Genomic DNA, 136,355 nt, shown 5'->3' with positions numbered 1-136,355 from the left:
ATTTCAGCCGTGCTATCACCCGTATGACGCCCCTGCTTTGATCATTTATATATAGAGAAGTCTCTTTACTTTCTATTGTTAAAGGAACAAAGTCATATATTATGGTCTGTTTGTCAAGTCTATCTTCTATTTCTATCAATTCCACCGTTTTATCTCTTAAAATGAGCCAACCCTCAATTCAGCTAGCTCCTCAGCAAACATCAGGATGGACCAAGGAAAGCATATTTGCCCTTGTCACCCTTCTCATGATGGTGCTTATACCTATCTTCGCATTGCTCTTAAAGGTTTTCCTGTCACGTCGCTGTATGCATTCTTTCCCTTCGAATTACCTCCTGGAGCAGTACTGTAGTATACTAACGAGCACTTGTTAGATACGTCTCGAACACCTGTTGGGAATGATCGAAGCTCTTAGGGACAATAGGAAGACCTAATCGGGCTGATATAACGCTCGAGTAAGTATTTATTAAAAACTCTCTCACAATCATCTACAGTGCTAATATTCTTGAATAGAGATGACAGTGTCCTTAGTTGGCTTTTATTTGATTCAAGTCTCAATCACCTTCACCAGGCTTACAGATCTATGCTGTATCTTCCAGCTTAGTAATAATCAATGACAATGTACACGAGGGAGCTGCCACTTAAGCACTCAATGGATGATAAATAAATGGTCCTGCCCATAACACCGTATCAGTCTTTTCTTTATGTCCAATGGCCTTAAAATCGAAAATAATTTGGCCAATATGTTGGGCCAAAAGTGTATTATACATAATAGGTCTGACGGGCCCTTCCATCTAGTGAGGAGAAATTATGCAATTTTTCTGAAGCGATGTAAACGAGCCGCCAATACTCCAAGGCATCCTTGTGATATATTTCTAGCTCTGGCTTCGAATACCCTAAAAGTAGTGGCATCCTGCTTGTATGCTTAGTGAGGATAGCGTCCACAAAGTGATTTATTAACTTATATCGATGAATATAATAATACGTATCAAGGAGGTGGGTATAAACACTGAGAAGATTAGAAAATGCGTCACCAGCGAGAGATCGGAGGTTGGAGGTAGTAATGTAATAGGCGCAGTATGGCTCCGTGAATCACCATATAAGTTCAATTAGACCTTAAGCCTCACGTGCCCTGCCCCGAGTTCTTGATTCACATAATTCTTTCGTATTGCAGCTATCGTAATGACAGACGTGTAGGTTAAGTGTCGGAAGGAGAAAAGTAGCAGCAGTATATGGCACACTAACAGCCGTTAGAGGATCACAAGTGCATGGGAATTTGAGGAGAGGACCTGACAAGTGCTGCTTGGGAGCGATGCTGTGAAGTTTAGATGTGACACCGTGAGACAAAGTGAAGAGTATTTTATGGCATTTTGGACCAAGCAACACCGCTTGCTACATAGTCGCATCGAGTTCAACAATATTGTCTTGCTTCAATAACATTCAGTATCATCGGTCTAAGTCCTATCCCTCCAAGGACTCTGCCAGTGCATTCCAGCCGGCTTTGACCCAAGGCGCGAGGGTAATTGCTCTTTGTGCATCTCCAAATGACCCTGTACCAGCAAATGCAACAGCCAAATTGACTGCACTCAGTGGACCAAGTGGGGGCACGGCTTTCTCCGCCGTTTTAAGTGCCATCTGCGCTGGGAAGACGTCTTCGCTGAAATCTGCCAGTTGCGCCCAGCCATGCGCCTTTGAGGGTGAGAGCACAATCGTTCTCTTAACCTCTTTCTCCGCTTCCTCGACGCCACCAGTCATCATCGCAATTGAATCAAGGACTTTCTCAACCCTCGCTAGTTGTATAGCATCCAAAGTTGATTTTGTCCTCAACGCTTGCAGATCATCCTTTACCGCGTCCATAGTGTCGGGATCTTCGTCTAAAGCTGCCATAGCACCTAGTAGCACAACCGAGCCGACATGTTCTGGATGTTTTTCGACGCTTTCGAATAGCTGCTCCCGCGCAACGTTCTTCTCATCTTCACCACCCTTCGCCCACAGGACTTCAGCAAGAAGGCATACGACGTCAGGTGCGCTGTTGCTCTCCTCAAGCGCAATGCGGAAGGCACCCAATGCAGCATCCATGTTGTTGAGGTAATAATGGGACAATCCAGCAGTTAGACGAGCGGACAGGCGGGTCTTTTTGAACATTTCGAGAGACATACTGCACGACTCCGGGTTGGAGGCTAGATCAAGGGCGGTTTCTGCATCTTCAACCGCGGATGCGTAGTCGTGAACTGCAAGGCGGTTCCGCGCAAGATCAGTTTTTGCTTGGGCAAAGCGAGAGAGAGCCTCTTGGGACTCAGACTCCTCATATTCGGTCTCTGCTAGTGAGCATAAAGATACTAGACCCTCAATTGCAGCATTATGGTTGCCAACACGTTCGAGATAGAGGGCCGCAAGGTGATGGTAAGGAATGTCCATTGGTTTCTGGAAGTACAGCTGCTGGAGGGAAAATAAAGGCTGGATAAGATCTATGATGCTGCTGGACGCTGAAGACGAAGATATGAGGTGGTCGAATGTTGAGACTGCATATAGTCGCTTAGTGATCAGGGATACCGAATCAGAAATCTCAAAGGCATGAGTAAAATGGGAGAGTGCTTCCATAGGGTCTCCCCACAGGAGAGCAACTAATCCTTCTCCTAGCCATGCTTGGCCATAGTCTGGATCCGTGGATTGAGCACGAGAAAAAGCCGTGTGAGCAAGCTCCAGGTCATTTTGAAGTAGATACAAAGTTCCGAGGTTCGTCCATGTCCGAGCGCTCTTCTCATTCAAGTGAATGCTTCTGACGAATGAGTGTTGGGCGACTTTTGGATTCATATTGGTTGTAACAACTCCAAGAGAATTCCAGAACTCAGAGTTACCTGCCTCAAGCTCAATTGCTCTCTTAAAACACTTCATTGAAGCCCTGAGAAAGTTAGTATTTGTCTTTCCCTGGCCTGATTCCTGGCTTTGTTCGAGACAAACGTGAGCGCGATACTCTGTCCAGCCTAGGTTATACCATGCTACAGCTTGTGCATGTATGTCGTGCGCACAGCTGATTATTGAGCGCTTCTGAGCAAGTATAGCGGCGTGTAAAGAGCGAGATAGACTAGACTCCTGAACTGATTGAGCATTTGAAAACAATCGGCCTACTTGATTTGGTCCAATTCCATCGGCGTCTGCGAACAAGTCATATTCTTGGAGGTTGATTGCAGTTTCGAGCAACCGTTTTATCTTAGCAAGAGGTACGTCCTCCAATCGACTTTGGATCCAGGAAAACATTGCAGCCGCGTCTCCGATAGCTTTCCAGAGATTGAAGGCGTTTGGTTTATACTCGGAAACTGATATGGCAACATCAATTGCCTGGATAGCAGCGTCTGCTGCATTTCCGAAAAAACCAGTTTCAACATTTCTCCAAGCTCTTTCTATGAGAGTTTGAAGTAATGCAATGGATACTCCGAACTCTTTGGGACGGCCTTCCAATACTTCTTGATAGCCTTGAACAGCCTCATCGTATTCCCCAAGTTCTCGGTTGACATTAGCCAACATATACTTTGTGAACCAGCTCTCCCCGGTCTTCTTCATCTGCATTGTATCTGTTGGATTTTCGGCGTAACGGAAAGTTCTCGCGGCGGAATTGTAGCGGCCAGAGTTGTGATAACTCTCTCCAAGACCAACATAGGAATGATAGTCGTCAGGACTAATGCGAAGTGCTGATAGAAATGATACGATGCTTTTCGGATACTCTTGCTTGTTCATCTGAACAACTCCTAATGCAGAGAATGGCCAACTCACGCCTTTCTTCTTTTTGGAGCCCGGCGCTGGTCTAACCTTCCCAGAGTCAACCACGCGTTGCGCGATAACTTCAACAATATCCCACTCGCCCTGATCAGCAAAATACCGTGCGAGGCGCTCGGCGGCTTCAATCTCCGAAGTTGATAACTCGAATGCCTTTTGAAAGCACTGGCGAGCTCGCTTCTTGTCTTTCGCATAGTCCGCATAGAAAATGCCAAGACTCGTGTACGCTGGTGCGAAGATAACATTGACCTTGATGGCAGCGAGGAATTTTGAATATGCCCGGTGTCGATCCTTTCGAGCTGATCTCGAGGGATCTAGCTCCCATAGACAGATGCCGATTCGGTACAGTGTTTGTGCTTTGAGTTCTCTGCCGCGCAGATCTGCAGAGTCCATCTGGGGGTATTCGAGGTACTCTTCGAGACGTTGTAGACCAGTAGCATAGTCTCCACTGAGTGCTTGACACCAGGCCGCCTCAGCTCCAATGCGGGCATTCGAAACATCATGCACAAGAGCGCGCTCCAAAAAGTCAATTGCTTCCACATATTCTTCCTCCTCTTCAAGGATTAGACCAATACCAATAAGTGCAGGGGTAAAAGTAGGTCTCCTTTTCAGAATTTCCTGGAATATTTCTTTAGCTTCTGGATGGTTCTTTGGAGTCTGATAGTGAATCAATGACGTTGCAAGAGTACTGTTAAAAGCATCGAGAATTCTTCGGCTGCATTAGCTTGTGCACCACGAATATAGTATTCAATTTACCTCTGGAATTTAAGACCCGTCTTCTGGGTCTGTGAAGCAACGAATTTAAGGCCCTTACGAGCTATCTCGACAGCGCTCTCATACTCTTCTAGGAACAAGTAATATTCGCCCATAAGACGATGAGCTAACACAGAATCTTTGGCTTCGCCCACTCCATCCTGCAAGAGACGAACTTAGTGACTATAATTCGAAGGAATATAAACACCCACGGCCATTAGAAACAGACAGTCCTCTGGACGGAGAGGAACATCCTTCTCCGCACCCCCATTCTCCTGCCCTTCTTGGACTACCTGTGGCGCCTTGAGAGGGAACTGAGAGATACCGCTGCTTAGATAACCCTTCAAGACTTTAGAAAGGCCGTTCTCAGGAAAGAACTCGATGAACTCTCGAACAACGCCAATATCAAAATCTTGCAGATCCGCTGCGCCATCTAGCCTGAGGGCAAGTGGCAGGCTCATATCGGCAATCGGATCCTTTTGGAAAGTGCCATAGATATATCTAAGCAGATTAAATACGACCTTTGTGCTGTCTGCTTCTTTTGGGTGGAGAGGGGTGGCGTTTAATATCCCGTAGGGCTGAATTTGGGCTCCGTGCGCTAGCGACATGGAGGGATAATCACGCTCTCTGTATCAATTCCCCTCTTTACATTTCTATCACAACTTAAACACCTTGCATCTACTCTCGCACTTTAGGAATGGATTATTCTTCCTTTTTCTCCCTCCTAATTCCACCCCGGTGACATCACATCCACCATGTCTAGCACTAAAGCCCGCCTCAAAGCCGCAAAGGCCGCTCTCGACGCACAGAACTACGATGAGGTCATTGTTCAAACGGAACTTGTAATATCCTCAGACCCGCAGAATTACTTCGCGTGAGTTCCCCTAGGCATCGCATATTTAGCTTAGTCTTTTCTTCTGTCCAATTACTAATTCTTCGTTCTAGGAAGCTCTTTCTCGGCCGGGCCCTTGACAAGCAAGGCAAGCCTGACGAAGCCGCTAAAACCTACGAGTCTGCAACTAGGATCAAACCAAACGATGATCAAGCATGGCAAGGGCTGCGGAGCGTGTACGAAGCACAAGGACCACGGAAAGTCGACGAATACATCCCCATTGGCCTCCGCTTGGCAGAGATTTATGCCGCAGCGTTAGTTCGCACCTCCTCGCATCTACGGTTCTGGACCAAAGTCTGATAACATAAGAGTAGAGACGATAGGCACAAATGCCAAACCAGCATAGACAAGCTCATCGACTTCACCCGCAAGTTTGGAACAAAAGCACAGTACGCTCGTGCGTTAGCCGTACAACTACCCACAAGCCCTATCTACGAATTCCTCGAAGGCCGCCTTCCACATCCCTCACTCACCTATACGCGGATTGCAGAGATCACAGAGGCCGCGGAGACGGAGCGTATCAACAAAGAGATTGGTGAACGCAAGACAAGGCTCGGCGCGCGAATTGGGGAAGTCACTAAGGAAGTCAAGCGGGAGGTGTATGAGCGGAGTGAGCTGGAAGATCTATACCAACATATTATCGATTGGACAAACGAGGATGAATTGCGGCGGACGTATGAAGAGAAGTTGCTTCAACATGCTTATGACACCCTTGTGGTATTACCAAGGGAGAAGAAGGCAGAGAAGAGAGACCAGGTCATGAAACTGGCTCATGGTATGGTTATTATTAAGCATCCGTTTTTGCTAGCATGGCAAATCGAGCTAGAGTGGAGAATGGATGACAGCTAGAGGAACTTTGAATTCTTTTAGCAGCTTCATGCGACTTTTCTACGAATTTAACATGATATATGATGAATCTTGACGCAAAATAGAACACGGAGATTTTCATTGCTTTCTTATTAAAGGCACCCATAAGAAAAGCAGCCCTGTCACTCCCTCCAAACCACGAACACTAGAACTCCATCTCATACCCTAAGTGCCCTCAATTTCGCTATTTTTCTCAGGTGGCTCCTTCGGCCTCCTACCTTCACGTAAATTCCCAACTCTGCCACAGCCTCATCACCGTCTTCCTATAACCCTGGCGGCCTCTTCCTTCCCAAAGATACTCTCACCCTGTTTGAGCGCATGTACAAGCATGGGTAAACTCCGGTCATTGAAGTCGTTTGATTGTCTTACTTTGTCTAGATCATCGGCTAGTTCAGCCGTAACTTTGCGGAGGTAGAATGATGAGAAGGATTCTTGTTGCGGTTTTGGTGTCTATGAGTATCGATTAGACGCTGTACTCCGTTGCTACGTGGGAAATGGGGTGTAGTTATATTTGGCGTAAATGAAGTAGTACAATTGAGAAGCTGGAGACGGGATAGGAAACCGCAGACAGCACAAATTGGTAGACGCAGAAAACAAGAGGTTCTCTCCTCAAAGAATTGAGACCTACATTATTATCCGCGCTTGTATCATCCTCTTCCATTTCCTCCGCAGGCTCTTCGGAAACTTTCTGCCGCCTCCTCTCCTTTTTTACTAACGGCGTCCGTTCAACCTTGAAGAAGTAATGAATATATGAGATACATCAAGTTTGCCCAAACTCTCACCTTTTTTGGCTTTTGATTTGCTTCCTGTGCTCCGTTCTCATTACTGCTGCTGCTGCTCTTCTCATCTTCTGACGACGAAGACGACGACGAAGACACTGTAAATCGATTAGCTACCAAGGCCCTCGTGCAGATGAATCCGAAGCCTGGAAGTACCTTCCGTCCTGGCTTTCCGTTTCCGCGCACGCCTTGCATTAGGCTTCGTGATGGAAGGGTTTGATTTTGGCGCCATAGTGTAATGCTTTAGTGAGCGCCGCCTTGGTTTGGTGGTTCTGCTTCCTCGAGTGCTTGTTCACGGAAAATTCTAAAATGAGGAATGCAAAAGTAATACGCAGCGACGGTGTGTTTGCCACGACATCATTTAAAACATCACTTGATTATTTGTCGTGTACCTTTAATGCGTGCTAAACTAAAGTCAGATAGAGGAGTCACAAATAATTTCGTTCAAAAATATACATTTCGTGTAGCAAAGCTCCCACGAATGCTGCAGTTCATGTTTTGAAAGAACTTGCAACACCAAAGCGTGGCCCATTAATCGCCCTCCCGAAGGTCAACCCAGCCAAATCTGGATTACTAGTACAGTCAAAACCCACACAAATCCACTAAGCCTAAATTGCCTCCTCCAACAAAACGGTCATCCCCCGAATAGGCAACGACTCCTCCTTCGCCTCCCTCTCTCTTCGTCGCATCACCTCCTCAACCCTCGTTCCCACATCCTTCTGCACCTTCGCCAGCCTCTCCAGCTCTGCCACCATGCCTTTCTCCACGTCCTGAGTAAACAAGCCCTCGAATTCCTTCCGCGTAGCCTCAGCCAACTGTGTCTCGAGTGTCTCAAGCGCCTTAACGCCCAAATCCTTAACGGAATCCACGAACCGTTTTTCGTTCTCTACATTGGCTCGCTTGGCCGCCTCTGCTCTCTCTGCCAGCTGCGCTTCGTCCTGCTTACGCTTTTCCGCAAGCAACGCTTCACGCTTCGCTTTAGCGGCCAGATATCTAGCCGAATGCCCTAATGCCGCGCCCTCTTTCACTGGCGTGGGAGGATCAAGCGGAGGCGCAGTGAAGAAAAGAACTCGGCCTTGCTCATCTTGGTGGAACTGCGCACGGATGTCCGGAGGGATGGATTGGTTTGCTTGGTCGTTGAGGTGGTAGACTTCTACAGGCTGTGGCGTCTTGTATCCCAGTGGAGGGGCTCGGGCAGCCGTTTGTTGGTAGGTGTTCGTTGCTTGGGGAGTTGAATAATGCGGGGTTGATGGTGTGGGTTGAGGGGTGGAGAAGGGCAGATGGGGTGTGAGTGTTGGAAAGCTCGAAGGTTGGGTGGCGGGAGTATGCTGCATGGGCGGCACTGGAGAAGCTGAGTGTTGGTGAAAGTGGTTTGTGTGCTGAGGAGTGTAGGTAGGTGGGACATGATGAGGCTGCGGGGTTGGCGCGGGCATGGGGGTTTGAGCTGGAGTTTGACCCATGGTAAAATCCATGCGTTGATCGCTACCGAAACCATTTGTTGGCGGGTTAGTGATATTTGACGGTTGTCTAGGTGGGGGTGGAGGAGGTGGGGGCGGTGGTGAAGGTGTTGGTTCAGGTGGAGGTGATTCCTAATTGTTTCCGTTAGCACCGGCAAACTAGGTGTGTACTTCGCAACAGGGTGCGGTTTATATCTACCTTTGGATCTCGCGGCCTCCTGTGCACAGCACCGATCTTAGGCGGAGCATTCTCAGCTCCCCATTCAGGTTTAGGGAGATCATCAGTCTCCTTTTGCTCATCCTTAAGTAGATACGCAATTGGACTTGGCACTTTTTTGATCTTGCGGGGGGCATCGAAAAGGTCCATCTCATAATCCTTGTCCCGAACCTCATCCGGAAGACAGCTGGCCCATGTCTTAATCTTGTTCAGCTTATGTTTTTCCTCGTTGTATCGAGCTTCGCAGACATAAATTTCCTTATCCGCGGGGAAATTTCGAGGACGGCCCTTGTTATATCTTGTGAAAAACATGACAAAGCATCTGTCAACAACTTCGTCGATTGGGTGATCTCGATATTGTCCAGTTTTCACGACCTCATTCTCGAGAAAGTGTCTGTCGAACCTATGAACGGTCTGCTCAGGGCGGTAGTACCAACATGCATTGACCCATTTGCCACCCTCAGAATCTTGCCATGTACGGTAGATTTGGGCGACGATTGGCTTGGTAAGGTCGTTTGCATTCTGGATATGGACCCAGTCGCCTATTCAAGCGTTAGGATAGCTTCAGTTTTCAGTGGTGCAGGACAATGATACGTACCAACTTTCCACAGTTCGCCGTTGTGAAGAATTCCGTTTGGCATCGGCAAGCGACCTTCTTCCATTACATACTCTGTATCAGGCTTCTTCTTCTCTTGCTCTGCTAAAAGCCGTGACTCTTTCTACAGATATGGTCAGAAAGTTAAGGGGTATAATGATTGTGAAAACGTACTTGAAGGTGAACAGCATCCTTATATACCTGACTGTCATCTTCGTTATACAGCTTGGCATTCTCGAACATCAACTCAACGTCAGTCATAAAATGGTCGACAGAGTTGTATTTCTTCCGCTTCAATTTTTTCTGCAGCTCAAATTAGCCCGAGCTGTTAGCGCAAGATATTTAGGGAGGTTTCACCTTGAGCATATCCATCGCCATTGGGGTTTTGATTTCAGCGTGGTACTCCGGCATAACGGCTTTGTCAGGAACACGCTCGAAGTGGCTTATCATGAGTTTGTTTTGGGAATTTCTCGGTTTCCTAATACCCTTCATGATAGCTTTAATTCTTGCCTCCATGGGGGTATCGACACGTGGGGGTCGACCTCGTTTCTTCCGTGATTCTGGGTCATTGGCTTTGGTCACAGTTTCGTCCTTCACCTTCGTTCCTCCCTCCCGCTTTGTTATTGCTGCTGTAGATCGTGGGCCCCGCTTCCTTTTCCGCTTGCCAGATTCTTCATCTGACTCATCGACTTCCTCATCTTCTTCGTCCTCATCTTCCTCTTCCTCCTCTTCCTCTTCTTCTGGCGCTGCTTCGTCTTGCTCGGGGATCTCACCTAGGTAGGGTAGAGCCGCCGCATCTCCGGCGATGATCTTTTCGTCAACCAACTTCTTTAGCTCCAACCCGAGGACCCTCTTCACCTCCAGCGCATCCTGATATGCACTAGATTCTTGGCGATTGTATACTTGGGCATTATGTGGAACGAGGGCGAAGTCTCTCACGAACTCGGAGAAACTCTTGTATTCCTTCGCACTAACTTTCGTTTTGATTATACTAAGGGCCATAGGTTCCTTAATGACGTTGTAGTAGTCCGGCACAGCGCGTTTGTTGACCTTGCGCTGGAATAGTTTCGAAGGGTCGTAACCACTGCAATGTTCGATCAGCATTGATGACTCAACGGGTGGCGCAGCCACTCCACAACAACGGCTAGACAGCATACTCTTCCATTCTATAGGCATACACATTGTTCAAGACAGTGGTCATGGCCTTCCATTCCTCCTCGGAAACATTTGAAGATGCGCCATCTGCTGGATTTGTCTCGGTCGAAGGTATTGGGGTAGAACTGGGGGCGCGGGCCGCAGNCATGATGTGTGGGAATCGGTATATCCGAGGGTGTTGAGTATGGTAGATGTGCGCAATGAATGGTGAATGTTCGCGACGCTCTTGGAGCAGCGCGTCGATTGAGCTTCAATATGAACTGCAGGAAGGCCGAAAGTCGGCGATACGATGTTCCTGATCGGCAACGCTAGTGGGAAGGCGCAGCTGACATAATGCTATTCGTTACATTTGTTACGTTGTTATAACGGTGTTATGTAGGAAAAGGGCCTCGGCATCAAAAGCCATGGCCAGGGCTGGCGGGCGGGCAAGCATGAGCAAGGTGGGTTCACTTTGCAACTCCACGAATTCCTGTATATTGCCCAATAAATAACCGAGACGTGGCTTTTGTTTCACTTCTTTACTCTTTCTATATCATTCTTCGCCATTTCTTACAAATATCCCATCACACTTGTCACATTCGCTGTTTGCCGTTATCTCGACACTTTCGCCATAAAGTTCACCTTCTTCAAAGGCCCAATCGCAATTCTACAACTCCTCTTCCACTTCCCCCGCCGTGACTGTAGTCACCCCTTCTTTCAGCCTTCCTTCTGCGTCCACACCTTCCCAGCATGCGGCTACGAATACGGAGCCCGTCTGGCGTCTCTACCATTACACTTGACGATTCCGCCACAGTCTCCGATCTCCTCACCACCATATCGGAAACAACATCCATACCGCTGTTTGACCTAAAATGGGGCTTCCCACCCCAGCCTCTTGATCCGTCTCTATACGGCCTCTCGACATTACTCAAAGATACAGACCTCAAGCTGAACGGGGAGCAGTTGATAGTGATAGAGCGAGAGACGGAATCTCAGCTCAGCAAACCTGGCCGAGATGAGGCCACACCCCAATTGGACCAAGTGTCTCCTCCCTCGTCCAAATCGACTTCCTTCTCCAGCCAGCCTGGCTCCAGCAAGCCCGCCGCGCGCTCATCCCCCCGCCGTAACCCCAGCGATCCCCTCTCCCTAACCCGCAAAACCCCCGCCCTCGACGACGATCCCCCCGAAATCCCCATACCCTCGCACGGCGGCACTGTGGTCCTGCGCGTCATGCCCGACGACAACAGCTGTCTCTTCCGCGCACTCGGCAGCGCCGTGATGGGCGACGCGCTGGACGCCATGACCGAGCTGCGCTCGCTGGTCGCGCAAGGCATCCAGGCCGAGCCGGAGCTGTACAACGAAGCCATCCTACAGCAGGCGCCAGACGAGTACTGCAAGTGGATCCAGATGCCGTCGTCATGGGGCGGGGCGATTGAAATCGGCATCATGGCACAGAACTTCGACATCGAGGTGTGCAGCATAAACGTGCAGGACTTGCGAGTGGACCGGTTCAACGAGGGGATGCCCAGGCGCTGCATCCTTGTGTATTCGGGCATACACTATGACACCATTGCGCTGAGTCCGTCGGACCCACCGCACACGAAAGCGGATCTGGGCGCGGAGTTGGACCAGAAGATCTTCGACGCGGATGACGACGAGGTGTTAGAAAAGGCACGGGATCTGTGTAGAGTGCTGCAGCAGAAGAATTATTTCACGGACACGCAGAAATTCGATATTGCCTGCAATCAATGTGGGTGGAAAGGAAAGGGAGAGAAGGATGCGGTGAGGCATGCCACCGAGACCAACCACTATGATTTCGGAGAGGCGGGGTAAACCAGTTGTGGTGGCTCTCACATGGGGTCAGGAAGTGTATTTATGCTCTGGCAAATATTTTGGATCCAAATAACGGCATATTATTCGCTACACATTTGCATTAGGATTATAATTTCCACCGAGGATATATTTCTTGGGTTTTCTTCGAAGAATACCCACTGACTCTTTGTAACGTGATTAATGCTGAGAAACATTCGGGATCAATTCTCTGACATCTGATAATGAAACGATCCCAAAATGTACAGGGTCTAGTTAATATTCTAGAACTCGCTAATCAATCACTCCCTAGGTTGCATTAAGTAGCGGTCAAAATTACTAGAAACTATTTTTGCCTTCTATAAAAGGTGTTCTAATAAATAATTAAACCTATCCAGGCATCATGTTTAACGATACCCCATGATCCACGAATCTAGTTCCGGATTAAGCGTACAGAAGAAGCCGGGCATTCATGAATATAACGCCGCCATGCGCATCTGCACATACTCCCATGCCGTGACCGGCTCATACAACTTTGGATGTTGATCATCCACACATCCAGGCAAGGCGTCAACGACCGCATCGATATTGGCACTCGCGAAGAACGGGATGCTATATCGGGGCCGACACATCTCTTCCTGTTCCAATTCATGTCCATTCTCCGCCTTTTGCGTTTGCGTTGAGGCTTCGGTCTCTGGAATAGCAGGCGGCGCACCAACCCTGTGCACCGTACTTTTCCACCTTTCATTACTCCACCTTGCCATTAGGTCGCCGATGTTGACAAGCACGGCTCCTGGCACGGGGGGCACGGGTCGAAATCCCTCCTCTCCTTTATCGACGAACCGGGGGTCTTGGATCTCAAGACCACCCACGTTATCTTGAAACAGCAGCGTCAGGGTGCCAAAGTCCGAGTGAGCGTTTATACGGGCTTTAGCGTTGGTGCGCAGGAGGCGGGTGGGGAGGGAGGGGTAATGAAGCAGACGGAGCTGGAAGAGAGATAGGGAGTGGGTAGGAGAGAGGGACGGGACAGAGAGGGCGAGCGAGAGGGTATCCAAGAGCTTATGGACCAAGGCTGCGCAATCCTACTCCCTTATATCAGCAAAGCAATCCCAGAGCCGGGCCCGCGGGTACTCCTAGCCCAATATGGGTGTCTCAAGCTAGAGAAAGTAGAAAGAATTAGAAGAACTCTACCTCAAAGAATCCCTCCATAAACCTCCTAAACCCTGGCAGCTTGTCCTCCGGCAACCAAATATTTGGTTGCATTTCATCTTTCGTATTCCCACTCTCGTAGCTCTCCTTCACATCTGGCACCTCGCGCAGCTTACTGATCTGATCTTCCTCGAACACATTCTGACTGACTTTTTCTTGCCCGAGGCCGGAGTAGCCACGGTGGTGCGAGCCACCGGGGGGGTGCGGGGCCAGCAGTTTAGTAGAGGTAGGCAGAGCAAAGAATTTGGCACTCTTAAAAGTGCGTCAGCATTAAGCAAACCCCCATCGAAAAGAGATTGAGTGGAATGAGATAAGAAAGCAGCAGGATTAAGGTGAAATAAAAAGTGAATTCATGTATTGACAGACGGAGGGAGAAATAATACCCAATCAAAACACTCATCTACTTTCTCCTGCGGTATGCCGTGGTTGATCAGGTACACAAAACCGACATTGCGGAAGGCATCATCGATTTGCGCTGCTACTTCTTTCTGCTCTGCTTCACTACCATGAAGGGATTTTCCATAATCGACAAGGGGAATTGAAAGTGTTGCTGTTGTTGGCGTTGGGGTTGCCATGACTAACTTGAGATGGCGTTGGAGAGGGCGGGGAGCTTGGCAGGTTTCGGGGGTGGAGCGGATACCGTGACGGAAATATACCTAGGTAGTTGGCAACTAGACAAGATGCAGCTGATTAACAGAAGAGTGAACAGATTTCCAAAGTCTTGTATGTTCTTCGACGGGGGTTACATAACAGGAAACTGATACAGTGGGGGGGGATGCCATATCACCGCGATCTACAACACCTGCTGACGCGAGCAACCCGACTAATCCGCATAGTCTGCATAGTCCGCATGTATACGATTGACTGACTCATATTGCCCTACCGTGCAACAGTAAGCACGCTTTGCAGAAATGTTGTTATGCATAAACGCTTATTGGAAACGTTGACAGAACTGCAGCAAGCCAGGAATTTGAAGTTATCGAGTATTCAGCCCCGTAGATGCCCAATCCTCCGTATTCTCCCCAAAATACCGAATATGGAGTGGCACTATTCTAATTAGCGCCTGAAAGTAAAACCTCCTAGTCATCCTGAGCCAGCCCACGCGCCAGATGCGGGAGAGAAACCACAGTGACCGCCCGCTATGCATTTTGAACGCTGGAAGGAAATGGACAAAACATAAGACCCCCTCACGTTTTCAGCCGGTCCAAGATTTCAGCCGAACATATCAGCAACACCAGCTAGGCCAGGCGATGTGCCACGAATGATTGTAGGTTGTTCGTCGACGCTCATATATTGTTCCTGTACGGCTGTCTTCTTCTTTGGCTTTGCCCTCTCGATCTTCCCCTGCTCATGGATGCTGACACCCCGGACGCTAGAGAGCAGATCCAACACAACCGATCGTTGCATTCGCTCGCTCTGGTTCGCACCTCGTAGCACTGCTAACTTACGATCGACTCTGTACGCTTTGTCAGGCATTCCAGGAAGCGACATGATTATCGAACGCGGAATATCCTCGTCCAGGTGGATAATGGCGGCGATAAGGCCGGCAAGATCTTTCTGAATATCAACAAAGTACGGTTCATGGAGCGAGGTTATAGCGGCTTGTAGGATGTCTATGCAGTAGAAGTCGCGAATTGGCGACTTCTCTTGAAAGCGCACAAATGTCGACCGTAGGACACGAACAACAAGAGCAACGCAGCGAGTGTCCCGTACCCGGATGGTGTTTTTGCAGAACATCAGAATGGGTGCGAGTACTTGCGGCGTCCCTATTATGAATTTCCATAGGCTTTGTTCTCTTTGGCGTTGTGTATTGCTAGGTGAGTCTATGCGTGTCAGTGAATGCCATGTGACATGTATTGATGCGGTATTTACCAGGAGGCTGTTGGTAATCAAGCAGTGCGGAGACTAGTGATACCGTAGAGTACGTTAGCTGCCGCAGGATACTCTCGGTCTTCATCTCATCACTGAGATTCTCATTATTCCCCGATTCGCTAATTTGCTTGTTGATGGCATCCCACTCAAGCGTAATTTTCCTATCGAGCTCTCCAAATAGGCCTGATATCATCGGTGGCAAGAAATGGGCGCGTAGATTTGCTGGACATCCTTCAATCAGTTGCGTCGATACACTAAGGAGAACTGAAAGATGGTGAGCCGACAGCGCATGTGCATTGCCGAACAGGGCTTGGCTGAGAGGTACTGGAAGGTCCGGAATTCCGTAAAAGCAGTCCCGGAAGCGAGTAAGAATATAGAGGATGAAATAGCAGGTTTCACGAATCTGTCGAACAGTCCCGCGCACAGTCGATGCGAACCCTTCGTACGTCGATTTAGATCCGCTAACCCTGGCAAAGAAGTCGTCCCTACTTTCTGTTGAGATACCGGCTTGCCAAAACCGGTCTGTGAGAACTCTCTTGATGACCTGTTGCAACTCTTCAGGAAGGTGGGACCAGTTATCGATATTGTTAAAAGCTTGCGCATGACTGAACAGCGTTAGTGTAAAACTAACCCAGGTATCGAATACTCTTACCTAACGAGCTGGAGGAGATTGGGCAGGATGGTGGGTATTGCTTCAGCCCACAGCACACATGCCGTCTCAAAAGCTTGGGAGCCGTCACGGAGTTTTTCCGTTGACGCCGCAAGAAGGGTTTTCGTGAGCCGGAGGGGCAGTTGCTACATGGGTTAGTAGCGCCTAAGCAGAATCGGGAGATAGTACCTGGGATCGTTCGAGTATATTGGCTTGCATGGTCTGACCTTCAGTGCCCAGGGGTTGAGAAGACCAATCCTGGATACCTTGAAAGTTATGGGCTGAGAAAAAGTCGGGCAATCGGCCCATGGCGATCATGTCGCAAAAAGACTGAAAGGACGACAACGATTTAGTAAAATCTTCATTTTGCCAAGCCTCCTTAATTGTAATCAGTATTTCCCTCATGCGAGCTTCTTGCGTTGTTTTCTCTAGTGTGGTCGAGCGGTGACTATGGATATTAGCATCAAACCATTCCCAACATATTTGCACTTACACTATTATGAGAAGGAAAGCGGAGAAGGCCATTCTCTGCCTGTCATCAGTCGCTTGGGTGGCCAAAATATTGTTAATTTTTCGTTCCAAGTCATTATATACAGCCTATTACAGCAATTAAAACAAATCCGATGGTATAAACAAGAGAGTCCTCACCATGAATTGATCTGGAAATGCCATGGCCAGTTTCTGCATTTCGACACTACATGTGCGTTCCAAATCTTTCACTGCATCTGAGTATTGCGGCAGGGCCGGGTTATCTGGTAGTGTAGCATTGAGGATGTATTCGAGGAGGTTCAGAGCAAACCCCGCTCGGTCGGGAAGAGCTTTTGTAGAGAATGTCACCATGAGCTGGATTATTTTTTTTGCAATCTCAGGATCCTGGACGAATTAGCAGCAGTTCGCCAGCTCCCAATGCTCACATACCTCAAACTTAGTGTGAAGCACTTGGCCACACCACCTCTCAAAAGAGTCTTGCATAGTGCTTCGGTCGTGCTCCTGAAAAGATGTTAGCTATCAACAAGATAGATTGTGTAGAAATCCTATACATCATTTTGGGGATCTGATCCGTGGGTGGATAGCCATTTTAAATATCCTTTCAGAGCTGCATCAATAACGGTAATTTGAGCATCGACACGTAGGACAGGGATAGAATATTTTGCGAAATGATGTGCTTCTCAAGATTAGCCAAGTCAATTTAAAAATCAGACATATTTTTAAAATCTCAAACCTTGAAACGCGGAATGCTCGTTGTAAAGACTTTGGAACAGATTTTCAGCCTGTCCAAGGATATGATGAATGGCCTCAACAGGAGTTCTTCGAACAATGACTTCGACCACATCCACGCAATATCTTCGATAATTTCCGAGGAAAGCGTGCCTCTCTGGCACAGTGTCCACGTCTTCGTTAAGAAATAGCGTCGTAGGATCATCCGTGTCCTTGGGTAGAGCTTCATAGCGGACCAACCTCGAGCAGCACGTCTCCAAAAGACCACCAATCATCTGGGTTACGGTATCCGAGTCCCGCACAATCCGGGATCTTAGGAGTTTAGTCCAACTATGCAAGATAGGAATAGATACGACCAAACTAGGGTTACGTAACATATCGAAGAGTAGAGTAAACATCCCAGGGAGATCACTTCCCTCTGGTATAAGCTGAGGCTTTTGTTCTATAAAATTACCAAGATTGGACGATAACTTTTTCAGTCAGTACTTGTGGTGCTTTAGTATTAAGAAGGTATAGCACACCTCTGAAAGCTTCTTGCAAAGAGTGTATTTCTGCTCGTTTAAATCATGAATATTCATATCTGCCAGCGTCCAGCCATAAACCTCCCTCAGCAGTGATACACTGCCAGGCGTGAACATAGGGCAGACTAGCTCTACGAACTCATCGTCTTGCAAGTGAGGCCGGCTGTAAATAGCATGTAAAACTTCCACTGATGCCTGTCGAAAGAACATTAGTCTATGAGGCACTTTAGGCATGCTGTGGAGTCACCTGTTGTAAAGATACTACTGGTACAGCAAGCGCTTTACAAACGTGCTCGATACATTCTGTAGCCGTAATAGCTTTGGGGATTACCCAGGTCATAGCGGCTCTGAGAGTATTCAGAGTCTTAATTGCGCAGGTTCGGATACGCTCGTCCTTCTCGTAACCGTTTGACAAACACCAATTGAGAAGATCACATAGTCTCTTAAGCCATCCATCCTCGCCACACCTGTAGTTCGGACCCTTATCACGCGTAGGAAGATGTTGCCTGAGAACGGCAGCCGGTAGGAAGATTTCGACACATGCTCTACCAAGGTCGTTCCCACGAAGGCCGGCGGTGACATCTTCCCGGTTGAAAATTTCTTCCGACAGCGTTTCGAGAACGTATAATACCACTGCTTGGTGGTGAAGTGAACTGCCCCACAGCTGCACAAGTTGATCATCCATATCCCTCCACTCGGCTCCCCAAGTGCGTTTTGCAACTTCTGTCCATAGCTGGGCTACCTTGTTCCGCAAATAGACAGGATCCTCTTCCGAAATGTTCTGCGCGAGCTGGATGACATATTGCCGCAATGCCCCCCCTTGCTCGGTAGTGTAGTCTTCCCATCCATATTTTATTGAATATTCCAGCATCGATAGGCCATAGTGTCGGAGGGCGGGTGGCTGGGTCTTGTTGAGCGCAAGGCCGAACCCGTGTGCAGGAGCTTCTGGGAGTCTCTTCGCGTGTTCAAGGTATGCGGAGGCGTGTTTTCGGGTGTCGTTGGAGGAGTGTGGGTCATAAATAGCCTCCAAGGCCTGAAGCACTTGCGAAAGGTCGTGTTGAGTCCCTCCGTATTCGACACTGCCACCGTTGGTGATGGGCTGCGGCGGGGTCTTGGACCCAGAGTCCATCATCACAGCGGCGGTGCGGTTTCTTATCAGAGTCGCCTTATATATGTCAGTGATATTTTGGAAAAGTTGCTCGGCGGAATGTACAGTTTAAGTAAGTCCGGTGGATATGGATTGTTGGGCGCGGGCCCTTGGTGAGGAAGGTGAGGGATAAGGGCGGACGAAGCTGGGAGCATACCCGTCACGAAGCGCAATATTAGAGCATCCACATGTCTTCAGAGTCATAATGCTAGTACAAGGGGAGACGGCGCATGAGGTGTCTGCCTCGCTGGTAGGCTTCCGCAAGCGGTGGGCTTGGGACTGCAGGCCGGGCGCGTTCAGTAAACGCGCTGTCACCTGCAATGGCCGCTGAAATGAACGAAGTTGGCTACAAAGGGTACTTGGCTACCCAGCTATTTACAAGCATGCCTACCGTCCAGTAAAAGCGCCGATACTCATACAAAAACGGAGCACTGCGTGGCACCCTGGCCCATTTCCCTCCCAAATAGACGCTCCAAATACTGCAAATGCTATGCGCCGTACAAATGCTGACAGCGTGACTATCGAATGACCATTACATCACCGTGCAGGCTCGCTCCTGACACTGCGCGAGGTATCCCAAGTCCTCCTCCACGCCCAGCGCCGCGCCCTGTCGCCGCTTTACGCCCTTCACTGTCATGGTCTGATCTCCCTCGGCGTGCCACCACCTTAGCATCTGCCATATTGCGCCGCCCTGCTCCTCACTGCTAATTGTCCACTTGCCCCCGCTCACCTCCACGCTCGTGCTGGCCGGCGGGAAGTGGAACTCCGGAAGAAATACTGTTGTCGGCGCTTCTTCCTTCGTTGAACTAGGCGCCGTGAGAGATAATGAGAATGTGCAATTCCGGAGATCAAATCCGAATGATAGGTTCTCTCCATGCGTAGTAATGGGAGTGGGTCTCACGAACGCCTCTGCAGCCCGGAAACTTTGTAAATCGGGGTCGCTCGATTGCTCTCTGGAGCCCCGCAGAACCATATCTTCTGTAGAGAGCGTTTGCTTGATATTGGCGGGAGATACACTTAACGTATCGGATGATTGTGCTTGCGAATACGAAGGCGAAGTGGTATCGAACGATGCGCGAGAATCATTTCGGGATATTGATGCTCCAGGTAATGGTCGGTCGTCCACAGAGTGTATCGAAAGGTCTTCTCCATTCCACTGGTCGCCCCAGTAGTGATTGTTCTGCCTTAAATCAGTCCCCGACCCCCCGTAGAATGGCAGCGCAACTAACCGTAGCTACATACGTCCAAAGTGTAAAGCCATTCGCCTTACTCGCTTCGAGCGCGAAATGGTTGGCGTCCATTGCTGCGATTTGACTGCTATAATCACCCGTCTTGTACGCGTGCTTGTTATCCATATCGTAAGGGATGCCGATTTCGGTGAATACACACGGGTGGATGCCCATATAATCGGTGCCTTCCTGGCGTATAGCAGCAAGTTGGTGAGCAAAGCAGTTCCTTATGGCTGTCTCCCCAATCTTGATAGCGAAAGCTGGGGTAAGGTATTTACCCCTCAGGACACCAAAAACATCAATATTCCATACGCGATTCCTAGGCTAAAAGTAAGCGATATTCCAATCCTGTGCCCTTGCAGGTATACAAACCATTTCTTCGTTAACAATGTAATGCCATCATAGAAATGAGGCGCGAATATCATGTTCGGATCATCGTCTTCCGTTCCTTTTATCTTTGGCGGAATTTCTAGAACAGGAGGTTGACAAAACATCAGGGAATCAGGGAAAATGCTTTTGACCATGGCGCTGTATTTCCGGTAGTGTGACATATAATAATGACTCGTAAAATACTCGTAGTCAATCTTGTCCCCGTTGTGCGGATTTTTAGCAAAATAATCTTTCCTAAGAATGGTATCAGACTCTGGATCCCAAACGCCATGCTGAGCCCAAAGACATTCGCCCAGCCTCCACCCAGGATCGCGCTTCCAGCCGTAGTGGGAGTCGTCATAATGTGAGGGTAGCCAAGCTGACCGTCCTTCGGGATCAATAAGAGCGGTCCCAGACTTGTAAGGACCCATGCCACCAAACTCCCATGTGTCTATCTCGCAAGCCCTACCCGATCCGGTTAAGATTGCTTGCCAAGCAGTTGGAGAAGTGCCTTTCCGAAGTTTCTGCTCTTTCGGAATGGCAGTCAAGTCTTGATAGCTGATTAAGCCTCTGCTAGGCTCATTGAGACTTTCCCAGCCAATAACAGGGTCATATTCCAAGTCTCCGGCCTCGTGGATCCGCTTTGCAAGGTGTTTGCATGCAGCAATGAAATGGTCCTGGAGATAGTCTTGAATGTTTTTCCCGTCAATGATTGCCTTCGGAGCAAAATCTTTTCCGCCAAAAAATAGAGTAAACATGACCTGACAAACAAACCTAGTATAATTGGTTGCCCATATCATCTTCGGGAATTCGTCCGGCTCGGGATAGGTGTTCTGAACCAAAGCGGCTTCTGTGATGTCGAATGATCGTGGGTCCAGCCCGCAAGCATACAAAGTCCACATCGGTGCTCCTGAGCCTCCAGAGAATCTTGACCACTAGCAGATATGAGATATTAATTTGGCTTCAGTTTTTGGAACGCGACTACGTACAACATCCTGATGAGGATCCATGAAGATATAGAATCCATAGGTTTTAGCAATTCGAAGCACCGATATGGTATGCTGTATCCATTCCTCATCATAACGTCCTGGACCAGCAGCCTCTATAGCCTCCCAAGTGAAGATATATCTTATTGTGTTGTACCCCCACCTCTTTAATCTTTCGAAGTGTGTATGTGCTTCCTCCACCGAAAAGGGTCGTCCAACAAAGGAGACCTTGTCGCCATCGAAGAAGTTGTCGGCAATGTGTGACGGCTGATCCGGCTTCGCAGGGAACTTCGCATCACCTGCAACGTTAATACCATGGATAGTGACCTCGCGATTATCAGCGTCCCGGAAAGTACGGCCGTCTATTCGTAAGCGGAGGGGAGCCATGGCAGGTTGAATGAATGGTATGAGGCTCTATTGTGGAAGTAGTAGGTAGATTAGGAGCGAATGTGCTGTTTATATGGCATCTAGAAGACTCCGGGGGGGTTCCGTTCCCCCAGGGTGGGCGCTGCGCAACTCCAGGCCATTGGCTGTTGGCGAGCGTCATCACCAAGGATCGATTCGCCCTGGCGTCTAATTTAGCCGCGAACTGCCCCTCGCGCTAAAACTTGAGCCTCAAAGGAGTCGCGTTAATGCCAGATGTTCAGTTTGCCCTATTTAATTAATGTCCACCCACTTTGTCTCTTTCGCCCGCCAGCCTCTGCCTATCCTTCGCTGGCCTCCACAATTGCCATCATGATCCTCAGGTTTACCTCACTGGCTCTCGGGGCCATCGTCTCCTTTGCGCCCTTCGCTCTTGCGTTGTCCGCGTCCGACATCCCCCCCGACACTCCGGTTTCGCAGCTTATATCAAGCGCAAATGCAAAGCTTGCCACTGGAAACGCCCAGGAAGCGCTCACATACTTCGACATCGCCATAGCTCGCGACCCGAAGAACTATCTCACCCTTTTCAAGCGTGGCGCAGCATACCTATCCCTAGGAAAGAACACACAGGCACAACATGACTTTGACAAGGCGTTGGAGATTAAGCCAGGATTTGAGGGAGCCTTGCTGCAACGCGCAAAGATAAGGAGTAGGAATGGAGACTGGGCAGCTGCTCGGAAAGATTACGAGGCTGCGGGGAAGCCTAGAGGTGAAGAGATCGCTCAGCTGGAAGAAGCCCAAGGGGCAGCCGTTCTTGCAGCTGAAGCCGCCGAGCGTGCAGACTGGGAAGCATGTGTCAGTCAGGCTGGTGTCGCCATCCTCGTCGCTGGCACTGCATTCGACCTTAGGAAACTAAGGGCGACCTGCCGATTCGAGAGGGGAGAAGTCATGGAAGGCGTCAGCGATTTGCAACACCTTCTGCAGATATCATCCGGGAACACAGAGCCTCATATGCAGATCTCTGCTATGACTTTCTACTCTCTGAGTGAGACGGAAAAGGGTCTCGCGCAAATCCGGAAATGTCTGCAATCAGATCCTGATTCCAGGTCCTGTATGAAACTCATGAAACGAGAAAAAGCAATCGACAAGCAATTGAAGAAATTAGCACAGATGATGGAAAGGCGCCAATTCGTCGGTGCGACTAAAATCCTAGTTCCTCCTGGAGAAGATGCTGGGCTACTTCAGGAGGTCAAAGATGACATCAATTTATACAAAGAACAAGGAATAATTCACAAGAACTCGCCTGAAGGATTGTATTCTAAGCTTGTAGAAATGACCTGCGAGGCATACATGGAGGTAATACATAATGAACGGGCGAATTCTAGAAAATATGAGATGCTGACTGTTTCTCTAGGCCAATAACAATAAACGTGCACAACCATATTGTACTGAGGCGCTGGTGCTGAATCCTACTTCCGTCCACGGGTTACTCTCTCAGGCGCAAAGACAACTCGACGCCGACGACTTCGAGGCAGCAATCCGCACCCTCAATGATGCCAAAGAACATCATGGTTCTCACCCCAAGGTTCAGGAGTTACTTCAAAAAGCTCACACGCTCCTCAAGCGATCCAAGCAGAAGGATTATTACAAAGTTCTTGGCGTCTCCCGTGACGCCGATGAGAGGACCATCAAGCGTGCTTATCGCCAGCTGACGAAGCAATTCCACCCTGACAAAGCTTCTAGTCAAGGCATATCTCCAGAAGAAGCACAGTCGAAGATGGCCGCTATCAACGAGGCATACGAGGTTCTTAGTGATCCTGAGCTGAAAGCCAGATTTGATAATGGCGACGATCCAAACAATCCAGAACAGCAGGGCAACCCATTCCATGGCTCTCCGTTTGGACAAGGCCAGGGCGGTCAACAATTCTTCTTCCGACAAGGGCCGGGTCAAGGCTTCCCCGGTGGTGGCGGGGGAGGCTTCAAATTCCAGCAAGGTGCAGGCGGGTTTCAATTTCCTGGAGGTTTTGGGTTTCCATAAGATTATTGAGGGTGTACATTTGTGGAGTTAAACGACAGCATTGATGGAGGGAATTTGGTGTTACGGGGCACTTCCTGGCGTATTGGGCTATTGATATTCGTTCTCGCCTTGATAGCATTTGAGGCTGCGTCTGCTTGAGATGTCTCTGCAGTGCCTCAAGCTTAGACAATTAAGACGACTGTATGTAATTCTAGACTTCAAAAATAAGGCAGTCAGCATCAGCAGAATATAGATAGGCTAGAGTGAGGTCGTGTGATTAGTAGTTGAATGGCAAAACAGATCAGCATTCAGATGCTCGCGTACCTGGTGTTCCTGACATCTTTAAGTTCAACACTCCACCACGACGACCATACGCCCACGAGTTGCCACGCAGCGCGCTCAAAACACCCGGCGAGCCCCTCCAAGACCATGCATTTATTGCTTATCCGGCGGCCCCAGCATGGAGTTTGAGGTGTCGTATAGCCTTGACAATGAGCAGCAATTCTGGGATGGTGAGTTCATCAAGGCCCACACCCCACTCACCCACCTCCGTCTCGTGCATCTGTGCTAATCCCACGCCTACTGCCCAGAACTCGACGACATTGTCTCGGCGAGCTGCCAGACCCACGAGCTCATAGATAATGCTCTGCGCTCGTACCTGAGCTTCACCACTAAATTCAAGTGTACGCATATACCCGAATCCGTTACCTTTGCCGCTACCGCTGGTCAACACCAGTGCACTACTGATCGCGCCGCAGCCGAATACTTGCAGTCCGAGTATGACATAGCAAAATGTTCCTACCGCCTTATACAGGGTCCTCTGTTCACCGCACACAAGGAATACGTCAGGCGGCAGATTGTATACTGTTTGCTCCAAGTACATACCAACCTCCCAGCGCTTCATGGCCGAGCTAACGCTACGGCAGGAGGATGATATACCTACCCTTCACCTTACTGCAGCGTTCCTGTTGTTTGACGGTCGCAATAATGACGAAACATTCGAGATGATGCAGGCCGAAGGCGCCTTCCCACGCCTAGTAGAATTAATACAGAAGCACGAAATTCAGGAAGAGACAAGGCTGCATCAGTCAATGCTAGAGCTCATGTATGAGATGTCACGGATACAACGGTTAAACTGGGAAGATTTAAGTGAGTTGCCCTGGTGCTATATGCTACAGCAACGGAGGATCGCAGGAAATGCTAATAAGAACATCGATAGCGTCCGTGGACGATGCCTTCATTCTCTATCTCTTTCAGATCATAGAAGGAGTCTCTGACGATGTTAATGATCCTTACCATTACCCCGTAATCCGTGTTCTGGTAATATGCTCTCACCTTTTGTATCGGTTGCTCTCTAACAACACTTAGCTGGTCCTAAACGAGCAATACATGGTGGCGTCTACGTCCCCTACCCCCAACAACCCCCCGTCACCATCCATAACCAACCGCGTAATCAAAGTCTTGTCAACTCATGGCATGACTTACAAGACCTTTGGCTGCAATCTCATCCTGCTCCTGAACCGCGAATCCGAAACATCGCTGCAACTGCTAATCCTTAAGCTCCTCTATCTCCTCTTTCAGTCTTACTCGACGGCCGAGTATTTCTACACGAATGACTTGCACGTCCTACTCGACGTAATTCTTCGCAACCTGCTCGACCTACCTTCAGACTCTCCTCCTGCAGCCGCTCTGCGACACACCTATCTACGAGTCCTCCATCCATTGTTAGCAAACAGCCAAATCCACCGCCCGCCGCACTACAAACGGGACGAAATCCTCAAAATGCTACACCTACTCACAGTAAGTGGGACACATTTTGCGCCCGTCGACGAAACCACCACGAGACTCGCAAAACGGTGTACCAGCGTGTCCTGGCTGCAGCTCACGGAATCCGAAACTGACGCTCACTCTCGACCAAACTCGTACTCCGATGCAGATGGCGGGGCAAGCGCGCCGGAAACCCCAGGTTCATCTCAAGAGAATGCCATCAAGAACGGGCAGCGGGAACTCGCACGACGCATGATGGGCATGACCGTGAAGGAGGGCGGAGAGAGTGCAATGAGTGTTCTGGAGGTTGCAGGTCATATGGAGAGGCCAGGAGTGCAGACGCCTAGTCGAGGGCGGGAGACGTAGGTGTTTACATCGCTTGTGCTGTGCTTAATCCTGAATCTGGAATACTCGGTAATACGGAAGAGTTTGTCATTGAAATATGCATCAAAGGTGTTCCTTCTCGTTAGTAACGTGCAGCGTTCAGTAAATAGTGGTTTTTTTTGTGGGATTTTTTTTCTCTTTCCGGTATCGTAGTTTGTGAGGCGCCTGAGCTGCATCGCGCTGTATCTGGTGTGGATAAGAGCATAGCATATCTATGGGTACACGGTTGTTAGGGCGGTCATCTCAATACGCATTTAATTCAGAGTACAGATCTTCCATCCCCGCGTTGCCATACCCCTAAGCAATAAACCATTCAAAGAAAGTGCTTTTCATAAAGAATTAATGTCCGCTCTCTTCTGGTATCTCATAGACAACGTGAAGAAAAAAACTCCCGATCCAGTAACGCCAGAATCAACTTATCCTACAAAGTACCCAGAGTCTAGAGTCCAGACAATCACCGCTGTAACTCCCCGATCCAGCGCTGATCAGAACAAGAACGAGTGACCCCCAGCGTAATCGACCATCTACCCTTAAACATTATGTATTCTCCTGCTCTCCACAGCCTCCACATCACTCTTCTCCTCTTCCTCAGCCGGGTCAACATACAGCAAGGCCGCCCGCGAAGTCGCCACGCTACCGATCCCCCTCCCCCTCCCTTCCCCACGAAAACCTCCCCCTCAAGCCCTTCCCCTCTCCCGCACCCAAATACCCCAGCACAACAACCATGCAGCCCGCGCTCGCCATCAAGCACACCCCGCTACATACTTGCACGGGCACATGGCTCTGATAGCGCGTGATGAGATGGCCGACGACGACCGGGCCCGCCAGGCCGGACACCGCCGCGCAGCTGTACACCATGCCGGTCCACTGGCCCAGCTTGGCCTGCTGCGCGGGGCGCGGGGCGAGGATGTGGGCGACGGAGGCCGGGGGCAGGCCGATGACGGCGCCGGAGGCGCTACCGAAGAGGATGGCGGAGGCGAGGGTCCAGAGAAGGAGGATCGGTAGGGAGGAGAGCGTTGTGGTTAGGATGTGGATGTTTAGGGCGCCGAAGCTGTCGAGGGTGGTGAAGAGTTGGGTTAGTCGAATAGGCTTAGGTGTTGGTGGGGGCTAAAAGGGGGGGGGGGCAAGGGAACGGACCGGTCGCTGCATACTGCATGCGGCCATCGGCAGCCGGCCAATGGTGCTGGAGCCGTTCAGTATGCTGAGGAGCCAGAGGGTTTGGATGGCGTCTTTTGGAAAGGGGGCGCCGAGGTTGTCATGGCCGTCTCTAGTGCCGAAGCCCACTACAGAGACATAACTCGTTAGGATCTTAAAGGGTGACACGGCGTTTCCAATTAAGGTATGCTTACTTCTTTCAAATTGAACAAGACGGCGTAGTAGCCGAAACGGAGGAAGGCTATGGCGATCATGAACCAGCAGAATGCCTTGTTCTTGAAAACTTCGGTGTCAACCCATGTCTCTAACTTTATCCATTGTTCCGTCTCGGGGTGAGAATGCTCAGGATTTGGTCGGGCAAATACTAATGAGAAAATAGAGGTAGTTGTAATGACTGTGGCCAAGAGTCTGACTGCATTATTGAACCCCACCGCCGTGATGAGATACTTTGTCATCACAGGGCATACCACACCACCTATAGTACGAATATCGGTTATTGTATTCCATGCGATGTTTCGGAACGAATCTTAAGATGTCGAGACGCAGTGTCATGTCACACTATGACGCCGATCGCTAGTCCCTTTCGATGTATGAACCAGGTAGACAACACTACATATCCTAATATTAGCTCCAAAAATCCGGCTCTCATTTAAAACAAGTGAGCCTTACCTTGAGAGCTGGCAATGAAAAAACAAGCCATCCCTGGTCTAGTAACCAGACTGAGTTGAACCGATAAGATTCAGCTGCAGTTGATCTTTCCCTTTGAGAGGATAACCCAGGTAATAAGATGCGAAGGCTCCATAACCAATAACAAGCCCCAGCTATTGAACATTAGGAAGAAGCATCCTAGCCAGCAAGCGTAGGCCTGCCAACTCTTAGGTCAATTTGGCTTAGGCATAAGGAAGGTCAGGCTTAGAGAGTCGGTTTCTTCGAAAACTCCCGACCGACGGCTGTTCTAATTAGAGCCTTCGGAAGCCTTTCCTCTGCGCAAAAGGATTGTGAAGTGTGATATTTTTGAAGATTAGAAAGATTGAAAGGGTATTGGGGGACTGAAATCCTGGAGGTCCTGAGAAAGTCAAATCGTTGAGGCAAAAGTAACCACGCATAAATAAAAGTCAAACTTGAAAAGGATACACAGTTCACGAAACAATTAAATTTCGTGCCGTACGGGCGAAAGATAAAAACTGCCTTCTCAGCGCCCGACTATTGTAAAGAAAGTCGAATTTGAAGATCATACGATGAAATAACATATGCTAGAAGTCTTCACGCGCATAGAAGACTGCCGCACATCATGATAATCTTATAAAATTGATCTTATAGAATCATGACTCGCAATGCAACTCGAAAAGACTTGAAGAACTGCACGGCAAACATCGAGCCTGTTTCTTGAATAATTTAGACTTAGCGGTGATATGCAATCACTTAAGGTCTATGGCGACAATGCCAAGCTATCACGTAATACTAAGAATGTCCTAGAGGATATGGAGCCGAAGATATTATAACAAACTTTCGAGGGTTACTCTCCTTCCGTGGCACACCTGCTCATTGGTAGGCCTAATGTATCAAATTTCTTAGTGAATGACAAGACTCATATGAGAGGTAGCATAGTACGCATGCCAACATAGCAGGCGTGCCTGCTGCAGCCGTACCAACGTGTGTCATAGGTCCTTAATGGCAGAAACTTAAGCAGTCGTCAGAACCGCAAAATAGATTATGCAGTCTAGTCAGGCACGGCATGATCCCGCTGACATGCTTCAGAAGTCAAAATCTAACGTCAGTATCTGATAGGTTGATCCGTGGTCTAAACCCAGAACATTGTGAGAACATTATTCCCGTGGCTACCAATACCACTGTGGTCTTCATTTTAGCTTCCGGCATTGAAATATAAGCCATTCCATGCTTTGGATGAGACTGTAATAAAGGGCTTGGTTGGATTATGTCTCGGAGGGCTCTTACATGCATCTGAAGATTTGCGTAGTGCAGGAGCGGAAAAACGAGAAAAACGAACTAAGCGAAGAGAGTGAAAAAAAAAACCCTCGCTATTCTCAAAAGGGGAGGCTTTTCATACCCGAAATTTACTCGGTGGCAACCTGCGCATCTAGTCAAAAGAACGTCATAACGAGATGCGCGAGATACGTAGCTTGGAAGCCTAACGACAGTGGTATGGAGTATGAAGCATGAACAAGCAGAGGTCGGTCTTACTCAGCGGCTGAGGTGTACTGTGCCACTTCGGACTTTCGGATTTTCACCAGCGACATCTGTCGAAGGCAAACCTTCCACAAAAAAAAAGGACCTGCGTAATCGTCGATACCTGCAGTCTCTCCCAGCAAGCCCAAGGAAGGTGTTCCTGGCAATCAGTGGGTCGAGAACAGCCGCTTTGCGGCGATGAACATCCTAATGGAGTTAGTAGTACTCAGCGTTGCGAAAATAAACGTTTAAAGGCCTCCTACCCTTCGCTGCCTTAATTCGCACAAGGCTGTCACTGTCAGTTGTCGGTGTTGAATTCAACCGGACAAGCCCGGAGAAAAGCATGAGTGAGACTGCAGATGGCGACACTCCAAGGGATTTACCAACCTCCAAGCCGAATTGCTCCGAGGGATTTCTTTGGCATTAACAGAGAAGATGGAGAAGTATATTACTTCAGTTCATCTCGCGACACATTAATTATTTCCTGGCCAGATCCAGCCTCGCATGTCTCGATGGTACCATCATCAGAAAACAAAAGCTTGCAGTCTCAATTCGCCTCCACCGCCAGAGATCAACATCGTACAGCAGGTGAGAAAATCTAGAAGCGCAGGACGGACAGCCCTATCGCATCAATCCTAGCAATCAATATCCAAATTCGGAGTACTGCTGCCGTGTTCCTAAGCGTATGGCTAGGAAGCGTTGATGCATGAAGTATCCGACAATGCGGGTAATTGCATGATCGCGTGACCAGGCAGGATCTCATCGCAAACCATGCCTGTCTCAATTGAGAGCAAAATATTAAAATATGTATTTCAATACTTCGGGTGGCCCGAAATAATATAACTTTGAAGCATAATGGAACCGAGCAATCACCCCGAGCGTGCAAGTATTCAAAGCGCAAGGCTGTGAGGGAAAAAGTGTACGCTTCGAAGAGGATGTATCAATATTAGCTAGCTAGCAATAGAGCCAGGCATCAAAGACTCACTGCACGAGCCCAAAACCCAGCTCATGACCCTAGCTCAGCTGCTCTACCAACATGAGTCAAAATAAGAGCCGCAGCAAGCAGCAAGGACAAGGGATCAAAAGAAGTCCCTGAAGACCAACGCCGGTAACCCGAGAACGCTCATAGATGAAAAAATAAATCTCTCCCACCCAAACCGTCCAGATCCCCATGCTATATTGCAGTGAAATTTCGCATTATGTCTATATTCCCTTGATTGCCACCGTCCTTTCCGAGTTCAGCTTATCCGCATTTCGCTCATGACTCTCCTTTTTACAGTCCTCGAGTCCTTCGCACTTGTGGTCCTCTAGCAGCCGGTGCTTGCCGCAAAAGTGACCCGAACAGAAGCCGCAGTCGCCGACGATGCGCTGCGCCGCATCTCTGCAGTCCTTGTAACTGCACCGGATTTTCTTGGGCGGCATGCCACCACGCAGCGGTAGGGCGAGATGTAGTGTGGAGTTACGTGCGATGCAATAGTCCGCGAGTGTGCTTTCCGACGCACAGAGGTGCTTGCCGGCGAAGACGAGACGTAGGTCTGATAATGGTAGGTTGGTTCGGAGAGCTAGCAACGACCGAAGAGTTGATATTGAGGTGTTTGCTGGGATGGAGAGTGGTATTGCTGGACAAAGATTAGTATATGGAACTCTAGGTAGCAGGATGTGAGAGGTGCCTTACTGTCGCCGGCGATGTTCTTTACGAATATCTGAAAGGACTCTTCGAATTCTGGGGAGGATGTCGAGGCGACGGAGGAGATGCTGTCGGAACGCATTTTGGCAGCAGGACAATTGTGCGACGACGACAGGGTGCCGGTGCTTTGTAAGAAGACAATATTCGGATAAGACAGAGATAGTCGCGGCGTCGGGTCGAGATTGTTCAGCAATGGAATTATATAGAGCAAGAGAAAATCAAGTGGCAAGCTCGGGCTTATGTAGGTCGTAGGAGCGAATAAGCAGAAATGGCGCGGCGTTGGGACGTGCGGATGAATCGGCGCAAGGCGAAAGGGTGAGGTGGATGAGTTCCTGGCAAAATGATGACAAGATTGGTGACGGCGGATGGCTGTCTTGTAGCCAGCGGCCCATGCAGCGTTCGCAGGATGCTAGGCACAATCTAGGCCTTCTGCGGGCTTCCAACCGCTGCCATGCGCCCATTCAGTGCCGCAGGAACAGCCAGCGAAGCGCCGTCTAGCGCCTCACGCTCCTCTTGCAGCGCTGGTGTTGTGATTTCGGCACGGCACATGATGCCCGTCGACGCTGACCTCAAAGTAAAATCCGCTGCGAGTGACTGCGAATGACTGCTAGTGACTTCTCCTGAGCACTGCATTGTCCTCCCCAGCTCTTGGCTTTGGCCTCAGCCTCCGGACCGCTTTCCCTAGTGCCAGCCGTCTTGACACGTATCGGCTGTGTTGGTGGTTCACTAAGGCCACGACGATCTCGAGGCCGAGAGCGGATTTCTCATGCACAAGCACGACAAGCAACCCGCTCTTCACTACCCGTACATGAAACCATATCCGCCTGTCCGCCATGTCCACCATGCCCACCTCAACACGTGTAGGGACTGTTTTGGTACAAGCACTGCTTTTTCCCAACCGACTTGTTTAACCGCCCTGCTAGCTGGATCCGAGCCCGCATACGGCGTTATGTGATATAAATCCAACTTCTAGCAAATACATTTAGAGCATGCTCTTCGGCATGCCTTTCATCGCCTGCCTCACCCCCAGATCCGCCAATATTTCCTCTGTACCACCCAGAATCGCATCGAATTTATATGTGCGATGGAATTGCTCCACTACTCTTCCCATGCCAGTTTGAGTTAGACCGCGTCCACCGAAGATGTTGACCGCTCCGTCAGCAATTTCGTGCGCTGACCTGGTAGCAAAGGACTTCAAAAGTCCAATGGGGCCGCCAAGTAATTTAGATTGTTGCGCGTAGCTCATCGAACACATCTGGTATGCAATTTGCTCGAGCCAGGCTTGGTTGGCTTCAACGTGGGAAACCATCTTCGCTAGTCTAAGTCCCAAGTCAGCTAGAGTATCCTAACGAGTTGCTTGAGGCATGCCGTCCATATATTCAGATGCCCCCGGATCCATGGAGAACACTTGGAGCTGCTCTTGTGGGGTGATGCTGCGGGGTGCTGCTAGAGAACTGCAGCAGTCCATATTGGGAAGCATTCGCAAAGAAAGGATTCCCCTAACAATCAATTGAAGAGAAAGAGCTCAATTCCACTCACTTTTGCCTGATTGCCGGTTGCTCAATGAGCTTCCTCTTAAAAACTATTCTTTGGTTGCACCATTTCAAACACTCCTCCACAACGGTCCTGGACTGTCTTATCACGGCACAGCACATCATGAACCGTTCATGGTTGAAGTTGCTCACTGCTTAAGTGTCAGTGTTATTCGAAGCTTATTTGTCGGCACCACTCACTGATGACGATAAATCCGTCGTGTTCAACGCCAAGAAGATTTTCCACCGGAACCTTTACATTATTGAATTCAACAAATGCAGTTCCCGCTGCCGCGGAATAGGACATCTTGATCGGGTTCGTCTCAACACCTTCTCCTCTTGATATGAGCAGAACCGAGAATCCTTTTTCTGTTCTGCAGCCAGTAACAAAGTAGTCGCACCACATACCATTAGTAATCCACTTCTTCGTGCCGCTGACTATGTAGTGTTTTCCGTCTGGCGTTTTAGTTGCTGTACTTCCGAAGCCCGGCAACATCGCTTCCTGCGAAAGCTTCCGTAATGGCTAAGCAGATATTCTTCTTCCCTGACAGTACCTCCTCTGTAACTCTATTCTTAATTTCTTTATTCTCCATCCACTGCAGCACAGCCGTCAAACTGATCACCATTCCCGCCATATTGCCATCCTGAAAGCCTCTTGAATTGCTCCTCACGAACTCCTGCGTCTGCACCAAATCATGCAGGTAGTCGAACTCCTCGCCTTTCACACCTCCGAGCAGTACTTTGCCGTGCAAGTGCTTTCCAGGACCCAGTCGCATCGCTAGGACATGCTCTCGCGCCATGCGATCGATGAGCTCCTGGCTAATGTAACTGCCGTCCTTCTCTTTGACCTGCGCCTCAGGCGTGACATGCGTATCTACGAATTCCCTCACGGCCTTCTGCAGTCTGCGATGACTATCATTGAAATACGGGCTTTTGAACTGCGGACGCAACCAGAGTGGTTCCGCATAGGGCACCGGACTCAGATCACCTGGCTTTGGCACGATCACTTCGGGCTTCTCGTTCTCGAGCACGCCGATGCAGAGCGGCGAGTATTTTTCCAGTACTTCCTGCCGGTGAAGGTTGTAGAAGGTTTCGGTGGCATCGGTGCCTGCGACCTGCTCGAGCACAACAGAGCCGCCAGGGTGGACGTCTAGAAAGTCAGAGAGGTCATAGACTTTGTGGTCGATTATGCACCAGAGGGAGTCTGCAGTGTTGTGTGACGCAACTGTAGAGCGGGTGAGGGTTTCATGAGGCATGTTTGAGGCAATAGAGAGGATGGCAACGGTTCGCGGGGATAAATGGAAGAGGGGGAGGTAAGTAAATTGAAGGCATATATCTAGGAGCTATAAAGCTACATGGTGAGGGCCTCAGTAGGGATTACTCGTCCCTCGGCGATGACCAAAGCTGCCGAGGTCGAAAGAGAATGTGCCAGGGTACATTCCATGGTTGTATAAATTGCAGATAACAGAACAGTTTGGCGATATCGCCATCTCGAAATCAATGTTTAGGCAAAGCAAGAAAAGAGAGGTAGACAAGTTTGACATGAAGATTGATGCAAGATATCTTGGCGGTCCCGGAGCCCTGCAAAAGCAATCCGTCGGGTTAAGTAACCGTACAGCCGAACTTAATATCGCGCTCTCACGTTTTTTCGCGATCGACTTATTTGATCCCTGCATCAAAAGACAGTTCGTGTCCAAATACACAAACATGCCACAGCCATACATCCAGAGCCAATCAACATCCCTCTTGATTCCAAAAGACACCAATCCATTTCCTCGCGCAATTTTGAGATTTCTATGCGATTGCGGCACAGCCTCCACGCGGATGGAGCTGGATCCTTGCTGCAACACCTGGATACGAAGATTCTGAACGTCTTCTCTCCCCACTACCTCCCCCACTCACCAAGCTTGCCCAAACCATTATTTTCCCCCTGGAATAGCTGTACTGTCCCACAAAATGTTCTCTAAACTAGGGAACTGGGCCTCGAATGCCGACGCTCAAGCCCCTGCAAAGGCCGATGATGGAGCCTCCCTCACCTCTATCCTAGACACGCCTGTCCTTCGCACCGAGCTCGCCCTTCTCGTGCTGCTCTGCACGGATGCAATGCGCAGTGACCTCGCCGCGACCTTTGATGCCTCGCAAACCAACTGCCCCTCCTCGGCAACTCCAAGCCCCCTCCCAAGCCCGACTCCCGCGGGAGAGAACTTGATCAGCTTCGACAGCCCAGAAGATGATGCGGCTGCTACTGCGGAAAGAGCAAGAAAGCAAAGAGAGAGGGAGATATCCTCGGCGCAGATGCAGGGTTTGCGGCGAGCCGCCCTGACATTCTTCGACAAGTGGAGGGCTGGAGTTATGCACCGGATATGCGATGTAGTGGCCGTAAGAGGGGAGGTTGTTCGTCGGGCGAAAGCAAAACGAAAAGAGGTTGCAGAAGCTGCAGAGAAGCAGAAAAGAGACAGGCAGTACTGGGATTGTGCAGCGGGTGAAGACGGTGGAGAGAATCAAGATCAGAATAAAGAAAATAGCCCAGACCAGCAGGATAGCTATGCTCCAGTCCTCACCCGCCTCGCCCAGTTTGATGAGCCGAAACGTGTTCTCATTCTCCATTGCCTCCTGTTGCTCCTGCTTAGTCTTGAACATTATCCCGCTCATTCCCGGGTCCTTCTTCTGCATCTCGCGTCAAGCCTTCAACTTAGCGTTGATACTCTAGCGGAACACGAGAAATCGGTAGCTCAGGGCCTCCTTGCTACAGCTGCATCGCACATGGATGCTGACGAGTCGACTAAAAAGAAAGCCGCAGATGATTCTGCAGCACGAAAATGGAAAGTTGGACTTGCCACTGTTGGTGGTGCTGTACTCATTGGCGTGACTGGAGGGTTAGCCGCGCCACTGCTTGCCGCAGGTGTCGGTACGATTATGGGAGGACTAGGGTTAGGTGCTACAGTCATATCCGGATATCTGGGTGCTCTTGCAGGTAGTGGCGTCCTTGTGGGAACGCTGTTTGGGGCGTACGGTGGAAAGATGACAGGACGAATTATGGACCAGTACGCGAAAGAAGTAGAAGACTTTCGATTCATCCCTATACGTGGTATGCACCTTTCCCGCTACGCATAGCCATACGTGGCTCGCCATGCGTAGTCGAGCCCTATTAATAAGTTAGCATAACTAATAATACCATTCAGCTTCCTACAAACCAGCAAGTCAATACCCCACTGAACGCGCCGATGTCCTCTCTCTTCAGGATCCGGAGCAGCAGCAACAGCACAGGCTCCGTGTCGCCATCGGAATAAGCGGTTGGCTAAACTCCTCTTCTGATGTGGTAAAGCCATGGGATGTCCTAAATCGCTCCGGAATCGAGCCCTTTGCTCTCCGCTGGGAACTTGACGCACTCCTCCGCCTTGGAACATCGCTCACAGGTGTCCTCAAAAGCTATGCTTGGGAAGGTGCTAAATTTGAGATAGTCCGACGGACTCTCCTGGGTGCTCTGTCTGCTGGCTTATGGCCAATTGGACTTTTGAAGATAGCAAGCGTGCTTGATAATCCTTTTTCAGTGGCCGTGGCAAGGAGTGATAAAGCTGGGAAGGTCCTCGCTCACGCTCTCATCAGCAAAGTTCAGGGCGAGAGGCCGGTGACTTTAGTAGGATACTCGTTAGGTGCTCGGGTCATATACTCCTGCTTGCTGGAGTTAGCAGAGCAGAATGCGTTTGGTCTAGTGGAATCTGTTGTCCTCATGGGCGCGCCTACTCCCTCCGATAGCAGCGCCTGGCGGCGGATCCGGGCAGTCGTCTCTGCGAGGGTCGTCAATGTCTACAGCACCGAAGACTTCATCCTAGGCTTCCTCTACAGGACAAGCAAGGCTCAACTTGGAGTCGCTGGTCTGCAAGAGGTGAAGGGCGTATATGGGATTCAGAACGTTGATATGAGTTCACTCGTCACAGGGCATAACCGGTACCGATATCTAGTCGGAACCATCCTTAGAAGGATTGGATTTGAGGACGTAGATGCGGAGCAGGTGGAGGAGCAGGTGACAGCACTCAAGGTCGCCGAGGAGAAGGAGGAGGAAGAGAAGAGAAGAGAAAAGGGAAAGATCAACACAGAGATAAAGGAAGAGGACGTTCCTTGGAAGCCAAGCAAAATGGAACTACCAGATCGTCCAGCTCCAGTGCATGAGCTATCCAATTCGCAGGCAATGCCATCTATGTCACGAACTCCGCTTGCCGCAGAACCAAAGAATTTCTTTCCTGCTTCGCACGATCAGCCGCAGGATGAATCGGATGAGGAAGAGGACGGACGTATCGTCATGCTGGATTTGGAAGACGATGAAACGCCACCTTCGAAGCAACCCCAAGCCTCGAAGTTCACCAAAACGCCCACTGTCAAGAAGACTGAGATACATCAACAAGCTCCAAAGATCGAGGCCATACCAGTTGGTTCAGAGTCGGACACCGACTCAATTGCGCCTGTTCCGCTAGGGGAGATGACAGTTCTAGAGCCACTACCGGAGCCTGAGCCTAAGGCTGAAACTGTACAGTTTGGATCGTCTGCTCGAGGATTTGAGCTCACTTTGGACACACGGTAACCTTGTTGTACCACTATTGGAGGTTCGATAGCTGGATCAGGTAGTAAGTAGCTTTAGGCAGTCTTTCTTCCTTTCCTTGATAGTGGACTCCCGATACTCAGTGTCTAGCTGGCAGAGCTGGTCTCCTTCGATCCATTTTCATAAAACTCAAATTTCCAATGCTTCTCTGTAGCCATAGAGGTGCCAGTGACCATAAAAATCATTAATAACGTTGCACAAAGCAGTCACTACTCATCTAGTACGTCGAAACCGCCCTTAATCAGATCTAATATTATTAATCATAAGGTTCTCTGTCAGTTCTCTTTGCGATTATATCACGCCAAATTATAAGTTTTTAAAGTTTTCTAGTATAGTATATTAAGGACAGCGGTGGAGGGACACCCCTAATTGATACGCGGACACCCCCACGCGATTGACAGAAAAAGTGCGACTGCAAAATCGCGAGATCTACGTTCTTATCGCCTACCACCGGAATTTATAGTCGTCTTTCCGTTTAACTACTTTTACTACTAAGAATACGATAGCTAGAAGTCTTCAAGCAGCTATAGTAATTAAAGACTTTATTGTTAAGGCCCTAGAAGCCTCTCGCGTGGTTAAACTCGATCGCGCCAGTAATACGGGCCTTCTACGGCGCTGTATAGTGTTTTTAAACTTATGCTGCTCGTAGTAGAGGTGTTGCTTATTATTTTAAGAAGTATAGGGACAGGGCACAGTATAGAGTGCTCTGTATCCGCAAAATGTATAATAAAATATATAGAGTTTTTAGGGTACTCTCGCTTATTTACTGTCTTTTTTTTGTCACTCGCGTGACCCCCTAATTGATATACGGACACCCCCAACCGATTGAGTCTAGTTCCTTCCCGATTAAGTTATAATATCACGTGAATTTAAGTTGCACGCGAAAATTAAATTATTAAAATGTAACTTTTATGACCGTAATACATCAATCAAGTCTTGATTCTAACTATAGTACAGCTAGTAGAGTTTAAATTAAAGTTAGAATATACTAAAGTAGCCCTTAGCAAAGTCCTGGTGAAAGGGCAGAGCTCCTAGGCCTCTAAAAGCCTGTTGAATATCACCGCCAATATCGAGCAAGGCACCTCCAATAGTATCTTAAGTTCTACCATCATTTGGACCACCTGTAACCCCCATACCTGCTCTTGAGCCGATTGATTGGATTACGCAGTACCCTGTGAGGCGCCGTGTGAACTCATTTGGGTGCTGCTACCTCTACTTAATGTCTACGAACTCCCTCTGCGAGCACGCCCGCGCCCACGCCTGTGCACAGTCGGTGGTGTCTGCCTGTCGGTTTTAGATCGGAAAGTCGCAACCGCATAGCCTTGGCCTTTTGCAAATTCATTGATATCATCAATTGCAAGCTCCGAAAAGCCGTACAACTTCCCGTGGGGGGGGGTTGAGGGCCATGGTGGAGGTGGGGATAGGTACAGTAAGGCAAATGCAAACAACTTAAATTCACGTGATATTCTTCCTTAATCAGGAAGGAACTAAACTCGATCAGTAGGGGTGTCCCTCCACCGCTGTCCTATATTAAAGGCCGTCAAAATCGGACTCTGCACCTGTACGAGGTGCCGGCTACGAACCTGCTGGTCTTCGGATTTAGCAGAGCCAACGCAGACGCCGCACAGCGTACAGTTGGGACCTGGTGGTTGTTGAGACGTCGTGGGGTGGTGAAAAGTTTTCACATGGGAAGGTGAGATCTCGAAAGCCACCACTGCTGGTACCCCTTCGCAGTAGACAACTGCTACGTACTCCTATCCAAGCCTGTGTAATCCTCACGGATATGACACGGAATCCAACGTCCCCCGACCCCCAATTGAAAGCATCGACGACTTCTCACATTGACGAACGCACTAGCGAACGAGCGAACAAATATACCCCCCCCTCCCAACCCCCAGGGCAATCGCCCGCGGAGCATGCGGTCACTCGCCGTCAACCGCGCGATACTGCCTGGCAGCCTAGATAGCGATCGTACGGTTTTATGGTCTCCTCTCTACGGACTGGTAACCCCTAGAGGGCCTCGTAGCTGGGGCCCATGCACAAAAGATACCCGGAGCACGCACATAATATCCCGCCCGCCTTTCGGTATTACGGTTACGGATGAATCCCCCTTACGCCTTCGATAGGCCTGGGGTGGGGCGTATATGGCAACGGTTTATAAGAGATAGCAAATAGGGGACGGTTAAGATATAGGAAACTATAGTATACGGTAATCAATTAATAAGTAGTGAGGCCTAGCTAGGCTAGGACGTAGTAAACTTTAGTTTGAGCTAGAAGCTATAAGGATGTAGTGGTTACTAAGGAGATCTAATATCCAATGAAGGTCAAGAGGACATAGCTGTCAAGCAGCCGCAGGGGGCCGCCAGCTATGTGCGGGGATGGCAATCGGGGTTTTACCCTATTGAGGTGGCTCGTAGGGCTTTTCTCCCCCCAATATACCAGGGGTTTTTTCCCGTTAATATTACTTTTCCCCTATATATACGGAGTAGTCTATGTGGGCCGAGCTAGGATCCGTATTAGACGTTAAGCAATGAATGAACAATAATAATAATATATTAAATTTTTAAGTTATTTTATAGTAGCGTTAAAAAGGGTTAAAAACGGACTTTTTTTGGTAGGGGATTTAGTATGGCCGTGCACGAGGTGGGAAGGACTTCTAATCTATTAAAAAATTAGTAAAAATGAAAGAAAAACTTGTAGTCGCGGCCAGCTGTTTAATGAACTTTCTTGCTTAGAGTGCGGATGCACGCGCATCCTCTAATATCAGCCGACGGGGGTCCGTCCTCGGCCAGTGAGATCCGTTTAATTCTGATGACGTGCTCTAGCAGCTCTATGTCCTGTTTGATTCGTCCATTTGCCCAGTAAGTGTCTTTTAGTAGTAACTAGCAGGCTTCGTGCCTAATAAGCATAGCTATCACAGTGGCCTGATAGTAAAACTGAGCGACAGAGAGCGGTGATCTGCCGTCCTTGTCTGTGTAGTTTTATTCAGCACCATAGTCCAGGAGCAATCGTACCACTTTAGAGTGACCATACGCTGCAGCCCAGAACAACGGAGTCTGCCCAGCTGTGCTTAGCACATTAACATCAACAACACTCGTTGTGAGAAGAACCTCGACCACTTCTTTATGCCTAGACTGCGACGCCCTCCATAAAGGGGTTATCCCGCGGATATTTTGCTTGTCTAGAGGAATGCCGTTATTAATAAGTTGACGAACAGTTGCGGCATCTCCATTTTTGGCGGCATTGTAGAGGCGTGAGATATTAAGCCATCGCTCTTTATCGCTAATGCTATCCCACTGATTGAGGAGACCAAGGGTCTGTTCCTGACCACTAGTAGCAGTTGCCTTAATTACTCTAGTAGTAACTTTAATGCCAACAGTTTAATGGAGGAGTTGAACCACCTCACAACTTATAGACTCGTTGGAAGCTGCCTCTTTGACTACCTCTTCAGTGATCTTGACTTCGTCGCTGCGCTGATTAAGGAGCAGTGCTATTACCTCCTTGCTCCCGTTCCTAGCTGCTGCCTTAACTACCTCTTCAGTAATCTTGACTTCATTGCTGCGCTGATTAAGGAGCAGCGCCATTACCCCCACATCCCCGTTCCCAGCTGCTGCCTTAACCACCCCTTTAGTGATCTTAACTTCATCGCTGCGCTAATTAAGGAGCAGTGCCATTACCTCCTTACTCTAGTTCCCAGCTGCTGCCTTAACCACCCCTTTAGTGATCTTGACTTCGTCGCTACGCTGATTAAGGAGCATTGCTATTACCTCCTTGCTCCAGTTCCTAGCTGCTGCTTTAACTACCTCTTTAGTGATCTTGACTTCATCGCTGCGCTGATTAAGGAGCAGTGCCATTACCTCCTTGCTCCCGTTCCTAGCTGCTACCTTAACTACCTCTTTAGTAATCTTGACTTCGTTGCTGCGCTGATTAAGGAGCAGTGCCATTACCTCTTTGCCACAGCTCCAGTTCCCAGCTGCTGCCTTAACTACCTCTTTAGTGATTTTAACTTCGTCGCTACGCTGATTAAGGAGCAGTGCCATTACCTCCTTGCTACTGCTCTCGTTCTTAGCTGTTGCCTTAACTACCTCTTCTGTAATTTTAACTTCGTTGCTACACTGATTAAGAAGCAATGCCATTACCTCCTTGCCACTGCTCTTGTTCTTAGCTGCTGCCTTAACTACCTCTTTAGTAATCTTAACTTCGTCGCTGCGCTGATTAAGGAGTAGTGCTATTATCTCTTTGCCACTGCTCTAGTTCCCAGCTGCTGCCTTAACTACCTCTTTAGTGATCTTAACTTCGTCGCTACGCTGATTAAGGAGCAGTGCCATTACCTCCTTGCTACTGCTCTCGTTCTTAGCTGCTGCCTTAACCACCTCTTCTATAATCTTAACTCCGTCGCTGCGCTAATTAAGAAGTAGTGTTATTACCTCCTTGCCCCTGTTCCTAGCTGCTACCTTAACTACCTCTTTAGTAATCTTGACTTTGTTGCTGCGCTGATTAAGGAGCAGTGCCATTACCTCCTTACCACTGTTTCTATTCCTAGCTACTGCCTTAACTACCTCTTTAGTAATATTAACTTCGGCGCTGCGTTGATTAAGGAGTAGTACTATCACCTCCTTGCCACTGCTCTAGTTCCTAGCTGCTGCCTTAACCACCTCTTTAGTGATATTAACTTTATTACTGCGCCGGTTAAGGAGCAGTGCTATTACCTCCTTACCACTACCCTAGTTCCCAGCTGCTGTCTTAACCACCTCTTTAGTAATCTTAACTTTATTGCCGCGCTGATTAAGGAGCAGTGCTATTACCTCCTTACCACTGCTCTTATTCCCAGCTACTGCCTTAACTACCTCTTTAGTGATATTAACTTCGTCGCTGCGCTGATTAAGGAGTAGTGCCATTACCTCCCTGCCACTGCTTCTATTCTAAGCTGCTGCCTTAACTACCTCTTTAGTAATATTAACTTCGGCGCTGCGCCGATTAAGGAGCAGTGCCATTACCTCCTTGCCACTGCTCCAGTTTCTAGCTGCTGCCTTAACCACCTCTTCTATAATCTTAACTTTGTTGCTACACTAATTAAGAAGCAGTGCTATTACCTTCTTGCCACTGCTCTTGTTCCTAGCTGCTGCCTTAACTACCTCTTCCGTAATCTGTATTTTATTTCTGTATTGGTTTAGCAAAACTTTAAGTGACTGACAACTTCCGTATAGTACTGAGATATGTAGAAGACTTCGACCTTGCTCGTTCGCGAAGTGTGCTTGTGGAATCGGTCCGTATTCTAAATCTTCTAGTATTTCTGGAAGATTAAAAGCATATAAAATGAACCAAGCTGCTGCTGAATCTAGCTTTACTATAGTATCTTCTAGTTGGTCCCTTAAATCCTATATAATGTTAAATTTTGCCAAGAAATATGGGAGCCGAACACTCTATAGTCTAATAGGATAAGGCGTACCGCTATTACCAGATACGAAAAACTGAAAAATGCTTTTTAGTTTACCTAAGTTCCTATTATCAGCCGCTAGTTGACAGTGTACAGCCTAGTGAATATTGGAGTATTTGCCGAATCTATTAGTTTCAGGTGACTTTGTAATTAGACGCTGGCTATGCGTGGAAATAAACTTGTTGGTTATAGGGTTAAAATTTATGGAGACCAAGTCCCAGAGATATGCTTCCGCTGCTAGAGCATTAGTTGCTGTAGTTATATATTCTTGCCGCTTTTCCAAAAACTCTCTGACTGATAGATGGGCGAAATGAAAAGTGTCTAACTGGATGTTAAAGATGACGAAGTTGTTGCAAAGCTTAAGGACTAGATCTTTAGAGACAGAGCCTACGTTGTCGCTACTTTGTGGAATTGTTAAGACTGCTGCCAGAAATTCTGCGGTCTTTAGTGTCCTCTAGGCGTATAAAAGCCAACTAAGCACGTTCCTGAAAACGATTCTTTTATATTTACCGGGCTTGTTTGAAAGGACGTTGTAAAGTTCTGCGTAAAGAGTATCTAAGTCGGGAGGAAGACGACCAAGACTTTTGCGGATGTTAGCGTCTATATTAAACGAGCAGAGGTATTGTAATTGCATGCTTGCCTAGCGGAACCTAGAAATAAGATTAATATGCTATTAATTTAAGTTATAGTTAAGAAACTTATATTCCGCTAGCACCTTTAATAACTTTTTTTACGATAAGCTCCTTTATCTCCGTCTGAGAATCACTATATTGCAATAGTTCTCTATTCTTAATAAGCTGTTCTGTCTGATCCTTTATAAAGACCCTAATATTATCGCTGTTCCTGTTAGACTTGATTTTTAGGTTTAGATAGTACTGCAAGCAAGAGACGATGTTATGATTATTGCGACTTGAGATAAATATCTTGACTAACCTAGAGGACCCCCGGAGAATATTTTCCAGTTCCTTAAGTAGATCGCGCCGCTTCCCCGGGTTGCATTTATTAAGGGCGTCTATTACTATGGTTGTTAGTAGATACTGCTTAGTAAGCTGGATAATAAGTGCGCGGCTCTCCTCTATTCGCAGCGACCTAGATATAAATCCTTTAGTTTCTTTCTGCTTATAGAGATTAAGAGTAGGCTTTAGTAGTGGCTTTTTAGGTTTTAGAGAAGACAGTTGCCTAGCTAGGCTAGTAAGTATTGCTGTGGGATCTGAATGTTTAGGTTTAGCACTGTTCCGTGAAGAGTAAAAGAAGACTAGCTGCGGATTGTAGCTGGTGTGGAAGCTTTTAAGAGCATTTTTGATTACAATTGAGCTGGAAAAAGTTAATATTTAATATAATGGCTTTAAGTTAATGCACGAATGACTTATATTAGCTTGCTCTTACCCGACCTAGGAATTCCGTAAAGCTATAGGATGGAGGACGCACTCTCCTTTTTCTATTTCTTAAAGATAGGATCTGAGAGAAGCTATTGCCCGGTTCCTGGAAGCACACCCTGTTTTGTTTGCTTGTGATATTAAATATACGGCTTAGGCGACACCTATAGTAAAATCTCTGTGCGCTTAGATGCTAGGGGCCATAAGCGAGTGCTTTATTCTATTAGTAGACTACTTACCTTAAAGGTTGTCCTGAATGTCCTTTAGATTCTCGTCCATCCTTTATAAGGGCGTATTAATATATGCTAGTAAACGCTTTGATTCCGCGTAATTATAGATATGATTTAAATATGCAATTATTAGTATATGGGGGTAATTTGATAGCATTTATACCGACCATGTTTGTTAATAAGAGCTATATATTGGCGAATACCGTCTTGTGCTATATAAATGTCGTTTAAATATATATTAAACTCCGGTTTAGTAAGGAGTCTACTCTTAAGAATATGTTCTGTTTATTAATTGTTAGTTAATATTCCAAACCTATGAAGAGGTGTACTGACTTGCGGAGCCCTGTTTAAGATATTGTTTTGCTTTAGTTAGATAGATTAAGACGGCTGTATATAGTGTAACTAAGGCCCTTTATAGCTCTTCCGTAGCTTTAGATGTCTGTCTAAGATAAAGATCTTTAAGAACGGCGTGGCGACAGATTAGTTCCGCTATCCATGCTAAACCTTCTACTACTCCACCAAACTTGTTGTAATTATTGACAGTAATCTATGCGGGCCTTAGCTACTTTCTCTTTTAATGGCTCCGTGTTATATAAACCTGTAATATAAAACGGACCCCTGCCTAGGGAAGTGCAGTATGCACCGGATCGTACTGGGCCGCAACATCCCCTACTTGTTTGAAAATGTTGATCTACCTGATAATCTTGTCGAATATGTCCCTTAGTATAACAGTCTCTCCGCTCTTGCGAGTGTACTTCTACCTTTTCTTGATACATTCTTGCTTCGACTTTTTAGTGAGTGCGTGTAGGTCCGCGAGGAGTTCGAGTTTGTCTGGGCGACTGAAGTTTATATTACGCCTGTCCTCGTCGTTTAACTGGGCTTCTGCGAGTGCCTAGAGGTTGGTACTGTGAACAATACAGAGAATCAACAAACACGGCGCTAGGTGAAGAAACTCTGTATACGTACACGCTCTTCCGTGGTACAGTCGGTAAAGCCATAATGTAAGTGCTCGAGAGAAGTTGCATAGGCTAGGGCAAGCAAAAAAGTCACGATCTGGTGAGGACGGTTAACCTGCTATAAGGCTGCGTTCGTCAAGCTATGTGAACACGGCTGCGGCGGGGCAGACGTGCCGATGGCCAGCTTCAGCCGGCATTACTCTCTGCCTGGGCGGAAGCCTGCGGATCACTACGTCTTATTCCCAAAGGCGGGCGCACAGCCGGGGCTGAGCAGAGTTGCAGCTGCACGGCGATCACTTGAGTGCCAATTCATTGCGCTACATCATGTGATGGTCGGTAAATTCACAGCAGGTATGTACAGGGGGTAACATGAACGGGTCAGACGCCCACCCTGCTAGTACGGATGAAGAAATAAGCGAGTCCAAGGCAGCGTGGTTTTCAATAAGCGAAAATCCGGCCAATAAAATATTGGCATTTGTCAATATTTGCAGTGTTAATATTGGAATATTGGCAATTTTTGGACAAAATTATTATAATAGAAATATACTTATTTTAAAATAAATATTATACAAATTATTGGCATAGATTGGCAGTTTTATAATATATTCTTGCNTNTAGAAGTATTTATATACTNTAAAATGTCTTAGCACGCGCTCCCTTACCAAAATCNATTAATTTAAATATTAACTACCCCTAACTGCACCACAACCATATATAATTAAAGCTCTATATCTCTAATATAGCCTCTTTACTCTGCTATCTACGTTATCTATAAGTAGCTAGTTATATAATAGCTTTATAGTGGCGCAGTAGAAGGGTAGTTAGATTTTTTGCGACCGTACGCGTCCTACCAAAACTCTGCAAAAGCTCTGCACGAAGCTCTACTTAAAGCTCTGCTTAAAGCCCTATATAGAGCTCTAAAGCTCTACTAACACGCAGCACTAATATACTAGGAAGGTTCTACAATCGGCCGTACGAACGCCCATACGATTAGTCGCCATACGATCGTCTCTACGAACAGCTCTATAAATGTCGCACGATTGCCCGTACGAACGCCTATACAATTAATCGATCGATTAATTAATTACCTATATAAACGCCCCGTACGAACGCCCATATAATCGTCTATACGAACGTCTCTACAAACGTCTCTATAAATGTCTACACGAACGCCTGCACGAACGCCTATACAAAGCTCTGCTTAAAGCTCTATATAAAGCCCTTTACAAGGCCTTTAAAAACAAGCCTAAATACAAGGTCTATATAGAGAAACCCCAACCAAGCTCTGCTCGAAGCTCTGCTCGAAGCTCTGCTCGGGGCTCTGCTCGAAGCTCTATCGGAGCTCTGCTCAAAGCTCTGCACGAGGCTCTACTCAAAGCCCTATCAAAGCTCCACTTGAAGCTCTGCTCGAAGCTCTGCTCGAAGCTCTGCTCGAAGCTCTATCAAGGCTTTGCACGGAGCTCTACTCAAGCTCTGCTCAAAAGCTCTACGCGAGGCTCTGCTCGAAGCTCTACACGACACTCCACTCTAGGCTCTACTAACACGCAGCACTAATATACTAGGAAGACTCTATAATCGTCTATATGAACGGCTCTACAATTAATTGATTTATCAATTAATTGCCTACACGAACGCCTATACGAACGTCTGCACGTCTAGACATCTATACGTCTACACACCTGCACGCCGCACGTGGTTCTGCATAAGGCTCTGCGAGAATCTCTACATGAAGCTCTACTAGAGCTCTACACGAGGCTCTGCCTAAAGCTTACCCCCTACTGCGCAGCACGACGGAGGGATAGGATTTGCTTCGCAAATCCCTACCATCTAGTATCTATAGGTTAAAAGTCTTCTTTTACTAGCAGTTTAACAACTCCTCTATATTAAGGGAGTCTAATATAGATATAAAAAGTAATAAGTCTGCTTTAGAAGCCATAATATTTAATAATTTATCCGTACGATATTAAAGTTTAAACTTTTTGATGGGGTGCCAAGAAGATCTGCAAATATTATAAATATGGCCAATACTCGCCAATACTCGCCAATATTGATTAGTAACAATATTGATCAATCTGATTGGCAATATTGATATTGAAAACCACGCTGGTCCATGGTGACATAGCAGGACCAGATTATTTTGTTTACCATACTAGCAGGGTGGGCGTCTGACCCGTTCATGTTACCCCCTTGTACTGGCGGTACTATTTTAAGGTTCTTACATCTTGCGGGAGCTAGCAGGGAGGATGGCCGGCCACACCCTTGTTTTCGTGGCGTCCTGATGGTGCATGGCCATAATAGATTATACATACATACGTTTTCGTGGCGTGCCCGCGAAGCCCTACTGCACGCGTCCACGTCGCCGCGGGTGGAAACATCATTGGGAAATCGTTCCTTATGATGGCTAAGTGCAGAGGCGATGGTAGAGAGCTGGTGTTGCGACTCTGTGATGTTGAACCTGCGACGCGTACGAAGCACCGCCCTTAACATCACCAGGAGTCTTACTGCCCCCGCTTGGGGCTCCCGTTCTACCATCTAGGGGGGCTATCAAAGGAAACTGGGATACGAAAACCACCCGACGTACAACTCCTGGCTCGTAGCCAGGCCCGAAACTGGCCTTACCCAGCCAGCCGATGTGGACGCGTCCTAGGCGTACGACAGGATACCCTTGGGCTTGCACTAGCTCTGAGACCGTAGGGACACGGCGAGTGTGTAAGGAACCTCTTTTTATAAGAACTTGTTATGGTTAGCGCGTTACAGACTCTTTACACGAGACTTGTTAAGGGCCTAAGGCTACCGCGAAGAACTTGTTAAGGCCCTGCCTAAAGAACTCGTTAAGGCCCCCCTATAAGGGCCTATCCGGTACACCCAGGTGACTCAGAAGAGGGTCTTAATAGGGGGGAGGCTTTAGAGGAAACACAGGCCAGTCGGACAAAGACTTGACGGCTAGAGACACAGGCTAGCTTATAAAAAGGGGGGATATAAGCTTGGTTAGCAGAATACGGTAGAGTAGGTCGCCCGGTGTGAGATCTAGTCTATAACCCATTCTGCAAGACACGGTCGGCCTGTCATGAGGGGACTCTTACAGGCAACACGAAACAGGGACTGGTAGTATATAGGGCGTTGCGCCCCTATGCTACTACTAGCCTCCTGCGTAATTTATCGGTCAGTACACTCATGACTCATGGAAGCTTCTAGATAAGTTGCCGCGGGCGGCAAATCACCAGTCATTTTGATAATGCTTAAATAAAACGCAGTCAGCATTGGCTCCTTGTGTTTTCTAGATGGCTTGTCGCAGGTGGATTAGGGGTGGGTTTTGGGTTGGTTGAGGATCTTGGTCCGGGAAAGTAATACTTGCCCATGAGGAGTTGTGACAGTATTTCAGCTTCATATCTGCATATGGATTCTAGGATCAAGCAGCGGATAACTTTCCGTGTGAAGAAAGGGTTGGAGATGAGATTAATATATATAATCAACCAGGGTTGTCAACCCGTTAAGAGTGGAATCTAACCCAGTGATCCCTAAAAAGGTGCATTGGGTGGGGGTGAGCAGGATGTTTCTAACCTGTTCAAGTGGATATTCGCTCTCTCTCAGCTGACGTCAAGTACTTTCTCAGTAGCGACTCAGTGCTATCAGGATCATCCCTCTCCTGGACGTCCTTCCAGTGCCGGTAGAATTCGAGAACAACTTCGACGGCGATTAGGGCGATGATGGCCCATTCCAATCGAAGGCCGTGCTTCTCGCTCAGCGATTCTCTCAGAACGCTTGCGATTTCCTGAGCAAAACCAATCTTTTCATTCAGAACCTTGATTCGGACGCCCACATCTAAAGTTCGGCCGACTTGCTCATAATAACCTTCTAAGCCCAACTCATGTCTACTGTCCCAGAAGATGTCGGGTAAGGAGTCTGTGAGTTCAGAGTACAGGTTTAATTGGGCGCGTATACTTAAAAGTTCCCCGGTCTTGCGGAGGATGAAGGATCTCGTAAAAGGCAGTTTTGAACGTCGCGTAGGAAATTTAGAGCCTTTCGAAAGCATAGTTGGTATTGATCGGGTAGATCTCTGGTAAGTGCTGAGTAGACTTTCCAGCACGGCAAGCTTCGTAGATCGAGCTAAACCGGAGGAGAATGCTATCTTCGCAAGCACAGTATCTACTTCATGGCATTGGTCCGTTTCATCAACAGGGCTAGTTGGATTCTCGTCCGTTGCCGTTGAGTTGCGATTCTGGTGACGTACTGAAGTTTCCTCCAGCGCATCGGAATCCTGTGTCTCTGCTTTTGTCCCTAATACAATGGTATCGCCGATTATTTCACTACTTTCTTTTGAGGGATCTTCGATGTACTCTAGATCCTCGGTCTCCAACAGCTTCAAATGAGAACTCTCGGCGGCTGCGGGAAGGACACCCTTGACAAAACCGAGAGCTTCTTGTTCAGATACGTTCCAAGTCACAACGGTGCCAGAAGGGAATATAAAGATATCTCCATTTCCTATTATTTCCCCATCCTCATGTGAACCGCCAGTTGTTCGGACGTGTATGACCTGAGGATAGAGACCGGTTTGGTAAGGATCAAGCTCATATCCTTGAGCTTGGACTAGTCGAGCAGCAGAGGAGATATTGTACTGTTCAGCAGCGCAATATGCCGTCACTGTCTGTCCATTAGTCCTGTTAGTTTGCTGTACCACAGTTCGAATTTCCAGTGGTGCAGCCTACCTTTGTCTCTACCTCTGGATCTACGAAGCGCTTGTTCCCTCTGCCTTTGACGAAGCTTCCCCTTGATCTCTGAGCTTCAACTGCTACTCTTCGTAGAGATGATGGCTTTCCAGCATTCTTCCGGGGAGCCTTCCGTTGATCTTGCTTTCGAGTCCCATCTTGGGAAGCTGCAAGTGTTGTGTGCTGAATTGGTTCCGGCTTTGACGGCTGTTCTAGTTTCCTTAGAGTAGATTGCGGTGAACGGAAAGCTCTGCATGGGACCTGCATTCGCAGGCCGTGGTCTGGTGGAGGAATCTGTTCGCGGAAAAGCCGGTAGGCGCTCAGGCAGCGGAACGCTCGCGCACTTGTCGCGCTGCTTCTTGACAAGCAGTTAACCACATTGCTGCGGAGGAGTATCATCGCCAAAGGAGTGTAATGTTGATTTCATTGAGCATTTGGCTCTAGGCCTCAAATTGGTGCTGGAGCGTGAAAAAGACTGCATGCCAGCAATTTTCCGCTGATGCTCCGAGGCTTGACGAAGGCTTGGCATCGACATCACAGATCACAAGCGCCAACACCACCAGACCCCAAGCTTAGGCGACATCTAGAGCTCCAGAGGCGGCCCATACACTTACCGCAGCTCATGCATTCAGCATGGCTGCGGATCCGGAAGAGCATGAGACAGCTATCGCAACCCGCGAAGAAGCTCTCCGTCGCCGCGCATTTAGCAATGGACAGGAATCCGCAACCGGCACTGAACAGGAGACCGAAGAGGAGGAGGAGGATGATGATGATGATTCCGACGATGAACCAAAGTTGAAACACAAACGCCTAACCGAGAACCTGAACACTGTCTATCGAAATGGGGATTCTACAAGCTCGTTTATGCTTGCTGGGGATAAAATGGTATGCTGCTTTTAACTTCTAATTTACTGGGCGTTGGAGCTGTTGTATCACTTAGAGCGGAAGCTGAAGCTGTGAATAGATAATGGGAACACATAATGGCAACATCGTGAGTAAATCTAAGAGCTCCTTTTATTGTTTACAAAGCAGAAGCTCATGAAGCGTAGCATGTTGTGTCCATCCCAACCCTCCAAGCACTACGACTCTACAATGCTCATTCTGCTACTATTTCGGCTATCTCGGTCTCACCATTTCCACTTCCTTTACCAACTGCAAGGCCTGATGTTGTCATCGGCAGACAGGCTGAGACGAACGCTCCCTCAACAAAGGCACCCTCCGTGGCCGGAGGCCAGGCGGCATCACCGCGAACACCACGTCAAACCCCAATACCTGCAACTCCGTCAAATTCCATCTACATAGCAACATCCTCGATAGATGGGCATGTTTGCGTCTCGTCGTTGGTAGACCCCAAGGATGTGACGCTTCGGAACTTTGCACGCCCGGTGCATGCTGTGGCTTTGTCACCGGAGTACAAATCTGACAGGACTTACCTGTCAGGAGGTGTAAATGGAAATCTAATACTAACTACCGGTGGCCCGATTGGGCACCGTGCAAATGCAAATACAAATAATGCGGCTGCTGCTGCTCAAGGATGGCTCGGCGCAATTGGACTAGGCGGAAATGCGGGTCGAGATACAATCTTACACTCGGGAGAGGGGAGCATCAGTACAATTAAATGGTCGCTGTCTGGAAAGTTTGTCGTATGGGTCAACGAACACGGCATCCGGATCATGAGGACAAATATTCACTTGGAGAGCGCCGACTCAGAGTCGGCTTGGAAGCGCATAGGATTTATTGACAGACCTAATCGCCGCGCGTGGGAGGAGATGGCTGGTGTTTGGAAGGCTCGTGCGGAATGGATTGACGATAAATGTCTCGAGTCGGATGATGACTCGCTGATAACCCCAAATGGTTCGAGCCATCATGCTGCTGAGACGAAAGAAGACCCGACATTGCCACATAAGCGCTCGGACAAACACCGTCATGACAAAACCAAAAAGCGCATCGAGAAACTGGTCGTCGGCTGGGGAGACGCGGCATGGGTTATCCACGTAAATCCTGGAGGAGCTGGGTTTGGGAGAGATGTTGGCGAAAGATCTGTTGGTAGCGTTGATATTAAGCATTTGTAAGTTGCCTGATCATACGGTATCAATGCACCGCTAACATTTTTTTGCTGTAGCTTACGGTTTGAAGATTGCATTGTTTCTGGAATATCGCTTTATACCCCATCTTTACTTCTTGTACTTGCTTATCGAACACGCGACGACGACGATAACCCTATTACTCCGACAACTTCCGGGACTCCAAAGAAGGGAATACCACGACGCCAAAACGGACTTCCCCCGGAACTGAAGCTTATAGATGCTGCAACATCTGACGAGGTCGATGTCTATGAACTCTCAGTTAGTCGATACGAAACACTGTCCTCTGCCGACTATCATTTGAGTACACACTATGTGCCTCATCCACGTGTGATGACTTTGGCCCAACGGAGTGCGCTTGAAGCTTTAGGAGGAGGAATATGGGATGCTGGTGTTAGCGCCGCTCGAATATTCAGTTCCGGAGCTAGCATCATAAGTGTACCTAGTAGTGGGGACGTAAAAGCTACGCCTTCGTTGGGTTCTGCTAGTGCCGGGAGGACATCAGCAGCTCTCTCAGGCTATAGAAGCCAGGATGTTATTTCTGTAGCAGCCACTGCCGGATTGAAGATCTACATACAGAGCCCTTATGATTGCGCTCTTTTCATCCAGCGGGACCTTAGCGACCATCTTACTTGGCTGTTGGAGCATAACGACTACGAACACGCATGGGAACTCATAGATGATCATCCCGAGATCGTCACCTCGTCTCCCGAGCGGCTCTCTGAGTCGTCGCCAAATAGCACACCGTCAAAAGCCAGGGGGAGTCTGGAGGATTTTTTCGCAGACGACGCAGCCTCACAGACAACTGTCTCTGCGAGCCGAAGCCCTAATTCAGCCGTTGAAAAGGAAAAGCGACGTATAGGAGACCTATGGGTTCAGCAGCTTGTTGCTGAAGAGAAATGGTCGAAAGCAGGGGAAGTCGCAGGACGAGTATTAGATACTTCGGCGAGGTGGGACTATTGGTTCCTGAAGTTCGCGCAAGCTCACCGTTTTGACGAGATTACCCCATACATTCCCACAAAGCAGATGCGTCCCCCTCTCCCGCCGCGCGATTACGAAATCATTCTGGGTCACTACGTCAACCATGATCGGCCACGGTTCAGGGAATTGATTGATCAATGGAATCCTGCCCTTTTCGAAGTTACAAATGTAACAGAGCCTATCAAGGCCATTTTGACGGCGGGCGAAGTGACAGGAGACTCGACCGAAGGCGGCGAGCAGGGCAGAGATTGGCGGATACTGCAAGAAGCACTCGCAAAGCTTTACCTGGCAGATAATCATCCGAGGGACGCGTTGAGATGTTACATCCGTCTTCAGAATGCTGATGCCGCTATGAGTTTGATCCGAGACCAGCACTTGCTGGAAGCTGTCCGAGACGATATCCCTGGCTTCATCCTCCTCCGAGTCTCAAAGGACCAGATGGAAACCGCTCCACTAGATGAGCTGGAGGAAGCTTCAGCAGAAGCTGTCCATCTGCTGGTTGATGAGGCATATCGGGGTATCGTGCCCCCAGACGAAGTAGTCACGCAGCTCGAAAAAAAGGGTGTTCTCTTTAAGCCTTTTCTCTATTTCTATCTTCGAGATTTATGGGATGGTAAAGGTAGCGAGACTAAGCCAACCACCACAAAAGCACGAGCTGCTGTGGACCGTCTTGCAACGGAAGGAAAATTATTAGCTGAAGAATTTGGCGATCTGATTGTCGAGCTCTTCGCCGAGTATAACCGGCCACTCCTTATGAAATACCTACGGATATCCCAAAGCTACAATCTCGATAGAGCTTCCGCCGTCTGCGAGAGGCGGGAGTACATTCCCGAGCTAGTGTAAGTTCATCTTTTTCACGCACCATGAAATTGCACAACTGACAGACACAGCTACGTCCTCTCCAAGACTGGCCAGACAAAACGCGCTCTCTTCCTCATCATCAACAGGCTCTCCGACGTCTCTCATGCCATCGCCTTCGCAAAAGAACAAGGTGACCAGGAACTTTGGAATGACCTCCTGGACTACAGCATGGACAAACCACGCTTCATCCGCGGCCTCCTCGAAGAAGTCGGCACGGCCATCAACCCCATCACGCTCGTGCGTCGCATCCCCGAGGGGCTAGAGATTGAAGGCCTGAGAGAAGGCATCGGACGCATGGTCCGGGAATACGAGATCCAGCACTCGATCAGCGCGGGCGTGGCCAAGGTGCTCCGCGGCGAGGTGGCGCAGGGCATGGACATCCTGCGAGCGGGCCAGAAGTGCGGCGTCAAGTTCGACGTCGTGCAGGCCTCGCCCTCCGACTCCGAGGCTCAAACCGTCGTCGAGGCCCCGACCCCCGCCGCACCCCCTGCCACCGCCGCTGCCGCCGCCAACAACGACGACGACCACGCCTCCACTGCTGTCCCGCAGCCCTCCGATCCAGCAGCTGACGCCAAGCCAGGCCACTGCACCGGCTGCCACCGCCCGTTCGCCTTATCCGCCGCAGACGCCGACGACGCGGACGATGATGCCGATGACGCGGACGATCTCGCGACCGCGACTGCGACCGCTGCCCCCTCCCGCGACACCCTCGTCGGCTTCGCCTGCGGCCACGTCTACCATCTCTCGTGTCTGCTGCCCAAGACGTCGGCGTCGGCATCGGTGGCCGCGACGCTGCAGGCGCGGCTGGCGGCTGATGCGGATGACGGGTATGGGAGCAGCAGGAGCGTTGGGGCGAAGGTCGCGCATGCGCATGTTATTCGTAGTGCGATTAGGGACGGGTGTCCTGTGTGTGCTGGGGCGAGGGCGGAGGGGAGGGTGGGGGTGGGGGATGAGGTGGGAGGTAGGAAGGGGGTTGGGGAGGAACAAAGTTGACGAAGCCGAGATTGTAGAAATGTGGGGGAGAAGGATGACCGAGATCTGTATATATATGGGAATATTTTAGTGGTGCGGCTCTGGTGCGCGTGTATCAGCCTCATCTAGTATGTTGGCCCGGCGAAAAGCGTATCTTTGAGAGCGTGCATCGCACCGGCGTTTTTTGGGTATGGCTAGCCTTCGCTTTGGCGAGTGGCGTTGCTGCTTAGGTAGGCATGGCATGGTATATCAAATGGAAATGGTCTGAATCTCCAGTCTGCCTACTTCACAGAGAGTCGTTCGGTTGGAGTGAATTCGGCAGGCGAGGACTGCCAGCGATGAGCTGTGCCGTGCTGTGGAGCATTATTTGAAGGCAGTACGGTTAGGGCACGGCAAAATACGTGTCTCTGGATAGCGCCGAGGGCGGGTGTATTGTTAGAGTCCGCGTCTGCCTCGTGTTGCATTGAGCTGGGGTAATTGCGTTATGCTAGCTGTAGACATCTGGAGAGTTGGAAAGGTGAGCGTAACTTGGCTATCCAGGGTCCCTAGTCAGGTCGGAAAAACCCACAGACCGTTAGACGGGTAGATTATTAGATTGGTAGATCGATTTGGGTGGCTTTGTGCACGAAAGCCTGGATACAAGCATAGGGGCAGGTTTCACGAAGGTGGCACAACGTGAGCACGAGATAGCACACAGGAAGAAGACTGTCGATCTGCGTCACCGCAAACCACAAAGATCAAAGACGTGAGGACACAAACAGTTGAATTGAACCAGTTATATACTGAAACAAGGCTGTGACTACCAATGTGTCCTCTTTCCGAATCCTATTGAGACCATGCAAGCATGAGTAGAAAAAGCCAAGCTAATGAACGAATCATGCTGGATAAGTGGGAAGTTTCGCAGGGACGAAATGACTGCAAAGATGCTTGCAAGAGTCTAGCATTCCTTCCCACCCATTAATGACCTTGCAGCGTACCAGAGCAATATTTTCACTCCTTCATCAACAATCATGGAGCTTGTGAGACACGCTTGGTCTAAACCAGAGCAGCAAGAGCACCAGCAGCGATGACTCCGGCCATGGCGGCGTTGAACTGCATCATAGAACCAGAATTTGTTGTGGTAACCGGGATGGAAGGCTGAGCTTGGCTCTGAGTTGGCCCCACCGAGGTATTAACGACGGTCAAGGCGGGCTTGCTGGGTGCGGCAGAGGACTCGACGGCGCCAGTGGAGGTAGCGCTCACGATGGGAGTCTCTGGAGTAGAGGCTACAGATTGTGCTGGAGCAGAAGACTGTACCGGAGCTTCAGGGCTCGCCGAGGCAGCTGCGGAAGACGTGACTGGGGCGGGAGTGCTGCTGAAGATATAGCCACTGGAGGTGCACCACTCTGGAACAAGCGTAACTGTCATGACAGCAGTTGGTGCGGCCGGGCATTCTGTGACTCCACGTTAGTGACTGCGAAGAAGAAATGTGACTTAATTGAGGATGTGTGCATATGCAAATTGGCTTGAACATAGAGTCTGCTGACGTACCTGACCTAGACGAGGCGCGAGGCGCGATGTTTGGAACTGGAACAGAGAAAGATTAGCATTGATGGAGCATGAATGATACTGCCAAGCTGTCAAGTGCCAGCGACAGGAGCCAGGCTGACTGGAGGATGGAGGCTGTAGGGAATTGGGCAATGTGTCCACAACGAACACGGGAGAGAGGTAGGGACCTACAAGCTCCGACCAGAGAGACAAAAGCAAGACCTAAGGCAGCAATCTTGAATGCGAACATTTTGGGTTGCGGTGTGAGAAATGTAGCTGTTTTATGAAGAGCAGAGTGCGGAGTGAGCTAATGCCAATAAATATATGTGTTCGTAGAAAGTATGCCTAGAGAAGATCAAGTCAGCTAGGCTCAAACAAAGGCAATGAATGAAGATGATGGATGGAGTAAGGCACCTTTCGTAGTTGATGCTTGGATGCTAGTGGTGGAAGAAGAGAGTGGACGCGAAGTTTATATATGCGCTGATGGCCCCGAGAGACGGCAAACAAGCGGCAGGACGCAGGTAGACCGTAACTGCCAGCCAGTGAATTTACTCGAGTTATGTGCGAGAGAAGGAACTTCATCTGCTCCACCAATTCGGTAACAGTAGTCCCGTTACACCACGTAAAATGACCATCCTGCAAAAAGCCATCCAGCCATGTGCCCCCGCAAACCGTAGTAACGCCCTATATATGTCGTGCTTCTCGTCCAGGGGAAACAGCTGGGTAGTTGTCGCTGAAATGACGTGAACGCATTCGCGGTTGGTGATATCGTTCTAGCGCTGCTTCCCACTCCTGCCCCTTTTTCCATTTCCAGCCCATGTCTTGGTTCAGTGCGACAAGTACCTGCACACCTAGTGGGTATACGAGTATCAAATTAAACGGGATATCTTAAGTGTTGTGAAGTCTGCGTTTGGCAATGGAAAGCCTCCTAATCAAACCCAGAGCGTAAAGGACTCTTGATGCAGTGCCCAATTGCGCCAAATGCTAAGCAATTGAGCTGCCTACGCAAACGGTCTACTAGAACTGGTGGTGCTGCAGCCGGCTCTCTGGTAGATAACGCGCAAACGTGACTGTTTCACTCGTGGAGACGTCTAAATCTGGACGCATATCTTGGCGCTTGTTTATCTTGCTCCTCCCAACTGCGCTCTCCGTCTTTCTTCCTCACCTCACCACCTCGCTTCATACAATCGTTCCAGGCCTTCTGCACGCATCTTGTTTCCATACTCGTTTTAGTAAAAAGCTTGCTCTTTCAATCTCGCAAGCGGCCCACGTTCAATATGAAGCTCTTCAACCTTGTAACTCTCCTGGCTAGAGCTGTCCCTATCGTCTCAATTTTTGCGTTCCCTCATGGTGAGTTCCTGGTCTCCCTGGGTCCTCATTGCAAAGTGTGTCCGTTGTATTCGCTGTCGATTTGCCACATAGTGCAGTAAATAGTCACCAACTTCCTCAGCCCAATTCCCGGCAAAGTTTGCAGCGAAGTTAACTGCAATGGTCACTTAATGAGCTCGGCTGCTTCCCCTTCCGGTCAGTTTTCTTCTATAGAGCGTCAGCTAATACATGCACTCTTCCAGATGGACATCGTCGTGATAACAACTTGATGGTCTTTGTGGATACTTTCGAAATCTTGTCAACCCCCAACGTGTACACCACCCAAATTGTCACCGCCACCAATTGCGCGCCAGGGATTACTCGGTGCCCAGACCACTCAACCATCGTTGTGACCTCGTCTTATACCAGCCTTGTCTCATCCACGCCAGTGCCTTCGTCATCAGGCTCCTTGGTTCCAAGCTCTTCCACGACGTCTAGTTCAACTCCCCCTACGTCGTCCTCGGTAGTTCTAATCTCGTCTTCGGCAGGTTCTACATCGTCGGCCACTGGCTCAGCAAGCTCGATTGCTACAAGCTCGTCATTGTCCAGCAGCAGCTCAACTATTCAAACATCTTCAACAAGCCCGGAGGTTACAAGTTCAACCAGCAGCTCGGTGATCTCGACCCCGTCTTCTACCTCGAACTTGCAAACGTCACTATCCAGCAGCTCAACCTCTTCGACATCGGCATTGACAGCAGTGGCGAGCTCAGTGAGGTCGACTTCTTCAAGTAGCAGTTCTGTTACTCCAACGATTCCATCGACCAGCTTACAGCCTTCGACTCCATTCGTTAGTGGCTCTAGTTTGTACGTCCCAAGCTCTTCCACTCATGGACTAGAGTCTTCAAGTGTTTTAAGCTCCTCGGTGTCTACCACATCATCATCGAGCTCGACTGCAGTGACATCCTCATCAAGCACTATTGTCGTTACGTCTTCATCGGCCTTTTCTAGTGCCTCCATAAGTTCTTCATCCAGCTTAATCAGTCCAACTCATTCAAGCTCTTCGGTCCCGGGATACTCAAGCAGCTCGACACCTTCATCAAGTTCTGTGGCTCCAACCATATCAAGCACTTCAAGCAGCCCAGTCAGCTCGAACGGCTGGAATACCCCAAGCTCTTTAAGCAGCAGTAATATTCCAAGCTTTTCAAGCAGCTTGATGGCGTCGACTCCGTCGGCAACCATCGAGTCTCCAACCTCAACTTCGGTGTCTTCCGTTAGTTCATCGTCCGCAACGTCAGCTTCGACATCCTCCAGCCAGTCATCGTCAAGCTCAGGCGGCTACATTCCTCTTACAAGCGTCAAAACCTACACCTCCGTGGTCACACAGACAATCAGTAGTTCTACTAGCACGAGCTCTTTTACTTCGGTTCTGTCAGTTGAGTCCCACTTGATGTCGACTGCTATAAGCAGAATTCCTTCCAGCTCGACCATGCCTGCGACCGGCATAACCGGCACTCCATCAATGTAAGTTCCTCATGGGATCCTGCTTCGAGGTAATAAGCTAGTCGACTAACTCTTTATGATCTTAGGTTCCCTGGTATCACGCCTTCTAACCCTAGCAATGGCACTTTTCCTCCGTCGCCGACTCCGTCGCCATATTACATCAACCTCGGTGATAGGACCGTCGTTGCAATTGAGGGATTGTTTGGCAGCCTTCTGATCACGGTCGTTATGGCCCACCTCTGCTAGTAGTCTAGCGTCTTGTGGTTTCCTCAGGGGCAGTGATGCTGTTCCGTGAGTTTCTCTGTGGGCTGTGTGATGTTTTATGAGTAGGAGTTTGCGGTGCTATTCCGCATGCTGCCCCATCTCTTATATCGTTGCTTTAATTAGCTTGCGGCTAAGTCACATACTTACACTATCGGTGCACGGTTTTCATAACAGGGTTTCTTCCTGCAGCTAGGGACTTTTCTTCCTGTACATGCTTTAGATAAAAAGCCGAAATATTGTAATACCAGAATCTTGTACGCGGCCACGATGATTCCTCTTTAGCTCAAGGGTATCATGTCGAAGCCCAATGACCTTCGCAGTCTTTACGTTAACCTTTGAGTGCCGTTTGTTGAGTGAATAGCCAGTTGCAGCTTGCCCCTTGAATAGGTTCGTTGTGTTGTGAGATCAAGCTTTTCGGCGCAAAATGTGGCACAGAGCGTTGAGGCTAGACCCGTTTCAATACCATGGAGCCCATTCCTTTTTCGGGCTCACGCTCACGACCCAACGTCGCCAATCATCCCTTTCAGAACACACCTGGCAGGCTTTCGCGCTACGCGCTCCGCCCAGTTTTATATCTAAGAAAAAATGGCATCTTTGTAGAAGGTATTCTTTAATTTCGTAGTTTCAAGCCTGCGACCGCTTAGAATAGTTCCCGGGAAAACATGGAAATGAACGGCAAAAGCTGGCTCCCACATTCCTTTTTAGGAAGAAAGATTTAAAATAAATACCGGTCATTGGGTTCCGGCAGCCTGACGACGTCCTCATTTCCCTCCTTTGCCGCCCATGGTAGCGGCGTCACCCATCTTCATTAGCTAAGTTATCGTCAGCCTTTCCCGTTTCAAGCAACTTCACCACGGTCTCGTGCTCTCCCTCGGCAGCATATGACAGCAGTGTTCGACTGGTATCATCTTTTGAGTCGGCTTCGACCGTGCCTCACTCAAGCAGCAGCCTGACAACGGCCTCGCATCTATTCGCTGCTGCCCAATATAGCGATGTCCGACCAACCTTGTCTCTTCCCTAACGTCTGCCCCCTCCTTCATTAGCAGCTGTGCTATGGCCACATGCCTAGTCTTGGCTGCCTGGAGCAGTGCTGTCTCTCCATCACGACCTTTCGCGGCCCTTCTTAATTAGCATTGACACTAACGCTTCATGCCTTCCGAGAGTTGCCAAATGCAAAACCGTCCGACTTTGTTTGTTGAACAATCTCGATGCTTGGTCTGTATCTTGGGGACTGTCTGTTCCTTGTCCGTTGATTTTTTCTTAGCATACTCAGTCCCCTCAGTCCCCATTCATTTTCATAGGCATAGTCTTCTCTCATTTCAATTTCATATATGTCGCCATTTCTGCCGATCCCCCTAGTTTCCGTTAATGATTTGTCCATACTCGCTCCCGGCTTAAGGAGCAGGATCGCCACCGTCCCGTGTCCGCTTTAGACTGCCAGGTGAAGCGCCATCTATTCCATCTAAGTAGCCTCTCGCACGCGGCTCAGTCTAGATGACCAAATTTAAGCCAACGCCCTCAGCAGGGCAAAAAAAAATAAACCTCGCTACCGGATGAATGCAGGGGGTGGCATGGCGGGTGGTATAAATAGATGGCATATACACCTGTCTGCGTTTTAATTGCTTTTGCCAATTCCTGTCTGCGTTCTGGAAATGGTCTCGTTGAAGCTCACGGCGTTGGTGCAATTGAGCGCGCTGGTCTTTGCAAGACCTGCGGCTGATACGTGGGGGAATGCGGCTGCGAATGCGACGACAGGAGGATCGCTCCAGCCACTCTTCTTCAAGGGCTACGACCTATTTATTGTAGTATACTGAGCGGCTGGCGCAGCAGACAGAGCAGTAGCATGAACAGATAGTAAATACTTTATTTATGATAGTGTTTATGTTACTCTACAATGTACATTTGGATCAGGAGTTTCGGCTGCATCCGTCCATCACCTTGAACTGTGTCTAATTGCGCGGAGTAGTGAGACCTTTTTCGTGAAAAATATCATTGAGCATCTTTGCCGCTGAGGCCCGCTGATTAGGAGTTTCAGCTCCATTCGTCCATCATCTTGAACTGTGTCTAGTTGCGCGGAGTAGTGAGACCTTTTCCGTGAAAAATATCATTGAGCATCTTCGCCGCTGAGGCCCGCCGATCAGGATTGACCATCGCCATAAGTTGAATAGGCTGGAGGAGTTTGTCGTTCGCAGCCTCTAGAACCGCCTTGATCTTTTGCTCATTTGTGTGTAACGGCTTGTCTCGATACCCGCCCGCATTCATCACATAAGTAATGGTGACAAAAAGTGACCAGACATCTACCTTTGGCGTTTGCTTTATTTCTAAGTTGCACAGCACCTCAGGAGCCATGTAGACTGGGGTTCCGGCGTATGTACGGGCGTCAGAAACGACATTACAAAGACCAAAGTCCGTAAGCTGGAAGGTATAGCCACCGTGCGGCAGGGACGTGTAGAGAATGTTCTCAGGCTTGACATCTCGGTGAACCATGCCGTTATATGCAAGGTAATCAAGTGCTTGCAGCATCTGATGGAGAAGAGAGTCGACTGAGCTAGGATCTCTGATAAAGAGACCTTTATTTATCAGGTCCTGTACGCTGCCCTCTTTGAGTTTCGTGAATATCTCAAGGTATTCTTCTGTCCACCCTTGCGCAGATATATACTCCACAATGTTCGCCTGCTAATATTAGCTGATGCTGAACAAGGCCCTGTGTTGGAGAAGGAGGATGAAAAGAACAATGGATTTAACTTACATGGGAAACCCGAGCAAGAGCTTCCACTTCGCGCTTTAGCATGGTGTATGCTGATGACTGAAGCCCCTGTTCCGGCAATTTTACTCTTTTGACAGCCAAAATTTCTCCAGAATCAACATTCGTTATCCTCCACACTTGGCCGTACGAGCCACCTCCGAGACGTATTCCCCTCATATATCTGATCTTTGGCTCTTGATTTCTAGGAGTATTCTCGGTGACAGGTCCTGAGGGTGGAACAATTGGTGTCTCGTCCAAGGTTCGAGCAAAACAGGGATGATCCTCTCGATGGCTGAGCCGTTCTTGGATATTGAGTTGATTAGGGTCATGATGCCAATGTATCCTAAACTGGACAAGGTCGCATGTAATACCACCAAATCCGAATGCTTGATTGACAGTCTCGGTCACGACGATTCGACGAGGGTTACGTTCGAGCTCGAACGGGATGGCGTTTGCACCATAGGGCTGTGTTGATTTGGTGATCGAGCGATCATAGAGCATAACCAGGCATGAGTCCTTGTGAATCTCAAAAGCACAGTGGATGCGAGAGATGTTTGGCCCTTCAACTGTAATGTCAGCACCATTGCGTCCGAGAGTTGCTAGGGTGTAGCGTGACTTCGACCCAATATGAAAGCCAATATTAAGTCCGCATTGTACCCCTTTGGGATATTCAGACTCTGGGAGATTTGGAATGAGCGAGACAAGGTGGCTGTTGTTGGGATGGGTAAGAACAGCTTGGGCTTGATTATTAACAGGTATAAGTGAGAAGAGAGTAGAAGGGTGAGGGTTGGGACGTGGCATGACGTGCGATTGAGTGTGATTGAGTGTGATTATGTGCGTTAATATGATTTGGTTGAACCATGGAGGGTCGTTTAAAGGGCAGCAAAAAGCCTGCCTTCCTTCATCCATGGTTACAGGAATGGAAGGAAGCCTGACTCCATATCCATGCGTGGAAGCCTGCCTCAACCCACGGTAACGCAATGAAACTGCCTCCGTCCATGGTAATGAAATGGCCGAGATGAATCCATAATTTTGTAGCAAAAAGTCTGCCTTCATCCATGGTTACAGGAAGCCTGACTCTATATCCATGCATGGAAGCCTGCCTCAACCCACGGTAACACAATGAAACTGCCTCCGTCCATGGTAATGAAATGACCGAGATGAATCCATATCACATGCACAGGTTGAGGGCTACAATTAAGTGAGGTACTGAATTTGAAATCTCGGGGGGGGAAGCTGGTCGTGCACATGACTGTAGGTGGGGTGACTGCTGCTTAACTTATAAAGTCGGCAGCCTCGCTTGCTGGAACTTCCATCTCTTCATTACAAATTCCGTCTGTCTCTCTACGCTATAGCTTGAATCTATCCTCGCAGCTATGGCTTCTCTATTTAATAACCCTCAGTCGTGCATTTCACCGCAGGTTCAACGGTTAGAAGGAAATCCGGATCAGCTTGCCAGTGAAAGCAATCAGCGCTACAAAGAGTCTCCAACGCCGTCTCTATCACCAGACAGGACCACGCAGCCTCCAAGTCTCAGACCTCCTCCTACCGACGAGTATGCACGACACTTTTGGCAGCTAGAAGCCCGTCGCCAGTCGACACCAAGCTGCCAGTTCCTCAACCAGTGGTCGAGAGAGGAAGATGAGCTTTTCAAACCGCCTTGGAAACAGATGCGGAACTTACCCTTCGACAGAACCCTCGATTTGCAAGGAAATGCTCAGAACAATGTACGGAGCCGTTGGGTAGAACAAGGAATTTGGAAGAGCGAATGGGGCCCAGCTTGGCCGAAGGGAACCGAACCGTCAGATCCTCGGACCTGGCCCTTGCCTAAAGGACCTGCACCTTATGGTGGTTGGGGACATGAAGAAGAACCTGAACATGAACCTACTCCAGCGCGCAGCCCGGAGGACAACCGTACGCCCTTGAGTGATTTCTTAAGAGAACAGTTGAAGGCTTACGCTAAACGATCAGCGACCGATTCTAAACGTGATATCACTGAAGAGCTAGCGACTGCTTCTGAACGCGATACCTCAGCATCCCGTCCCTGCCGCCAGTTTCTTTATCAAGTATCTAAGGAGTGCAAATGGATCAAAGATGAGCTTCAACACCAGGGATCTGCTGGAAGTGTTGATATCGAGGCGAAGGCTTACGAAAACGTCAAGAAGATCTGGATCAAAGATCAGATTTGGAACCCCAAATGGGGTGAACTGCCTGGAATGACATGGATGCATGAGGAACCCTACGAGGAGGCGGAAGCTCTTAATGCCATTTTTGCTGGTCCAGCCAGTAAACCGCAGTTTGATGCTGCCGACAGCAGCAAACAACAACCCCGTCCTCGCTATCTCAGCCTTTTCGGGCTGGCACTCATGAATGGCGTCGACAATGATCCCACGGACAGCAAACACTTACCTTCAATCACCAGGGAAGTTGAAGCCTCCAGTTAAGAGACCACCACCTACAGCTCTTGAAAGCACACAGGCGCCGGAGGAACTTCGAGCTGAGTGCTCTTTCATCGAAAGCGGAGAAACGGAGGAAGTTAAAACTCTCATATTTACTAAACCAGACTTTGAAATTGCTCAGTTGAACCCATTAAGACATCCACCTTAACAAGGCAAGACGGAACATTTCTCAAATCATGGGATTGTGATTCCTCAGTGCCTCATGCAGCTCCGCATGTTCAGCAATGGAGCATAAGACTAGAAGTAACTCAGACTACCTTTATATTACTGTATTAGAGCTATAGGATTGCGGAATAGATAGGGCAACGGCTTGATCGACTCAACTCAGCAGGCTTGCAAATCATTCAACGAGGCTTCAATATTGAATTGAATTGAATGCCAAGACTCAATCAATTCAATCAACTGAGAGCTCGCGGGCTTGGCAACGCATTCAATCTGGAGGTCCTGATTGAATTGAGTTGATTGAAAACATTGAAGCTTTTTAATATTATATAGAAATATACTGAAGTTCAATGCAGTAATGCCCTAAACCTTATTTTTATTAGTGTTCCTTTACTAAAAAAGGTTCACCAGGCAGGTCACCCCGAGGACATCCACTGTACCGATCCGGTTACTTATTAGCAAGCTAGTAAGAGGAAATTAATATCAACGACTCGCTCGCATGGCTCTCGATTTACTAACGATTCCACCAATGTCGTCAGACCCCGAACGTATATTTAGCCTCACGGGCTTACTCCTCACTGTCAATCGCACACGGCTACAACCTAATATAATTGGAGCTTCAATGGCAGTAGGATTGTGTGACAAGGAAGGCATAACTGATATAATAGATGGGCAGTTGAAGTGCCCGCAGAAGGAATAGGACATACACGGCAGGAAGGTGACTTAACACCATGCCAAGACTCGCGATAGCCCTATATTGAGGGCAGGGGCGAAAGGAGCCGCCGGTAGAAAACGATCTAGGCGTCGCTAGGTAGGTCCTCCTACATCAACACCATGTTAAGACTCGTGATAGTTACTAAGTACTACACCAGTTGAATTTAGTTGCAACCGTTGCAATATTTGATTCAATCAATTCAATCAATTGAGCCCTCTGCTTACAAGGCTTTCAATTCAACCAACTCGAGGTGTCAATTGAGTTGGGTTGAATGATTTGCAAGCCTGCAACTCAGGTCATTGATTGAATTAAATATGATTAATAAAAGCTACAATTTGCCATCATTCCATGCCCGAATTCTTAAACTGAACAAGGTCGCATGTAACACTACCGAATCCGAATTCTTTATTGATATTCTCGGTCACGATGACTCGACGAGGGTTATCCTTTAACCCGTCAAAAGTGGTCGTACGGTTAGCCAATTAGATCAAGGCCCGCGCGTTGTTTTGATTCGACGTTCGTGCACGGACCTTCCTCAGACGGGTTAAGGGATAGAGCTCCTTGTGGATCTCGAAAGAGTGGATCCGTGAGATGGCCCTTCAACTGTGATATCGGCACCGTTGCGTCCGATAGTCTCTAGAGTGTAGCGTGACTTTGACCCAGTGTGAAAGCCGACGTTAAGTCCGCATGCTATCCCTTTGGGATATTTAGGCCCTCTGAGATTCAGAATGAGTGAGGCGGCTGTTGTTGGCATGGGCGAGAATAGCGCGGGTTTGATTATTAGTAGGCATAAGTGAAAAGAGAGTAGAGGGGTGAGAGTTGGGACGCGGCATGAGGTGCGATAGTACAGGGTACGCCGACTCTCTAACTGGGGCCTCCAAGACCACTGATCCATCCCTACAGCCTATCATAGCTTATCACTCCCCCGCAAAGGTAAAATAAGATCAATAGGATCTAGGAGCATGCTGAGAAATATGAGGTTGATGATATCTGTCGATTGCAATACAATATTCCTATTCCTATTGTGGAAGGGCAAGCCCGACACTAAAGGAAGAAAAAGGGAACAAGATAAGTCTCCATAAGGTTGGTAGAAGGAGAAGTGAAGGGTAAGATTGAGGTTGTGTGAGGTTCTGCGTACTTATTTATCCACTCTTCAGTTACCTACCCCTCGACTCAGTCACCTACCCCTGCTTGACTCGATCACCTACTCCCTATTACGTTCCCCCCGCTGGTCCTGCACCGACATCATGTATATATAGTCTCTTTTCTTTCATAGATCAATCAATACACGAGTTCTCCAGATCGACAACTCTATAAGCTTATCGCGCGCGAATGTATGCTTGACGAGGACTACACTTGTTCAAAGCAGGGAAACTCGATATGTTGATATGATGCTTCGTCTAAGCTTCTATATCTGTGATACTCTACTCTGGCATGTCTATGGTATATTAGACAGCATTAAAACCATTAGCGTAACACGTCCCCCATATTAAGCGTATGCCACGATCCACATGGCCTTCTCCAAACATGCGCGAATCCATTACCCCTCTTATGCCTCGACAGCCTTGTCGGTGACGTGTTCCACGGGAATCTCGATGTGCTTCTCGGCGAGATGCATTTCTTGAGCGAAGGTGGAGTGGGGCTTCCATTTGGCAGAGGTGCGTGGGCTGCTCTCTTCCAACATCTTGTCAACCTGTTCGAGGGACAGACCCTTGGTTTCGGGAACAAGGAAGTAGACGAAGAGGAGAGAAACGCAGCAAAGACCGCCCCACATGAAGAAGATGTTGGAGCCGAGATTGGCGTCGTGCTTCTCCGTGCCGACCAGGTAGGGAGTGATGACAGCAATGATCTAAAAATGAGCGAGTTAGCACTGAAGTTGCCAAATCAGCTAGTTGAGATTGGGGGAAACTTACGCAGTTCCAGAACCAGTTGGAGGAGGTCGAGATACCAACACCTCGAGAACGGATGGTAAGAGGGAAAACCTCGCCGATAACGATCCAAGCAGCCGGGCCCCAGGTCATGGCGAAGACGGAGATGTTGAGGCAGATGAAGGCAATCATGGCGCTGACAGCGGAGTGGTTGTGGCGATCCGCCTTACCAGCAGTGGCGCCAATAATGCCGACAATGAACTGCATGGTGATCATACCAATAGAGCCGTAGAGCAGGATAGTACGACGTCCAAGTCTCTCAACAATGTAGAATGAGACTGGAGTGGAGCAAACGTTGACAAGCGTAGTGATCAAGCTGATTAAGAAGGGATTGCTGATCGTGCCCAATTGCTGGAAGAAGACAGTCCCGAAGTAGAAGATGAAGTTAATACCAGTAAGCTGCTGCATCATTTGCATACCAATGCCAAGGAGAGTACGGCGCAAGTTGGAGGAACCATTGCTGAGACTACCCTTGAAGCAGTTGGCCCAACCACCAATGTAGGTGGTCTGAGGGGCAATTGACATCTCATACTCGTGATTGGCGATGATTTCAGCCAGTTCATCCTGGATGTAGTCAGAGTCCACAGGTTGGCCACGGACTGAGGCAAGAGCCTTGGCAGCAAAGTCGAGTTTGCCTAAGAAATTATTAGTTGATAATTCTCATCTCGGGCTATTTAGAACGTGCCTTTCTTGACGAAGAAACGAGGAGATTCGGGGAGGATGGCAAGACCAGTGCCGAGAATGAGTGCCCAGAGGAACTGAACGGCGATGGGGATTCGGTAAGATCCGGTATCCAGGCGGTTCTGGGTTGCGTAGACAACGCAAGTGGCGAGCAGAATGCCGATCGTAATGCAGAATTGGTAACCGGCAACAACAGCGCCACGAACCTTCTTGGGGGCAATCTCAGACATATATCTTTTGAACGAGTAAGTATTTGACACAACTTGGCGCGCAACGCCATCGGGAAGGGGAGCCGTACAAAATGACAATGGCTGAGATGAAACCAACACCAACACCGCAGATGATACGGCCGGCGGCCATGACACCAACACCGGTAGAGGCAGTCTCGAGGATACATCCGACACAGAAGACAACGCAACCAGCGATAATGGTCATCCGACGACCAATGAAGTCTGCGAGATCACCAGCGATGATTGCACCGAAGAAAGTACCGGCAGAGAGAATGGATGTGGTCAATGACTGCTCCCACGGAGGGATCTTGAAGTTCTTCTTGTAGGCGGTGTACTCGGCGCTGCTGGTGTCTGGGTAGAGAACATCTGGGTACTCTTTGCCGGTGTACTGTTTGATGAAATACTGCATGCCTAGGACACCTCCCATCCAACCGGTATCATAGCCGAAGAAAATACCACCGAAGGCAGCGAACGCGACAATGAGGTATGCTCTGAGGGTGACGGGCGCCTCAATGCGGTTGATATCAGTTGTGCCGTGAACGGCGACAACACCTCCGCCTGGCATGATGACGGTTGTCGTTGGTTAGTTGAAAGAGGGAGGTATAGTGGAACTCTTCACGAAGCAAGAGCTGAAGAAGTATGGCCTTCACCGGGAGAGAGAACGAGGGATGAGGGACGCCTGACGAAGGATAGGATCCCAACCAGCGGCAGCGTCTACTTTAATATGATTGCGGTAGGTTGTGATACTGTGGCTGGTGGACGTGGTACTGTAGCGTTGCGGGCCGGGCTTGGGCGAATTGGGTTGCAGCTCCGTATCCAAATCCTTCTAGAAGGGTTCGAGACACCGTAGGGGTCCATCTTGACCGGGTTTGTATTTAAGCGGCTGGAGCTCTTGGGCACTAACTAGCATTAGACTTTTGGCCCACGGCATATTCTTTGATCTTTCCTTTCTTGGGCGTGAATCCGGGGAGTTCGCTATTTTCCTGGGGATGCGGTTACAGAGGCGGAGGGACGAGCTGAGGCTAGCTTTCACAAAGAGTGACAAGCTTCTAGCAATCGGAGCTGTCTTGGCACCTGCAGCATGTCGAAGTCCTGGGAAAATAACGAATCCCGGCCACCCAACCATTGGCTCAACTGCTGACAAGGTGAAATAGGGGAAATTTACCATGAGGACGGTTGTGATCAACCTGGTCAACTTGGCGCTCACTGCTGTTGGCCAGCTGATATTATCAAAGCGTGACCTGTTAGCCGCGCCGCAAGCAGAATATTGCGTAGGATCACGTCTGGGCGTGTCTGACACGCTGTCCGTGGATGCGTGGTGGATACCTGGCCGAAATTTTAGTCACAGTCGTATCACAAGCCGCTCAGAAAAAATAAGTGCTCAGTCAACTTTCAGACCTTCTTGTTTGAAACGAACGCCGATGCGCAAAGAGCACTAGTACCGGGGTCCCCGACACCGGCCCTCTTAAGACTCGATAGCGTCGATTAATGAGAAACCGTCCCCAAGATTTCCCCAGGAGTTCGCCGCTCGAGAGGACCAGCGGGGCCTCCGCCGAGAATCCTCTTGAGATCGAAAAATGTCCAAGCGCCACTCCCCGCCCCCGCCATCCACGCTGCTCATCCATCCTCCCCTCCGCGATCATGGTCTCCGTACTCTCTTGCATAACACCCCAGAGGAACAAATCACTTCTGTTTCGTTCTTGTGCGAACGACAAATCCCGATAAGCGTCTGGATACACGAGAACTTCTTTAGTGCCAGGCGCGTTGCTCCAGTCAAGGGAGTGAATTTTTGCTCTGGTGTTCCTCATACTGATCGAGTCCCAAATAGTCCACGGAGGACTGATAAGACGGGCACGGAGCCACGTCCCGGGATAGCCTAATGCGGGAATTACGGTATTTTATAATAATCATAATCTGGGGTTGCTTTATCTCATAAATCAGACCCCCAGGAAGAAATTGCGCCACGGCGTGGCGCTAGCCCTTTAGCGCTACGCTTGTGAACTCCTGTAAACTCCTAAGCTAATTAGATTACCTTACCCTAGTCCTATAGAGTCCTGCAAACTCCTAGACCAATTAGATTGCACTAAGAGGAATTTTTTCCTAAGGGTCTAAGAGCTTATAGGAGCCCTTTATATATAAACTTAGAATTACTTATTAAGCGATAACTCTTTTATTATAACGCTATATCTTATACCCTAAATTAACTCTAAAACGGTTATAACTAGATTAAATTAAAAGCTATTTACCTCCTCTATCTAATTAAGAAATAATAGACGTTACTAGTAGGGTATATATACCCCTATCTAATAATTCGCAAAGCCTTTTATCTAGCCCTCCTCCTAGCCCTTTTCTACCTTCTAATAGACACTATAACGGATACCCTAACGGGTATTTTAATGAACCTGATAGCGATATAGATGACCTTAATAATAAACTTAATAGCAACGCTATTAAGGCCCTTTAGCCTTTCTCTAATAAACCTTTCTCTTTTACCCGCGATTAATATAATATAAGCTTTAGGGAACGGTAGTCTATATAGTTTAAGCTATAATAGGTAGCTAATATACTATACCGTGTTTGATAGAGTTTTAAAACTTTTATACTTACTTAGGCTAGGGTAGAAGCAAGTAAAAAGGTTATAATTAAGCACCGCCGATATAGCCATCTATATTAGCGACGGCGTGCACTAAGGTATATTATAGATAATCCACGTATAACGGACACCTGCTCGTATCCTTCTCTAGTAGATTCTTTTGCCGTAAAGCTTAATAATCTTATTTATTAGCCCTATTTTGCTTAATTTGATTATACCACAGACCTAGAGACGCTAGACTTTAAGCTAGTCTTTAGGACTATCTAGAAGGTTGCCCCTATGTAGTATACTATTCTTATAAGACTTATAAGCAATTAGCGCGCCCACCAAGCTAGCTATAACGCTACGCCTAAGTCTAATACATTATCTAGGCGATTATTTGCTATCACTAGCATAGTATATTATTCTCGAGCTAAGAAGCGATCTAGCTTTCTCGCTTTAATACTAGATATCTATTTAATAGGTTTTAGTGTAAAGCGGCGAGTAATTAAGACTCTATTAGGGCTTGGAATATATTATAGTTATTATTAGGCTAATTGGTTAATAGGCAAGATTGTTATAGAGGTAGAGGTATAGTATCTAGCTCCTGTAAACTCCTAGGCTAATTAGCTAACTTCCTTAGAGATAGCTTTAGCTTTAAGCGTCCAATAAGCAGGCAGTAATTGTCTACGATAACATTAATTTTAAAGACAAAAAACGTAATAAGGTTATAGGCCATACAACTACTATACAGGCAATAATAACGGCGGCTATTGTTCTTTACCCTAAGCTACCACCTTTAGGTCTATATTAATCTATATACAATCCAACACTACTACTTAGGCTTAAAGATATACTAGATGCCCCTAGTATATCTAGTAAAGATAGTGGGGTTAAGGTAAATATTATACGAAGCCTTATATTAGATGCACTTAAGAGAATTTATATAGCTGGTGTTAATACTATATTTAGAGATAGTGATCGCTATCCTAAAATGCTAAGTATACATTGTCTTACTATAAATAAGACTAAGTTCTAGCAATTTGGAGCCATATTTAAGGACAAAGGTACTATTAAAGGTATATATAGCGTCCATAAAAGCATATTTCTAGACTAGCTTAGTCTACAGGCACTAGAAGACCCCACTAAAGCTAAAGCTATCCGTAACGACTTCCATAATTGACTTTAGCTTATCTATAGAGACTAACTTACCGCATACCATATTAGGGCTATCAAAAATAAATAAACCCAGGTACGCCGACCGTACGATAAACGGGATTAGCTTCTTAGTATACCTACATAGTTCTATATACAGATAAACCTACTAAATACTATTGTCCGTATACATTGGGCACCCGCTCTTTTTAGAAAAGAGGCTCATTATTGCCTATAAGCTGATACTACTATATAGGGTCGCGGTTAATGTAGTCAGGAGAATGCTAAATACTACTTAACGGAACCAATTATCGCGTAGGGCTTTATAGCGCACATAGTTGCATTATTCTATACAGTAATGCGACGTAGGGGCTACCTTATTACCTCTAGTAGAGACTTCTTTAAGCGGATAGACTATATTACCGACGTAATTAGTTCTCTTATACTAGATTAGTTTTTGGAACTTGTTAAAGACGTCCATCTAGCCGCCTTTATATTAGATGCGTGGAATGGTAATAACCCTAATAAATAGCCGTATAATGATATCGAATTCCGCATAATATATCGTATGCTTTAGGAGATTAAACTATTTCTAACTGTTCAGTATACTGTTAAAAATGCTAATATTAGCATGCTAAGGCGCCTTGTTAACCCTCTTATTATCTACTTTTTCGGCGCGGCCTAGTATAACTATAGCCGCAAAATGTTGTTCTATTGATGGAATCTCTCCCCAGTAAACACTCCTAAATTATAGCATATAATACTATTCTTTAGGCTTGTAAACTGGCCTAGTAGGGCTACTATATACAAAGCAATTGACCTTGGGCTTAAGTATCTTAACGGTAGTTATAAAATTAAAATGAAGTGTTATAAGAACTTAACCTATAATATGGATATTATATTTAACTGAGTATATCTATCTAATACTTAGGTTAGGGCATTACGTAAAAAAGTAGAGGCTATATTCGGCGAGTACATGCCCAGGACTTATACTACTGCTACTGCACTACTGGATATGTTTTTACTCGCTTATACTCTCTTTACTTTAGATCTAGCTAAACCGCAAAGTGCTGAGTAATTAGCTAGTATAAAGTTTTTTAATTCTTACAATATCTTATAAGTAGGCATAGAGGTGCTAGCGGATAAGGTTGATTAATTTAACTAGCAGCATATCCAATAATTAGATACTGTTAAGGGGTTATATCCTTTTAGTGCCCTAGATAATCCTAATTGTATAATTACAGCACCTGCTGTACCAACCGCGTACGCGTTTACGCGTCCAGTGCACTAACCACTCGCTTACGCGTCTGGTGCACTTATGAAGCACTGACTAATTAGGGGGAAGGCGCATTAGTATATAGACCACGTAGTCTGCTTTATATAATCGACAGTCACCATCTAAACAAGTATACGATACTATATGTATTTCGTGCCCGTGGATACGACTTACTTGTGCTATTAAGTTAGTACGAACACTGATTAGTAAGCGCGCACAGATCAGCAATTACTTGATACCTCCCCCCGAGCGATATATACGACAGCGACTACCCGTTTAGACTCCTAGTACGACCTACTGGAAGGTCGGAAGTCGGGGATTACGGACTTATCTCTAACTCTGTATACTTATTTAAGTCTTAGTATAGTTTACTAGAAGTTATAGACGCGAATACAGACCTATACGAAACCCCTATCCTTAACCCCCTTGAACCTTAAACCTCTTTAGACCTTTTACGGAAAACCCTTACCCTCCTGCGAACTATTATGGACCCGTTAATCGATTTTACGGACCGTTATAAGACCTCCCCCACCCGTTATAAGCTGCTACCACCCGCTACGCACTATACTACACTATAGTATGGCAGATATTAGTAAGCAAGTTAGTAAAGGTTAAAAGAAGTAGAGATAAGGAGTCGACGTTACGTCTATAAACGATGTTAACAACTATATTAGTTTTAAAATCCTTAAATATAAACACTTTGAGCTTATAAATAACGACCTATGGGAGCAATACTAGGAAGACTTTACGGACTTTACGGAAGCTATTCTTAAGGCCTATAACCCTATTACTATTTATAAACTATAAACCCTTTTACGTAACTAAGGTGTATAGGTTAAAAGGAATAAATAAGTTACTATTATATAGTCCTTATACAACATAATATATAAGAAGGACTAAACGGAATAGACTAAAGAGGAAATCCTAGACTAGTTCTAAGAAATTAAGGAACTCTTTACTTCTTCTAAACTTAATATAATCGCTAGCCTTATACCTAACCTACTTAACTAAATTCGTCTTATAAACCTAAGCGGCCTTAGACTTAACCTTATTGGCTAAAATATACCCTACTCTTAAGTTATGGATTACAATACCCCTATAAACCAAAATACGGACTAAACTATCCCTACTATTTAAGTTATAGACCCGCAAGCTATATATCCGCAAGCCACAGATCTATAAGTTATAAATCTGTAACCTACCTAAGTAAAGACCTACGGCAAGGAGCTAGCTAACCTAGCTAAGCTCTATACCGACGAATCTAAGTATAGCGGTGAAAATAATAATTTTAACTTTAAACTGACTATCTTTATGGACCTCTGCCAGAAGGCTAATATTTCTAAACAAAAGTTTAGCCAAGCCTACTCTACTATGCTACGCGGCCTAGCACTTAACCACTACTACACTAACCTTAAAAGTAACCCCCTTAGTGTCCCCTTTAATAAGCTATGCGAAGCTACCCGTAACTACTTTAAAGGACCGGAATATAGGCGTGATATTTTTACCTAATGGAATGTGACCAAGCTACGGACTATAATTAACAAGAATACTGAAAAATCGACTATAAAGTGCCTGCAAATTCTTATTAAAGACCTCCGGCACCTACAGCACGGCCTTAACGCTAAGCTTTAAACAGACGACTTCCTATATAATAAACTTATTACGGCCTACTAGGAAGTAGAGCCCTATAAGTACGCCTGCTACAAGCCTATAGATACCTTAACTGGCCTCATTAATAATCTACGCTCCTCTATTATAACCTATAAAGTCTTAAACCCACCAGGCAGCACTTAAGCCTTTATTACGGATATTTAATATCCGTAAATAGACTTAGACGTCTACTTTACGGACCGCCGCTACCGCTAGCAGCACCTATACCGACCAAGTCCTACCTATAACCCCCGCAGTAACCCCTATATAAAAGTATACCCCTATAGACGAATAAGCTAGAAATGATTTATATATAGTAAGGAAGAATATTAGTCTATAAGGCATACCTAGGAAGAACGTAATAGGTCTAAGAAGAGATTTAATAAACGGATTAGCTAGTTTATCTTAAAATATAAAGGAGAGGAAGAAGAGGAGCCCCCTAATAAGTTAATAGAAGCCCTTATAATTAACTTTAACCTAAATAACTAGGAATAGGAGACCCTAAAAACGTTCCTAACTACTTTTGGACCTTTTACGGACAGCTAAGCCTTTAATATTACGACCGTATTAGCCGACCGTTCCTTTATACACTTAGTTACGCCTAAAAACTATTCCGTAAGTACCCCTATTACGAACGTTATAGATTATAAGCAGGACCTATTTACATATATTACCACAGAACGCTATACCCCTAAGGAATTCTACGGTGTTATAATTGACATAGGCGCCTCTAAGAAGTCTACTGCAGGCTACGGATAATACCTTGTATATAGGACTACCGCAAATAACAATATGGATATTAATATTACGCAAACTGGGGCCGTAAACGTCCAATTCGGCATTAGCTTAACTGCATTAATTAAATTAGTTGCAGTTAAGACCCTAATTGGCCTAGTTAACTTCTATATAGTAAAAGCAGACACCCCTTTCTTACTTTGCCTTGCGGACATAGACAGGTTATAGGTTTACTATAATAATATTACGGATACCTTAATCGGCCCCGCAACTGCCCCAGGAAGTAAGTATATTACCCTACCAATTATATAATGATTTGGATACCCGTTCCTTATATAGGGAGAGACTTTATGGACCTATATTTAGGAATCTTTCGACTATAACCCGTGCTACCTTACTAGTACGGAGATCTACCGTCTGCACCGCCGTTTCGGCCACCTATTAGCCGAAAAGCTATATAGAGTCCTTGAACGCTCTAGACACGATAACGTCAACAGGAAGGCAGTTAATTACCTAACTAAATACTGCTCCTTTTGCTAGAAATACGGACGTTCCCTAGGCTAATTTAAGTTCACCCTTTATAAGGACCTTAACTTTAACCACTTAGTGTACGTAGACATTATGTATATTAACGGCAGCCTAGTATTATATATAATTAATAAGGCAACCCGCTACTAAGCCGCCCGTTAGTTATAAAATATATCCGTAAAGTATACTTAGGATATTTTATGGACCTGCTAGATTAACACGTACGTTGGACCTTCTAAGTATATCACCTACAACGCTAGTAGGAACTTTATCAGCAAGAAATTCTAGCAGTATGCTACGGCCATAGCTATATTAATAAAAGCTGTTCTAGTTAAGGCGTATTAGTCTATTGGGCTTATTTAGTGAGCTTACCTAGCTCTATAGAGAGCTTATTAAATTATTATGGACGAATACAAGGATATTTAAAAGGAACTGGCTCTGCAGATGGCCGTAAAAGCTATTAATAACACCGCTGGCCCGGACGGACTAGTACCTACTCTCTTAGTCTACGGAGCCTACCTAAGGATAAGTAACCTAGATCTTTCTGTCCTATCTATTATAGAATAAGTAGCTATAATACGGAAGGTAATAGCTAAGATAGTTAAGCTACGGGCTAAACAAACTGTTAATAACGCTCTATACTACCGTAACGGACCTAACATAACCTTAGTACACGACCTCCCGCTTAACTCTAAAGTCCTTATATAGCGTAAAAGCGGTAAGTGGACCGGACCCTACCGTTTACTAGCCGTAGAAAACAAGATATGCTGCGTATAACTTCCTAGCGGGCTAACTAGGTTTAGAAGCATGTCCGTAAAACCCTACTTTCGGCCCAAAGACACCTATAACATTAAGCTAGATAAACTGGAAATAACTGCTAAACTAGACGAACTAAAAGCAACCGCCGAATTAGATAAACTAGAAGTACTCTTACCTACCCCAGAAGTCCCCTAGAAACCTACTAAACCCGCTATACCAACTATAAAGCGCGGTTAAGGACGCCCCTAAAAGCACCCTATAACTAAGAACACTATAATAGAGATTTACCTAACCTTCGCAGGAATATCCGCAAAGCAATATCCACCTATAGATATATTAGTTCTAATATAGGAAACCCTATTTATAGACTTACAACGTAAAGAAATTAACGAACTACTTAAAAAGGGCGTCTTTATAGTTATAATAGAAAGAGACATTCCGCAAGGCGTCCGTATATTTAACTTACGCTTTATTAATAAAATTAAGCACCCTAGTACTAATAGAGCTTTTAAAAAATTAAGGCTTATTATATAAATCTATAACAACTAAGGAAAGGACTTAGTCCTTATATAATCGCCTATGATTTAACGAGTTAGCTAACGGATTATACTTGCACTTATACCTAGCCTACAGTAAAGTAAACCCGTAGCTCTTTACCTATAGGACATCTCGCAAGCCTACGTGTAGTCTAATACCTACCTAAATAGGGATATCTTTATACAACCACCCCGCGAGCTTAACCTATAACTAAAAATAATTCTATGGGTTATAAAACCCCTATACGGAGTACCGGAAGCTAGAAACTATTGGTTTAAGACGTACTACTAGCATCACGTTAGTAAGCTTAAAATAGAACAGTCGACCTATGACCCCTGCCTCCTATATAGCCCATTAAATGGCCTTAGTATTGTTGGACTTTAAATAGACAATACCCTATTCCTAGCAGACTAGACCTTTATGGATGCTAAAGAAACTAAACTATAAAAGGCTAAGTTCCTGGTAAAGCCGTAAGAGTAGTTAACTAAGTAGAATCCGATTAAGTTTAATGGAGGCCTAATTACATAAAAGGGCAACCTAATTAAGCTAACTTAGGAACGCTAAGCTTAAAACCTAAAGCTCGTTATAGTAAAGCCTACAGACCTTACTAGTTCCCGCGGAGAGACTTATAAGACTATAAATATAAAGGATTAATACGCTGCATAGCGTATAAGAGGCGCCTATATTGCCATAGTCTACTAACCCAAATCTACCTATAACTTATCCTTTACAGCCCAGGCAGTAGATCCGCAAGAAGAAAATATTAAGTAGCTTAATAAGCGCATTTAGTGGCAAATTAATAATGTAGTAAGGGGACTTACCTTTATACCACTAGACCTAAAATCCCTTAGCCTACTAGTATTTATGGACGCCTCCTTTGCTAATAATAGGGACCTATTATCACAAATTAGCTTTATACTTATATTTACGGACTATAATTAGGACGCAAATATCCTATACTGGTCCTTAATTAAATATAAACGAGTAACCCGCAGTGTACTGGCTTCTAAACTATATATACTAGGTTATAGCTTTAATATAGCAGCCGTAATCAAATCAACAATCTAAAAGATCCTATAGCTGGAGCGGTTACCCCTAGTTTTATATACCGATTTAAAGTCCCTTTACGACTACCTAGTTAAACTAGGTATAATATAAGAGAAGAGGCTTATAGTCAACCTAATATGCCTACGTTAGGCTTATAAACAACGTAAGATTACGGAGGTTAAATGGATTAGTAGCGGAGACAACCTAGCGGACGCCATAACTAAGGCAAAGCTATATTAAGCCCTTAAAACCCTAATTAATATAAATAAGCTCAACCTAAAAGTTATAGAATGGGTAGAATGGGACTAACGGAGTACCTACGGTACGCTTATGGCCTGTTGGAAGGCCATATAGCTCATTATACGGCCTATTCTACGGACCGTAAGCTGTTAGGTAGAAAACGGTGGAAAGCTATAGTAGAACTTAGTGGACTTACGTAACCTGCCGAATTCTATAGGGTAGTTAAACTAACCAATTACGATTTTCTATCCCCGGGATAGAAAATCGCCATTAGCTCGCTTAGCACTAGCGCCTTAGCGGCCCTTAAGGATCCGACTTATGACCCGTTTGGAAAGCAGCCTAGACAGCACCTTGGGGGAGATTTCTTATGTATTTTCTTTTGTGTTTTACGGTTCTATTAAAGCAATTACGGAGGCTGTATATAGGTGGTTTTATTTTTTAAGTACCGCTAGTGTATAATTACAGCACCTACTGTACCAACCGCGTACGCGTTTACGCGTCCAGTGCACTAACCACTCGCTTACGCGTCTGGTGCACTTATAAAGCACTAACTAATCAGGGGGGAGGCGCATCAGTATATAGACCACGTAGTCTGCTTTATACAATTGACAGTTACCATCTAAACAAGCATACGATACTACATGTATTTCGTGCCCGTGGATACGACTCACTCGTGCTATTAAGTTAGTACGAACACTAATAGATTTGCTAATATAGAAGACTATATAGACCAAATTAGGGAGGGGTTGGATAGGGTTATTAATCCAATAATTAACCTTATAATAATTGACACAATTAACCTTATAGGAATTGTAGTAGCTAACTAATCTTTAGACTTTTGTAAACTTTTGCAAACTCCTATAAACTCCTGTAAACTCCTATAAACTCCTAGACCAATTAAATACCTGCGTTTATTAATGCTCTAAACTAGTATACTGGCAATAACTTTCTTAGGCTAAATTTATCTAATTTTTAAACTCCTATAAACTCCTACAAACTCCTAAGCTAATTAGATGCCTATATTTCTGTTTAACTAGGCTAATTAATCTACACGAACTTATATATTGAACTTTTATATAAACTTTTACACGAACTTTTATATATAAGGCAATAACAGAACCTAGTAACTGTATTTAACTACTATCTACCTATACTACCTACTGGGTAACTCTAGGGCTTCTATAACGCCTTGTAGTTAGGCCCGTATTAAATAGTGCCGTTATTTAAAATTACCCCTTAGATTAATATAGCTAGATTAAAGCTTGCCTATAAAGGATGTCTTATAGTTAGGCCCACACCAGATAGTATTGTTATCTAGGTTTTACCCCTTAAATTAACATAGCTAGATTAAAGCTTACCTATAAAGAACATGCTATAAAAGCCGCTACTTTAGCGTACTAGAGTGCCGGAAAGTAACGCTAACCCCCCCCTTCTCCCTCTACCTTTGCCCCCCTTTTACGCTATAATACTACTACTACTAGGACCTAGTGGTGGACCACTAGACGGCTTATACGCCGCCAAAAACCTTAGCCTAGGAGGTAGGGGTAAGGGATCCTTAGGGTCCTTACGCTTACGCTTTAAGAGGCTATATCTGCCAAAATAGGCCGCCACTTAGTAGCGAGCGCAGGTATCTCTAGGCCTTTTTACCTGCTATACACCCTTTTTAGAGTATACCTAACACTCCTCGCCTAAGGCTTGGTAGGTAGTGTATTAATTACTACCTATTAACTCTACCCCTAACTCTATCTCTATTATCCGGCTAATATAGCCCTAGTCTCTCTGTTTATTTAGCCCTATAGCCGCCAACCCCGCCACTAATTACGACCACTATTTGCCTTAGGTAGTAGGGGCGTATAGGGCAGCCGTCTTGCCGTAGGGGGCCTAAGCCCACAGCAAGCGGATAGGGTTGGCGCGCTAGGTAAGGGTAAACCCGGCAGCAGTAAGGGCGGGAAGGGTAAGGGTAGAAAGGGCTAGAGCAGAAGCTAGAGCGGGAGCTAGAGCTAGAGCTAGAGCTAGGGTTAGGGTTGGGGCCGGTAATAGTAATAGTGGTGGTTTATAAACATATATAAGCTAAGTATATACTATATAGTTATTAATACTTACGGCTTCTCTTTTAACTCCCTACCGCCAAACCATTTATCCTCATTGTCGTTATTGTTATTATTATTATTATTAGCGGCGGCGGAAGGCGGCGGCGGCAGCAGTACTAGCAGCGGTGGTAGTGGTAGTAGTAATGCTGTCGCTGCTGCTGCTACTATTACTATTGCTACTACCGCTGCTACTGCTAGGAGGAGAGGGTGGCGGTAAGGGTGAGGGCGCCTATTAAAACCAGTTAGTTATATCTTATAGCTAATAGTTAAAGTTCTAATACTAACCATATCTTAATATAAATTCTACTAGACCGAAGCTAGTAATAATAAAGGAGGGCCACAGCCCGTAGTGTTCTCTCCTTATTAAGGAGGACGTTAGGGGGGTGCGTACGCACCTAGAGAGTAGGAGGAGACATTTTATAAGCTTTTTATTTAAAAAAAAAAACTTTAATAGGAGATGGTTAATAGATGTAAGTATAAAGAAGAATTTTAAGGTTAAAGATTTAAACGAAATTAGAATTTTAATTTATATTCACTTTAATATTCTTAATTTTCTAAACTATTTTAAACTCCTGGGCTAATTAGAACCGCGTATAAACTCCTATAAACTCCTAGGCCATTAGATATCTATATATCTATATAAAAGTTCTCTTTTCCCTTTAGGGTTATATGCCTTATACGCCTTCTCTTTAAGATAGGTATAAAGGTTAGTATTTTACCTATATTTAGATCTCTTTCTGCTAACGGTAAGTAACATATTAGTAGGGTCATAGGCTCTATACTATTATACCTTTGCTATTATCTTTTTTAACTAGGAGTAGCCAATTTCTAAGTATCTAATATATTAATAACTAGCTGCTAGATATCTAACTGGCTACTATTAGGGCTATACCTAATAACATCTGCTCCTAAGATACGAGCTTCTTTAAGATATCTTACAGCACGCTAAATATCTTCTAATATACCGTTAGGTATAGGTAAGATTAGTAATAGTAATAGTAATGCTAGCGTAGTAATAACACTATTAACCCATTCTCCTAGTTGTGAGGTTAACGGCGGCATACTATCTTTTGCTCTACCCAATAACATACTCTTATTTGCTCCAGCTGTCTTAATTACACGCATTTATACAGCCCTTAATGCCTCTCTTTTTGCGACCTAGGTGGTAAGAGTATTATCTCTTTTCTAAATAGTTGTAGTATAATTAGATACACTTATATTAGATACCCGATTCTACTAGTCTTACAGCTCCTATAGCTGCTGCTACTTTCTTATATCTCTTACATCCTTTATTTCTATTTATAAGTTATTAACCTCCTTAATAAAGTACTAAAGTCACTCTACTAATAGTTGCCTATCTTTCTCTCTATAAGGCTATATCTAAAGTAAAAAAGCCTTAATACAGAGATAATTAAAGGTTAACATATCCTAAAAGCCCGGCCTTAGTTTATATATATACGCAAGCTGCTAACAGCACATAGTATTTATATATAAAAATAGCGGCATAGGGAAACGTCTATCTATACTACTATATAATGCTTCCACCTGTATAGTTACCTATTTATTAATAAGAGTTAGGGCAAAGCAAGGTTAAGTACCACTTCTTAGCTAAGTAATGGGTTATAGGATGTCCGGAGCCTAAATAAGAGTTAGAAGTAATACTAGGTTATAATAATTACAATATTAATCCGGCGGTACGCGGGTAACCTTAACTTATAGTAATAGCTTATTCTTACCGAGGTAAGTTAAAATGGCCTTCCGATGGCATATACCGTTAATTATTTTTATTTATATAGCTAGTAGCTTAGCGTGTTAAGACATCTCTATCTTAGTCTAGAATTTAGTTATTATATCTTTATTAATAGGAGTAGGAGCCTAGCTGGAAGCTAATATCTAAGAAGCTGCACTTTCCATATTACTTACGTCGCTAGGCGTATAGCCATTAGCTAGTTAGCTACATGCTATTACTTAATTAGCTAGTAGTTAATTCTAATATAACCTATAAGTGGTCTTCTAAGGTACGTCTAGTTATAATTGTGGCTATTTAACCTCTGGTTTATTAACGCCTTTTATATTAAAGGCCTAATATAGTAGAAATATATAACCTTTACTAGTTTAAAGGTAGCCCTGTTTACCACAACTAAGACGCTACTATAGATCTATAAGACTTTCTGTAATTAGAAATTTCTAAATTATTACCCGTTTAATATCTATAACATTAATACCTATACTAAGAGAGGTTGTCGCCACCATAATTCTTATAGCTAAGGAGGATTTTTTAAATTCTTTATATCAAGTAGTATAATTATATTCTTAAATATATGCAGTATATACCTAGACTACATTAGTTACGCAACAGGCTTTACTATCGGCATTAGTAGTATACTGTTTATTAGGTGTAAAGGTTAAAGTCTTTATAAGAAGTACTTTTCGGAGGTATGTTACTGCCTCTTAGACGGACCCACGACCATCTATAAAAATAATTATCTTTAGTATTTACTCCGGGACGGCGGTATTTAGAGTTATATATATATCTAATAAGAAGTATAGTGCCTCCTATAAATCTATCTTAACTTTATAAAGTAGCAGTACGTAGATTAAGATATTAGGGTAATCTATAGAAGTCCTAATAACCTTAGTCTAGTATATGTGATTACCTAAGAAGCAAAAACTGGCATTACTAAGAACTAGTTGCTCTGCCTCTTTATTAAGCATAGTAAAACAACTAAACCAAACTATATCCTAACAAAGTATTATCTATAGCTCGCCTAATATTACAAACGCCGGTTAGAACGTTTCCCATTGCTTTACTAGATAATACTTATTAATTATAATAAGACCAACCCTAGCCTACAGTTCTGTGCTCTTTAATGCATTTTAGAAAGACTTTAATAAGGCCTACTTAGGACTAAGGAGTACATATATATATACACCATCCTTTATTTTTGCAATTAGCGCCTTATCTATACTTCTACTCTTAGTAGTAATAAGATATAAATTAGAACCATTAAGCTTCCAGATATTATCCAACTATTTATTACTAAGCTTGCTTAGTAGGATTAACTAAATAGTAATCTTACCCGTTAAGATTAAAAAAGTATAAAAAATAAAACTTTTTCCAAAACCCGTGCGTGTAATAAGAAGTATATTACCAAAACTAAATATTAGACGTCTTAAGGTGCGCACCTATTTAAAATAAGGAGTTTAAGGGCGGCCTCCTAGGTTTATATACTAGAGTATTTATTAAAGATATACTTCTAAAACGGCCATCTATAATAGAACATTTTCCTTACGCCAAGCTTCCTTAATAATAGATGGCAATTCTTCTAGGTCTATTAAACTAATTACTATAATACAACTTAGTTATAGTGTTAGGCGTAAACGAACCTCTAGCTGGCCCGCCCCGGTCTTTTGCTAACCCTTATACTATTTCTTCCTACAATCGCGATTTAGTTTAGGCATCTAATTAGCTTAGGAGTTTATAAGAGTTTACAGAAGTTTACAGGAGTTTATAGGAGTTAAAAAGAATATAAATTGGCTGTGCTCTAATTGGTAACAGGTAGTATATACAGAGGAGTAACGCCAGACGCGCCCTAAGGTCCTATATATAAGCGATCTAATTGGCCTAGGAGTTTATAGAAGTTCATAGAAGTTTATAAAAGGTTATAGGACTTAACTAGTAACAAAAGTAGATATAATATGGCTGTGGTATAGGTAGTGGTAGGTAGAACAGTCTATAGGTGGTATAAAGATTCCGTTTAAAAATGCGCTTAAGGTTTTACGCGCTATATCTTATACCTCTAACCGTATTATAATTAGCTTTTACATATATAGAATTAGAGCTTATTACCTAAAGATCTAAATACATTAAATAAAGTATTAATAACCGTTAATAGGGTTTCTGTAGAGCTAGTTAAAGTTAAAATACATAATCTAAAATTCTAAGTTACTACTAAAGCGAGGCCTATAAGCTCTCAGATACTCCACAGAAGATTTTATTGGGTAACAGGGGTGCGCAGGGGGTTAACACTAGTGCACTGTTCTAATTGGTCCAGGAGTTGGTAGGAGTTGGCAGGAGTTAGGGCGCTATTATGATTGGCTCAGGAGTTTGCAGGAGTTTTAGAGGGTCCATGCGTTATCCCGTGTCACGGAACAAATCTTCTGCGGAGCGTCTGATTCATGAGATAAGGGTTGCTACGCTTACCACTACACTAGTAAGACTGCTAGCGCTGTGACCTTTCGTATTCCTCGCCACTTCCGTCAGCACAGACGGCTGAATCTGCTCCTCGGATAGTGACACTCCTTTAGCAGCCGTCCGCAAATGGAGTTTAACATCAAAGTACACTAAACTTCCACATGGCCTCGGTACCATTTACCCCAGATCTGCATGTTTTGGGCTGAACCCCCGAATTCTCAAACGTCTCGCTGGAGCCCAATCAAACAACATGGAGAAGCGAACGCGCTCTAAACACCCAGCTCGAATGATTCACAAGCCATCAGAGTAGCCTTACCCAATCGGCCAAATCACGCCAGATCTGGTGATGCTGGTGTGACTTATTAAGAAGCTCACTTCGTAAATTTCTGCATCGAAGAGGAGAATTGTGCGCGTCTATGAATGCCCTCGCGTATGTGGCTATCCATTACTCGGAGATAGCACGTGGCACCCTCCAAACTAAAAATGTTCAGCTCCAGTCTAGGCAAGAGGTGTATGGCTAACGAGCTGCATTCATATCGTCGTTGTCTCAACATAATCGCCGCATGATTGCGAGCCATCAAAGAGACGAAGGATGCTCAACACCAATGAAGGCGGACTTCCATCTCAGTATATTGGTGCTTTTCCCGATTTAGCTTCGCCTAGCAACTGCCGTGCACAAGCATGCGAGCCATTTAGCCTCAGGCTAGGTTCGGAGATGATAGTAGCCAGCTGACCCAAATGAATGCCAGTAATCATCTCTCCAAAATCCCCGTAACCATCGTTGAACGTCCATTTTCAGGAGAAGGCTGTACGAGAAGTCTAGAATGCTAATTTCTTTACATTCTATGTGCAGGCTGCCTTTTATCTGCATTGGGGTAGGAAGGGCGCGAAAGATTTGCCAAATGCTAAGCTAGAGATCACCCGCGAGAGTTATAATTGATGCTAATTCTAACGCTAGGCCACATTTAGAACACACCAAAAAATTTATTAGGGACTGTTCGGTTGCAAACCCGTCAGAATGATTCTGAACTGAAAGTCCGGCAGAAAGAACGCGTTCCTTCCTAATTTGGCACGCGTCAGTAGCATGGCCGTATGCTTTAGATTAAAATGGAATCTAAATGTGGAGTTTTAAGCTCCATATTAAAATAACGCCAAGAGCTCTATTTGAACTACTTAATATAGTTAAGAGTGCCAAGTTATAGCGTATTTTTCGGGTGGTAAAAAGAATAATAATAATTTTGTGGCTAGGTTCTAAGTCTAAGGGGTCTAACTAAACGATTGTCAGAATCAGAATCAAACCAATCTAGAGCCAAAACTTGCAATTGAATCCCCTTAAGCGTCTATTCTCCCTCTCACTCACAATACACGGGCAAAAAAAATACCAAAAACGTAGAACAGCAGGGATTCGCTAGTGGTCACCCACCTAACTACTGATCTGCCGGTTGATGGCTTAAATATCGGGGAGCGGACGGGACCCGTTGTTCTCCATCACCTATGGTCCTACGTGAAGAGAGCTAGTGAATTGCACAATACTTAAATGCATTGAAAGCCAACACGTATTAAAGCTAAGGGTGCATGACCACCCTAGAGGAAAGCGAACAGTTTCTGACCGAGGAATAAGAGATCATACCCTTCACTCCCTACAGCACTTCTGAGTCAAATTCCCTCTTCAGGAACTCCAGGTCATGTTTTCTTACCTCAGTTTCTTCACGGAACACCTCTACCTGACCTCGTAGCCTTCGCCAACTCCGACTGTGCCACATCATCCGCATACCTCTGATAAATCGGTAAATAGTGCTCCCTATCGCTCGTCGTCTCCTTCAAGCTCTTCCTACTCTCGACAGCAGCCAACCACTTCCGCCACCTCGCCCAGGCCTTCTCATCCTCGCCGCCCTTCCCCTCCTCAGGCACCCCCAACCCACCCTCCTTGAAGTGATCAAACACCCACAGCCGCACCGCCCACGGCGCGATCGCGATATCGATCAGCGACAGCTCCCCACCGAGGAAATACGGGCCTTCCGCGTCCATCTCGACCGTGAATTCCTTCAGGTAGCCAAGGAACTCCTCGCGCGCCCTCTGCAGCCCTTCGGCGCCGTCGCGCGCCGGCTGGTACTGCAGGAAGCGGTGGAAGGCCGGGATGATGCGGCTGGTGACGAAGTCGGTCCAGATGCGCGTGCGCGCGCGCTCGTACGGGTCGGCGGGCTGCAGCCGCGGCGTGTGGTCCGCGTACGCTTCTTCTAGAAACTCGCATAGCACGGTGCTCTCGTACAGCGGTTTGTTGTGGTATTGCAGCGTCGGGACGAGGCCGCGCGGGTTCAGGTCCAGCAGCGATTTGGGTTTACGGTAGGGGTTTACTGATTGTGAGGTTAAAATGTATTGGTTTGAGGATGGGTAAGGGGGGGGCGCCGCGAAAAGCAAGAGAGGCGCGGAAGTACCTTCGATATATTGGTATGGGGATCTTCTTTTCTTCGAGCACGAGCCAGACTCGCTGCACGAAGGGGCAGAACCAGCCTGCGTAGAGCTTCAAGGAGTGCTCAGCAGCATGAGCCTGGTTAATACCAGGGTTAGTTCGTTGTTTCGGGCATATTCAAAATTTAGAAACGAGAGCAATTAGCACCTGAACGGTTTGAGATGCAAGCCCGGTGGCCTCAGGGTGGAGGTTTGAATCTGGGTGAGATTGCTTCTGCTGAGACATAATGTCTGAAAGTATTTTGAGAAACTGAAGAGATCAAAGTTCGTCAATGAGGTTCATCCGTAGAATGAGAAAGAGAAAGCAGCAATTGACGCTGGGTAGCCTATCTATCAATTTATTGATAGGCTATTTGATCGCCTTAGCAATCGTTGTAATGACGCAGGCGGGGAAGTGCAGCACCCCAACCAAAAAAGGGTAAAGTGTCACGACTATCACAAATGCGGCCTTCGTAAGCATTCAAATCATTTCATAGGGCAAATCTAATGCCACTTTCCTCGAGAGGTTTGAATGGTAAGGTGGTTTACTGGCGAAGCCACATACTTTGTGGCTGGGGCTGAGCCTCACCGAATAAAAGCTTTGGACCTTCTGTGGTCAAACAGCCCATACTTCTCCAACCTCTTTCGCCAAGCTACAGTATCCTTCTGCTATCTGTACGAATCCATGACTTCTTAGAGAACAAGGCAAAATCCCGAGTAAGCCATCTTGGCTTAGCTTCCGCCGCCTTAGGCCGAGTCGCCGATTCTTTTGATTCCCGATTCTCCGAGGAGTTAAACAATATCACGCCTCTCTAGAAGGAGGGATAACATGCGGAACGTTGATCCCCCAACGTAAATTTTGACCCGAGTTTATAAGTAATAAGCCAATTAATTTTAGAGCTTTATTATATAGACTTTAATTAATATATATAGAGATAAGGTTTTCTAAAGGGAGACCCCCTGGGACCCCCCTATATAGAGCTTTTGCTTAATTTAGAAGTAGTAGTAAGATTAAAGCGCCTTAGTTACTGCTAGGTAAGGATCTACTACAATAACCAAGGCGCCCTACTTAAGCTAGGCTTAAGGATTATATTGGTCACGAATCTAGTATATATTTAGACTGCAGAGCTTTAATATAGAGCCCTCTACGTAGGATCTAATATAGTAGATTATAATTCCAATTTAAAGATTTATATACTAAATATTTTTAATGCCTAATAACTAAATCGCCGTATAGCTGGAATTAAAGTAAGTTTACTACCCTAACTTAATTAAATACGCGTATAGGAAGAGATATAACTATATATAGAGACGTCTAATATAATTAAGTAACTACATTATTACCCACCCAGTTTGGACGTATAATGACACGATGGCTTAGCGATGATGTAATAGCTCAGCGCCGAGTAATGGGAGGGGGGAGGAGGGGGAGGAGATTGGGGGTGGCTCGGTCACTATAAGAAGGTCGTAATATTAGTATAGTGTTAAACTTTAAAAATTGTGTCCCGGGAGCTTAATTGACAACCCCTATATAAAACGTTAATAACGTTTAATTGTAGAGCTTTAAACTGGCAGATTTTCTAGAAATACCTATTATAAGTAGCTCCGAGTACAAAATCTAGAATATTTAGTAGTGGTGTGAGTATAGGATAGGGGTATATATTTGCGTTCCCAAATATCATTATATAACGCAATTTTTGGGTAATAAAAACCGCTATTAATATTGCTTAACTAACACCTACCAGAGGTTCCTCCGTCCTTCCTATCTCCTCTCTTACCCGTCTCCTTATCTAATACTATTTATATCGCTATATTAACTAATAGATCCCTTAATAGAGACTAGGGAGGGGTATTAGAGCGCCTCTAGCTCTTATAAGGAAGAAAAAAGAAGAAGAGAGGAAGGTATAGAGGAGGGAGTATTTATAGATGGGAGGAGGCCTATAAACGGGAGATTAGGCAGCTATAATATAGATATTAACATTACTTAACTAACACCTACTGGACGCCCCTCTGTCCTTCCTGTCTTCTCTCTTACCTGTCTCCTCGTTAGATGCTGTCTATATTGCTATATTAACCAATAAATCCCTTAATAGGGATTGGGGAGGGGTATTAGAGCGCCTCTAGCTCTTATAAGAAAGAAGAAAAAAGAAGAGAGGAAGGTGTAGAGGAGAAAGTATTTATAGATAGGAGGAGGCCTATAAATAGGAGATTAGGTAGCTATAATATAGACATTAACATTATTTAACTAACACCTACTAGACGCCCCTCCGTCCTTCCTATCTCCTCTCTTACCCGTCTCCTCGTTAGATACTATCTATATCGCTATATTAACTAATAAATCCCTTAGTAAGGACTAGGGAGGAGTATTAGAGTACCTCTAGCTCTTATAAGGAAGAAGAAAAGAAGAAAGGAAGGTATAAAGGAGGGAGTATTTATAGACGGGAGGAGGCCCTGTAAGTATATAATTTAGTAAGTACTAAGAAGTATAAGATTCTCGTACAAGATGGGCTTAATTACTTACTAAAATACGGGGTATCTCTATTACTGCAGTGGCTACTATAGTAGTAGAGACGCCTTAAATATTTAATATAACCGACTACTAAGGCTGTTAATAAGTAAAAGGTAGGCTACTAATGTAGTACAAATAATGTAGTTATTAATATCGTTTATAGCCTGTTTTTGCTTCTAGTGTACGCGTAAATCGCCCTTATATTCGGCGTAGAGCTAGTTATAGGCAGTAAGCTAATTTAGGTCTAGCTTTACTATTAATATAGCCATAGGTAGTATATCCCTTAGTATGGGCCAACTTAGTAGTTCTAGCTTTAGAAGATTATCTTTCTTCTTAAATGGTGCTATACCTCGTTAGTTTTAGCTGTATCTTAAATAATAAAGAACCATTAAATCTAATTAGATGGCTTATTAAGGATAAGGTTGATTTTTAATTTAGTAGAGGTTGTCATTTTTAGAATTTAATAGGTTAGAAAGGGTCCAGGTTAGGGGTTAATTAGCGTCTTAGCAGAACCTTATTTAGACGTTCTAAACTTTTAATTTAATTTGTTAGTTTATTTATTAGTTAGATTTTATTACGGGGAGCGCGATTAATAACCCCTACTAATAGCTCTAACTACGTCTAATTTTTAATTTGTAAATCGGCAGATCTATAGATAATAGTTATTTTAAGCAGCTTTAGGTGCGGTATATATAAAATCTTAACTATAGTATAGAGAAGTCGTGGCTGCTAATATACGGTCCTAAGTAGTATGTATTATTAGAGGTCACGTAACTCCTTATATAAGCGACATTTCTGCTCTTTAAAAAAAGTTAAAAAATTTAAAAAATCGATTAACGCTACAAATAGCAGTAATATTAATCCGGCAATACTACTAATTCTCCCTATATACTATTATATGTATATCTAACAGCTTTAGAAGTAGTAAAAAAGTAGGACGGATAGGGGGGTTGAAATTTAGAAAATTGGATTTCGCGGTTAAGCTATTTAAAAGTTAGAAAACTAAGACAAATACTACATTCTCCGCTTACCTCTGAGCTAGTATATAATTTCCTAATTAGGAAAAGTCGTTTACGAGTAGTTACTACTGCCTCCGTATAAAATCTTCTTATTATACCTCTTTGGTCTTACTTATAGATAACTAAAATCGTTTTATATTAAACCTACGTTTAAATATAAGCCCTAAAAGCTTCTTAACTCGTGAGATTGCTATATAGGTTAGCCCGGCTATCTTATTCTTTTCCTTAATATCTAGAACTACCTAGTTAAGTATTAGGCCCTGGCTTTTATATACAGTAAGAGCAAAAGCTAAAGTAATTAGAAATTAACGCCGTAAGTAAGAGCCTTTTATACCCTCCTACTTATAAAGCACGGAAAATATAGAAATAACTTTCTTACTATCCTACTAAGTGAATAGGGTAAGTCCGTTATACCTATCTACTATAATTAGTAGTAACTGAGGCTGATCCTTTTTAATATCCGCGTGTCCCTTCTATATAATATCTTTAACTATATTAGTAGTACCGTTTACTAAGCCTAGTTCAATCCAGATATTCTATATTAATATTAGTTTCGCGCTAATATATAGGGCTAGATTCTCTATAGTATCGCACTAATTAGGAGTAACTTTCCGTACACCTACACCAGTATTAACTAACTTAATAGCCACTACTGGCTGTAAAAGGTCGCGAAGCTAAATAGCGTTATACTTACCTATAGCAGCGCGTATACTATATAGCCAAATTGCGTTATCGAAGCCCGCAACCTTATTAGTAGATAGGCCCTGCTTATACCTAGTTAAAAGAAGCTTCTAGGTTAAATTACTTATAAAATCACTACGTAGCTCCGTAAAGGCGGTCCTAAATATAAAGCTTTTAGCGTTATTACCGCCCTGCCGTATAACTTAATCTAGGATAGCTGTTTAGTTAATCACCTTATAGGCTCCCTTTCTATAGCTAGCGAGCTCTAACGGCCTAGCGGGTAGATTGCTGTATAAGGCCGCCTAACCTATAGGGGGAAGCTAATGGAAATCGCCTACTAGTAAGATGTTTAAGCCTTTAAAGTAGTCGTTATTACGCGTAGGGTAAATCTAATAGAGGCGGTAATTAATTTAGGCTAGATATACTTACCCAATTATAGATTTCTTGTTAAGGATAAGATAGTAAATATCCTTAAAAGCTTATTATAGAGGCGTAAGACTAGTAGTAGGCAATTTCTTAAATGGATAATTTACTGGTAACCTTAATAGATTGTATATAGTTCTGCCGTTAATACTAAAGGCAGCTACCCTAGTAGGGGTAGCTTAAGCTAATAGCGACGGCTTGCTATTAGCCCTTACTATATTACAGAGCGTAGTAAAGAGGACAGCAATAAGATGCAATTTACCGGTTCCTGCCTCTCTATTAACGTTAATCCGCAGTAGGGGGGGGCTAAGGCCCGCTTAGATCTGCCTATAGTAATTAACTATAATATTATAGATATAATGCTAACCTAGTTATAAGGAGGACGGAGTTGCTATTTAGGATAGGCGGCTTTACGGTAAAGGCTGTAGCCATACTTCCTACTAATAAGTCCTCTTATTAAGCTACGGGTACGTACCCTAATGCGTACTCTAATTATAGTTATAATTAAGCTCCCTATTACTAAGCCTATTAGGATCCTTAATTTTAACTCCGTTAGTATTTTAAACGCGGGTATATAGGGCCTTAAAGAACTAGTATAGCTCTAAGTCATCTACAAAATCGCCCTTAAACTTATTAATATTATTAGTAGTTTTATAACCTTTCTCTAGTTTCCAATTACAGAAGTAGTTAGGTAGGTACTAATAAGAGTTAATATAAGCTTAATAGGAAGCTATCTATCTATCGCAGTCACGTAAGGGGATATTTTAATTTTTGTATAATTAGGAGGCGTAGGGCTATAAGGTCGCTCTAGGGCTAGTTCTTAGCAGTTTTGCTAGTTCCTAGCACTCAAATCTGCTAAGGATTTACCCTAAAGCGGCTAGATATCCCTAACCGCAAGCCTATAGCTGCAAGACTATCTAACTATAGTAGTCGCATTAAGGCTGGCTCTTAGTAGTTTTACTAGTTCCTAGCACCTACTAAAGAATTGCCTTAAAGCGCTATCTATATATAATGCATACTAAATACAAGGGATAGCAGGTAGGGAAAGCGAATTAGCCACGTAGTGACTACGTTTAATATTCGCGAATATTGCGGAAGGTCTTAGTATTGTGCGTTACTAAGGTAAATGCTGCTAAGTAATATATAGACGCTAGTATCTATCTATCGCAGTTACGTAAGGGGATATTTTAATTTTTATATAATTAGGAGGTATAGGGCTATAAGGTCGCTCTAGGGCTAGTTCTTAGCAGTTTTACTAGTTCCTAGCACTTAAATCTGCTAAGGATTTGCCTTAAAGCGGCTAGATATCCCTAAGCGAAGCTCCTGCACCTAATAAGACATTACCGCATTCTGCCATATTTTACTAAATTCTGCCACCTTATTGCATTCTACCAAATTCTGCTACATTATCGCATTCTGCCAAATTCTGCCATATTATCGCATTCTGCTAAATTCTGCTATATTATCGCATTCTACCAAGTTCTACCATATTATTATATTCTGCTATATTCTACTAACCCTAAGTTATAAGCCAACTAATTAGGATTTTTTATGCCTGGTATAGAAAATCGCTATTAGCTTGCTTACTACTAGCGCCTTAGCGGCCCTCTTAACATCTTAACCTACTATATAGTAATCCTTACGCTAAAAGCAATACACTACACTAAAAGTAAGAGTTAAGGCGATAGAGGTTAGTAGTTTTAATTCTAATATATAGGCGAAAGGCTTTTAATAACCACTAACCTAGCTACTAAATTTGCTAATATAAACACCCTAAATCTTTAGCGAACTAGGCAGCGCCTTAGTGGAAGAAGTAGTTTAAGTAACTACTTAGGTTAATCCCAGCAGCTACTAGATAGGAGGAAAGGATCTTATAAACCCCTAGAGAGGTAAAGGGTTTACCATTAAGACTAAATAAGGGAGAGTTAAGGGGTTAAGGGTCCCTATTAAATAGCTTTATTATAGCAGCAACTAGGCATAATAGGCCGCCTACCGCCGCGATAGCGATGTTAACGCCCTAATATTACTTATTAGCTTTGCTCTATTTAAGGCGGAATGTTATCCTACTAGGCGTAAAGGTGATATTATATTAAGTGGCCTTTTTTGCTAGGAAGGTCGTTCGGTTCTTAAGCTCCGCCATAGTATATATAATCTCGCCTATCCGTAGAAATCTAGCAAATACAAGGGTAAATACGGCATTAGTGTTAATATCCAGTAGCAATAGGCCGTGTGTTACTACCTAGGCTAGAATATCCCTAGTAATAGGTTACTTATCCTTTTTTACTAAGGAAGAGATAGCGGCTGCTTCGGTAAGTAATTAGTGTACTATAGGATTTTTAAATACTGTAATTAAGATGCCGTAATCTACGTAGCGTGAGCGAATTACGAAGATATAGGCTTATAAGGTTTCGGCCTTAAGCCTACCTATTTATAGCTAGGAGGTACTAAATATACAGCAGGCAATCCATTCGCCTAGTTTACGCGGCTTAGCTAGGTAGGGGGAGACTCCTTTAAGTACGCAGTATAACTCCCAGCTATTAACTACTAAGGAATAGTTCCTACGGGTTGCTAGTATAAGGCCGTTTTAGAGAAGGAGCGCGTAGAGGTTAGATAGCGCGTTAATATTATTTTTAAAGTTTATAAGCGGTTATAAGTAGTTTATTAGGTTTACGGCACCTATTAAAAACTTATTAGCTTTAGTAGTAATAAATTAAGGGCCTAGTATAGGCAGAACTAATAAATAGCCGCGGCCTGGAATTAAAATAGTATATTAGCTAAGCTATTTAAATTACCTAGGATCCACTTCGCGGATATTATAATATCGTAAGCTATAGTAGCCAGCATAATCTTACGGAATAATTTGTTTGCTATACTACGGACAACAGTCTTTTTAATGCCCTAGTAAACCACTATACTATTAGTATAAATAGATAGCGCGCTATACTGCTAGTTAGTAGATTATAGATTAAATATGTAAGTAATAGTATATATCTCTTTTGGATTAATATAGTCTACTTATTAACTGGGCTTAGGTAATATACTAAACGCCTAAAATTAAGGGAGGTTAGTTATATACCACTGCTAGTTATCCTTATATTTAAGTTCCTTAAAAAAGTAAAAGCCGCTAAACCTAAACTAGGTAGAGGCGTTAGTAAAGAGATAAATATAGGTACGCTTAATGTTATTAAAGAATAATACCCTATTACTTATAGTAAGTAGGTTAAGCTAGATATATAAGTTACTTTATAACTTAGTGCTAAATCGCCTAGGTTTATGCTTATTTACTAGAGTCTTTAACTAAGCAGTAATAAAGATCTAGAGGGATCTAGAGTAAGATTAACTAAGTTTAATTATGTAAGCGCACTATATAAGGTAGCCTATAAGCTACTAGGCTTAAAGAAACAATAATAAGCCGTATTAGAGTGCGGTAGTGACTTTCTTAATAGCATATAATTATTTCTATGGTAATAATTACGTTTGCATTTATACGGTATTAATAGTATATCCTAGAACTTTAATAACAGTTCCTACTATATCTTTGGAGCCATTTTAAGGGATACCTAGGGAGTTAGTAACAAAGATATAAGTCTAGGTAATAGCCGCTAAGTTATTTAAGTTAGTAAGGATAAAGATAAAGTTATTTAAGTAGTATTTTACCTTATAAGGCAGTTATAAATAGAGTATCTAGTACAGGCCTTCCGCGAAGAGGTTAAATATAAGCGGCGCAGTTTAAAGACCAAAGGATAAGCAGTATTCTTAGTAGGTAACACCTTCCCAGGAGAAGCCTATTAATGTTCTTGCCCTATAAGATAGGGGGACTATACAGAACGCGTCTTTAATATCTTTTTTAAGTAGCAGATATCCACAACCTATAGAAATAACGTAGGCTTAAATAGCGGTAACTATAGTATATACTAGTGCTCCATATTCTTCTAGGATTGCGTTATTAACTAAAAATACTAATAAAAAGGAGAGATTGTGAATTCGGCGGTATCCTTTATCCAATTTTAGTACTAGGCTAAGAGGTAAGACTATAATAGGCCCTATCGCGATTCTAATATGTCCTTTTTTAAGGTTTAATATTATCTTCTTAAAGATAAGGTCGGCGTTATCCTAAGAGGAGTTATAGTTCCTATAAGATCTTAGGGTAGGGATAAACTCGGCTCCTATCTCGCAGCTATAGGTTAGGATGCCTATTAAAGTAGCTAGTAGATTGCCTGGGTAGTTAAATAGAAGAGAGTGCTACGCTAAGATCCTTAGGGGTGATAGAGAGTAGTAGAGAGCCTTCGCCTCTATAAAGGTAGAGAATAATAGTAACGTATTAGGCCTAGGTCCTAGGCATATAATTAAAGTTGGTGTTATTATTAGGCTAGACCCTACTTTATAAGGTTCGCCTTACTATTCCTAGGCGCAAGCTTTAGATAATACAGTATAATCTTTACTATACTTTAAGCACTTATGCGGGTATTTATAAGCTATATTATCGCAGCCTCTGCTATTAAACCTATAGTAGGTATTAGAGGTATAAGAGGTATCTAACCTAGGTCTCTTTAAGGCGGCAAAGCCGATAGCACTAGATATCGTAAGGTATAGCGCTATATACTAGGCTAGCATTTACCAATTAGCGGGCTTTAGTTAGCCATTAGTTATTATAAAGGTATAATAGTTAAGTGCTAAGTTAAGTATATAACCTACCTAGATATACTAGGTTAATAAGGTACGAATTATGTTTATTTAGAGAAGTATGCTAGCAATAAGGTCTAGCGGGTATATATAGAGGGTGCCAGTAATAACCATATAGTTAGTAAAACCTTTAAATTAGATACCTTTATCTATAAATAGCTTCCTATCTACCTTTGCCTTCCTTATAACTAGAGTACTATTCTTAATCTATATCTTATTGGTGATATTAATTTAAGCGGTATAGACTTAAAAACAGGCGAGGTTTACTGGATTAAAGGTACCCTTAAAAATATCTAGGTAATCCCTTTTTATAACGCTAGGAAGGTAGAGTTTAAGCAACTTTATGCTAGAAGGGAGAGGCTTACTAAGGACATTAGCTATAGTAGCTGTTATAGTGGCCTATAAGGCCGAAGCGGCTAAGCTTAACTATAATTAAGCTATTCGAGCTAGGTAGTATTTATGCTAGTAAGCCTCCTCTGCTAGGCGGGCTTTGCGCTCTTCCTTATACTTCTAAATCTCCCTTTTATCTCGGGCTTATTCCCTTTGCTCTTTAGCAATTTTACGCTCTTCTACGGCAGCGGCGCGTATATTAGCCTTGGACGGCATTATAGAACTAGTAGAGGAGGGTATAGCGGTTATAGACGATGGTGTAGTTGAGGTAGGTTATCTAGGTAGGTTTATTTATTGGGATTATATACGCGTATAAGTCTCCTAGTTGGTTATAAGCGGTAATAGCGTTATAAAATAATTCTTAAACGAATAGATGATGAATATATAATAAATATTAATAAGTTTAGCGATATTAAAAGCGAATTAGCCACGTAGTGACTACGTTTGATATTCGCGAATATTGCGGGAGGTCTTAGCATTGTGCGTTACTAAGGTAGATGCTGCTAAGCAATATATAGACGCTAGTATATAATTAGGAGCCCCAAATTTATTAATATAAGTAGCTACTTCCTTATATTCCCTCTACGGGTAATAAAGAATAAGCTTTATATAGCAGAACTTAGGATACTGTAAATAGGAACAATCGCCGTTATATTATAGAAAGTACAATATAACTTAAGGCCTTACTCTTGGCCGACGCTTATAAGTAGAGTAATTAAAATAGAGTAGAAAATTAAGGAAAGTAACGTCCTCTACCCTATCTAGGCGGCGCTTATATTTCTTATAGTTAGACAGTCTATACCCTCTTAGTTGCCTATTATTAAGCTTATACGTAACGCTTCGATTATCCTCCTAATAGTAGTTTAAAGTTACTATATTTCTAAAGCCTTTATAAAGGGAAATATTAAAAAGCGGATAGTATACCTCCTACGCTAACTAATTGCGTTTAGTAATAAGCTTATTTATAAACCTAGCCACAACCAAACTAAAGGCATAAAGGCTATTGGCGTACGGCTGTACTAATTAGAGTAACTCCTAGTAGGAAGTTAACTTCTTCTCTTCCTTGCTGTAATACTTACCTATATAGTTAACTATTACTAATACGCTTATAGCGGGTAACGTATTAATATTCGCTATCCACGCTAATATTATAGCTGCATTATAACTATTAAGAAGCTTATTATTACGCTATAGACAGAACGTCCAGTAATATAGATTTTAATCCTTTAATATAGCGGCACTCCTTTGCTCTAGTAGAGCCTTTCTTTAATTTTAAGCAGTAAGATTCAGTGTAATTATAGTGCCGTTAAAATTAATTAAGGTAGGCAGTAAGAAGCTCACTGGTATTAAGCTATTCTTTATAGCTAAGAGCAAAAGGATATCGAAGATTAGAAGGCCTAGATTAATTAGGATTGATTGCGGATATAAAAGTAGCCCAGTACTTAGCAAAAGCCGCCCTTAATTTAATAGCTGACGGATCTAGCTTTAAGGCTGTTAAACTTTATAAGAAGCTATATATATAGCCGCTACCTTATACCCACCACCTATATTAAGACCAAAAGTTAGTGCTATTAAATAGGCCTATAAGCATATGCTTCCTAAATAAATTAAAGCGGCGATATAGCTAGTAAGTAGTAATATGCGGATTATTGTTAAGATTCTAAGAAGTAATCCGGTAGCGCTAAGCCTTATTAATAGCCTTATATTCGTTAAATAGAGGCATATAAGAGTGTAAATTATACTAATATAGATTAGCAGCGCTAAGTATAAAGAATAGAAACCCGCTTTTAATATTTTCAGTATAAGCTGTAAGCTTATTTCTCTTTTGCCTCTAGTAAGGTCTAGTGCCCTTAAGGTTCCGTACATACTGTACAATCTTATTTAGCAACTAGCCACCCCTATTACTATTTATAAGATTACTAAGCTTATCTAAAGATAGATTATTCTTATTTAATCGGCTATAGAGGAAGCGGGTAGCGTTAAGGGCTTACTCTCTTATAATCTAATTAAACACGTAGTAGTAAAATAAGGGGTAGCGGCCAAACTAACCGTCCTAATACTTAAGCATATGCTTAGTGTACGCAGCTAGGGTAACTATACGGCTTCGTAGCATATTAAAATCGGCTTTACTATAAGGAAACAGAGTAGGAAAGGCGCTACGCATAATAAAACTAGCTAATTGCTTAAAGAGAGGTATCTATTATATAATAGGAACCTCTAGGCCCGCTTATAGGTCTTATTAGTATTAAACCTCACAACCTAAAAGCTCCAATTCATTAAGGTTAGGCACTAGATTAGGAACTAAAGTATTTAGTACGTTATTATTAAATTCGCCATCTAGTATATTACTGCCAAGCTTGGTAGGTAGAGGATTAATAGCAGGATATTGCATAGGAGTAGTAGGGTAAGCCGTTAGGCCACTAGAATTAGACTTTAACTTATTAATATAAGGTAGCTAATCTAATATAGAGCCATTTTTAGGTAAGCTAGTAAGCCAGGTGCTATATATTTCAACGTCACGATAATTAGAATAATTGACCTTTAGAAAGTAAAGCTACTATGCTATAGCAGAGCGCCTTATAGTATACCGCTTGGTAAACTACCAACTTAGGTATTTGCCACCCTCTACTACTATAGGCCTTACGACTAGTATATTAAGTTTAGTAGGTAGCCATAGCAGCTACCTCTAGGTCTTTAGTATGTTCTAGCCAAAGCAGTAGACGTAGCTAGTATAGCGATATTACTGGCCGCGTATACGCACGACTTATAGATAAACGTATACGCACGCAATTAAAAGCTCCTCTACCGCGGTAAGTATAGGTAAAAAGCTCCAGTCTACAGCCATCGTGCTGTAGACGACCTCTACTACAACTAGTCTACGGCTGTCGCGCTATAGGTGAAGGCGTACCGCAGGCGTACCGCAGACAATGCACTGCTAGGGTAGCTATAGTAAGGGATAGGGGAAGGGGGCTGGCCTGTGTTACTATTAGTATGTAAAATATAAGGTATATAGGGGAATTGGTATTTATACCCTATACAGACAACCTTGTGAAAATTTTTCCTACTAGGGTGGGTTTATGTAGCAAGGTTCGCCCTTCTAAAATACTATTAGTAGCCTACTTTTAGGGAGAGTAGCTATTAATTACTAATTCCCTACCTATTCTTAAGCAAGGAGAAGAATAGGTTACATTACCAAAAAAAGTCGTATAGGAATAACTGGTAGTTGTCTCCAAGCTAGCAAACTATATAGAGCCCTTTGTTTTTATATGCAAATGTTACTAAATCTATCTTTTAGAGCGCTTTTTCTACTCTAGGAACGGCAGAATACGGCAGAAATAGATAAAAGAGCTAGGATTTCTTTATTTCCTTAGTGTAACTAAATATTAGAGAGCAAAATACCAGGACAAAACTCCCCTAGCATTTAAAACGGACTAGAGTGTTCACTTAGTTACTAGTACATATTAAGCTGCCTAGTGTTACGGCACTGGCAGAACTTGGCAGAACTTCGCGGTTATATGACTAAAGGACCGCATAAAAGAACCCTACTTTAACCAGCGTTGCTCTTCTTCTCCTTTCCTTTCTTTAGCTTTAGATCCTCGTTTATAGACTACCAATTATATAGGCTTGCGCGTCCCTCTTATCGTGCTCGTGCCTTAATTAACTAAGTTGCTAATATTATCTAAAGCTTAACTACCCTTTTTTCCTAAGAAGGAACTTAAATATATCTATGGACCACAAACCAGAACAGAATATAGAATTAGACTTAAAGAATATTACTAGAACTAGAAGAATAGAAAAGAATAATAAGATCTATAGAATACGTATAGACTAAAACCCCTGCAGAATTCTACTAAAGGTTATCCTAATAACTGTACCATAATGTTAAGAAATACAGCAGCCGGCAAAGCAGCTGTAGGACCCTTAAATACCTCTAATAGTGAAATAGCAACTAACTTAAACTCCTAAGTGGAGCTTATAGTAGCTAATGCCGAAATTAAATGACTTTAAGAGCTGCTTAAAGCTAGAGAACCCCCTATACCTAGTAAGAAATTATTAGACACCTAGAGACTTGTTACGGTCCTTAAGGCTCTAGCCCAATATATAGTATTAGCATTATTATGGTCTATAAAGGTTGCGGACCCCTTATTACTTACAGACGGAACCAACCTTATATTTAATAATTGGAAGCTTTAATTATAGGATAAGCTCAAAGTTAATACGGACCACTTCCCTACTATTTAGGCTAAAATGGCCTACGTCTTCGGCCGTACTGGCGGGGACGTATAGACGTACCTACGTCCGCGGTACGCATAGAACTTAGCAGAGCTCTTCCTCTCTAAAGAAAAGATAATTGTCTACCTATCTTCTATTTATAAGGACCCCTTTAAAGTATAGAACGCCTAACTTAATTATAAAAGCCTAAATATAAAAACAATAGAGACCTTCTTAGCCTTTTAAACCCGCTTTCTATACTTAGCCGGCCAGGCTTAAATTCCCTAGGAAGATCTAATACTAGACCTATTTAATAAGCTTACCCTAGACCTACAGCGAGCCGTACTGCTAGTTTTTACTACTATATAGACGCTAAAAGAACTTATAGACTAGTGCTTAGCTATTAACTAAGGCCTCTACCAAATTAAGGCACGTGCCAAACGGTACAAAGCTAGAAACCCTTTAAATTAGACTATAAGCAATATAAGAACGGCCCGCAATACCCTAGCACAATTAGTAACCCCCATAGCACCACCTATATAGCCCACCGCTAATTTAGCAGCTAGCTATATGGCCAGCCCTACTATAGGTCCGGCGAATGCTTAGCCTATATATAGCAACCCCTGTATATAGGCCCTTAGTAATTAAGGAGCTTACTTTTCTTGCGGATAGAAAGGTTACCGTATAAAGGATTACCTAATAAACGCGAAAGCGGACGAGGTTCTATTAATCTAGAAGGATAGCGTAAAATTAGAAAAAGAGAAACCTTAGAGGAAGACTCCTCTCTAGGGTTAAAAGGGATTAATATATTAGATGTTAATCTAGGTCGGCTAGTTAGTAGAAGAAGCTATACTATCCCTTATACTTTATTCCGTAATAAATACTAAGTTTTAACCTTTGCTTTAGCTAACTTTAGAGTAAATACCTTTGCCTTAATAGACACCTAGTGTGCTATAAAGCTGGCTGACTTTCTAAATATACCTATTAAAGAACTGCCTAAACTAATTCCTATCCGCGGGTATAATGGGCGGATAGAACCACCTATTATAACTATCTTATAGATTTACCTCTGTGTTAATAGACGAAGGTAGTATAACGCCCCCTTCCTTATTATGGACCTAGGTAGCTATAATATAATCTTAGGGCGAAAATAGCTAGCCTATTTAGGCTTATAGCTTAACGTATAGAGTAGACGGCTTACCTAGCCTAAAACCCTACCCCTAACCCCTTCCTTTATAAAAGAAATCAGCATTATAATAGAAAACCTTATATAGCCCTAAATTAATACTATTTACTAGGCCGATGCTATGCGTAGGGACTAGGCCTTTAAGAAAGATATACAGCTTAATTCGCAACGGATCTGTATACTACGTCGCCCCCAGACTACCTATGTTACGCCACCCGCATTAAAGACCTAGGAAGTTAGTAGTGACCTAGAAAAGCCCCCTATAGAGAGCTTAGGCCCTATATAGCTACGAAAAATAGTAAGGGATGTCGGACGTTATACTAAACTAATAGATTGGAGGGATAACCTGCGGAAGATAGAATAGGAGCTAAAAAAGATTATAAACCCTAAACCGCAAAATATGGTCTGGAAAATGGCTGTAAGGAAACCAGCGGACCTCCTACTAGTTAATGTCTGCTATATTAGTGCCGTAGGATTCTACTAGAACTTGGTTTAGCCTAATACTATTACCTTTACAACGAGCTTATATGAAATTAATTAAATAATTAAGGAAAAGGGAAATGAGCTTAGTAAATAAGAAAGCGAGCTTATAAATAAAGAACTAGTAGAACAAAAGCTGCCCTATTAATACTAGAAATTTAAGAACGTATTCTTTAAAGCAGTATCTAATATACTTCCACCTTACCGACCGTATAACTATAAGATTAAGATTAAGCAAGGCAAAAAAAACACCCTTAGCTTTAGCCCCCTCTATAAGCAATCTATTACTAAATTATAGGCTATAAAGTAGTATCTTATTAATAACCTAAATAAGGGCTTTATTAAGCCTAGCTAAGCCCCTTTTGCCTTGCCTATTCTCTTTATTAAAAAGCTAAATAGAGGACTTTGCTTCTGCATTAACTACTATAAGCTAAATAACATAACCCGCAAGGATCGCTATCCGCTACCCCTACTTAATAAAACTCTAGCCCAAATAAGTAGAGCTAAGGTCTTTATAAAGCTTAATATCCGCTAGGCCTTCTACTAAATTAGGATAAACCCTAGGTCTAAAGATCTTATTACGTTTTAGACCCGTTACGGAATGTATAAATATAAAGTGCTCCCTTTTAAACTGACTAACGGACTAGCTACGTACTAGCGGTATATAAATAATATACTCTTTAACTACCTTAACGATTTCTATACGGCCTATTTAGATAATATTATAATCTACTCTAAGAACGAGCTAGAACACGAGGAGCACGTCTATAAAGTCCTATAACGGCTTTATAAGGCTAGCCTCCAAGTTAATATTAAGAAGTTGGAGTTTAGTGTTAAGCATATAAAGTACCTAGGTTTTATTATTAGTATAGACGGAATTAAAACCGACCTAGAGAAAACGGCCGTAATTAACTAGTAGGCACCCCTACGGACCGTAAAGGGGGTATAATCCTTTTTAGGGTTTTATAACTTCTACTAACGCTTTATTAAGAACTATAGTAGGATTACCCGGCCTCTTAACCGTCTTACTAGAAAAAACCAGCCCTTTTACTTTAACGCTATATATAGGCAGGCCTTTAATGAGCTTAAGAAACGGCTGGTATTAGCTCCCCTACTTGCCTATTTTAACCTAGAATAGCCCTTAATACTAGAAACTAATGCCTTAAACGGCGTAATAGCTAGTATTTTTTCCTAAAAGCAACTGGACGGAGAGTAGCACCCTATTATATACTATTTAAAGACTATAATAAATGCCGAGCTAAATTACTACATCTATAATAAAGAAATGCTGGTTATTATCTCTAGCTTTTAGCACTGGCGTATATAGCTAAAGGGGACCCCTAAGCCAATTAAGGTAGTTTTAGATTATAAGGCCCTAGAATACTTTATAATAACTAAGGCCCTTATAGCCTAGTAGGCACGCTAAGCGGATACCCTATCTTAATTTAACTTCTTAATTATGTATAGACTAGGCGCTATAAACTGTGCGGACGCTTTTATAAGGCGTAAGCAAAACCTAGATAACTAGACGGCTATAAAGATTTTACTACGGACCTAGACGCTACTATAACTAGAACACCTTAACCCTTAGATACGGGCAGAACTAAGTATAGACTCCTTAGGCGCTAAGATATATCCTATTAACTCCTCTAAACTTAACCTTATTAATAAACTACTATAGGCCAACCGAACGACCCCCTCTCTATAAGAATACCGTAAAAAGGCAAAGAACGTTGCTAGCCTATAGTCCCTTAAAAATAGACTACTTAAGTACTAGGAACAGCTAGTAGTAGCTAAGAAACAGAACTTATAGACCCGGTTTATTACTAAAGCTTATACCTAGGTCTCTACGGCCTATCCTAGAAAAAAATAAAACCTATAAGATTATTAGTAACCGCTACTACTAGCCCAGAATAGTTATAGATATTAACCGTTATATACGGAACTGCGATAGCTGCCGTAGATCTATAATTCCACAAGATAAGACCCTAGGACTATTAAAACCTCTCCTAATACCTAACCGCCCCTAGTAGTATATCTCTATAAACTTCTATAAGCTACTAATAGACCGCGACGGATATAATATAGTTATAATTCTAGTTAACCGCTTTAGTAAGCGCCCGTTTTTAATTCCCTATTATAAGAATATTAATGCTAAGGAGGTGGCCCGACTGTATATCCACTACGTCTACCGCATTTATGGACTACCAGATACTATTATATCCAATTACGGCCCATAATTTATATTGGCCTTTTGGAACGAGTTTACCTAGATCCTAGGTATTAGGCTAAAGCTCTCTATAGTATACTACCCCTAAATAGACGGCCAAACGGAGATTGTGAATTAATATTTAGATTAGAGACTTTAGCCTTTTATTAACTACTTCTAGGATAACTAGGGCGAACTACTACCCCTAATAAACTACGCCTAGGCAACCCTACCCTATAACTCTACGGGATTTGCACCTATCTAACTAGAAATAAGGTATTTACCCTAAATAAGCTTTAACTGGGATAGACCAGAAGGACCACGGACTATACGCGAGAAACTGTCTTATAAGGAAGCCTAGCAGTACGCTAAGCGCTTAGAGGAAACCTAAATAGTAGCCCGTATAAATCTAGAAAAGGCTTAGAAATTAATGGAATAGCAGGTAAATAAGTATAGGCGCGAACCTAACTTTACCGTAGGCGATATGGTCTAGGTTATAATAAAGAACTAGAAGACGGAACGGCCTAGCCGTAAGCTAGACTATTAGATGGCGGGACTATATAAGGTCCTTAAGAAGATAGGTAACTTGTATAAAGTAAAGCTCCTAGATTTAGTTAAGGTTTACCCTATTTTCTCGCTAGATAAGCTACGGAAAGCTATAAACAACCTATTGCCTAGACAAAAGAACGAACCTCCCCTACTGATTTAAGTTAATGGCGATAACGAATGGGAAATTAAAGAAGTACTAGCCTGTAAACTAGTAAGGAAAACGCTAAATTACCGCGTTAGTTAGAAAGGCTATGACCTAGATCCTACCTAGTACCCTATATAGAACTTTATTAGCAGTTCCTATAAGCTTTAAGAATTCTATAACCGCTACCCTAATAAACTAGGACCCCTAAAGTACCTAGATAAGTAGATAGAGTACTAGTATAGCGAAGACGACAAGCTACCGGAAGAATATAAAGATAAGAACGCCCTATAAGCATAATACGGACTATAAAGCCTAAGGGCAGGCTTTTGCGGAGGGGGGGGTAATGTTACGGCACTGGCAGAACTTAGCAGAACTTCGCGGTCACGTAACTAGAGGACCGCATAAAAGAACCCTACTTTAACCGGCGCTGCTCTTTTTCTCCTTTCCTTTCTTTAGCTTTAGATCCTCGTTTATAAACTACCAATCGTATAGGCTTGCGCGTCCCTCTTGCCGTACTCGTGCCTTGATTAACTAAGTCGCTAACACCTGGGAAGGATTTATGTATATAGGACTATAGCGCCATAGCCTAGAGGCTGCATGCGCAGTATTGTATGTAGTATAATACAATTGGATATAAAAAAAATAAAATAAAAAAAATAAAAAATAGGTAAGAAGCTAGGAACAGGCCCTAGATTAAGCCCATTACTATTACTAAATAAGGGAGAAAGGGTTAGATCCTTAAGACTATTAGCGTCCTTAATACAGGCTTTATATATACCTATATTGTCACCCTCTATAGCTAGGCCTATTTAGAACCACCGCTCCTTATAACGACTACATATCTCTATATATTTAGCCTATAGTATACTTCTAAACTTCTTAATTCACTCCCAATTGACGGCCAAAACGGGTAGTAGTGTAGCCGTAGTCGGAGTAGGCATAGGAGCTAGTTCTAGTAAGGACGCATTTAGACTATTTAGAGTGCCTCTTCTGCTATATAGAGCTTTATCTATAGTATATAGCGGAGGAGTAGGCGAGTGAGCTTTACCCCGCTAATTAAGAATACGGTACTCCCGTTATATTGCCTTAATTGTCTTTCGCCATTAAGCTAATTTAGGGGTATCTTAACTATTCTGGCCGTGAGGCAGGAAGGTGTTATTAGTATTATTTTTAAGTGGAGCAGTTCGCTAGCGCCTTATAGGACAATTCTCAGTAGTAGAACCTAACTCTATAAGAGCTCTCCGCTTAGAGGCCTATAAAAGTAAGCAGAAGTAGAAGTAATATATAGGGAAAACGCGCCTTTAACCGATATAACTGGCATAACTTTAAAATCTTCTTTAAAGGGCCGTCTTTAATAAAGTTAAGGTAGGGCTTATAGATATGGCACTTGCTATACTTAATTACAGTAGGATCTGCTATATTTATAGAGGTGTTAATAAAAAGGAAGGCATAATACTAAGATATTTTAACATTTATAATTGACTCAGCATGCTTAGACTAAGAAACCGATAAATATCCGCTGCGCGGATAATTGAATATCCGTAAGCTAACCTATTCGATCAATCTATCTGTTTCTTAGTCTAAGCTACTTTAGCAAGCTTTTGGAAGCCGAGCTGGTTTGTTTATATAAGGCAAACCATTAACTTTAATGAAATTAATATAAGTAACCGCCACGTCTATTATCCTATTAATACCTATATTAGAATTACCTTAATCAGCTCTTTAATCGATGGATTTTCTAGAACTAACTGCCAGCCATGGGCGCATCTAAAAGGCGTTGAAGAAACCCTTTATTTTATCTAGCAGGAGCTAGTTTTCTTAAGCTTTTAATAATAAACTACCCTCTCTATTAACTAATACCGCTAGAGGATTAAGAGATATAGTAGATATAGTGCCCGAGGGTATTAGCCGTCTTGTCCTACCCCTATTATCTCCCCTATTGTCTCCCCTATCGTCTCCCCTATTGCTATCCGCAGCTTAATAGCGGTCCTTAATAGCCTACTTACTACTGCCAAACTACATAGATCCCTAAGAGGATGAAGAAGTAGGAGTTAATAAAATACCCGCAATATCCGCAATATCCGCTGAGAAGATATCCGCTGCAGAGAAGGTCTAAGTAATTATTGACCGTCTTAGGCTATGGCGGATGTCTATAGGAGACCTAGCGCTTAAATAGATTATAATAGGTAAAGGTTTATATAAGGTACTAAAGAAAAAAAGAGTAAGGGAGCTCCTTAATAAACTCCTAGAGGATGCTGATATTCTAGATATCTATACTAAAGAGATAGAGAAGCGCGGCATAGTGGGTGCTAGTGTTGCTCTTACTATCTAGGGAGAGCTTAAAGAGCTAAGGGAGAAAGAGTTACTATTTAGCAGCTTTAACTAATATGCGGATATTAAGCAGCTTAACCTTAGGCAGTACTATTAAGCCGTAAAGACTTACGCACCTATAATAGAGCATATAATTACAGCATATTAAGAGGGTTAACGTAAATGTTCTCCGTATAAAGGCCGTGCGGTTTTAATAGCTTCTACGCTTATATTTAGCCTTTTATAAAACTCCGTAAACTATATCCTACGGCTGTTAGGGATGTATCTTTAAGCTAACGGCGTTAAGCGCCGCGTGCTTTCTGTGCTCTATAGGCTTAGATTAATTAATAGTTATACTACTTTAAACCGGCAGAAGGAGCGGATAGCCCAGGAATTAAGGTTTAGCCTATAATCTCCGCGGTGTAGGTATATACTAACCTATATATAGGTAAAAATCCGCTTAATAGGTGTAGCTTCTAATACTATTATTATCTATAATAACTTTAACTACCTCTAATAAGTTTAGCATTAAATACTTAGGGATACTAGGATGTTCTATTCGCGTATAACTGGCAAGCTTGTCTTTAGTATAAGTATACCTAATAATGGGCTTTAATAGAGTATGCTTTATGCGGATATTCTAATTAAGTTCTTAGATATTGTAGAGGCTCTAGGTAATTTATAAGACGAGATATAGAAGTAGATCTTAACAGCTTTAATTTATAAAGCTATTATAGAGGCGTACCTAGGCCTTAATATATTACTTAGTAAAAACCCACGGTTTAAACATCTATGTATGCCTTCTATTAATGTAATACCTGCTGCGTGGACGTCTAGGTTTAACCTAGGACCTATTATAACTAGAGAGGCTTCTATATCTAAAACCTATAAGGTACTAGATAACATTTTTCTCCATTAAATAAATCTATAACGCACTGATAAAGTATTTAAGGAGTAACTGTTTCTAATCTATAGTGATTAAAAGATCGTAAAGCTTATTCGGTTATATTAGGGAGAACGTACTAAGTTAATATCCGCCTATAATAGCCTGTGTTGGGCTCTGCCTATTCTAGCTCTTTAGTACCTAAAGCTAAACTACCTATATATAGTTATACGGTATTACTATAGTGGCAAGCAATTAGCCTAAGAGTACTCTACGCTGTACACCTATATAAACCACTTAGGTTAAAGAAATATCCTAGCCGAGCGCGCGCCGTTTTATTATATAGAGGAGCTAATTCTCTATAGCTTCGACGCTTATATTATAGCGTTGCTCCATACTTAGATTAAGGAGTCTTATAATACTAAGTCGCCTATAGATATTAAGCAGTACCTTAAAAGCCTATCTCCGCAACGTCTATTAGCAGTGGTTAAAGATATCCGCATAGTGGTTTTTGGTTAGGAAGTTTCTTGGGCGGCTAACTATGTTAGCTAGCCTACGGAACTATAGTAAAAGGGTTACCTTAAATAGGCTGGTAGTGCTGTATCCTTATAAATACTTCCTAAGCCTGCTGATGTAGAGTTTCTAATATATATCCGCTTTTTATAACTGGTAGAGACGTATAAGGTCCTTAAGCACGCTATTAAGCTTGCGGATATTGGCCTGCTTAGCTATATGCTCCCCTGTATTTATATTTATTTTATAGGTAGTCAAAATAAGAACTATCTACTAGAGATATTACGTTTTTTTAGTTAACTTTAATAGATGCTTGTTCCCCTAAGCTCTAGTAAGCTATCCTAGTAAATAGTCTAGTGAATATCCGCGGCGAATAGGATAGTTACTATTTGATAGATCTTAATAACGAGCTACTTAATAGGGAGCTAAAGCAGCTTATGTATACTTATGGTAATTTAACATTTAACCTAAACTTACTTTTCTGCTGGAGTATTTATATAACTAATTATATAGGGCCACTACGTGTAAAGTTTAAGATTATATTTGGCGAACGGATGTCTACTTAATATACTATTAAATCTCCTGCAGCGGATATTTAATTGCTTGCTAATGCAATTGCCGAAGGTTCTATTATCCGCCGTTAGGCATAGTAAGTAAAGATAGAAGCGCCGCCTTTACTATAACTAGGTATTAAACGACTTAATTAATCTGCCCTTAATAAGTTTAATTTATAGCTAGGCGGTGATCTTTCCGCCGTGTTTAATGAGCTTAATCTCTATAACGATAATAATAAGCTAGATGGCTTTATACTCCCTACCGACTTTGCTTAAATCTAGCTTTAACCTACGTATAAGTTGCTTAATAAGTAATATAAGATATTAGCTATAAGCTATTACTATAACCGTTTAATATCCGCTATAGTTAGTAGCACTAGTACATATTTCTAAGTAATTAATATTATTAATTAATTAATCTATTTAGTTCCTGGGCCGCGCTTGTTAGGGGTATAGGGTATAAGGGGAAAGGGGGGCGTTATTCTAATAGATATTAGCTACTATAGTTGCAATATCTGCTTGGCGGATATAAGGTAAACTTACCTAGTATTAGCTAACCCCGCCTGATATTAACTAACCTTACCTAATATTAGCCCGCTATATACTAATTAGCATTGCCGTTAATTTCCTATAGTGCTCTTTACATATATTTACCTCTGTTTAATCGCGCTAACTACCTTTATAATACTAATAAAGACGTATTTAACTGGCGGGTTGCTAGCGGTATAGATATATCTAATAGCTGGTATAAGGGTAATAATAGAGGAGTAGGAGCTGGAGACCCAAGAGTTAGTGAAGGTATAGGTATATCCTCTTTTTAAGTTATTAGCAAGAGGTTTATAGCTGACTGTTAACTAGCCTACGATATATTAGCGCTATAGTAAGGCGCTAATTACTATGGCGCTGATATTTTAAATCTCCTATCTAAAACCTGCGAAGCCCGTATAAGAGCCTATAATAAGCGCTTATTTATAGTAGCGTGCTGCTCTAATACTTAGGAAAACCGCTCTAACATCTTATATAATTAACCTAGAAGAACCTAAAAGTTGCCCTATTTCTTTTTATTTCTGCTTTCGTTCCTTATCTACTAAAAGCTTAATAAGGGACGGAAGTTCCTTACTAAGGATATTAGGATCCCACTTAGGTATTACTTGCCTTAATAATGCTATATCTGGAACTTACCCTATATTATAGAGGCGATAAAGCTGCTTATCTAGTATAATATAATTAACTATAGGCGTTTATAATATATTCTAATACCTAGCCTCCGCCCATTATATAAACCACTTTTGTATATTGCTTAATATAGGCTCCCGGCAGGTTTTTGTAATATCCGCACTATAGCTAGTATGGATATTATACTCGCAATCTATAAATATTACTAGGTTGCAGTTACTATAACATAAGTCTTTACTAATAGTAGACTGTAGGTCTCTATAGTGTATAAGTTATATTACTTGTAAGTATACCTAATCTTTATTAACTAGCCGCTATAGGGTAAACGGCAGTTTACTATATAACTGCGTATTAGTTAACCGCTTCTTTAGGCGTAGGGTCGGTATAATAAGCTCTTTAGGTAGGCGTACTGTAGAACCACTAGGGCTTAACCTACGCCCACTTCTTATATCTACCAACTACTTAGTACTAACTAACGCTATAGATAAAGTATCGCCCGCAATATCCGCAGTCTCTGCGTTTTGTCGCCTATGGATATTATTATATAGCGCGCTTACGCGAAGATCGCCTATATACTAAGGTTGTGTATGCTTAAAACCACCTAATTTATTATAAGGACCCCGCCAGCGGCTCTTAACTATAAAGATTACTTTGCCTAAAAGGCCTTCTCCTCGGCCTGCCTAGCTAAACCGCTATGCTAGTATATTATAGGATTTATAGTAAGGCATTCTATATTAGATTAAACGGTAAATATCTGGGATATCTATACTGTGTGCTACTATATCTAATATAACGAAAATTCGAATTCGAGACGTTAGGCGCGCGTATTTGGCGTATAAGCAGTCTTTATTAATATCCGCAAGCGTTACATAGTAGCTCTGTACCACTTCTCTAGTAATAGCAGTATCGTAGCCGCAATAGATTAACTAGCTGCGAATAGTATTACGATAGGCAGCTATCCACTCCTTAGAATTAAAGAAGATAATTGTCTTTGGAATTAGCTAAAGTTAATTAAACTGTTAGCGGTATATCTGCTATGTGGATATTAAGTAGCTTCTTAATTGCTCGCCTTCTTCTTAGTTACTATTACTAGTAGTATATAAATATACTGGAGTAGCAGCAATAGTAAAGTAAAGAGCTTAAAAGTCCTTCTTCTCTAGCGCGGTTATAACCCTTTATATAATCTTTAGCTCCGGCCGATTAATTAGGGTTTTAATAACTTATATATTAGGTTTAAACCTAGCTAGCTTATATATAGTCCGAAACATAGATAGGTCTAGTGTTACGGTATATGCAAACTAAGGCTTATTAACTAAAACTAAACGTACTTTAAAGAGTTATATATACGCTATACGGAAGGTCTCTCCCTAATTAGTAAGTAGGTGTACTTTATTAACCACTATAAGGGTAATATAGGAACGAAATATTAGGTTTATTAGAACCTTATACAGCTTATTACTAACTAAAAGCTCTAGGGAGATAAGGATATATATATAGCTGCCCATGCGGATATCCTTAATTAGCTTAGCAGATATTATTTTCTTTTATATATAAATAGGTTAAATATAAGGTAGCTTTATAATCTTTTTTACTTACTCTAACCTAATTGCGTTAAGTGGAAGAATAATAATAATAACTGCATTAGGTACAAGATATGGTAGTGCTTATATTATTATACTCTTGCTAAAAGACGTCTTTGCTATAAATATAAGATCTTACCGCTTAAATATTAGCACCCTTAGGGCCTTAAGCTACTCTGTATAACCGCGGTATAGATATATCTCCGTAATAGCTTTATCTAGCTTGCTTATTTAAAGTTTATAAAAGCTGCTTATAAGCTAAGGTAGCTCCCTCTATAGGCTATATAGCCGTAGAGACCGCTAAGAATCTATTTTAATATAATCCCTAGCCTATTACATATTGCTAGCTTATTAATCTGCTTAACTAGCTTATAGTTTATAACCTCTTTACTTTATTTACTTTAATAGAGGTATTAGTAGATAGCGCTTAAAAGCAGTAAAGAGAGAATAGAGGGTTAGATAAAGGCAGGGAGGACTTAAATATATTATAATAGATAGATCTTAATAGGTTTTAATTATTAGATTATAGATATAATAGATAGAGAGTAGGTGGTTAAGATTAACGCGTTATTAGTGCGGATATTACTAATTGTTTACTTTAGCAAACCGCGTTATGGCTATTTTAAAATTAATATTAGGAATAGAAAGGCGGGGAGACTTCTTATATAGACTATTTAATTCGCCGGAGCCTAGTATATAATTAATGGATTTTTTAAGCTGCCTAAACTTGTTATAAGAATAAGAAGTGAATATCCGTAATATTAGCTATGCGGATATCGCGACGTGCTTTATAAATGTCGGCTAAAGTGTCTTAGACCACACAGGGACAGATGGCCTAAACTGGTTTAGTGCCATCGGGCCGGATTTATCCGGCGTCCTATGTGGTCTGAGTATACTAAGACAACATTTATAATATTTTGATATTTGTCACGTGGATTCTGCTACAACTTACCGCGCGCACTTTTTTCTAACTAATTAGAAGCTAGCTTGGCGGAGTTTGAATTCTAGGACCCGAAAATATAGACTACTTGTACCTTGGGTTAATAAATCATCGTAAGATGAAAGACAATGATGAATAAATCCTCATAGCTACATTTCCTTTAAATCCATCGATATTCTAGTTAGCGACTAAAAATTTAGAGTAAACCTATTCAGACCTCCAATCATTAATCACTCTGGTCTTTGTTTTTATTTAAGCACTCTTCCACGTTTCAAATCTCACTACCCGAGTCCTCTACTAAATCTCTTATACCTTCACATCGAAAACCTATCACTATGTCCACTCTCCCAACCCACTCCAAATCCCTCACCCGCCACCCTCCATCCCCAACCCTCTCGCTAACCTCCCTCCCGCTCCCCTCCGCATCACCCCCCTACCACCTCATCCGCACGCACGCCACGACCCTCACATCCGGCGAGCTCACCTGGCCCGAGCCGCTCTCACTCCCAACCTCAATCCCCGGCTTCGACCTCGCCGGTACTGTTGTCGTCGCTCCGCCGGATTCTCCCTTCCAGCCCGGCGAGAAAGTCTACGCCCTCACGTCTTTCAGCCGCCAGGGCAACGCGCGTGAGTACAGCGTTGCGCTGACAGAGGAGCTGGCGACGATGCCGAGAGGCGTTACGTGGGAGGAGGCCGCGAGCGTGCCGCTGAGCGCGCTAAGTGCGTGGCAGGCGCTGTTTGTGCATGCGGGCCTGAGTGCACCGGGGAAGGAGGGAGGGGAGAGTGCGGGGAGGAAGAGGGTGCTGGTGACGGCGGCGGCGGGTGGAGTTGGAGTTTGGGCTGTACAGCTTGCGAGGGCGGCGGGGGCGGAGGTGGTTGGAACGTGCGGAGCTGCAAATGGGGAGTTCGTGAGGGGATTAGGGGCGGATGAGGTGTTGGATTATAAGGTTACGGATTTGAAGGAGTGGGTGGGGGCTGAAGAGGGGCGGAGATTCGATGTTACGTTAGATTGTGTTGGCGGGAAGACGCTTGAGGATGCATGGACATGCGTTAAGGATGGGGGGGTGGTGATCAGTGTTGCGCAGCCACCGGAAACGATGAAGCCAACTGAAGGTATCCGGACGGATGTGAGAAGCGTGTGGTTTATTGTTGAGTCCAACGGACAGCAGCTGGGGGAAATTAAGAGGTTGGTTGAGGATGGGAAATGTAAAGGTGTTGTTGATAGCGTGTGGGAAATTGAGAATTGGGAGAAAGCGCTTGAGAGACTTAAGGGAGGACACACGCGTGGGAAGGTGGTATTGAAGTTGGCAGAGTGATGGAATGCAGGCCTACTAAGCCTAAATTTTTTTTAAAAAAAAATATAAACCTACAAGATAGGTTAATACTAAAAGTATTATATAATACGAATTGGTGCCCGTCGAGTTCCTTAACGAGGTTTTGCGCAAGGCCTAGTAGAGCTTTCGTATCAGACCTCAAGGGGGAGACTCCCTTGAATACCCCCTTCCCCCCAACTGTGGGCCAATACATTGCTTAGGCAGAGCTCCGTGCACAACTCTCTCGCCCATAAGCTTCGTCCGCAAAGCTCTACGCAAAGTTCTCTGCCCCTATGCAGGTGCAGAGCTTTCAATTGCTCCTCCTCCACAATTACAGCCCCTAGAGCTCTGCAAGTTGGATGCATCGTATGCGGGTGGAGTCCTCTAGAAAATTAGAGTAGATTGGTAATATCTGCGTATATAAAAATTATTAGTATATAGATAGGTAAAGAACTCAAGAGCTTCTTACGTACTTTACTAGAAACAAAAGGGTTGTATTATATTATTGGGATTTATTAAAAGTAAATAGAGAATTTATATATTTTTAGTTGTAAATACAGCCTAAAGCTAGTATTAGGGGCTTGTATTAAAGTTATCTATGATATTAATAAAGTTATATATATACTAAAGGAAGAGGTATAGGTATATAATCTAGATACGGTAATAGATAACTAGGTAGCTAAATAGGGTAAATAGGTAGTGAGCAGGAAGGAGGGTAAAACTGTAGCAATAATCTATTAACGAACAGCCTAGAGTATAACCGTTTTATTTTCCAACCCTGACACAATTTTCTAGAGGGCGAGAATACCACTGCCCAAACTCAATATGTATGGCCCTTAAGAGTGTGTCGCGCTGCGCCCGTCTTTGCATTCCAGATCCTGATAGTTTTATCATCCGACCCGGATGCAACTAGCTGGCCGTCTGGCGAGAATGCCACCGTCCGAACCCAACTTGTGTGGCCCTCAAGTGTGTGCCGCGCTGCACCTGTCTTCGCGTCCCAGAGCCTAATAGTTTTGTCTCCCGACCCGGATGCAACTAGTTGGCCGTCTAGCGAGAATGCCACCGTCCGAACCCAACTTGTGTGGCCCTCAAGCGTGTGCCGCGCTGCACCTGTCTTCGCGTCCCAGAGCCTAATAGTTTTGTCTCCCGACCCGGATGCAACTAGTTGGCCGTCTGGCGAGAATGCCACCGTCCAAACCGAATTTGTGTGGCCCTCAAGCGTGTGTCGCGCTGCACCTGTCTTCCGCGTCCCAGAGCCCAATAGTTTCGTCATCCGACCCGGATGCAACTAGTTGGCCGTCTGGCGAGAATGCCACCGCCAGAACCCAACTTGTGTGGCCCTCAAGCATGTGCCGCGCTGCACCTGTCTTCGCGTCCCAGAGCCTAATAGTTGTATCATCCGACCCGGATGCAACTAGTTGGCCGTCTAGCGAGAATGCCACCGTCCGAACCCAACTTGTGTGGCCCTCAAGCGTGTGCCGCGCTGCACCTGTCTTCGCGTCCCAGAGCCTAATAGTTTTGTCTCCCGACCGGATGCAACTAGTTGGCCGTCTGGCGAGAATGCCACCGTCCAAACCGAATTTGTGTGGCCCTCAAGCGTGTGTCGCGCTGCACCTGTCTTCGCGGTCCCAGAGCCCAATAGTTTCGTCATCCGACCCGGATGCAACTAGTTGGCCGTCTGGCGAGAATGCCACCGTCCGAACCCAATCCGTATGGCCCTTAAGCGTGTGTCGTGCTGCGCCTGTTTTTATATCCCAGAGCCTAACAGTTGTATCACCCGACCCGGACGCGACTAGTTGGCTATCTAGCGAGAATGTTACCGCTACTACTACACCCATATGGCCCTTAAATGTGTGGAGATTGGGGCCGGCGCCTACATCGATTAAATATTTGACGACTTGGTCGTGGCCATGACGCAGAGCGGCTTCCAACGCGCTGCCTAGATATTCTGCAGTTATATTAACGGGAGTGCCCGCCTTCAGCAGCAGCAACTGAACGACCTCCAAGTATCCTTTCGAGGATGCCNCATGCAACGCGTCGCTGTATTGTTCATTGACTTTTGGCATTATCTTCAGTAAAGACGCGACAATCTCGGTGTCACCCGTTGTTGCTGCTGCAGGCAGGGGTAGTGTAGCTCGCTGACCAACGTGGTCGAAGAGCGGAAGGTTAAAGATATCAGGTCTCACGATTCCTTGCTGGCTAATTGTAATGGATAGGAGAGAATAATGGCTATTGATAATAGACCATCCGTAGAGCTGAAAGATGTGGGAGTCCAGCGAGTGGTAACCCCGCTGCGACCAGGGATAAATATCCCAGGATCGATCATTAAGAAGCGCTAAATTCTTGAATGATGACCAGTGGCGAGATGCAGGAGAAAGGTTTGGAGTTAGCAACATCCAGTTGGTTTTCGCGTAAGAAAGAAACCCTGTTTCTTTCGTCACAGCAGCGTCCCATGAAATGGGCTTAGGAAACCGGATAGAAACTGGCTTATGACGTCCAGAACGGGTGACAAAGAGAGACTTAAAGATTCCTGGAGCAATTACAGAGCCGATGGTGGATGCGTAGCTTCTGGGGATCGGGAGAGTTTCAATAGATTTCCTGGAAGACTCTGCGTGATCAATAAGCTGTTTTACTGGTCTGTGCCTATACAGGTGAGTAACACAGAGTTCACCCAGCTCCACCTGTGAAATCCTATATGCAGATTCTGCTCCAAGGGGGAATAGGAATTGACGGACGGAATGATGTGCTAGAAGGACAAATTCCTCGGTGCCATCCTTCTCCAGAAATGCCAAGCTTGCACAGCAGGTCATAATCTCTTCCTTATGAATAAGGTCCTGTCCTAATTCACCAGTCTCTGGATTCACCGCAAGTGCTTCTTGAAGTTGGATAACCTTGAAGGGTTCTAAGGAGACACATATCCATTTAAGAATACGGTCTGCTAGAGATTTCCGCTTACTATTCCGGTTTACTTTTACTAGGCATTGTTCGTATGTTTCGTTGAGGTCCTTTGGTAGCATTTTCAGGGTTTTATATACCACTTCGTCCGTTGAATCTTCTCCAGTGCAATCCTCCCATAACATCTTTATCTGGTACTGGGCCCATAGGAACCTAGAATGGTGAGTAAAATTAAAAGCTGCTTTACGTTTGTAACTTACATTCCATCAGCTTTGTTTTGTATTTCATACCTAATATTGTTAAGTACAGCTTCGTTGCTAGAAATTGAACGATCTTGTTGCCTTCTCTTAATCTCACTGTCCACGAAAACTTCCAGATCTGCCTTGGTATCTTTAGCAGTGATCCAGATACGATTAGCACCAGGTATTCCTTGTAAGACGTTGACCTCCTCGCGACAACATATAAATACCCTACATAAACGCGGTTCGAGAAGCTGTCGGAGTCCCCATAGAATTTGTAGGGCTTCTTGTCGGCTACATTCATCGACTCCATCAACGAGAAATGTAGCACCTGTTGCCTCGACCATCCTGGTAAGGGGGATCAGTACCTCAACAACTAGTTCTTGGACATCAGGGCGACGTCTTTTAGGCCCATAAAACTCTAGGATCCGAGTGATAACAGTGGACGGACAGGCTTTGTTACTTCGCTCCATGTACACAAGCAGTTGCTTCGTGTAGCTTTCAAACAGAGCACGTGCAGTAAGGTGTCGCCGGAACGAATAGTCGTATATAAACTGGAATACCGGTCTGCTGACACTCCGCGCGTTTTCAACAGTTGCTTCAATAACTGTTGTCCTTAGAAAACATTAGCAATATGTATAGGTAAGGAATGTGAGCTATACATTGTAATGCTTTTACCACAGCCAACTGCCCATGTAGGATATTAGTATTTGATTGAATCGGAAACAAACTTGTGTCTTAACTCACCTATACCAGAAAGCCACAAGCACTGTGGTCCTTTACCACCAAGCCAAGCCAAAAAATCGGAATGCTTCAGTATCCAACCGGTAGTATTCTCAAGTTTGCGATTCCTCCGCCACCGATAGGCTCTCTGATAATCATAATCCGATAACCGTTCAAACAGGCCATCTGCAGCGATCTCTACCAAAGTCATCTTAGTAGTTTATTATTAAGACGGCAGGAAGGAACTTACTGCTCTGGGACAGGAGCATCCGCCACTCAGGCCGTTCGATAATGTTTGGGAGGGTTAAAGGAGACATGAAGTCTATAGCTCGAAGTGCAATATGCCCTGCATGCAAGAAGTATATCAGCATGTATAAAACTAAATATGCTACCACGTACGAAGAACTTTCTAACCCTCACTAACCATTCTTGCCTTCGATGGTCTCATCTATAGTTGGTGTGATCACCACCTCCGCCGGCGGTATGACCGACGAGAGTTCCTTCGCATACGCAGCCGCCGTACCTGCTGCATATGCCTGCCACTTCTTGTTCTTATGTGAGTCGGCGTAGTCGCAGATACCCCGAATGACAAGGCATGGAAAGCTGTTCATTAAGCCCGCCGCCTCCATCTCAAAGCATAGCACACCGCCGAACTCCGCGCTAACTCTGTCCCTTATAGCGCCGTCTCTCATAACTTGATTACCTGAAGCTATCGTGCCATAGTGAACCACAATCTCTTGGCTCCCACGCGGCTGCCGCTCTATCACCCTGTCTTTGCTGCATGAGTTACATGTGGCTCCTCCCGTATGGTCGTAGCTAGCTTCAAATAAGACATCAGATCCGGCATTATCGCATGCAAATACCGACAGGTCACTAAGACTGGAAATGTATTCAGAGAGCCTGCTTCTTCCTATCAAGTGGTTGGCTTGTATCTTTGAAACTGCGTTCAGCAGGATCATCGGCGGAGTGTTAAGGGTGCCCGTTCGCTCAATTCCGCTTGGAGTAGTCTTCCCAGAGTCATATTGTACCACTCCACCATGTGCCTTATGTGGCCGGCTAATAACCACGTCCCCTAACCGTATGTCTGCCTCTGCGCTGGGGACGCCGCCACCGATGCCTACCATGAGACCGAATCGAATAGACCTGAAAGTTGACTTCATCTGGATAGCGACAGCAGCGGCGGAGTTCGTTCCCATTTGGCCTGCCGGCAGGCACGCGATAACAACGTTATGCTCGCCGATTTGGCCGAGTGTGTACAGGTTGGTGTCATTGGCGTTTTGACCAAGGGGTTCATGTTCTTCATCGAGCATCACCTGTGCGGCAGCAAGCTCGACCGGGAGGGCACAAACCCACCCTACACCGTAGTCTTCATGGCGAAACCTGCGCCTCGCCATCTAGTCGCATCCGTAGGAGGTGTGGTCGTAAAGGGTGTTAACAGTGTAGCTCCGAGGTTTTCAATGGTCGCAGACCACCATCGAAGTGACACTACCCCGCGGCAGGCAGCATGTCAGCGCTACTTTGTCGCGTGGCTGAGCCTCACTAAACAGCTTTACGAAGTGGCTGCTGGCCAACAGATACCGCATGTTTTGGCCGCCTGGCTGTGGTTGGGCATGCACCGAGAGCTGTGCGTTGCGATAGGCCAAGGGGTGGGCGTGGCCGGAATTTTGAAAACGCCAAACGCCGTGCGCCCACCCAAGTTCGTATGAGACATCTACATGAATTCAAACACTCCCGGTTATCCAAGAGCGATAGGTGTCTGCAAGCCCAAAGTGAGAACAAATGGTGTATTGAACTTCATTAGGCTCGATCATCGTGCATTGGCTTCATTTCATTTGCCTCTCGTCAAAATTTCGATAACTACAACTTCAAATAGAAGCCGCGCTCTGCAAAGTTTAAATTATTAGGTTTCGCCTAGCTAGGATTGTCGAAATTGACTTTTGCACAGCTGCACAGAGCCCCACCAAGTTGTAACATTATAACTTACGAAACCCCAGACTTCTCTAAGGCTTCTCTAAGACCCAAGTCCACCACCCACTCGTCGATATTCAGTTCCTGTAAATACTGTGTACCAAGAATTTCAACGAGGGGCCTAGACGAGTTTCAGCACCTCGTTCACGCTAGTCGGGCCTTGTTTCGAAATACTTCGGAGTAAATAAACACCTTTGCATCCCCGACCAAATGCGAAGGGATCCTCCAAACTAGGGAATTTTCTGCTTTCTCATCAAATGCATCACCATTCAGCAATCTAATCATGCTCTCGGTGCATCCCGCATCATCCATAGATACGATGACGGAGATTGTACCTAAAGAAATGCCATGCAAACACCCAGATTTTGAAACAAAGATTACAAACATCTAGTCACAACGGCCCTTGGTGAAGATTTCCACTGGAGATTTAATTTCTTTCTTTATACTCCCAGCAGTATCTCGGCTTTGCATTGTTATTGCGGCGTGGGTGCTTGGGTATACTCGCTTGGATAGGAGGTCCAACTCCACAGAGTTTACCTCAATCTTCTCACAAGCACCGAATTTTCTTGAGTATAAACATATCTCTTTGTATATTTCTCTCTGTTGTCTTCTCCACAGCAATTTGTCCAATACGACGGTATCCAAGTGCTCTATCGCCCAACATTATCGACAATGGGCTGCCAGAGGCTTAATCTTTCGTCTTCTAGAAGATTTGGCATACTACATCTGCGAAGGCCTACCCAGCGGATGGAGATTCGAATATCTCTGCTACGTTATCCCGTCATATTTTCTAAGGGGTGTAGTTTGGAAGGCTAACAGGCAGCGCTAGCTGCTGATATAAGCAATTAGTCAGCGTTAAGATTATAGCAATTAGTTAGCGTAGATATATACAGCAAACTAATAGCTTACTATATAGGTAATAAAGAAATATTAATTTAGTAACATTCTAAAGCTTTTAGTAGGCTTTTTAGTAGAAGTTAAAGATCTTTAGCTAAGATTTAGTTAAGAAGCCCTAAGATACTTATACTAAGTTATATAGATATCTTTAATATCCTCTATTACGTATTTAGGCGCGTTTATCTACTAATATTAAACCTTTTATTAATATATAATATTTTATATTTTACTTATTAGCTAAATAGCAAAGCTTTTTCTTTTTTATAAAATTTATAAGTTATACTTTAATTAAGCTCTATACTAGCCTATAGCTATTATAAATCTACTACTTTTACCCTTTATTGGAACTATATTAGGACTATGTTAGGACTGGGTTATATATGAGTCTCAGGCCATATTTAACGATTTCGGTCTGCCGACTCTAAATTCTACCGACCCCTTTGTATTCGCGTTGACCCCCAACGGCAATCTTCTTCTTCTTCTTCTTCTTCTCTTCAGCTTAGTATCTTTGTATGGTAGAGAGCAACCACAAAAGAAGAGTTGCCAGTGTTGGGAATAAGACAAGTGGTCGTCACGTGTCGCCGCGGCACTAGCGTGGCGAGGAGCCTTAAGCTCCTCGCCCTCCCTCATTCATCATACAATCAAAAGAACAACAATCATCATACTATCTACGAACCGTAGCTACGTGATATCCCCTTGTGTAACCAACACCCTTTTTATAGTTAAAAATACTTTTAAATTAAATAGGTAAAATAACTCTATATCATAAAAGCCTCCTATAGTTAGTTAAAACTATAACTATATATTTTAAATTAATTAGAAAAATTCTACCTAAGTAAGAATAAACATGCGGAACGTTGGTCCCCCAACGTAAATTTTGACCCAAGTTTATAACCCAAAGCTTTAACTTAGAGCTTTATTATATAGACTTTAATTAATATATATAGAGATGAGGTTTTCCAGGGGAAGACCCCCTAGGACCCCCCTATATAGAGCTTTTACTTAATTTAGAAGTAGTAGTAAGATTAAGGCGCCTTAGTTACCGCTAGGTAAGGATCTACTACAGTAACTAAGGCACCCTACTTAAGCTGGGCTTAAAGATTATATTGGTTATAAATATAGCACATATTTGGACTACAGAGCTTTAATGCAGAGCCCTCTACGTAGGATATAATATAATAGATTATAATTCCAATTTAAAGCTTTATATACTAAATATTTTTAATACCTAATAACTATTAACCACGTCATTACCTACCCAGTTTGGACGTATAATAACGCGATAGCTTAGTAATAACGTAATAGCTTAGCGCTAAGTAATAGGAGGGGGGAGGAGGGGGAGGAGATTAGGGGTGGCTCGGCCACTATAAGAAGGTCGTAATATTGGTATAGTATTAAACTTTAAAAATTGTGTCCTAGGAGCTTAATTAACGACCCCTATATAAAACGTTAATAACGTTTAATTATAGAGCTTTAAACTGGTAGATCTCCTAGGAATGCCTATTATAAGCAGCTCTAAGTACAAAATCTAGAATATTTAGTAGTGGTGTGAGTATGGGATAGGGGTATATATTTGCGTTCCCAAATATCGTTATATAACGCAATTTTTAGGTGACGAAAACCGCTGTTAATGTTACTTAACTGACACCTACCGGAGGTTCCTCCGTCCTTCTTATCTCCTCTCTTACCCGTCTCCTTATTAGATACTATCTATATCGCCACGTCAACCAATAAATCCCTTAGTAGGGACTAGGGAGAGGTATTAAAGCACCTTTTATAAAGAAAAAGAAAGAAAAAAAAGGAAGGTATAGAGGAGGGAGTATTTATAAATAGGAGGAGGCCTATAAACGGGAGATTAGGCAGCTATAATATAGACATTAACATTACTTAGCTAACACCTACCGGACGCCCCTCCGTCCTTCCTATCTCCTCTCTCACCCGTCTCCTTATTAGATGCTATTTATATCACTACGTTAACTAATAGATCCCTTAGTAGGGACTAGGGAGGGGTATTAGAGCACCTCTTATAAGGAAGAAGAAAGAAGAAGAGAGGAAGGTATAGAGAAGGGAGTATTTATAGACGGGAGGAGGCCCTGTAAGTATATAATTTGGTAAGTATTAATAAGCATAAGATTCTCGTATAAGATGGGCTTAATTACTTACCAAAATATAGGGTATCTCTGTCACTGCAGTGGCTACTATAGTAGTAGAGACGCCTTAAATATTTAATATAACTAACTACTAAGGCTATTAATAAGTAAAAGGTAGGCTACCGATATGGTGCGAACGATGTAGTTATTAATATCGTTTATAGCCTATTTTTGCTTCTGGTGTACGCGTAAATCGTCCTTATATTTAGCGTAGAGCTAATTATAGGTAGTAAGCTGATTTGGGTCTAGCTTTGCTATCAATATAGCTATAGGTAGTATGTCCCTTAGTATAGGCCGACTTAGTAGTTTTAGCTTTAGAAAATCGTCTTTTTTCTTAAATAAGTCGATATACTACTATACCTTATTAGTTTTGGCTATGTCTTAGATAATAAAGAACTATTAAATCCAATTGGATGGCTTATTAAGGATAAGGTTAATTTTTAATTTAGTAAAGGTCGTTATTTTTAGAATTTAATAGGTTAGGAAGGGTCCAGGTTAGGGTCCAGCTAGCGTCTTAGCAGAACCTTATTTGGATGTTCTAAACTTTTAATTTAATTCGTTAGTTTGTTTATTAGTTGGATTTTATTATAGGGAGCGCAATTAATAACCCCTACTAATAGCTCTAACCACGTCTAATTTTTAATTTATAAATTAACAGATTTATAGGTAATAGTTATTTTAAGTAGCTCTAGGTGCGGTATATATAAAATCTTAACTATAGTATAAAGAAGTCGTGGCTGCTAATATGCGTGTAACGGCGCTGGGGCACCGCCCCATGCGACGTCTACATGCAGCCTAGTTAGGGGCTCGCTTGGAGACTTGGCTCGTGTATATAGACGTATCCTTTCCTCGACCTTCTTCTGCTCCTTAGCTTAGTATCTTCGTAATACAGCATTCGTTCAAGCTTCGGTTCAGAGGCATTTGTTCGAGCCGTAACAATGCGGTCCTAAGTAGTATGTATTCTCGGAGGTTACATAACTCCTTATATAAGCGACATTTCCACCCTTTAAAAAAAAAATTTAAAAAATTCTAAAAATTAATTAACGCTATAGACAGCAGTAATATTAATCCGGCAATACTGCCAATTCTCCTTGTATACTATTGTATATATATTTAACAGCTCTAAAAGCGGTAAGAAGGTAGGACGGATAGGGGGGTTAAAATTTAGAAAATTAGATTTTATAGTTAAGCTATTTAAAAATTAGGAAACTGAGACGAATACTGTATTCTCCGCTTACCTCTAAGCCAGTATATAATTTCCTATTTAGGAAAAGTCGTTTATAAGTAGTTGCTACTGCCTCCGTACAAAATCTTCTTATTATACCTCTTTAGTCTTACTTATAGATAACTAAAATCGTTTTATATTAAACCCATATTCAAATATAAGCCCTAAAAGCTTCTTAACTCGTGAGATTGCTATATAGGTTAGCCCGGCTGTCTTATTTTTTTCCTTAATATCTAGAACTACCTAGTTAAGTATTAGGCCCTGGCTTTTATATATAGTAAGAGTAAAAGCTAAAGTAATTAAAAATTAACGCCGTAAGTAAGAGCCTTTTATACCCTCCTACTTATAAAGCACGGAAAATATAGGGACGACTTTTTTACTATCCTACTAAGTAAATAGGGCAGGTCCGTTATACCTATCTATTATAATTAGTAGTAACTAAGGCTGATCCTTTTTAATATCCGTATGTCCCTTCTATATAACATCTTTAACTATACCAGTAGTACCGTTTACTAAGCCTAGTTTAACCCAGATATTCTATATTAGTATTACTTTCGCGCTAATACATAGGGCTAGATTCTCTATAGTATCGCACTAATTAGGAGTAACTTTCCGCGTACCTATACTAGTGTTAACTAACTTAATAGCTACTACTAGCTGTAAAAGGTTGCGAAGCCGAACAGTGTTATACTTACTTATAGTAGCGCGTATACTATATAGCCGAATTATATTATTAAAGCCCGCAACCTTATTAATAGATAGGTCCTACTTATACCTAGTTAAAAGAAGCTTCTAGGTTAAATTACTTATAGAATTACTATATAGCTCTATAAGGGTGGTCCTAAATATAGAGCTCTTAGCGTTATTACCGCCCTGCCGCATAACTTAATCTAGGACAGCTATTCGGTTAATCGTCTTATAGGCTTTCTTTTTATAGCTAGCAAGCTCTAACGGCTTAGTAGGTAAATTGCTATATAAGGCCGCCTAACCTACAGGGGGAAGCTAATAGAAATTGCCTACTAGTAAGATGTTTAAGCCTCTAAAGTAGTTATTGTTACGCATAGGGTAGATCTAACAGAGGCGGTAATTAATCTAGGCTAGATATACTTACCCAATTATAAATTTCTCGTTAAGGATAAAATAGTAAATATCCTTAAAAGCTTATTATAGAGGCGTAAGACTAGTAGTAGGTAATTTATTAAATAGACGGTTTACTAGCAACCTTAATAGATCGTATATAATTCTACCGTTAATATTAAAGGCAGCTACCCTAGTAGGGGCCGCTTAAGCTAATAGTAACGGCTTACTATTAGCCCTTACTATATCACAGAGCGTAGTAGAGAAGACAGTAATAAGATATAATTTACCGGTTCCTACCTTTTTATTAATATTAATCCGCAGTAGGGGGGGGCCAAGGCCCACTTAGATCTGCCTATAGTAATTAACTATAATATTATAGATATAACGCTAACTTAGTTATAAGGAGGACGGAGTTACTATTTAGGATAGGCGGCTCTATAGTAGAGGCTATAGCCGTACTTCCTACTAATAAGTCCTCTTATTAAGCTGCGGGTACGTACCCCGATGTATACTCTAGTTATAGTTATAATTAAGCTCCCTATTACCAAGCCTATTAGGATCCTTAATTTTAACTCCATTAGTACTTTAAATGCGGGCATATAGGGCCTTAAAGAACTAGTATAGCTCCAAGTTGTCTACAAAATCGTCCTTAAACTTATTAATATCATTAGCAGTTTTATAATTTTCCCTTAGTTTCTAATTGCAGAAGTAGTTAGGCGGGTGCTAATAAGAGTTAACGTAAGCCTAATAGGAAGCTATATAATTAGGGGCCCTAAATCTATTAGTATAAGTAGCTACTTCCTTATACTCCCTTTACGGGTGATAAAGAATAAGCTTTATACGGCAGAACTTAGGATACTACAGATAAAAACAATCACTATTATATTACAGAAAGTACAATATAACTTAAGGCCTTACTCTTAGCCAACGCTTATAAGTAGAGTAATTAAAATAGAGTAGAAAATTAAGGAAAGTAACGTCCTCTACCCTATCTAGGCGGCGCTTATATTTCTTATAGTTAGACAGTCTACACCCTCTTAGTTGCCTATTATTAAGCTTATATATAGCGCTTTAATCGTCCTCCTAGTAGTAGTTTAAAGTTACTATATTCCTAGAGCCTTTATAAAGGGGAATATTAAGAAGTAGATGGCATACCTCCTACGCTAACCAATTATATTTAGTAATAAGCTTATTTATAAACCTAGCTATAACCGAACTAAAGGTATAAAGGCTATTAGCGTACGGCTGTACTAATTAGAGTAACTCCTAGTAGAAAGTTAACTTCTTCTCTTCCTTACTGTAATATTTGCCTATATAGTTAACTATTACTAATATGCTTATAGCGGGTGACGTATTAATATTCGCTATCCACGCTAATATTATAGCTGCATTATAACCATTAAAAAGCTTATTATTACGCTGCGGACAGAACGTTTAGTGATATAGATTTTAATCCTTTAATATAGCGGCCTTATTATAGAGAGAGCGTGGAAAATAGAAGCGGCACTTCTTTACTCTAGTGGAGCCTTTCTTTAATCTTAAGCAGTAAGATTTAGTATAATTACGGTGCCGTTAAAATCGATTAAGGTAGGCAGTAAGAAGCTCACTAGTATTAAGCTGTTCTTTATAGCTAAAAGTAGAAGGATATTGGAGATTGGGAGGCCTAGATTAATTAGGATTAATTATAGATATAAAAGTAGTCTAGTACTTAGCAAAAGCTACCCTTAACTTACTAGCTAACGGATCTAGCCTTAGGGCTATTAAACTCTATAAGAAGCTATATATATAGCCGCTATCTTATACCTACCACTCATATCAGGACTAAAAGTCTATGCTATTAAATAGGCCTATAAGCACGTGCTTCCTAAACAGATTAAAGCGGCGATATAGCTAGTAAGCAGTAATATGCGGATTATTATTAAGATTTTAAGAAGTAATCTAGTAGCGCTAAGCCTTATTAGTAGCCTTATATTTGTTAAATAGAGGTATATAAAAGTATAGATTATACTAATGTAAATTAGTAGCGCTAAGTATAAAGAATAGAGACCCGCTCTTAATATTCTTAGCATAAGCTATAAGCTTATTTCTCTTCTGCCTCTAGTAAGGTCTAATACCCTTAAGGTTTCGTGTATGCCGTATAATCTTATTTAGCAACTAGCCACCCCTATTGCCATTTATAAGATTACTAAGCTTATTTAAAGATAGACTATTCTTATTTAATCGGCCATAAAGGAAGCGGGTGGCGCTAAGGGCTTGCTCTTTTATAATCTAATTAAACACATAGTAGCGAAATAAGGGGTAGCGGCCAAACCAACCGTCTTAATACTTAAGTATATACTTAGCGTACGCAGCCAGGGTAACCGTACAGCTTCGTGGCATATTAAAATCGGCTTTGCCATAAGGAAACAGAGTAGGAAAGGCGCCGCGCATAATGAAACTAGCTAATCGCTTAGAGAGAGGTATCTATCGCATAGTAAGAACCTCTAGGCCCACTTATAGGTCTTATTAGTATTAAACCTCGCAACCTAAAAGCTCTAATTTATTAAGGTTAGGCACTAGATTAGGAACTAAAGTATCTAGTATATTGTTATTAAATTCGCCGTCTAGTATATTACTGCCAAGCTTGGCAGGTAGAGAATTAATAGCATAAGAATGTTGTATAGAAGTAGTAGGGTAAGCCATCGGGCCACTAAAATTAAACTCTAACTCGTTAATATAAGGTAGCTAATCTAATATAGAGCCATTTTTAGGTAAGCTTATAAGCTAGGTACTATATATTTCAATATTACGATAATTAAAATAATTAACCTTTAGAAAGTAAAGCCACTATACTATAGCAAAGCGCCTTATAGCATACCGCTTAGTAAACCGCCGACTTAGGTATTCGCCACCCTCTACTGCTATAGGCCTCACGACTAGTATATCGAGTTTAGTAGGTAGCCATAGTAGCTGCCTTTAAGTCTTTAGTATGTTCTAGCTAAAGCAGTAAACGTGGCCAGTATAGCAATATTACTAGCTATGTACACGCACGACTTATAGATGAACGTATACGCGCGCAATTAGAAGCTCCTCCACTATAGTAAGTATAGGTAGGAAGCCAGGAATAGGCCCTAGATCGAGCCCGTTGCTTTCACCAAATAGGGGTAAAAGGGTTAGATTTTTAAGGCTATTGGCGTCCTTAATGCAGGCTTTATATACACCTATATTATTACCCTCCGTAGCTAGGCCTATTTAGAACTACCGCTCCTTACAATAACTACATATCTCTATATATTTAGCCTATAGTATACTCCTAAACTTCTTAATTCGCTCCCAATTAACAGCCGAAATAGGTAGTAGTATAGCTATAGTTAGAGCTTACCGCAAGAAAGGTGGTATTAGCGGTAGGGTAGGTATTAGCGGAAGGGTAGGTATTGGCAGAAGGGTAGGTATTAGCGGTAGAGTAGGTATAGGAGCTAGTTCCAGCAAGGGCGTATTTAGGCCATCTAGAGTGCCTCTGCTGTATGGAGCTTTATCTATAGTATATAGCGAAGGGGTAAATAAGTAAGCTTTACCCTACTAATTAAAAATACGGTGCTCCTGTTATATTGCCCTAATTATCTTCCGCCGTTAAGCTATCTCGGGGGTATCTTAGCTATTCTAGCCGCGAGGTAGGAAGGCGTTCTTAGTATCATTTTTAGGTAGAGCGGTTCGCTAGCGCCTTATAGGATAAGTCTTAGTAGTAGAACCTAACTCTATAAGAGCTCTCCACTTATTTAAATTATATTTAGAGATCTAAAGAAGTAAGCAGAGGTAGAAGTAATATATAGGGAAGACGCGCCTTTAACCAATATAACTAGTATAGCTTTAAAAGCTTCTTTAAAGGGCCGTCTTTAATAAAGCTAAGGCGGGGCTTATAAATATGGCACTTGCTATACTAAATTACAGTAGGATCTGCTATATTTATAATGTATATAGTAGTATTAATAGAGGTGTTAACAAAAAGGAAGGCGCAATACTAGGATATTTTGATGTTTATAATATTTTAATGTTTGTCACGTGGATTCTGCTACAACTTACCGCGCGCGCTTTTTCATCTAACCAATCAGAAGCCGGCTTGGCGAGAGTTTGAATTCCAGGACCCAAATAATATGCGGAACGTTGGTCCCCTAACGCAAATTTTAACCCAAGTTTATAACCCAAAGCTTTAACTTAGAGCTTTATTATATAGACTTTAATTAATATATATAGAGATGAGGTTTTCTAGGGGGAGACCCCCTAGGACCCCCCTATATAGAGCTTTTACTTAATTTAAAAGTAGTAGTAAGATTAAGGCGCCTTAGTTACCACTAGGTAAGGATCTACTACAATAACTAAGGTACCCTACTTAAGCTAGGCTTAAAGATTATATTGGTTATAAATATAGCATATATTTGGACTACAGAGCTTTAATATAGAGCCCTCTACGTAGGATATAATATAGTAGATTATAATTCCAATTTAAAGCTTTATATACTAAATATTTTTAATGCCTAATAACTATTAACCACGTTATTACCCACCTAGTTTAGACGTATAACGACGTAATAGCTTAGCGATGATGTAATAGCTTAGCGCTAAGTAATAGGAGGGGGAAGAAGGGGGAGAAGATTAGGGGTGGCTCGGCCACTGCAAGAAGGTTATAATATTAGTGTAGTGTTAAACTTTAAAAATTATATCCCGGGAGCTTAATTGACGACCCCTATATAAAATGTTAACAACATTTAATTATAGAGCTTTAAACTAGTAAATCTTTTAGGAATGCCTATTATAAGCAGCTCCGAGTATAAAATCTAAAATATTTAGTAGTGGTGTAAGTATGGGACGGGGGTATATATTTATGTTCCTAAATATTATTATATAACACAATTTTTGGGTAACAAAAACCGCTATTAATGTTACTCGACTAATACCTACCGGAGGTTCCTCCGTCCTTCCTGTCTTCTCTCTTACCTATTTCCTTATTAGATACTATCTATATCACTATATTAACTAATAGATCCCTTAGTGGGGACTAAGGAGGGGTATTAGAGCACCTCTTATAAGGAAGAAGAAAGAAAAAGAGAGGAAAGTATAGAGAAGGGAGTATTTATAGATAGGAGGAGGCCTATAAATGGGAGATTAGGCAGCTATAATATAGATATTAACATTGCTTAGCTAACACCTACCAGACACCCCTCCGTCCTTCTTATCTCCTCTCTTACCCGTCTCCTTATTAGATGCTGTTTATATTGCTACGTTAACTAATAGATCCTTTAGTGGGGACTAGGGAGGGGTATTGGAGCACCTCTTGTGAGGAAGAAGAAAGAAGAAGAGAGGAAAGTATAGAGAAGGGAGTATTTATAGATGGGAGGAGGCCTATAAACGGGAGATTAGGCAGCTATAATATAGATATTAATATTACTCGGCTAACACCTACTAAACGCCCCTCCATCCTTCCTGTCTCCTCTCTTACCCGTCTCCTTATTAGATACTATCTATATCGCCACATTAACTAATAGATCCCTCAGTAGGGACTAGGGAGGGGTATTGGAGCACCTCTTATAAGGAAGAAGAAAGAAGAAGAGAGGAAGGTATAGAGAAGGGAGTATTTATAAACGGGAGGAGGCCCTATAAGTATGTAATTTGGTAAGTACTAATAAGCATAAGATTCTCGTATAAGATGGGCTTAATTGCTTACTAAAATACGGGGTGTCTCTATTACTGCAGTGGCTACTGTAGTAGTAGAGACGCCTTAAATATTTGATATAACCGACTACTGAGGCTGTCGATAAGTGAAAGGTAGGCTACCGATATAGTGCGAACGATATAGTTATTAATATCGTTTATAGCCTGTTTTTGCTTCTAATATACGCGTAAATCGTCCTTATATTTAGCGTAGAGCTAGTTATAGATAGTGAGCTAATTTAGGTCTAGCTTTGCTATTGATGTAGCCGTAGGTAGTATATCCCTTAGTATGGGCCGACTTAGTAGTTCTAGCTTTAGAAGATCGTCTTTCTTCTTAGATAGGTTGATATACTGCCATACCTCATTAGTTTTAGCTATATCTTAAATAATAAAGAACTATTAAATCCAATCGGATGGCTTATTAAGGATAAGGTTAATTTTTAATTTAGTAAAGGTTATTATTTTTAGAATTTAATAGGTTAGAAAAGGTCTAGGTTAGGGTCTAGCTAGCATCTTAGCAGAACCTTATTTAGATGTTCCGAACTTTTAATTTAATTTATTAGTTTATTTATTAGTCGGATTTTGTTATAGGGAGCGCAATTAATAACCCCTACTAATAGCTCTAACTACGTCTAATTTTTAATTTGTAAATCGACAGATTTATAGGTAATAGTTATTTTAAGTAGTTCTAGGTGCAGTATATATAAAATTTTAACTGTAGTATAGAGAAGTCGTGGCTGCTAATATGCGGTCTTAAGTGGCATGTATTCTTAGAGGTTACGTAACTCCTTATATAAGCGACATTTCCGCCCTTTAAAAAAAAATTGAAAAATTCTAAAAATTAATTAACGCTACAGACAGCAGCAATATTGATCCGGTAATACTGCTAATTCTTTCTATATACTATTATATGTATATTTAACAGCTTTAGAAGCGGTAAGAAGGTAGGACGGATAGGGGGGTTAAAATTTAGAAAATTAGATTTTATAGTTAAGCTGTTTAAAAATTAGGAAACTAAAATAAATGCTATATTCTCCGCTTACCTCTAAGCTAGTACATAATTTCCTATTTAGGAAAAGTCGTTTATAAGTAGTTGCTACTGCCTCCGTACAAAATCTTCTTATTATACCTCTTTAGTCTTACTTATAGATAACTGAAATCGTTTTATATTAAACCTACGTTCAAATATAAGCCCTAAAAGCTTCTTAACTTATAAGATTGCTACATAGGTTAGCCCAGCTGTTTTATTCTTTTCCTTAATATCTAGAACCACCTGGTTAAGTGTTAGGCCCTAGCTTTTATATATAGTAAGAGTAAAAGCTAAAGTAATTAGAAATTAACGCCGTAAGCAAGAGCCTTTTATACTCTCCTACTTATAAAGCACGGAAAATATAGGGACGACTTTCTTACCATCCTGCTAAGTAAATAGGGCAGGTCCGTTATACCCATCTACTATAATTAGTAGTGACTAAGGCTGATCCTTTTTAATATCCGCGTGTCCCTTTTATACGATATCTTTAACTATACCAGTAGTACCGTTTACTAAGCCTAGTTTAACCCAGATATTTTATATTAGCATTACTTTCGCGCCAATATATAGGGCTAAATTCTCTATAGTATCGCACTAATTAAGAGTAACTTTCCGCGTACCTATACTAGTGTTAACTGACTTAATAGCTACTACTGGCTGTAAAAGGTCGCGAAGCCGAACAGTGTTATACTTACCTATAGCAGCGCGTGTGCTATATAGCCGAATTGCGTTATTAAAGCCCGCAACCTTATTAATAGATAGGTCCTGCTTACACCTAGTTAAAAGAAGCTTTTAGGTTGAATTACTTATAGAATTACTACGTAGCTCTGTAAGGGCGGTCCTAAATATAAAGCTCTTAGCGTTATTACCACCCTACTACATAACTTAATCTAAGACAGCTATTTAGTTAATTGCCTTATAGGCTCCCTTTCTATAGCTAGCGAGCTCTGACGGCCTAGCGGGTAAATTGCTATATAAGGCCGCCTGACCTATAGGGGGAAGCTAATAGAAATCGCCTACTAGCAAGATGTTTAAGCCTTTAAAGTAATCGTCGTTACGCGTAGGGTAGATCTAATGGAGGCGGTAATTAATCTAGGCTAGATGTACTTGCCTAATTATAGATTTCTCGTTAAGGATAAGATAGTAAATATCCTTAAAAGCTTATTGTAGAGGCGTAAGACTGGTAGTAGGTAATTTGTCAAATAGACGGTTTACTAGCAACCTTAATAGATTGTATATAGTTTTGCCGTTAATATTAAAGGTAGCTACCCTAGTAGGGGCCGCTTAAGCTAATGGCGACGGCTTGCTATTAGCCCTTACTATATTATAGAGTATAGTAGAGAGGATAGTAATAAGATATAATTTGCTGGTTCCTGCCTCTCTATTAATGTTAATCCGTAGTAGGGGGGGGCCAAGGCCCACTTAGATCTGCCTATAGTAATTAACTACGATATTATAGATATAACGCTAACCTAGTTGTAAGGAGGACGGAGTTGCTATTTAGGATAGGCGGCTCTACGGTAGAGGCTATAGCCGTGCTTCCTGCTAATAAGTCCTCTTATTAAGCTGCGGGTACGTACCCTAATGCGTACTCTAGTCGTAGTTATAATTAAGCTCCCTATTACTAAGCCTATTAGGATCCTTAATTTTAACTCTATTGGTATTTTAAACGCAGGCATATAGGGCCTTAAAGGACTGGTATAGCTTTAAGTCGTCTATAAAATTGTCCTTAAACTTATTAATATTATTAGTAGTTTCGCGACCTTTCTCTAGTTTCCAATTGTAGAAGTAGTTAGGTAGGTGCTGATAAGAGTTAACGCAAGCCTAATAGGAAGCTATATAATTAGGGGCCCTAAATCCATTAGTATAAGTAGCTACTTCCTTATACTCCCTCTACGGGTGATAAAGAATAAGCTTTACACGGTAGAACTTAGGATACTATAGATAGGAATAATTACCGTTATATTGCGGAAAGTATAATATAACTTAAGGCCTTACTCTTAGCCAACGCTTATAAGTAGAGTAATTAAAATGGAGTAGAAAATTAAGGAAAGTAACGTCCTCTACCCTATCTAGGTGGCGCTTATATTTCTTATAGTCAGATAGTCCGTACCCTCTTAGTTGCCTATTATTAAGCTTATATATAGCGCTTTAATTGTCCTCCTAGTAGTAGTCTAAAGTTACTATATTCCTAGAGCCTTTATAAAGGGGAATGTTAAAAAGCAGATAGTATACCTTCTACACTAACTAATTGCGTTTAGTAATAAGCTTATTTATAAACCTAGCCATAACCAAACTAAAGGCATAAAGGCTATTAGCGTGCGGCTATACTAATTGGAGTAACTCCTAGTAGAAAGTTAACTTCTTCTCTTCCTTACTGCAATATTTGCCTATATAGTTAACTATTACTAATATGCTTATAGCGGGTGACGTATTAATATTCGCTATTTACGCTAATATTATAGCTGTATTATAACCATTAAAAAGCTTATTATTACGCTATGGACAGAACGTCTAGTAATATGGATTTTAATCCTTTAATACAGCGGCCTTATTATGGAGAGAGCGTGGAAAATAAAAGCGGCACTTCTTTACTCTAATAGAGCCTTTCTTTAATCTTAAGCAGTAAGATTTAGTGCAATTGCGGTACTGTTAAAATCGATTAAGGCAGGCAGTAAGAAGCTTACTAGTATTAAGCTGTTCTTTATAGCTGAGAGCAGAAGGATATTAGAGATTGGGAGGCCTAGATTAATTAGGATTAACTATAGATATAAAAGTAGTCTAGTACTTAGTAAAAGCCGCCCTTAACTTACTAGCTGACGGATCTGGCCTTAGGGCTGTTAAACTCCATAAGAAGCTATATATGTAGCCGCTACCTTATACCTGCCACTTATATTAGGACTAAAAGTCTGTGCTATTAAATAGGCCTATAAGCACGTGCTTCCTGAACAGATTAAAGCGGCGATATAGCCAGTAAGCAGCAATATGCGGATTATTGTTAAGATTTTAAGAAGTAATCCGGTAGTGCTAAGCCTTATTAGTAGCCTTATATTCGTTAAATAGAGGTATATAAGAGTATAGATTATGCTAATATAGATTAGTAGCGCTAAGTATAAAGAATAGAGACCCGCTTTTAATATTCTTAGTATAAGCTATAAGCTTATTTTTCTTCTGCCTCTAGTAAGGTCTA

The 136,355-nt window shown here is 43.7% G+C and overlaps 29 protein-coding genes across 29 annotated transcripts in view; 11 read left to right on the top strand and 18 right to left on the bottom strand.

Moving 5' to 3' along the window:
• Window positions 1-689, top strand: part of K441DRAFT_651848 (uncharacterized protein) — an 848-nt gene extending 159 nt beyond the window's left edge. The window contains exons 1-3 of the mRNA XM_067647264.1: window positions 1-21; window positions 372-452; window positions 511-689. The exon at window positions 1-21 is cut by the window's left edge and continues 159 nt beyond it. Coding sequence (XP_067509187.1) covers window positions 1-21; window positions 372-431 — 81 coding nt within the window. The 3' untranslated portion in view covers window positions 432-452; window positions 511-689. The remainder of the gene's footprint in view (window positions 22-371; window positions 453-510) is intronic.
• A 769-nt stretch (window positions 690-1,458) lies between these two features.
• On the bottom strand, window positions 1,459-5,073 carry K441DRAFT_601562 (TPR-like protein; the record flags this gene model as incomplete). The annotated part of the gene is made up of 3 exons (XM_067645232.1): window positions 4,737-5,073; window positions 4,528-4,685; window positions 1,459-4,486 (listed from the first exon to the last, which is right to left on the bottom strand). Exons 1-3 carry the CDS (start codon window positions 4,983-4,985, stop codon window positions 1,459-1,461), a joined length of 3,435 nt encoding a protein of 1,144 aa, XP_067509186.1. The 5' UTR covers window positions 4,986-5,073.
• Window positions 5,074-5,279: 206 nt separating this feature from the next.
• K441DRAFT_683963 (uncharacterized protein) lies at window positions 5,280-6,265 on the top strand (the record flags this gene model as incomplete). Its single annotated transcript, XM_067651740.1, has 3 exons — window positions 5,280-5,398; window positions 5,470-5,670; window positions 5,731-6,265. The coding sequence occupies 3 exons, from the start codon at window positions 5,280-5,282 to the stop codon at window positions 6,263-6,265; spliced, it is 855 nt and encodes a 284-aa protein (XP_067509185.1).
• On the bottom strand, window positions 6,246-7,482 carry K441DRAFT_157746 (uncharacterized protein). Its single transcript, XM_067640235.1, has 4 exons — window positions 7,219-7,482; window positions 7,066-7,160; window positions 6,912-7,013; window positions 6,246-6,733 (listed from the first exon to the last, which is right to left on the bottom strand). Exons 1-4 carry the CDS (start codon window positions 7,292-7,294, stop codon window positions 6,536-6,538), a joined length of 471 nt encoding a protein of 156 aa, XP_067509184.1. The 5' UTR covers window positions 7,295-7,482; the 3' UTR covers window positions 6,246-6,535.
• A 188-nt stretch (window positions 7,483-7,670) lies between these two features.
• K441DRAFT_673222 (chromatin structure-remodeling complex protein-like protein rsc1) lies at window positions 7,671-10,634 on the bottom strand (the record flags this gene model as incomplete). Its single annotated transcript, XM_067650631.1, has 6 exons — window positions 7,671-8,651; window positions 8,719-9,278; window positions 9,335-9,455; window positions 9,506-9,634; window positions 9,689-10,415; window positions 10,510-10,634. 6 exons carry the CDS (start codon window positions 10,632-10,634, stop codon window positions 7,671-7,673), a joined length of 2,643 nt encoding a protein of 880 aa, XP_067509183.1.
• Window positions 10,635-10,898: 264 nt separating this feature from the next.
• K441DRAFT_651842 (ubiquitin thioesterase OTU1) lies at window positions 10,899-12,599 on the top strand. The gene has a single exon (XM_067647263.1). The coding sequence runs from the start codon at window positions 11,216-11,218 to the stop codon at window positions 12,296-12,298; it is 1,083 nt and encodes a 360-aa protein (XP_067509182.1). The 5' UTR covers window positions 10,899-11,215; the 3' UTR covers window positions 12,299-12,599.
• Window positions 12,600-14,215, bottom strand: K441DRAFT_651840 (Clavaminate synthase-like protein). The gene is made up of 3 exons (XM_067647262.1): window positions 13,867-14,215; window positions 13,466-13,735; window positions 12,600-13,356 (listed from the first exon to the last, which is right to left on the bottom strand). Exons 1-3 carry the CDS (start codon window positions 14,056-14,058, stop codon window positions 12,745-12,747), a joined length of 1,074 nt encoding a protein of 357 aa, XP_067509181.1. The 5' UTR covers window positions 14,059-14,215; the 3' UTR covers window positions 12,600-12,744.
• Window positions 14,216-14,249: 34 nt separating this feature from the next.
• Window positions 14,250-19,109, bottom strand: K441DRAFT_651836 (ARM repeat-containing protein). Its single transcript, XM_067647261.1, has 12 exons — window positions 18,957-19,109; window positions 17,991-18,908; window positions 17,744-17,938; window positions 17,227-17,692; window positions 17,045-17,169; window positions 16,923-16,994; window positions 16,653-16,877; window positions 16,498-16,601; window positions 16,194-16,452; window positions 16,008-16,150; window positions 15,356-15,960; window positions 14,250-15,306 (listed from the first exon to the last, which is right to left on the bottom strand). The coding sequence occupies exons 2-12, from the start codon at window positions 18,870-18,872 to the stop codon at window positions 14,696-14,698; spliced, it is 3,687 nt and encodes a 1,228-aa protein (XP_067509180.1). The 5' UTR covers window positions 18,873-18,908; window positions 18,957-19,109; the 3' UTR covers window positions 14,250-14,695.
• Window positions 19,110-19,422: 313 nt separating this feature from the next.
• K441DRAFT_536209 (glycoside hydrolase family 5 protein) lies at window positions 19,423-21,861 on the bottom strand (the record flags this gene model as incomplete). The annotated part of the gene is made up of 4 exons (XM_067642402.1): window positions 19,423-20,070; window positions 20,093-20,438; window positions 20,492-21,423; window positions 21,478-21,861. 4 exons carry the CDS (start codon window positions 21,859-21,861, stop codon window positions 19,423-19,425), a joined length of 2,310 nt encoding a protein of 769 aa, XP_067509179.1.
• A 254-nt stretch (window positions 21,862-22,115) lies between these two features.
• Window positions 22,116-23,285, top strand: K441DRAFT_651834 (TPR-like protein). Its single transcript, XM_067647260.1, has one exon. It carries the CDS (start codon window positions 22,210-22,212, stop codon window positions 23,257-23,259), a length of 1,050 nt encoding a protein of 349 aa, XP_067509178.1. The 5' UTR covers window positions 22,116-22,209; the 3' UTR covers window positions 23,260-23,285.
• Window positions 23,286-24,178: 893 nt separating this feature from the next.
• Window positions 24,179-26,167, top strand: K441DRAFT_157431 (uncharacterized protein). The gene is made up of 6 exons (XM_067640233.1): window positions 24,179-24,366; window positions 24,445-24,537; window positions 24,613-24,731; window positions 24,781-25,003; window positions 25,074-25,174; window positions 25,223-26,167. Exons 1-6 carry the CDS (start codon window positions 24,315-24,317, stop codon window positions 25,985-25,987), a joined length of 1,353 nt encoding a protein of 450 aa, XP_067509177.1. The 5' UTR covers window positions 24,179-24,314; the 3' UTR covers window positions 25,988-26,167.
• Window positions 26,168-26,655: 488 nt separating this feature from the next.
• K441DRAFT_157425 (uncharacterized protein) lies at window positions 26,656-27,168 on the top strand. Its single transcript, XM_067640232.1, has one exon. The coding sequence runs from the start codon at window positions 26,802-26,804 to the stop codon at window positions 27,114-27,116; it is 315 nt and encodes a 104-aa protein (XP_067509176.1). The 5' UTR covers window positions 26,656-26,801; the 3' UTR covers window positions 27,117-27,168.
• Window positions 27,169-27,196: 28 nt separating this feature from the next.
• K441DRAFT_651831 (uncharacterized protein) lies at window positions 27,197-27,705 on the bottom strand (the record flags this gene model as incomplete). Its single annotated transcript, XM_067647259.1, has 2 exons — window positions 27,355-27,705; window positions 27,197-27,288 (listed from the first exon to the last, which is right to left on the bottom strand). The coding sequence occupies exons 1-2, from the start codon at window positions 27,613-27,615 to the stop codon at window positions 27,199-27,201; spliced, it is 351 nt and encodes a 116-aa protein (XP_067509175.1). The 5' UTR covers window positions 27,616-27,705.
• A 2,453-nt stretch (window positions 27,706-30,158) lies between these two features.
• Window positions 30,159-31,534, bottom strand: K441DRAFT_651829 (AN1-type zinc finger protein). The gene is made up of 2 exons (XM_067647258.1): window positions 31,023-31,534; window positions 30,159-30,966 (listed from the first exon to the last, which is right to left on the bottom strand). Exons 1-2 carry the CDS (start codon window positions 31,114-31,116, stop codon window positions 30,551-30,553), a joined length of 510 nt encoding a protein of 169 aa, XP_067509174.1. The 5' UTR covers window positions 31,117-31,534; the 3' UTR covers window positions 30,159-30,550.
• A 119-nt stretch (window positions 31,535-31,653) lies between these two features.
• On the bottom strand, window positions 31,654-34,186 carry K441DRAFT_702526 (acyl-CoA dehydrogenase family protein). Its single transcript, XM_067653407.1, has 4 exons — window positions 33,044-34,186; window positions 32,768-33,000; window positions 32,574-32,718; window positions 31,654-32,353 (listed from the first exon to the last, which is right to left on the bottom strand). Exons 1-4 carry the CDS (start codon window positions 33,820-33,822, stop codon window positions 32,017-32,019), a joined length of 1,494 nt encoding a protein of 497 aa, XP_067509173.1. The 5' UTR covers window positions 33,823-34,186; the 3' UTR covers window positions 31,654-32,016.
• Window positions 34,187-34,522: 336 nt separating this feature from the next.
• On the top strand, window positions 34,523-37,145 carry K441DRAFT_536770 (DUF726-domain-containing protein; the record flags this gene model as incomplete). Its single annotated transcript, XM_067642437.1, has 2 exons — window positions 34,523-35,654; window positions 35,749-37,145. 2 exons carry the CDS (start codon window positions 34,523-34,525, stop codon window positions 37,143-37,145), a joined length of 2,529 nt encoding a protein of 842 aa, XP_067509172.1.
• An 11,439-nt stretch (window positions 37,146-48,584) lies between these two features.
• On the bottom strand, window positions 48,585-50,158 carry K441DRAFT_626605 (DUF155-domain-containing protein). The gene is made up of 2 exons (XM_067646139.1): window positions 49,869-50,158; window positions 48,585-49,807 (listed from the first exon to the last, which is right to left on the bottom strand). Exons 1-2 carry the CDS (start codon window positions 50,133-50,135, stop codon window positions 48,728-48,730), a joined length of 1,347 nt encoding a protein of 448 aa, XP_067509171.1. The 5' UTR covers window positions 50,136-50,158; the 3' UTR covers window positions 48,585-48,727.
• A 343-nt stretch (window positions 50,159-50,501) lies between these two features.
• Window positions 50,502-54,787, top strand: K441DRAFT_673211 (uncharacterized protein; the record flags this gene model as incomplete). Its single annotated transcript, XM_067650630.1, has 5 exons — window positions 50,502-50,753; window positions 50,833-50,859; window positions 50,918-51,936; window positions 51,991-53,772; window positions 53,824-54,787. The coding sequence occupies 5 exons, from the start codon at window positions 50,502-50,504 to the stop codon at window positions 54,785-54,787; spliced, it is 4,044 nt and encodes a 1,347-aa protein (XP_067509170.1).
• A 728-nt stretch (window positions 54,788-55,515) lies between these two features.
• K441DRAFT_157179 (uncharacterized protein) lies at window positions 55,516-56,759 on the bottom strand. The gene is made up of 4 exons (XM_067640230.1): window positions 56,708-56,759; window positions 56,486-56,638; window positions 56,297-56,332; window positions 55,516-56,199 (listed from the first exon to the last, which is right to left on the bottom strand). Exons 2-4 carry the CDS (start codon window positions 56,541-56,543, stop codon window positions 55,802-55,804), a joined length of 492 nt encoding a protein of 163 aa, XP_067509169.1. The 5' UTR covers window positions 56,544-56,638; window positions 56,708-56,759; the 3' UTR covers window positions 55,516-55,801.
• An 811-nt stretch (window positions 56,760-57,570) lies between these two features.
• Window positions 57,571-59,347, top strand: K441DRAFT_673209 (uncharacterized protein; the record flags this gene model as incomplete). Its single annotated transcript, XM_067650629.1, has 5 exons — window positions 57,571-57,643; window positions 57,728-57,817; window positions 57,865-59,029; window positions 59,081-59,122; window positions 59,188-59,347. 5 exons carry the CDS (start codon window positions 57,571-57,573, stop codon window positions 59,345-59,347), a joined length of 1,530 nt encoding a protein of 509 aa, XP_067509168.1.
• A 2,082-nt stretch (window positions 59,348-61,429) lies between these two features.
• On the bottom strand, window positions 61,430-62,912 carry K441DRAFT_537110 (kinase-like protein; the record flags this gene model as incomplete). Its single annotated transcript, XM_067642457.1, has 2 exons — window positions 61,430-62,038; window positions 62,115-62,912. 2 exons carry the CDS (start codon window positions 62,910-62,912, stop codon window positions 61,430-61,432), a joined length of 1,407 nt encoding a protein of 468 aa, XP_067509167.1.
• Window positions 62,913-63,454: 542 nt separating this feature from the next.
• K441DRAFT_651811 (uncharacterized protein) lies at window positions 63,455-64,881 on the top strand. The gene has a single exon (XM_067647257.1). It carries the CDS (start codon window positions 63,488-63,490, stop codon window positions 64,553-64,555), a length of 1,068 nt encoding a protein of 355 aa, XP_067509166.1. The 5' UTR covers window positions 63,455-63,487; the 3' UTR covers window positions 64,556-64,881.
• A 1,788-nt stretch (window positions 64,882-66,669) lies between these two features.
• K441DRAFT_157087 (high affinity glucose transporter RGT2) lies at window positions 66,670-69,063 on the bottom strand. Its single transcript, XM_067640229.1, has 4 exons — window positions 68,355-69,063; window positions 68,061-68,290; window positions 67,361-68,010; window positions 66,670-67,296 (listed from the first exon to the last, which is right to left on the bottom strand). The coding sequence occupies exons 1-4, from the start codon at window positions 68,849-68,851 to the stop codon at window positions 66,997-66,999; spliced, it is 1,677 nt and encodes a 558-aa protein (XP_067509165.1). The 5' UTR covers window positions 68,852-69,063; the 3' UTR covers window positions 66,670-66,996.
• Window positions 69,064-69,185: 122 nt separating this feature from the next.
• Window positions 69,186-70,094, bottom strand: K441DRAFT_673205 (uncharacterized protein; the record flags this gene model as incomplete). The annotated part of the gene is made up of 3 exons (XM_067650628.1): window positions 69,186-69,269; window positions 69,452-69,612; window positions 69,704-70,094. The coding sequence occupies 3 exons, from the start codon at window positions 70,092-70,094 to the stop codon at window positions 69,186-69,188; spliced, it is 636 nt and encodes a 211-aa protein (XP_067509164.1).
• A 16,413-nt stretch (window positions 70,095-86,507) lies between these two features.
• Window positions 86,508-87,162, bottom strand: K441DRAFT_651805 (uncharacterized protein). Its single transcript, XM_067647256.1, has 2 exons — window positions 86,768-87,162; window positions 86,508-86,710 (listed from the first exon to the last, which is right to left on the bottom strand). The coding sequence occupies exon 1, from the start codon at window positions 87,096-87,098 to the stop codon at window positions 86,778-86,780; it is 321 nt and encodes a 106-aa protein (XP_067509163.1). The 5' UTR covers window positions 87,099-87,162; the 3' UTR covers window positions 86,508-86,710; window positions 86,768-86,777.
• A 65-nt stretch (window positions 87,163-87,227) lies between these two features.
• K441DRAFT_651804 (uncharacterized protein) lies at window positions 87,228-87,810 on the bottom strand. Its single transcript, XM_067647255.1, has 3 exons — window positions 87,688-87,810; window positions 87,506-87,618; window positions 87,228-87,424 (listed from the first exon to the last, which is right to left on the bottom strand). The coding sequence occupies exons 1-3, from the start codon at window positions 87,763-87,765 to the stop codon at window positions 87,409-87,411; spliced, it is 207 nt and encodes a 68-aa protein (XP_067509162.1). The 5' UTR covers window positions 87,766-87,810; the 3' UTR covers window positions 87,228-87,408.
• A 26,285-nt stretch (window positions 87,811-114,095) lies between these two features.
• K441DRAFT_651803 (alcohol dehydrogenase) lies at window positions 114,096-115,288 on the top strand. Its single transcript, XM_067647254.1, has one exon. The coding sequence runs from the start codon at window positions 114,296-114,298 to the stop codon at window positions 115,274-115,276; it is 981 nt and encodes a 326-aa protein (XP_067509161.1). The 5' UTR covers window positions 114,096-114,295; the 3' UTR covers window positions 115,277-115,288.
• Window positions 115,289-115,846: 558 nt separating this feature from the next.
• On the bottom strand, window positions 115,847-117,111 carry K441DRAFT_683947 (WD40 repeat-like protein; the record flags this gene model as incomplete). Its single annotated transcript, XM_067651739.1, has 4 exons — window positions 115,847-115,869; window positions 116,258-116,486; window positions 116,563-116,812; window positions 116,888-117,111. 4 exons carry the CDS (start codon window positions 117,109-117,111, stop codon window positions 115,847-115,849), a joined length of 726 nt encoding a protein of 241 aa, XP_067509160.1.
• A 1,313-nt stretch (window positions 117,112-118,424) lies between these two features.
• K441DRAFT_536641 (putative kinesin) lies at window positions 118,425-120,524 on the bottom strand (the record flags this gene model as incomplete). The annotated part of the gene is made up of 4 exons (XM_067642428.1): window positions 118,425-119,022; window positions 119,070-119,094; window positions 119,381-119,452; window positions 119,555-120,524. The coding sequence occupies 4 exons, from the start codon at window positions 120,522-120,524 to the stop codon at window positions 118,425-118,427; spliced, it is 1,665 nt and encodes a 554-aa protein (XP_067509159.1).
• Window positions 120,525-136,355: the final 15,831 nt, after the last annotated feature.

This window comes from Cenococcum geophilum, assembly GCF_001692895.1.
Source record: "Cenococcum geophilum 1.58 unplaced genomic scaffold K441scaffold_3, whole genome shotgun sequence".
Taxonomy (NCBI): domain Eukaryota; kingdom Fungi; phylum Ascomycota; class Dothideomycetes; order Gloniales; family Gloniaceae; genus Cenococcum; species Cenococcum geophilum.
This window is presented reverse-complemented; position numbering and strand designations above follow the sequence as displayed.

Bases quoted from the DNA above. Each gene is read 5' to 3' on its own strand.
- K441DRAFT_157746 (XM_067640235.1), bottom strand. From the start codon at position 7,294: ATGGCGCCAAAATCAAACCCTTCCATCACGAAGCCTAATGCAAGGCGT. The intron at 7,014-7,065 runs GTGAGAGTTTGG...TACTTCTTCAAG, and splicing joins CAAATCAAAAGCCAAAAAAG to GTTGAACGGACGCCGTTAGT. The intron at 6,734-6,911 runs GTAGGTCTCAAT...CGATACTCATAG, and splicing joins ATACAAGCGCGGATAATAAT to ACACCAAAACCGCAACAAGA.
- K441DRAFT_651805 (XM_067647256.1), bottom strand. From the start codon at position 87,098: ATGGACGCGGAAGGCCCGTATTTCCTCGGTGGGGAGCTGTCGCTGATC.
- K441DRAFT_651834 (XM_067647260.1), top strand. From the start codon at position 22,210: ATGATCCTCAGGTTTACCTCACTGGCTCTCGGGGCCATCGTCTCCTTT.
- K441DRAFT_651803 (XM_067647254.1), top strand. From the start codon at position 114,296: ATGTCCACTCTCCCAACCCACTCCAAATCCCTCACCCGCCACCCTCCA.
- K441DRAFT_702526 (XM_067653407.1), bottom strand. From the start codon at position 33,822: ATGCCTCATGAAACCCTCACCCGCTCTACAGTTGCGTCACACAACACT. The intron at 32,719-32,767 runs GTGAGTGGTGCC...ACACTTAAGCAG, and splicing joins CGACGGATTTATCGTCATCA to TGAGCAACTTCAACCATGAA. The intron at 32,354-32,573 runs GTGAGTGGAATT...CTTGGGACTTAG, and splicing joins CAACCGGCAATCAGGCAAAA to ACTAGCGAAGATGGTTTCCC.
- K441DRAFT_651829 (XM_067647258.1), bottom strand. From the start codon at position 31,116: ATGCGTTCCGACAGCATCTCCTCCGTCGCCTCGACATCCTCCCCAGAA. The intron at 30,967-31,022 runs GTAAGGCACCTC...ATCTTTGTCCAG, and splicing joins AAAGAACATCGCCGGCGACA to CAATACCACTCTCCATCCCA.
- K441DRAFT_651811 (XM_067647257.1), top strand. From the start codon at position 63,488: ATGGCTTCTCTATTTAATAACCCTCAGTCGTGCATTTCACCGCAGGTT.
- K441DRAFT_157431 (XM_067640233.1), top strand. From the start codon at position 24,315: ATGGAGTTTGAGGTGTCGTATAGCCTTGACAATGAGCAGCAATTCTGG. The intron at 24,732-24,780 runs GTACATACCAAC...ACGCTACGGCAG, and splicing joins TTGTATACTGTTTGCTCCAA to GAGGATGATATACCTACCCT. The intron at 25,004-25,073 runs GTGAGTTGCCCT...GAACATCGATAG, and splicing joins GTTAAACTGGGAAGATTTAA to CGTCCGTGGACGATGCCTTC.
- K441DRAFT_651836 (XM_067647261.1), bottom strand. From the start codon at position 18,872: ATGGACTCTGGGTCCAAGACCCCGCCGCAGCCCATCACCAACGGTGGC. The intron at 17,939-17,990 runs GTGACTCCACAG...TTCTTTCGACAG, and splicing joins CAGTAGTATCTTTACAACAG to GCATCAGTGGAAGTTTTACA. The intron at 15,307-15,355 runs GTAAATACCGCA...TGACACGCATAG, and splicing joins TGATTACCAACAGCCTCCTG to ACTCACCTAGCAATACACAA.
- K441DRAFT_651840 (XM_067647262.1), bottom strand. From the start codon at position 14,058: ATGGCAACCCCAACGCCAACAACAGCAACACTTTCAATTCCCCTTGTC. The intron at 13,736-13,866 runs GTATTATTTCTC...CGCACTTTTAAG, and splicing joins TAGATGAGTGTTTTGATTGG to AGTGCCAAATTCTTTGCTCT. The intron at 13,357-13,465 runs GTAGAGTTCTTC...ATAAGGGAGTAG, and splicing joins TTATGGAGGGATTCTTTGAG to GATTGCGCAGCCTTGGTCCA.
- K441DRAFT_157179 (XM_067640230.1), bottom strand. From the start codon at position 56,543: ATGTTCGCATTCAAGATTGCTGCCTTAGGTCTTGCTTTTGTCTCTCTG. The intron at 56,333-56,485 runs GTAGGTCCCTAC...TCTCTGTTCCAG, and splicing joins TGTCTCTCTGGTCGGAGCTT to TTCCAAACATCGCGCCTCGC. The intron at 56,200-56,296 runs GTACGTCAGCAG...GTGGAGTCACAG, and splicing joins TCGCGCCTCGTCTAGGTCAG to AATGCCCGGCCGCACCAACT.
- K441DRAFT_157087 (XM_067640229.1), bottom strand. From the start codon at position 68,851: ATGCCAGGCGGAGGTGTTGTCGCCGTTCACGGCACAACTGATATCAAC. The intron at 68,291-68,354 runs GTACGGCTCCCC...CTCGTTCAAAAG, and splicing joins ATCTCAGCCATTGTCATTTT to ATATATGTCTGAGATTGCCC. The intron at 68,011-68,060 runs GCACGTTCTAAA...ATAATTTCTTAG, and splicing joins TCGTTTCTTCGTCAAGAAAG to GCAAACTCGACTTTGCTGCC.
- K441DRAFT_626605 (XM_067646139.1), bottom strand. From the start codon at position 50,135: ATGCAGGTCCCATGCAGAGCTTTCCGTTCACCGCAATCTACTCTAAGG. The intron at 49,808-49,868 runs GTAGGCTGCACC...ACTAATGGACAG, and splicing joins ATCCAGAGGTAGAGACAAAG to ACAGTGACGGCATATTGCGC.
- K441DRAFT_157425 (XM_067640232.1), top strand. From the start codon at position 26,802: ATGAGATGGCCGACGACGACCGGGCCCGCCAGGCCGGACACCGCCGCG.
- K441DRAFT_651804 (XM_067647255.1), bottom strand. From the start codon at position 87,765: ATGTCTCAGCAGAAGCAATCTCACCCAGATTCAAACCTCCACCCTGAG. The intron at 87,619-87,687 runs GTGCTAATTGCT...GGTATTAACCAG, and splicing joins TTGCATCTCAAACCGTTCAG to GCTCATGCTGCTGAGCACTC.
- K441DRAFT_651842 (XM_067647263.1), top strand. From the start codon at position 11,216: ATGCGGCTACGAATACGGAGCCCGTCTGGCGTCTCTACCATTACACTT.